Source organism: Manduca sexta, chromosome 14 (genome assembly GCF_014839805.1).
Source record: "Manduca sexta isolate Smith_Timp_Sample1 chromosome 14, JHU_Msex_v1.0, whole genome shotgun sequence".
Lineage (NCBI taxonomy): Eukaryota > Metazoa > Arthropoda > Insecta > Lepidoptera > Sphingidae > Manduca > Manduca sexta.
Genome location: NC_051128.1, coordinates 5,119,546 through 5,243,560, shown reverse-complemented (window position 1 = coordinate 5,243,560; position 124,015 = coordinate 5,119,546). Strand labels below are relative to the sequence as shown.

Genomic DNA, 124,015 nt, shown 5'->3' with positions numbered 1-124,015 from the left:
AAATGATTAGCAGTCTCATAAGATTGATTTCTTGTGACTACAGTGTTTTACGGTCCCTTACTAAAAATCCTTTAAAATTACCATAAGGGCAAACGACTTTGATTTGAGTTTAAAATAGATAAATTATCAAGTCCAAGTGTGATTCTTTTTACTGATGTATCCTTCATGGACAACAGCTTCAGCGTAAAATTAACATTTCAAAATGTTAAAAGTGCCTTAGGCGATACCTCAAAGGTCCATTTTCATACATTTTGTTTCACCTTTATCTGGGTAACTAAACAAGTATTGACAAGTAAAAGAATTTAAATTCACGTCTAGTTAGTGATTGTTCTCGCGGTTGAAAGAAAAACGTGCAAAAATAATTTAATCATGGATATTTCGGCCTTTGGAAATTTAATATGACGGCGAAAGGCAGAAATATCCATGATTAATAATATTTACGTTTTCTTCAACTAAATATCAACTAACTAGACGTGAATTAAATTCTTTACTATAATACTGTTTAGTGACCGGAAAAGGTGAAACAAAATGTATGAATGGAATATATGCCTTAAACAAAAATACCATTTCTTAATTTTTCTACTCTGAGTACGATTATGTATTTTTCATATTTTTGAATACTTAATTTCAAAGAAACAAAAAATAAAAAACCGAGAAATTCTTGATGACGTCACATACAGTTGAATAAAGTTGTTCCTTGGTCCACCTTTCTTTTATTAAAAACTAAGACATCGTCATTTATCAATGTCAAAAGATAATATTATGCCGGCGCCACAGATAACAAAAATATTTGAACTCATGTGTGGGGAATTTTCGTATTTGTGCCAAAGTTTGTTTAAATGTTTACGTATTATCTTGTCATTCGGTATTGGTTTTACGACCACACATCAAGCGTTCAAAGTTATAGAGTTGCTTGCTTGAACTGGTTATATATGGAAACCTAAAAGTAAAGCCATAAAAAATTAATTTGGTCAGTGTCTGTAATAGAATACAAATACGCAAATACCCGTGCCAAACATGAGTTCAAACAAGTGTTCTAATATTTGTGTGTGTTGGCAAAGGCAAATTTTTACAAACGCGTCATAGACTAACAAAATTGCACATAAAACGGCGCACTATTCACTATAGCATCATGACTGTACATATAATTACAATTGGCTCGATGAAGTCTTTTAGTTATACAGGTGTCAAATTAACGAAGGACCAGCTATACCAGGTTGATAGAGGATTAATTTATTATACAAAATATATACCTTCTGTGTCGCCTAATAATATTGCATCGTTCAGAAAATATTCAATCGTTCCTGCGTCGACCTGCTTGCTTTAGTTGATGTTTTGTTAATGTTACAACCGGTACCTACATTTCTGCTGCAATTCATATTACTTCCTTTATATTTTATGTAACAATTATCATTTTGTATACGACTTATTTATGATTTCGTTGTTTGATCATAATGCTCATTTTGTGTTTATTGTATGTTTGCAATTTAACCACCACGTAACCCATAATGTAATAATAGTTAAGTGATAGCAATTGGTAGATAATACATGTACACAAGTGAGAAATTATTTTGCTTTATATCGCGTTAATTGGAGAATCTTCCATTATTTAGTACATACTCTATTTAGATCATATAACCACTGTTATAGGTATATATTTAATATGTAATGCTACTTTTATAACTTCGCAATTTACCTGTTGACTTCACTAAACTGTTTCATAGCACCTGTTTTAAATCAGTTCTTATTATCAATTATTTAATTTTCTTTTTAACAAATTGTTAAAGCAATTCTATAATAATAAATATATAAAATATTTGTGGTTATTGTAAACATACTACACAATAAAACAACAGTTAACTGTTGCTTTTAGTAAAAGTATCAAAAACACAAATGGTTTGTTGTAACCTACAGTCATTGGAGAAATAATTTATGTTCAGTAATTTAAGAGTATTATATTAAAAGTGCTGTATGCAATACAAGATTAATTAAAAGATTACAAAGTAGCGTGTATTATTTGTAAATAATTTTTGATTGGCTCTAACCAACTTTTGTTCATTGTTAAGTATTATTTCACAGTTTGTGTCAAAGATTATGCTAGAATCTAATTTGCCTTTTTTCAGATGACAGATCAAAGATAAATCATATGGCTAGCTAGTATGTTTCAGAGTCTAATTGATGTTCTAGATTTGTAAATTTTATGTATTTCTATATTGAATCTATCATTATTAGGAAATTTTTATAAAAATTATAAATTCTCTTTATTTAACATTGATACTAATGATAATTATTTAATAATACATTAAATGATTATTAAATACAAAAGAATTCATATATTTTTATAAAGTTAAAGCAATTGTTATAAAAATATAGTTGACAATTGAGAATGTTTTAGCATATTATAAATTATCAATGTTAATTATTATTCGTCACAGTAGGTATTTTTAGACATAAAATAATTTTAAGTATATTTTATTATTTAGTATTTCGGAATTTACAGNCTTCTAAGTATTTTAATACTTGGATTGCCGTCTTCTGCACTTTTAAAACCGTTTGCAAAATAATAAAACACAATAAACCTGAATTGAAACGCAACGAAAATCGCGAACGCCCTCTACCTCACAAGTATGAAGCAGCCGTAATGTCGATTGGCACAAAAACCCAACGAGTAGGCTCTCTATTTCCATATATATTATAATTCTCTTTGTGATGGGCTGAGATCATTGACGTGCTGAGATCGTTTTCGTGAATGCGTTGTTTATATCATTAATAAAACAACGTTTTGCGAGTTAACAATACATTTCATAAAATGAAATGATTTCACAGTATTAATTTACAAGTGTAGTGTGTGAAAATACTGTCGAAAATGTAATCGTATATAGTGGACATAATTTTCGGTGTTAACGATTTTTCTTTGCAATTATTTGTATGTACTTGAGGGTTTATCTTATCGTATATAGAAAATTTTATCTACGGTGTATTAGTTTTTATCATCGTTTAGTGTAAGGGGGAATTTATTAGAAGAAATGGATAATTTAAAGTAAGTTTTATCAAACAAGTTTACCTGTTTAAGTGTTAGTACTTGGCATACATACGTCAATAGAAGTCAAGGTTGCTATTGAGTTTTCTCATGTACCCAGTTTGCAGATTGTGAAATTAGCCATCTGTATACAAACAATGTTCTTTCACTTTGTGTTCCAAGTAGAAACGCTAGGCTATCCCGAACCAATAGTATTCATGGATATTAAATTTCTAAAATTAAATAGATTTTCTACACATAATTGATCGTAGATACGCAAAAGGGATCCAGCCCACAAAATTACACTTTTGAAATAGTGAAGATTGAAGTTTAAATCATATTTTTGCTCATTGATATTATATTTTGTTAATAACAATTTAAAATCAACACATTTTGACTAAGATGTTTTACTAATGGAAAATATTGACCTTATAGACTAGAATCAATTTGGCATACTTGGCTCATTTTTGACCATACTGTGAGTTGGATCCTTTTGCGTATCTATGTCCAATTATATATGTAAATGTCATCATCAACTGTTGGATAATTAATGAAGCCATTTGTTATAGTTTTTTACTAGAATATAATAAAAAATATAAACCTAAAAGGTCTTGTAGAAGATGACATTTTATTTATTAGATTATTAGTCACCGCTTGATGTAAACAAGCATTTCCTACTACAATTTTCTTAATTTAAATAACTTTATAAGACTAAATGAAAAATCTGAAGTGATGTAATAAATCTGAAATAGCCTTTTTATCACAATATTTTTTTAATTAACACCACATAGTGTCAAAAATTGCATTAGGTACAACCTGGATAGTAAAGTTTTAAAATTATGTCTGAATGTTTAAAGAAAATCTCTATTCAAATGATTTCACTTTCATATTTTGTTTACATTTGATGTGTAGATAAGTTAATTTGTATTAGTTAACAAGCTTTTGCATACTCATTAAAATCACATTTTAAAATCCTCGCTAATAATAAGAAATTATATTTAAAATTGCATTCATAGAACATATTATGTTCTATAGGAAAATATTGTACCATTTAAGGAAAAACCATTGCAGTTAGATTTTGTTTTTTTCCACTCCAACCAGTTCACATGTAATCGTAAATATGCAGTAGTTATATTTTCATATATTTTAATGCAGTTTTTTTGAAGAATTTTTAATATGATTTCAATTAATATTATGGTGGCTATGGTGGCATTGTTGTATTGAGTATGCAATACAACTGTTATGGTGAGGTCTTGAATTTGATTTCCAGGTTGACATTTTGATATAGGGTTTCGCCCCTTAGTATAGCCTGGAGTGTGGAATATTGTGCTTAGTAAAAGACAATAGGCTGGCCCCTTTTAAATAGGACTTAACATAGTTGGTTAAATGTGGGTATGTTTAACTCTTGTCTGCCTATGAATAGGATAAAGTGTAATAATATGATAATAATTCAAAATGTTTAAACAGGTTTTACTTTGTCACCTGGAATGTGGCGACACGATCGCCAGGGCAGGACCTCAATGCCCTGCTTGACTTCCCTTCTCAGTTCAACAAGAACAAACCTCTGCCGGACTTCTATGCCATTGGGTGAGTGAGTGCAAATAGCATTATGATAAAAATTCAATATATTATGATAAAAAGATATATCATAAATACAATTATGATGTCTATAAAAATTAAGCCATTTCTAATAAGTTAATCATACTATTTTTGACACTATTTAACAATGATGATTTAGTATTGCTGATAAATAATTTAAAGCAATTTATTTGATACATTATGATTTAGATATGGACAACCTTTTGTGTGTCAAATTAAGAATATGGGCCACATAATAGTTGCCAGATTCTTTGGTAGCATCCAACACATATATTGGTTGCTGTCAAATAAGAATAAAACTGTATTGGATTAGTTAGTCATAGCATAGTTTGTTTATCATTAGCATATTATATGGTAAACTAATTAGTTCTTAGATTCGATTCATTTAAAACCATTTCTATGGATTCAGCTTCAAATATTGTTTAAATAAAGCACGCTGGGTATGAAACTATTAGGTTTTAAAGGAAAATATGCAATGTAAACAAAAAAAATACCTCTTCTTATTAATTTATTTAGATATCAATTATGTCCAATACAGTAGAAAAAGTAAGACGTTTTTCATAAACGATCCCAATCTTAATCTTCAAACCGATCCCGAAAATCAACCAATCAAAATAAGTCATTTGTTAGTATGTCAAAAAAAGTTTGTTCTAATTGGACAATTTTTGCGATGGATCAAAATAAGCGATTGGGATAGTTTATTCAAAATGGCGGTAACTACTACCCAAATAATGTTCCACGTACAAAAGGATAACTTCATTGGTTACGTTAGAGTTTGATGTCTAAACTCTATATTAGTCACATCATACCGCATCTCGCACAATAAAGTCACGTTTAAAAAGGCCTGTGCTGTGTGAACGCATAGGCGCTCTCGATTATTGATTTATGCGATACAGCCGATATGTTTATCGGATTACTCACTATCCACTATAACTAAGAGAGCGTTATATTGACTTTGCAACATGTTTACCTACTGCTGATAAAGGGTTTGGCGCACTTCAAAGTAAGCGTAAATGAAGTTTGAAATCGATAAATATCAAAACCGCACGCTCATTATAGACTGGAGTATTTAAAACATTGGTAAATGAGTGCATAAAACGGCAAAAAACATGAATTTTATATAGTAGAAAGAGCCAACAACCAAGTCACAATTATTGTCCAGGTGCTTTGCTTTGGATTCGTAAGTGCTTTTCTGATAAAAGAAATTCGGATCATTCTGATGCTTAGACAGACAGTAATGTTACCAGGAGTTCAATAGCGGGATCGTTTTCTGTTATCAATTTCTGTAAGCTAGAAGTTAGTCATTAGGATCGAGTGACAAACTTATTGATTCTAGAAATTGATGGGTCAGAGCTGTAGTAGGTAGGTGATATGTTTAGTATAATGTCTGCTTACCCCTTCACACTATATGCAACCCTAATTCGTGACAACTTTACAAACGTTAATGTTTTTGATTACACAAGTCGGTGTTACGATACACTTGTAATGTAATGAATCCATGGTGATTAAGGTCGATGTGATTACACGCATTGTAGACTTTCATTTTCATAATCGTTTTGTCGGATTCTTACGGTTGTTTCCTATGCCAGTAAGATATGTAGCATATAAAAATTGACTTGTATTATAGAGAAGTATGTACTAAGATAGACTATTTCTTATCGATTCATTTTAGCTGTTGTTGAAGCTTCGTCTGAGCGCATCTATCGTAGGCGCATCCTGCATTGTTTTTATATTATGAAACAAATTACTGGTGATTATTTTCTGATATCTAAATTGATTATTATCAATGCAAATTCTGGAGCTATTAAACAAATTCCAAAATTCCTTACTACTTTATAAACATACGTTTCCACATTTCTTGCAGACATTGAGTAAATGAGATCATGTTGGATTTTCCGTTGGGAAATTTTGTTCGATATAAATCGATATATTATGGTACGGGTATCGCGTGTCATCATAATATGTCCATACTAGTAATCATAACACATCAGGGGCCTTATTCTCTATCCCGCACGTTATTTTAACAGTGCGTAACAAGCACGTAACACAACGCATCATGTTTAGGACTATAGAAATTTGGCTTACAGAATACCATTCCACGCACATTTCTCGAAGATAACATGACACGGCCGCGTTACGCGTTTACACTATCATACAGAATAAGGGCCCAGTAACAGATATATTATATAGTAGGCATACATAGATATTGATAATTAAAAATAATCTCAGATTCTTGGCTAATTTTATATCTTTGCACGACGATCAGTGATGTAAAAATCTATATGTGTCAAAAATATATGTATACAGCTACATATAAGTTCTATAATTATTCACAATAAATTTTTGAATGGTTTTTGGAACATTGTAAACAGTTTGGTCATGATTTATTTATTTATTGTGATCGCCGTGATAAGACGCTAATTTATTGTACTGGCCTTGATGATTGTTAAATATTACATATTTACGTTACCTACATAGTTTAATAATAATTCTTATATTTTATAGCCTAATTCCAGAAATTGTGTCATGTCCCTAATCAGAAACGCTGCATTGGTTTAACCGCCATTTTCAACAACCGATCCCAATCCCTTTTTTTGATCTATTTCAAAAATTGACCAATCAGAACAAAGGTTTTTTGACATGCGTACATATGACTTATTTTGATTGATTCATTATCGGATTCGGATTGAAGAATCAGATCGTGACTCTTTATTGAAGACGGCTGTTAGTGAATAGTATAGACTTATTTTTACGTCCAAGTTTTTTTTTCTGTGACCCACTAAAGTACTCTTTCGGTGAGTTTAGTTATAAAAAAATTTTAGTTCTCCTTGCCTTGAGTAAATATTATATCAAATACACAAATTTTATGTTCTTATTCAGGAAAATAACGGCCTAGTTTTTTTTTTTATATTTACTATCAGATTAGTTGAAAATCCTTTGTATAACTATCTGTTCCAAACAAGCGATAAATGTACAATATTTTTTAATCAGATAATACACAGTTTTAATCCGATCATTTCCTTAAATACTCCTAAAGTAAATAATAAATTACGAATAGTTAATTTTAAAATTGTCGAGCATAATAAATTAATTAACAAAAAGCGTTGCAACTTGCAAAGTCTGGTAAGATAACATTGCATCAACACTTTTGAAACCTTAACCAACTAATGTAAAAAACGAACAAATAAATTAGGAAATGGAAATAAATTATGAATTTAGAGGTAATGAAAAATTTTGCACAATTTTATCACAATAATTATGATGTACACGGCTTGATATCATTGATATTATCACCTAAATTAACGAAATGGTATACTTTGTACCCGCAAAGTAAAGTAAAGGAAGGTTGATTTTAACAGTTTCTGGTATGCCTGTAAAGGTATAGAATATTATTGTCCTTACAGCTTCCGAACTACTAATGGTATTTTTCAAACTGGTGATTCGATGCGTTTTAACATTGTCTTGTACTGGCTTTTTGCTGGATAAATAAAATAAAATTTAAACGAGAAATCATTTCCCTCTGTAACAAAGTTTACATATTATATCGCCATTGTAATGTTCGTGGTAGGATATATTTTATAGCCGCCCGGATAGCGACTACCATACACAAGGTGTTAAAACTCGCCATAGTGGCCCACGTAAGTGTCGCGTTCCGGGATCAGCCTGGGTATGTACGCTTCCAATAGGCTGACATAATTGAGTCGACTAGAGTGTCGAGAGGTAATAATCTCTCATTAGTCGAAATTCTACCCCAGTATACTTAACATCGGGTGCAGAGGACACATTTTGCCGTGTAGAAATAAAAATAATAAAAGTCAGTCAACTCATACTTAAAGCGTCTCAATTGAACCGTCAATTTTTTAGGCTACAGGAAGTAAAGTCGCAGCCACAGAATATGTTAATGGATTCGCTTTTCACCGACGCGTGGACGTCAACCTTTAACAAGATACTCTGCAGACAAGGGTATATCATTGCGAAGAGCACCAGGCTCCAAGGAATCTTACTACTCATCTACACTCAGATGAAACATGTTACGCATCTGAGGGACATTGAGGCACAGTACACGAAAACTGGATTAGGTGGGATGTGGGTAAGTGCATGGAATTTTGATTAGTAGTATCTGGGATTTGAGTTGAAATTTCTAATTTCTGTTGGGATGGAAGACCATTTATTCACTACTGGCATAGAATTTGATAAGGATACAATTAATGAGAATACAGAGGAAAGTGTTTCAACATAATAATAAGGTACTTTGTGTTCAATAATTGTAACAGCAGTGATAACTACAGTTTATTCACTCAGTTTTATTGCTTCCTTGTGCTTCTAACTGATAAAATGTGTAAATTGATATGTGGATTTAAAGCCAATGGCCTAGACAAGTGGCAATTTCTACGAATCGATTTCGTCGAATTACATACTTTGATAACGCGCGACAGCACAGTTAAACATGATACTGATAGTAAAAATCTATGATTGTACAGAAAATTTGGCCTCATTTTGTGATTGTCCCCATTTCTAACTTTAAATTTTTGCGAATTGTAAAGTTATATCTAAATATTACACAATTTCTTGGAATAGCTACATTGCCATTTGTCTAGGCCTGCTAGATAAGACTTGTCTATTTTGTAGATATTTGATTCAGATGCGTTCACCGCTTTATATTTTCATTATTCTAAATGATAGACTGACGTAATTTTGGATTGTAGAGAAAGCAGTATCTCTTTAGATCAGGTCCAGTCCAGAATACACCACAAGATCTAAAATTATCAATCCTTATTTCCAGGGCAACAAGGGCGCTGTCAGCATACGGTTTAACATCTACGGATGTTCCGTATGTATAGTGAATTGCCATTTGACAGCGCACGAGCATCTCCTAGCTGACCGCGTGAACGACTACAACACGATCATAAAACAACACGTGTACCATGTCAACGAGACATCAAACATACTCTATCACGAGTGAGTATTTTGTTTGTTTTTATTGCGAAGTCCGAGAGATGACATTGGCTTATATAGCAATTGTTGCTTCATAGTTTTTTGTTATAATGATCAAACTTGATGAAGATAATTTAGAGATCGCAGTCGACTCGGATTTCGTTGCAATTTTTAAATGAGATGCAATTTTATTTAATAAGGTTTCTAAATAGTGCAAATGGAGATCCTGAATAAATCTCTAAAGCGCCTAAGATTTTGTACAAGATTTATACGGATATTTCAATATGATTATAATTGAAACTCAGATGTCATACTCTACTGGTTATGGAATATTTAACACGTATATAATAGAAGCAGATATAGATGTACATATAGATTAAGGTCAATGCTAAGGAATCATTATGCATAACGATTATAGTGCAGATGGTTGGTCATAATTGCGCGATTTACATAATCACGCTGTTAGATTTCGTCTTGTGTTTTTGTGATAGGAAAAAGGTTGTTAGCTGAATATTTTATGTTCTTTCCTTTTTGTTATAACGCCACGATTCAGTTAGTTATTAGCTTTTTCTTTATATTTTTGTTGTAGTTTTTACAGTGATCGATTTAGGTGAGTTATTGGTAGATTTTAAATTAAATTGAGGATAAAACCGAAAGTATGAGTGAATTGTTACTGAATTATGATCATGACATCAAAAGAGATGGTAATCTTAGATATTTATCACAAACGGAATTCAATGCTGTAACAGTAAAATACATCAACTTTATTTTTACACATCTTAAGTACACGATTATTCAGACACATGACACCAATTCTAAATATATCAATGAAGCATTATGAGACTAGTTAGGAATGGACCATGATTCTTCTGATATTCGATATCTTTAAGCAGAGTGTATTCATCGATATGTATGTACTACGTACTAAATTTGGCGTTGCGAACATTCACTGTGTTCAACTGAATTGAACTGCTATCCATTTAAACTGACTTTAGTATGGTCAATATTCACAGCTTGTGGTTGTGTACGGAACGGCGCTCATGATATAAGAACTCGAGTCTAAGTGTAAACCTGGAATTGAATGAAAAGTATTAGTCAAATAAGTAAAATTATTTGTTGTTCAAGTGAATAAATTGGTTATATATTTAATACAGTGATGTTTTGGTTGCCATTTTAGTTCAGATTTTGAACAAATAGTCTATATGGACGTTCATGTCTATAGAATATAGGTCAATGAGTATATTTAGATATACGTCATACACTTCAACCATAAGGTGTCTTTATATGGCGATACCAGTGGGTTAGTTCCGTTGACCGCTAACTTATGACTGAATAATTAATGCTGGTTTCGATCGATGGTTAATTTTAATCGCATCCAAAGCAGTGTAAATTAAAGGTTATATTGATACGGTCTTAGAAATTGTCATTCAGGTATTTAACATTAATTTAAGGACTGATTAGATATGTAGACTGCTACCTGTTTAATTAAGACATCGTGAGCTCATTCTGTGTAGATCGGAACGTCATTAGCATTTTTTTTTTAATTGTAAAATGTTGGTAGATATTGTAGCATTGACTTTTCGGATGACCTACACCTCTGTCCACCCGGTGACCGTGAAGACTGTAAATTCTTCGTAATGTCGGAAGAAAATTTAAATAGCCGCGATAAAATCTGAAAACTAGTTTTACTTTGATGTTTAACATTCGCGTAAGGATAAGAAATTATTCATCCTGTTTATTAACGTATATGTTAATTATTATAGCCGTTGATTTTTGTGACAATAATGTATGGATGTTTTGTCTCAAATGCATAACAAGCTCTGGCTACAATGACCTGCAAATCGGAACATAACAATGCTTCCATACTGTTGCTAGGCGGCTGAAATACACGGTGTGGTAGTACACATCCAGATTATATCATACACTAGCTTTTGCCCACGACTCCGCCCGTGTGAAAAAGTCTTCCCGGGATAAAGGAAGCATAGCACTCAAGATTTATGTAGCTTCTCTTTAATGAAAAATTAAGATCGGTTTAGTGGTGCCTGAGATTAGCGCGTTTAAACAAACTCTTTGGTTTTATTAGTATAGATAGGCAAGACATGGCAGTCCTCTAGTGCTTTCTTCAAAATTGTAAAGGACCTTTTTGTCCTCATAGGTTGCGGGTAATAAAGCGGTGGTGGTCATTTGTCTTCAGAGTTTTATTAATATAGTATTAGAAAGAAAAGCATTGTAGAAAATATTTCGCCTTGTAAAAGAGAAAGGATGCTGAATTGACTTAGGTTTTATAGGAAGAAAAACGAAGTACCTAAGGCTTATGTTAAAAACTACCTTGTACCTTGTATTCCTTATAAATATTATCCCTGACTTAGAATGTCCATAGTTGTATACGTTATTTTAATTGTTATTTAAAAATAATAATTATTATTCTTATACATTGTTTTGACGTATTATAAGTGCAACTATTTTATTAAACAATCCAAATCTCAATCCGATTTCGAGAATGAATCAATGAAACTAACTCATTTGTAAGCGTGTCAAATAAATATTTGTCCTGATTGGTCTATTTTTGAGAGAGATCGAAAAAGCGATAGGGATCATTTATTGAAATTGGCGGTTAATCATAATATTTTTTTATGTCAAAACAAAGTAAACCCTTTGTAGTTTATTTTAGCAAAAAAGGAATGTTGTTGATAAGGACACAATATAGATTTGAAGACCTACATTTGTACAGGTAGTTTTGTAACTGACAGCTGTTTATTCTTATCTGTTTTTCCATTTCGCTGGAGTAGTTGTTCAGTCTGTTTTATATAATAAAATTATAATAAATGTATCCTTTAGAAGTTTTTGTCAGTCTAGAGTCTTTACATACATTACATTACATTACATAAAGGTTAGTTCATAATTTTCTTAATTTATTATTACGTTGTTGGAATTCATGAGCAGTGTAATAATTGATTACTGATCTTGGTTCAAGGTTACTTAAAGCGATTATAGTGGCTATTCAGGCATTGCGTGTTTATGTTTGTTTAATTGTAGCTACTGTTTTTTCGTTTTTATCGAGTAGGTTTTGCGGTGATTTAGTCCGCGTAAAAGACTTTTCTGGAAATAAAAGTTCCACCGCTTTCTAAATTCTATCCAATACACTCAGCAGTTTTTGCGTTTACTTCTAAAACAAACAAACCTCCAACTATTTTCACAAGCTTTCACATATTAACTACTATTTATTAATATTAATAAGAAAGATTTTATCGTTGTTAAAGATTATATCGTTCATTCATTTTGTTGCCGAGTGATATAATATTGTATAAGAATTTTAAATCTATACTATTATTTAAAGCTGAATAATTTCTTTGTCTATTTAAACGCGTTAATCTCAGGAATTATAGGTTTGAATTGAAAAAAATATTTCAGTGTTGGAAAGCTCATTTATCGGGGAAGGCTAAATTGTGTATAATATCACGCTATGATCAATAGGAGCCGAACATCAATATTTCTTTTTCAAAAACGGGGAAAATTGATTTCGATAGCATCCGTTGCATGCGCTCAGTAAACAATTAAAGTTTCTATCCCTGGGACATATATAGCTTGTCTTTTATAACGGAAAACTTTGTCCCGAAAAAACTATATCACGCGGGCGGAGCCGCGGGCAAAAGCCAGTCAGTTAATAAACTTTGTCTTACTTGTATTTGAATTATAAAACACACGTGTTACAAATGAATCTGACGCGAGTGTAGATATTATGTAGAGCGGAACAAAATCAGATGGTGCTAATTCGATGACTATGTAATATTTTTGTACATTGTGCAAAGTGTAATGGTGGGAAGTTCTATACTAACTATACTAATAGAATAAAGAGGAACAGTTTGTAACTTTGTTTGTTTGTAGAGGTTAGTCTCTGGGACTACTGATTTAGAAAATTCTTTCACTGATAGGAAGCTATATTACTCCTGAGTGCTAGAGGATACTTTTTATCCAAGGTAAATATTTATCCTGGAAGACGTTATCACGCAAGCAGAGCCATAGATAATAGCGATTTTCTATATATACTTGAAAATTTAAACTCTTATAGAGGGTTTATGGAATTTGCATCAAAATATGACTGGTTTAAAAATTATAGTGCAGTGTTGTCTCACGAAGTTTCTTGACTCGAAATTCACACGAAACATACCTTCAGTATTTTAATAATTTTCTGTTTTACCTGCGATATTATTTCATTACACATTTCAATTGTAATTTTCATTAATATCTTTAATGATAAAATATATTCTGTGATATTCCACTTACAATCAAGCGCAGTGTCACTTTGCCACACAAAAAGTAGTGTTAGGTTAGAGAGCCGCTTGGGTGTGTCCCTGGCATGGCCGACGGTGACCACTTACCATCAGATGGCCATTAGTTTATTTGCCTTAGAAGGAACTAATAAAAAACTATTACGATACATGTGCGAACGGTTTTTTACGGTATTTGCACATCTATATATATAAAAATGAATCCCTATTTCCCTTGGTCACGCCATCACGCGTGAACGGCTGGACCGATTTCACTATTTTTTTTGTTGTGTTTGTTATTGTCAGGAGAAGGTTCTTATGAAAGAAAAAATTCAAAATATTGCGCGAAAAATTAGAAAATTTAAGAAAACTTAATGAAAATATTAATTTTATAATATAACTCAATTGTTTGAAATAACTGTCAGCGATTGACAGAATGCGCGCTGCAAATTCATAGTTAAGACGGGACAACGTCTGTCAGGTCGTAAATAATAAAAACAAATTTGTCATCTCTTTCTAGCTACGTATTTTGGATTGGGGATCTAAATTTCCGCACCGACCATCCAGCGGGCAGCAGTCCGTCGTCCGAAGAAATTGTGGCTACCTTGCAAACGGTAGAGAAGGACAAATATGCCAATTTGTTAAAGCATGATCAATTGCTAGCGGTAATGGAGACAGGGGAGGCGTTCTCGGAGTTCTCAGAGGCCGAGATACGATTCCCGCCTACGTACAAATTTTCTATTGGAGGAGACGAATATGATCTGAAGTGAGTACCAATTATTTTATTGTCTAAAGGTATTATTGTTGTTCTTGGTTGTTACGTCTTTGTAAGGAAAATGGTTATGTTTAAGAGTCATTGCGGTACAAACCCGCAATGGCTCTATTTCTACAAAGAAATCCACCATTCGTCATTTAGCACACACACACTTCACGCATTTATCCCCGAAGGGGTATGCAGAGGCGTAACCAGGACACAAACTTTTCGCCAAGTATGTTCCTTCCCATAATATGATAGGGGGCGAGCCTATTGCCATATCGGGCACGCATTCCAGACTCCAGGCTGATAATGAGCAGAAAAACTTAAATATCACTTTGCCCGACCCGGGACTCGAACCCAGGACCTCAGAGCACTGCCGTACCGCGCGTGCAGTAAAACTACGCCACCGAAGCAGTCGTTTCACTTTTGAGTAATACCTTCAGAATGTCCCTTACAACGTATACAGTAACCATTCAGTTATGAGCGAAACAAACTGATTTGTTATTAGTGTTTTCATATATTGTTTGACGACTAGCACTTTTCGGACGCGGCGAGACATGCGGTTAATGTTATTAGTCTAGTCAGGGATTTACGTCATAAGTGTTTGGTATGTTTCATTATAAAATTATATTACATGAGGAAGTAATACATAAAAAGATAATTAAAAGGTTGATAATTGTTCTGATGTCGTAATGTAAAAAACTTATTTAACATTTTGTTTACCTCCTTATTTTATTATTTAGCGTCCTTTTTCTTAATGGCGGCTGTCTGATGTTTATCGGTGAGGAAGTTACAATAATTTTTTTTTCAGTCAAACATTTTATAAATAAAACAGTTTTAATTATTTTTGCAGTAACTGTAGTTATGTGAATCTAATTTTAGTTTTTTTTACAAACTGCGATTTTATATTCTGGTACCTACCCCAGCTGCACTTTCACACACGAGAGAACTTCTATATTACATTCATTACTAAATAACACAACTATTATAGGAATATATAGGTATATAAAATTATATGTCGTATTCTTAAACCGACTCTAAAGAAAATTGCCAGCTATGCTAAGTATCAAACATAAAAAACGATGTTCAATTTAAATTAGATCCGACTCCAAAAAATATTTAATGAGTATATAAACATAAAAATACGAACGTAAAGATTAGTATGTTGCTGCTGTGTGTAAAGTGTAATTAATTTTGGATTGTTTTTGAGTCGGTTTTTCTCAAAATTAACAATTCGTGCCAAGTTTGTGGCCTTTAACCTTACAGTTCAAAGTTTCTAAACAAACTGTAATTACCTTTACAGTATTTAAGTAATTATATTATAAATTATAATAATATCAGCCCTATATTATATACTGTCCCACTGCTGGGCACGGGCCTCCTCTACTATTGAGAGGGATTAGGCTTTAGTCCACCGCGCTGGCCTAGTGCGGATTGGTAGACTTCACACACGTTCAAAATTCCTATAGAGAATTTCTCAGGTATACAGCTTTTCACTGTGTTTCTTTCACCGTTAAAGCGAGCGCTAATTCACAAAGAATACACACATAATTTTAAAGAAGTTAGAGTCGGTGCCCTTGGGATTTGAACCTGCGGCTATGCGTCTCGGCAGTCCGTTCCGCACCCAACTAAGCTCGCCGTAATTATATTGTGTAATTATTAGTAGACGTGTTTTTTCCTTATTTTAATTGTTATGTTTACATGACGTAGTGTTTATATTTATTAGTTGATGTAGGTAAAGCGAACAATTGTTTTCACACGAGTTGGTATACGGACATTTTGATATTGTATTTATAAATAAAACTCCATACTCGACATTACTTCTGCTAACACTGTGTAAAATATCATCAATGAATAATGAGTATTTTCACTAAAAATGCTGGTTTTACTTGCTGATTTATTGATCAATTTAGAGTGAGAATATGGCGTATTCGTGAGTGTATTTCTAACTAGAAATGTTGCCGTTAAGACGAATTCTCTTAGAGAAGTAATAGTGGCATTAGGGCGTGTAAAATTAAAATAACGTTTTTTGATATTTATTTTGTTATAAATTTAGATGTACTTAACACATGTTAAGTACATCTAAGTTTCCAAACAACGTATTTATTTATTTATTTAAACTCTTTATTGTACATCAAAACCGTTAAGAATAATAAATATAGAACAGAGATGGTGAAATAACAGGAAGTACAAATGACTTAGAGTAAAATATTATTTTCAAGTAATTAAGTATGTGGTATTTAGTATTGCAATTGCAATATGACCCTGTATATTGTATCATCGCCAATAATATGCTTGTTTGATCTATGAATAAATACTTAACAATACTTATATTCGTTGTAATTTAATAATAAATCCGACGTGTTTTTACGAGTCTTTGTATATATTTTTAGTCCATACGGGCATTTATATTCCACACGTACTTTGGTTTATTTATGTATGCAATTTGCTGCATTACATTGTATACAATTAAGGAGGAATATAAATGTGTTTATTAGTGAACTGTATTTTTTAAAAATATAATTATGTGCATATATAAAGCCGAAAAGTCCAGTCAAATGTGTAACATTATTTTGCTGGTGGTAGGATATATTTTATATCCGCCTGGATAGCGACCACAGTACGCAAGGTGTTAAAACCCGCCATAGTGGCCCACGTAAGTGTGTCCTGTTCCGGGATCAGCCTGTGTATATCCGGTTTCAACAGGCCGGCATAATTTTGTCGACTGCCGAGGGGTAATGATCTCTGTCAGTCGACATTCTACTGGAACTCATTCCACTTACCATCAGGCGCAGTAAGGTAAATTTGAGTGCTCAAAAAAAATATTGGCATGTATGGTTATTATGAATTACTACGATAGATTATTAAATTATATTTATTATACGATTATTTTATCTTACTTTAATTATTATTTCTTTGAACCGGTTGTTAATGAAAAGTAATAAGCCGTGTTAAGTGTCAACTACTTGCCTGTCATTGACCTCATCGTAGTGACCTCTGTAATAAATGGTACACATGTTTATGAAGACTTAATTACAATTATGCATTTTTTTATCTACGAAAGATATAGCAAGTAACAATTATTATTCTGTTGTGCCCAAGAAGGGATTACATATTAAAGGCTGGTGTTAAATTATATTTTGTTAAGATAGTAATTTTTAACCAATAGAATTACATGACGAGCAAACCGCTCGCTCGATGAAAAAAGATCGAGTAAATTTGTGTCTTAACTAAGCATATCTTTGCGATTTTTTTATAAGTAAGACTGTATATTTTCATTTTTTTTCAAGGAGAAAACCATCATGGACCGACCGTGTTCTGTACAAAGTGGTCGCAAACAATTACGAGAACGTAACCCTGCGCGCTGATCTCGTGTCGTACAACCACGTGCCGCACTACACCGTCAGCGACCACAAGCCTGTCATCGCGCAATTTAATATTAAGGTCAGTTACTCTTACCTAATGTCATGTAGTTATTGCTTTGGTTGTCGAAATCAGCGTTACTTACGTCGTCAACAGCTGTTTTCAATAAACCAACCCAATCTCTATCTCCAATCGGATTCCAAGAATCAGCCAATCGTAATGACTTATTTGTGAGCATGTCAAAAAATGCTTTGTTCTGATTGGTCCATTTTTGAGATAGATCAAAATAACGAATTCGGATTGTTTATTGAAAATGGCGGCAAGTCAAAAGCATAAGTTGTTGAACAAATCCAAAACTTTAAATTGTAAACATATTTTTGGAAATAATTATTTCCTATACATATATTTTTTAAGTCTAGCAATATTATTTCTTTTAGTACTAAGTTACTTTAAGTATAAATAATTTGTTAAACTTAACTTGCAAAGATATATAGTTTGAAGTTTTGAATTTAGTAGCAATTTCGATGCTGACCGTACTTACATTTGTTTCCGTGCTATCATCGTACGTAGTGTATAAATTTCATACATCAAGACAATTTTGTATGTTGCATTAGAGCTTTGGCCCGCATTGTAGTTTTATAAATAAAGTCTAGATTTCCCCAAATTCCTATGTGTATAAAAGTCCCATTTAAATCGGTTCAGCCATTTCGGACATTATAATGGTTGGATTAAATGCTCTAAGTAAGTTAATTATAAATTCATCTACTTCAACATTCAGGGTTAAATGTAAATCACTCCGAAACTGGTTCATCGACATTTGTCTACGCTCTAGTAGTCATAAAAAAGTATACATTTTGATGAAAGAAAAATGAGTTTTTATTTAGAGAAAATATATTAATTTATTCATTCATTCATTAATTTATTTATTATGTATTTTGGTGATGTTTTCTTTCTCTATAAGATTAGAGATTTAATGATCACATCACCTGTTAAAAAATGTGTCCGGCATTTCTTGTTTCTGTTCTCAAATTAATTCTTGTTGTGCTTTGGTGTTGGTCAAACATGTTTATATGTATTAATGTCAGTGGTGTTGGATTATTATTCAATTTAGTTAAATTTTAAAGTTATTTTTTCAATTAATCAATTTTGATATAAACTTAAAAACTTTTAAATTATTTTTCCTTAATGAATAATATTTTGGATCCACTTCCCTTTTGTACTGTTACACATTAAAATATTGAAATCATATTGTAAGCTAATACTCATCACTGACTGATGAAAAATCACAATAACATCCAAACTCATACAACAAACTAACATATTGATTTGCACCGTGCACATTAGACGCGCCATGGCTTCATTCTGTCAGTAATGGCGGAGTCGCCTAGAGCAGTTAAATCACCAATCAGGATGCGTTCAGCTATGATACCGCCTAGCGTTGTCGAGGACAGCATGCAAGAGACTGAGCATGCGCCGGTATCGGCTCCTTTCGCGTTCGCATCGGATGTTGTCTTCGATGAGATAGCTGAAGAAGCCAGTTTAGAGGTAATGTACGCATGTCGCACTTTGCTTGCATGTAACAGTTGAGTAATATATAGGTTTTGAGATATAAATGCTGTATACGTGTTTTGTCTAGTTTTTTCTAAAGTTAAGTTTAATTTAAGACGACGAGACAAAACACTGAATAGTTATTACAGATGTATAAAGCGTAAGGCGATAAGTGTATTCATCAGTCGTGTTACTATACGATTGATGAATATACACACATTTCTGCTGAAATGTAAACAAACAACGGAGGTACAGTCGACCACATATTTATCTGAACAAATTAAAAAAATCAAATTGGATATACACTAAAGTTTAGTTGTTTTGTTTTCTTTCTGTGCAGTAAAGTAAAACCCGTTCTGTTTTATTTTTATGAAGAAAAAAATTGGTAATAACACAAAAAAATAATTTGTTTAGATACTTATGTGGCTGACTGTACTTGTCAATTATATTTTACGTAATTTTGTAAATAATAACTTCATCTATCATGTCTACCATAGCTGTATAAAGACTAATTAGTATATGAAATTAATCAATGGGGTTATCATGGAATGTATATATTTTTCAATTAACAATATTAAACAAGTTAAAAGTAATAATACTTATCTTAAAAAGAATTTGCAATCTAATCGGAGAATTGAATATTTTGATCTGAGATTAAGTACTAATTTTTTTACTGACGTCAAACTACATATCTTAAGAAATTATTTGTATAGAAGAAGGAAAGTAAACGATCAGGGTCACATGATGAGCGGTAACGTGTTTTTTAAAACAAAAAAAAACAGGTCACCTGATGGTGAGTGATCATCATCGACCACGAACCTTTACAGAATCAGAGGAATTGTGCATTGCCAACGTTGCTGAAGTAGAAGGAATTGCGAATAGGGATAAGATTTATTAGCAAACCTTGGAAAACTCCTCAAAAGCAATTTTATCATTTCTCATCGGTTTTTAATTATTTAGAATCCAATCAAGACTGTCCATTCCTGCAAAACTGTTTAAAGTGGCATTAATTGATTTACACTGATTCCCTTATAAGATATTTGGTATCACTCCTAGCCGAATTTTGGCTACGGCGACCAATATCATCGAAGATCAGCCTAGTACGCAAGATATATTGCAAAAGTGTGTGCGCAATACCTATGTATAGTGCAGCTATCTGCACTCTCTGTTTCTTCACTCTCATAGTCTAGCGAGACGGCAACCCTACACGACCGGAGGGAGATCAAGCGCAGGATCAACGGCTTTATAACTTTTAGAGGCACGGGGGTATCACACCTCCAACTTCCTGATTCCGACCTGCGTCGAGTAATTTTAAGATCGAAAAACACAGTCAGATTAATTTTTGGTCCAACCCGTGGTTCGATCCCAAGCCTTAGGCGTGATAATCTCACCGCGTACGCATTACAATTACCCCACCGAAGTAGTCAATATGACGTAATAGCTTTATCAAGTCGGAACATTTTTGTACTAAGAAAGAACTATAACACTTGTGTTATTCACAGGCATTTTCCAACTACACGGAAAAGACAGTGGAATTCGCGCCGATCAGACGCATTTGGTACATCGGCGACGCGGACTTCAGGACGCAGTGCACGCTCTCGCACGACGTCGTGGTCAACTCTAACGATTGGATCGGTATTTATGATGTGAGTGTTAATTGCTCCTTTCCCCTCTGAGGGTCTTTTGGAACCGCTTTTGTCTCATTAAGAGTTCCTGGTAATGGGATATTGGTAATCTCGGATAATTATTAGCAGCAGCTTGGGAGAGGAATTGGGGATGAAAGAGAAAAGGCAGGAAGGTTCAAAAATAAGGAGATAAAAAAAGGAGAGAAGAAACGTCGCTTGTCTTTTTTTATACGTGCACTGCAAAGATACCCCGCTGCACCTGATGGTAAGTGGAGTGGGGTCCAATAGAATGTCGATTGATAAGAGATAATCACCCCTCGGCAGTCGAAACAATTGTACCGACCTGTTAGATCCGGATATACACAGGCTGATCCCGGGACGCGACACACTTACGTGGACTAGTGTGGGGTTTAACAACTTGTGTACGGTGGGCCCTCTCCGGGTGGATATAAAACATGCCCTACCACCAGCAAATGCCTGATGGTAAGCGATACGACGACCCATAAACAGAGGCAACACAATACAGAACTTTAGATTACAAAACACTGCCTTTCGACCACTTCACTCGTTACCCTGACATATTAAATGTTTAATCTTATACTGTCCCGTAATACCCTAACTACAAGGTCCTTAAAGAAATAGACATTGCAGTGAAACCTATCCAACCGGACTCTAGCTAAAGATAGAACTAGCTGATGTATCAGCTTCTAGCTGTGCTTATCCAGTTTTAGGTTGGCACATAAAACTTTATTAAACTTATTGCAGTTCAACGATTGGCCTAAGTTTTTATTACCGGTCACCTACTCGACATTATCATTGTCATCTATATATTTGGTGGATTCAGTTTCGGGCAAATTCTAGAACTAATCACATGTAATATTGCTCTACCGGAAAATCGGACTAGACACTCCGATTTAGAGCCCATATCGCTAGACCAAAAAAGTTTAGATAATATCGATAAATAAAACAGCTTTACGAATATTTATTTTCATTTTTTCCCGCAGGCTAACTTCCACAGCCTAGACGATTACATTGCCTACGAGTACTTAGCCAAAGTGGGTCTTCCGGAAAAGCCGGTGGCGACCGGTGAGCCGCGTACCATCACGCTGAGCTTCCCGGTCGGCAGCGGAGTGCGGACCCCCGGCTTCTACCGGTTCATATACTTCAGCCAGCCTAATAACGATGTTAGAAGTGTACTTGGTGAGTATTTGTACACGATAATGTTCTTTAAGCCTTATTTCATTGGAACTCACTTAGGTTTTTACTCAATATAAAAAGCAACCACGGTAATTTTTTTTAGGTTATTTGATGGATGTTGCTATAGCGATAAAATTGTTAATGGTACATGGAATTATTTTAAAAACTTTGTACATTTTTTTGTATAATGCACAGTAAATTTATAAATTAATAATCTTTTGGAAAAAATGGTAAAAAGCTCGATAAAGTAAATGCTCGTAGTATTCACTATTAAAACATAGATGGCGTTATTAACAATTTTGTCACAATTCCGTCAACAGGTATATCTGAGCCATTTGAAGTTAGCAGCAAGGAGGACAGACTGGTGGCCATTGATAATTGCGATCAGCCGTCTAGCAGCACTTCACCCGGCCGGTCCAAGCCGACCACAGCCACTACAGACATCTTCACAGACTTCACCGGACTTGACGTCACAAAACTGTCGCGACACTTCTCGAACGACTTGAGCATCGACTGACTAAGGACTTACCTGCCTGGCTCGCCCGCACATGCCCGGCGGAAGGAAAATGGCGGATAGACATTTCTCTTTAATAGTTCCAACCCTCTTAGAATGTGAAAACACGACGTGAGAGTTCGCGACGTTGTGATTGGTCGAGAGACTAACACGTGACTCCCGCGTTGGTATCTCGACCAATCACAGTCGCACGACATGAACTCACGTGTCGTGTTAGTTATACCACATTCTAGGGGGAATCACTTCACTGCACAAATATCACCTTTTTATTGGTCGCATCGAAGAATAAAATAGAATTTATTTTTGACTAAAATGTATTAATATTTGAACTCTGAAGTTATTAAAGCAAGAATTGAATATTTACGTCATTTTCCTTTCCACGGTCATTATTTTATGAGTTTTACGAGTATATTTTAATTATAAATTTAAAAAATACAAACTTAACGCTCTTTTAAGCTAAGACTATAATACTAGTTAAATAGTAGATAAATAAAAATATTTGATGGTACCTGTTAAGAAATAATTTTGTTTTATATTGGATATAATATGAATATGTTAATTTAATACAAGACTTGCATAAACAATATGCTTGGAGAAAAACAAGTATTTTCTTCATTCTTTGAACCCGGTTTTAAGTTACACAGTATTGATTTAATGTATTTTAGGGGTGTGAAATAATTTACTTTCCTTGGATATATATTTTTTAAAATTGATGCGTAAATTACGTATAAAAAAATTACATTCATGCTTTAACTTGAGGTTTTTATTGTGAATCTATTATTTGCGTTAAAAATGTATCAATGTTCTTAATAATCTGAATTCCCCTAAAATATTTTTTGTAAAAACATGTTGACAAAATGTTACAACCTTTTAGACAATTTTAAGTTAGTTTAAAGCTTTAATAATGAGTTGTTTTGCCATGTAAAATATAACTAGTCGCTTGCCTGAGAGATTGCTCCTTTACAATGCGTTAAAAATATACACGAACCTCCGTGACGTTACATTGTGATTGGTCGAGAGAGTAACATGTGAATCACTCGTCTGTTATCGACCAATAACAATCATCACAAGTAAACGACACGATCGTTCGTGTCGTTTTTATTATACCACATTATATGGGACGGGTCTCTGTTGTTTTGAAAGCACGTGGTAAGTATTGCCAGTGTAAAAATTTTGGTTGTGGGTATTTGAATTTTGTTTTGTCATTTGTTAACGTACAAAGTTTTGAATAAGGTATAATTTATTAATGCATTAAGTTCGTTACAAATTGTTTCAGAAATATGTTATTCCACTGTGTGGGATAATATGAATAGTTTTTTATTATGGTCACAATGGTTACTTAGCATTAAATCCATAATTTATATGAATAAAAACTACTAAAATAATGCTGTGGTATATAAAAGTATTGATTAGTGTAATCTTTATTTTTCATTCACATGATTATGGCAATGTTGCCAGTATTTTACACCATAATAAAAATTAAAACTGCTTTGTAATGATGCTTATGAATGGGACTCCGGAAACTTCGAATTTAATGTTTCAAATAAATGGAATCCGAATTGCTAACCAACTTAGGATGAATTATATATAAGATTTTTACTAGAACTGTGAAATATATTAGTGTTCAATTTCATCGATGTAGTGTATTTGGACTGTAAATTGAACTATAAGGTATGTAGTTTCATTCCCAGGTTGGACAATAAATTGTGATTTTTTTTATTCCAAAATATAGCGGTTGTCCGAGATTAGACCTAAGGCACTATATGGCGATAGTCTCGCTTCCTATTACGTTATTGTAAAGGATATAAGCTTGGCAAGGGCTTGGTGTCCTAGTTTCGACTCTACGCTTCAGAAGTGAGAGTCGGTTTTATATTTAATGTTAGAATTAAATATTCTAATGTTGATTCTGAAGTATTTGCAATTATTCTTCAAATATAATATTTATATTTTAGTAGCAACTTAAAGGATTTCCATTTATCGCACACTTGAGCAATACGAGGATATTTTGCCCCTCCACGAAATATTTACAGATCGCACTGAGATCTACGTACAGTCTCACAAATCTTTAGTTTGTATCATTCCGAAATTCCTAAAAGTATTTACACCTTTATATTTTTTTAGTAATTTCAATTAGTTTCTTTTGTTTTAATACTATAACGTGTGAGCATATATTGACCAATAATCGTGCATGGCCTAATATTGTTTAGACAGACCGTCAAATAGGTAGATGTCACATTCCATTGCCAATTTTTTTTTTCGCATCCAATATTTATAAGCCCCAATAGTATATATTATAATGTTCTGTTGGGAAATACGAGATTAATGCCATTTTAAATTTTACATAGCATTTAGATAAAATAAAAAAAAGAAACCATGATACGAACCCATCGATATGTTTTTTTTTATAAAAAAAAATATTTTTTATTTTTATTAGCACTTAATAAATTTCTGTTTTGCATGGAAATACGTGTACAATAAATTGAAAATAAGTATAAATATATTTTTTAAAGTATTCGTGTAATAAGTAATCCACGTGCATTGTTTATTTGCGTTCCTACGTTTTCCGTTTATTGCAGTATTTTTTCTGTATATAATTTTTTTTACATGTTTCTATAAAGATATCAATACAATATTTTTTTTTTAAATTTCAGCGCAAGAGCAAAGCCCTGAGTATATCATATAATAAGATAGGTAAATATAGGCTTTGCAAACCGTAGGTGCCCTTGTGCTCGTCTGTCTGTCCCTCTAGATCCTAGGGTACAGGTGTAGGATTATATGTTTATATGTAATGAGGGGACCGGGCAATAATATATCGCTACAATAAATATAAAACATGGTTTTAGTAGGACATATTAATGAATTAGGTAATATCGCCTTTATCAAACTAATTTAATGCGTAGATTTAAAAGTGATAGTCTTATGGTGATGCAACATTTGTATTTGTCAAAGATTTGCGCCTTGTGCGAAAAGAAATATCGATCTTGTGTTCTTTATGTGGAAAGTCGACGTTGGATTGATCAAATATAAATATACCAAGTGTGATGCCATTATAAAATTCAAACATGGCGAACGCGCCGCTCGCGAGCAGTTACTGCAACAGTTCGCACGCTTGTTTGCTTGATCGCTCGCATGGGGCTCGCAGGAAGCATGTCGTATGTATGCTAAGTTTAGATTAGCAAGTTCTTGCAGCAATATATTATACAAGATCTTCCGGATACGTTTACACCAGTGGGAATAATTAAATAAGTAATTCTATCCACGCGACTCGCTAGACCTGGTTCAAAATTTAAACTGGAAAAATTGAAATAAAAACTAAAAACTATTTAAACGGATTTTATCGCGGTTTTTTTTTTTATATTATTATTTTCTCCCGACGTTTCGAAGACTTTGCAGCCTTCATGGTCACGGGGGGGACTGAGGTGTTGTTCATCCGTAAAGTCAAAGTTACAATATCTACCTACATTTTTCAAATATACAACTTTTTAAAATTTTATCTGTTGACGGTCCGATCTACGCAGAATGAGCAAAAAATTGTTTCTGGAAAAATTGTTTCGCGCAAGATAACTGCTGCAAGCTTTGCTAATCTAAACCCTGTAAGTAACGTTAAATGATATGTATGGATAACAGAGATCTCCTTGCACTAAGATGGCGCGTGCGATTCGCAAATATTCGTCGAATTTGGACGCAATTTTACGCATACATTTCACTAATACGTTTAGTCTTTTTTTATGTGACACATGTGACGCGACATTTGGCGTGTTGCCCGGACACATTTGTTGCATTGAAGCTCAAAATTAGCTCATGTATGTAAACGACAATAATGGTAGATGTTGTAACTTTCGTAAGCCAAATATTGGCCGTCCTTTTAAAAACATTTTTTTTTTGTATGCGCAATAGATTTTTTTGTACTAATATTTTTGAACTCAAATGGGATCTGTAGTTACTGATGCAATATGCTGGTTTATCTTCTAATGGTTGACTGTAATTGGGAATAAAGTGTAAGGTACGGGTAACGCTGAATTAATACGGATCTTTCGGATGTGATATCACTATCAATAGCTCTAATGAGGATTTTTTCGCTCAATACTCTTAGAGACCATAATTTTTTTAGTAGATCAATTTTGAGTAATCAAATACAGTTGAATTGAGATCCTTCTCTTTTTTTTTGAAGTCGGTTAAAATGGATCGATTGATTATTACTATTATTTTCAATAAAATCTTGATAAATTTATTAATCAGGCTAAAAGCATTACTGTTAACGAAAACGAGAGACGGTTATCTGCCACAAGGACGTTAAGACTCTCCCTAGAGCAAATGACCTTGAGCTTTTCCATAGATTTAGGGTGCAAGAGTTTGGGCGGAAATATGCAAAAAATTACAATTCATTTCTTAAATAAACAATTTTAGTTCTTTTTAAAAATTTAAACACAAAATGCTCCTTAGCGACATAGTCGTGAAATAACGACTAAGCTCCTTAAATAAAGATTAAAACAAAATACTCCTTATTTTGAAAATCACATTTTTAGATACAATAGTTTACTTAGGAGCCATCGACTTGTATTTAGTTATGCCAAAATGTAGCTACAGTTTGTAGTTTAACTACTAGACATAATAAGATTTAACATCTCATGACTCAAGATGGCGAGCGCAGTGCAATACCAAACAACACTTTGTAATTCGAGGTGTTGGATGGTGTTTCTACTGCTTAGGGGCGGTCGTATCGCTTACCAATAGGCCAACGACAAGCTCGTCTCGTCATTCAAAGCAATAAAAAACTACTATTAAACAAAATTCGTGGATTGTCATTTGTTACAGTATGATTTTTCTATCTATGAAAAAAAATGTGCGGATTGGTTCAAATATACTTTTTTTGTGTCAGATATAAATAGATCTTGGCATGTATTGCTGAAGAGTATTAGGATTATTTGCGTTAATTATTAATAACTTCTTTTTGGATAAATTCTGGGTTAATACATTTGGCATAATTGGACCCACGCGAAGAATGCAAGCGTTCTAATTTTAAATTCTTGAAAAAGTGTTGTAATTCCAAATCACACATTAATGGAGAAAATCATTACCATTCCTAATTAATTTCCATTAATATTTAATTAAAACATCACTTTGTTAATATTAATAGAATCTATAGTTGTATTAATATTAGAAAAATATGCCGTTTTTCGAACGTAATTTTATCTTTATACTTCCCTACCTTTATGTATTTTGTAACTTTTTAAACTAGTGGAATTATATAAATTGATGTACTATTTTGTATTACTTATGACCAGATATTTTTATTATACGTGTAGGCATATATAACTCTTTGCATACTAATATAGAAGAGATAAATCTCAAACAGTGTAAAACATAATGTGATTATACTTTTAAAATATATCTTCTACTCCATTTGACTGCCTCTGTAGCGTAGTTGTATTACGGAATGACAGCAGTGATGAGGTCTCAGTTTGATTCCCGGGTCGGGCAGTGATGTTAGGATTTTTAATCTATATCAACCCGGATTCTCGGATTTGTACCCGATACGGGACAGGCACACATCCTATCATAGGACAGAATACACGCGACGGAAAGTGATTGCACCAGTTACGCCTCTGCCTAACCCTTCGGGGATAAAAGGCGTGAGTGTTTCTACTCCATTTTTCGAATTGATATCAATTGAGATTTTATGTTTGTTTTTTTTATACGATGTACAATTTGCATTCATTTTTAACAGTTAAACGGAGTTTTAAATATTAATAAATAGTATGCAAAAGTGTTCTATAATACCTAATCTGAGTATTGTTGTCTACCTATCTATTGTTAGACATTTATAATACATATATCGATTTATAAAACCCCATATTATATCATGTTTGTATAAAAATGTACTTAATCGCGCACCCATTACAATATATAATTGAATATGAAATCGTAGGTGACAAATCAAATAGTAAAGTAATAAGTTATGTATTTGTTCGTTTTCGAAGAGGTTACTATCGCCTAATTTTTTATTTTCACAGTTATTGTAAGCGAATTAAATAATTTTTTTCGTTGAAATATTTCATGTCCATAAAAATATTTAAACTTTCTTACCAGTTGATATTGCGATATTTGTTTTGTCACTTAGGGATTATTTTTATAGTCAATGTGAGTTTTGATAATTTACGGCAATGATATTTTAAGACGTTACCTCTTTAATGCTTGCCATTTATGTGTAATAAACGCGTTTACGTTAGTGAATACATGCATTTTCACATATCGTTTTCGCATGTAGTTATTAATGACGGCTTCAGATATATTATTGAGCAATATGAAAACATATAAATATAATTTTCATGTTTAAATATATAAATCTATATTTATATGAGTGTATCGATGTACAGAATACAATTGTGAAATGTAGAGAAAGGTAAAATGATATAGTCTGTAATCCGAATCAATTTACGCAAAACAAACATGTTTGATCAACACCTCTGTGTAAACGTGACGTGATTCGGCTGCATTTCGAAACCTATTTAATTTTGTAGTACAAATTAATTAATTTATAGTGGTCACAACGCTGTGTTATATTATGGGAATAGAATTTATTTAGTTGGATACATTTTGTTTTATTTCAATGCCATTTGCAAGTACTGATATCGTATCGCAAATCATTTGATGATAAACTACAAAGGCATAGTCGAGGATGCGAAGGCGCGGCGTTGAAGTCGAATGCCGGACTCGTAGTATCCGCTCCGTAGCGTTATCGGGAAAGCGCGGGAAAACCTCGCCGAGTCGCGCTTGCTTCAGTAGGCTCGCGCCCGCCGACAGACATGCACGGGTCCACGCGTGCGCTCCGTCTGCTACTCGCGATACTCGCGCTCGCGACCGCGCGCGCTCATCTGTCCTCGCACGACAATATCCTCAGGATACAGTTGTGGGACGCCGAGGGCCTCTCCCGGGAGCCCATCACCACAGTGGCACCTCCTGCCGTCAAGCGGCACAAGTTACAAGTTAACTTGGACTCGCTCTACAATGCTATGCTCGAGGAAAGTCACGGCGGCGGGTTCGGCCGCTTCACCAGGCACAAAGTGAGGCACAAGAGGCGGCGGCCTCGGCAGAGCGGCACCGACTTCCCGTGGAGATTCCACTCCGGCTCCAGTCTGATGAACGTCGAGGTGTACGACTATGACGTGCCGTGGAACGCCATCGAAGGGAGCGACGCTGGAAGAACTGTGTTAGCGAGTGCAGTGAGTGTGAGTGGCAGTTCGGGAGTGAATGAGCAGCGTGACGTGGGGCCGCCGATGACGCTGCGCCAGCCACCCGACGAGGTAATGAGCGAGGGCAAACATTGTGGGTGTAACGCCTTTCATCGTTATCGTCGCCCCGAGGTGGTTAATAGCCATTCACTCAACTGATAGCCTGCCGGCGTTGCCGTAGGGATTTCTATTCAGTGCTCCCTTTCAGAACTCCCCCCGGGCGACGATGCGTTGATAAAAGTGAATGCCCTTCATTGTTTTTTAAAATATTTTTTCAACGGGTGCATGTAGATTGTATCACCACGCTTGAACGCGGGGCAAATTCAAGGCGAGATTGGCTCTCGCGGCGCGTTATCAGCGGATATCTACATTCAATGTTTAGGTTTAGGTATGTTTATCTATCTACCTATTGATAATTTTTGATATATTACGTAGGAATATTTACCCTATCACGAAATTGCGTAAAGTTAAGTTTGGCCCAAATTTTTGCAAGTAATGATTCGTGGGTATGTCGTTAAGTAACATGAATTATTTTTCCTTGAATCGCTACTTATGAATGATGAAAATTCGTGATAACATGAAAGTATTTATGGAATTCCTATAAACTTTAAAAAGGTGAATGCGAGTCTCGGACGAAGATAAAATCGACTTTCAAATAGCTTGCCATAACGATATCTGGAATCCAGAGTAAGTGTTAAAGAAGTAACTTCAAACAGTTTGGACTAAGGAAGTTCCAGTTTTTACGGAGTGTCACTCCTTAAGCGTTTTGTTACAGCCAGCTGGTCTCTACACCTTCCACGATTTATTACAACTTTGTTCATTGCGGTTGGTGAGACGTCATTTTCTCTGCTCTCGAGATATTGCGAGTCAAGTATTTTAAGTTATCTGTATTGTGCATTATGGAGCATATTTACACTTAAAGTGCATTACATTTTATTTATTACTAGCTTTTGCCCGCGGCTCCACCCGCGTTATAAAGTTTTTCAGGCTAAAGTTTTCCATTATAAAAGTAGTAGTTTCCCGGGAGCCTATGTTCTATGTTATTTTCCCAGGGTCTCAAACTGTCTCCATACCAAATTTTATCCTAATACGTTGGGTAGTTTTTGAGTTTAACACGTTCGGGCAGACCGATGCAGCGGGGGACTTTGTTTTATGATATATTTTTGTAGAACTTTTTAAGAGGAACAATCCCGTCATACATTATTGTTGCATAACTTTAACCGTTTACGCAGCGCACGCAACAGAAGCTCTCAAAACTAATAAATTGTCCCCGTTTTTGCATCATGTTTCATTACTGCTCCGCTCCTATTGGTCATAGCGTGACGATATATAACCTATAGCACTCCAGGAACAAAGGGCTATCCAACACAAAAATATTTTTTCAGTTCGAACCGGTAGTTCCTGAGATTAGCGATTACTGCTCCGCTCCTATTGGGCATAGCGTGATGATATATATAGCCTATAGCATTCCAGGAACAAAGGGCTATCCAACACAAAAATAATTATTCAGTTCAAACTCCTAGTTTCTGAGATTAGCCATTACTGCTCTGCTCCTATTGGTCATAGCGTGATGATATATAGCCTATAGCACTTCACGAACAAAGGGCTATCCAATACAAAATGTTTTTTTAGTTCGAACCGGTAGTTCCTGAGATTAGCCATTACTGCTCTGCTCCTATTGGGTATAGAGTGATGATATATAGCCTATAGCACTCCACGAACAAAGGGCTATCCAACGCAAAAAGAATTGTTCAGTTCGGACCGGTAGTTCCTGAGATTAGGCATTACTGCTCCGCTCCTATTGGGTATAGCGTTTATGATATATAGCCTATAGCACTCCACGAACAAAGGGCTATCCAACGCAAAAAGAATTGTTCAGTTCGGACCGGTAGTTCCTGAGATTAGGCATTACTGCTCCGCTCCTATTGGGTATAGCGTGATGATATATAGCCTATAGCACTCCACGAACATAGGGCTATCCAACGCAAAAAGAATTTTTCAGTTTGGACCGGTAGTTCCTGAGATTAGCGCGTTCAAACAAACAAACAAACAAACAAACTCTTCAGCTTTATATAATAGTATAGATATACTTTTTTATGCGGGTATTGCAAAGTGACCACTGCACCTGATGGTAAGTGGAGTGGGGTCTAATAGAATGTCGACTGACGAAAGATGATTACCCCTTGGCAGTCGACACAATTATGTCGGCCTGTTATAACCAGATATTCATAACTTGTACAAGAAACTGATTTTGATCTACGGGGTTTCGATTATTATTTTTTAATAATTTTAATATTTGATTGCATTTTAGCAAATGTCGCTACCATCAAGCGTGCTAGTTTAGTTACTAATTTGTTCGTACTTTACGATTGATTTACAAACATTGTTTAAAAGCATCGTGGATATTTAAGTAATTATTTTTAGCTTGATACTTTTATTAGCCCAGGTTCATTACATACATATACGTACATCCCTGATGCAGTGGTAGAGGTGCTCTACCATACGCGCCTATGCACTCAAATTTTACGAATTTTATTTCCATCCCATTATATGAAATGAGTCACGCTATCCCCGAATCACGACAAATTTAAATTCTGACCAACTCACGGGTTTGCTGAGGCTATTACCCATATGAATTGTCCGAACAAAGGATCGAACCCAGGAACAAAATAATTTTACTAGTTTCACACCTAAGGTAACAAGATAATCCTCATTATAAATAAGTTGGTATCGTCTCGGATTTAATCCATGGACATGTGTAGAGATATAATAAAATTTTAACTATTATTATAGTTAAGCCCAAATTATTTCTATATTCTAACAAAACACGAAGACGTTTTATAAATTAATAATAGGTTTTTACGTTGGGTATTAGTATTCGTCAATATTACAATAAACAAAAGAAATCTTTATAAATAAAAATGAATCACCGAAATGTTTCTACGCGCATAACTTCCAAACGACTGCACCAAATTAGATAAATCTTTCTTTTATGTGTTCTTTATTGTTGGATGGTTTGTATGAAAGAAAAATTTAAGGAAGTTGAGCGAAAAATTTTGAAAAATTAGAAAACTGAACGATAATTTTACATAATTGTCAGTTGTTTGAAATAACTGTCAACGATTGACAGAAATTCATAGGTAAGACAGGACAACTTCTGTCGCATTAGCTAGTATTGTTATAAATTAAATTACCTACATGTAAAAACCTTAAAAACGCTGTAAATATATCCCTAAACAAGTATTCCTGAAAACAGGTTTTCAATTAGTTTGACAATGATATGAGCGATTCTTACCGCCTGACCTCTCGCCCGATAGTTAACGTTTTGCGAAACTAGCTGGGGTGCGCCATGCACACAAGGGCTGCCATATAAGGCATAGCTTCTACGTTGACGGTTAAATAATGCTACGTTCGATTTTTAACTTACTTTGTAGAGCAATTTAGTTTTTCAACAAAATATTGATTGAAAATAATTTTGCGTAAAACAAACGGCATTGTAGATGATATTAAAATATTTTTTAAATACTTATCCTGTTTGTATGTATCTACCAGTTAATGTTGGTAACGGGAAAACAGATTTAAAAACATTTTATGGAAATACCGACGACATACGTGTTTAGGTTTTATTTTATTTCATGTTTTTTTATACCTATATAACATTGCAAATAAAGTACTTAGGAAATTATCTAGTGAATATTGCAGAACGCACAATATTTGAATTAGTTCGATAGCTCATTATTATCGAACCTCTTTCAATATTTTATCCTCAAACCAATATTTATCACAACCTGAACGCACATCGTATAACAACAATTGTCTATTATTTAAAAACAATAAATCACCTGCTGCCTGCACTGCCTCGGTGGCGTAGTTGTATTGCATGTCCGGTACAATAGCGCTCTGAGGTCCTGGGTTCGAATCCCGGGTCGGGCAAAGTGATATTTGGGTTTTTCTGCTCAGTATCAGCCCGGAGTCTGGAATTTGTGCCCGATATGGCGATAGGATCGCCCCCTATCACATCATGGGGCGGAACATACTTGGCGAAAAGTGGGTGCCCTAGTTGCGCCTCTGCATACCCCTTCGGGGATAAAATGCGTGATGTTATGTATGTATAAATCACCATATCATAAGCCACATTATTTGATTACGATACAGGATCCGTGGTCAACGGCAATAGAAAACAAAAAAATGTATTCGAATGACATATCCTATAGATAAGTCTGTCCTAGGATGTGCCATTCCTATATTATTTTTGTTTTCTTTTAGCGTTAACGATTGTCATTTCACTAAAAGGGGACTTGGCTAAGGCTTCTTCATTCTGGTATTATTTTAAATAGTTCCATACATATATATCGATTCGAATTATTTGCAACATTATTTAATTACAGTCATACAGAGGTCTAATTCTCTGTGCCATACGTTTTTTGACAGTGCGTAACTTAACGCACCGCGTCGCTTTTAAGACAATAAAAAAAACCATCTTAAGTAAATTTTACGAAGATAACGGCCACGTTACGAGTGTACACTGTCGTATAGAATAAGGCCCCAGGTATTAATTAGTATAGTTCCGGAGGGCCACGTGACAATGAATCCCAATATCGATTCGGAAATCGAATCATTTACATTATTTAATTACAAAACCATACCAGTGGCGAACATATAGGTGCTAAAATGCATAAATGTCGTTTGAAAATCGTTCTAATGATAAATTAGACTTTACATAAACTACAAAAAGGGAAGCCGGTAGTAATCGGGTTGAATGGAACTTTAGCCACTGAACCATAAATGTATTATTTAGAATATTTCCATAGGGCGATGTGATTATCATATAGATTCGAATTATCCGCGACATTATTAAATTATAGCCATGATACAGATATTCAACGCTCCATATGGCGACAATATAAATCGCAATATCGATTCCAATTATCTACATTATTCAATTACAAAAATACAGGTATTATTTAGTATAGTTCCGTGTAGGGTGACCACCTCGCAGCCCTGACCGCGTCCACGCCCCCCGCCCGCAGCCGACCATCGGCGCCAATCAACCGGAAATTAGGCGCAAATCAATAATTTCCTTGCCAATACTGTCCTGTACGGCGCTAATAGAGTCTGATTGACTCGTTTCGTATCATACGCTCGTGATTGATGCTCGTATTTACTTTGATACTTTGGTTTTGATTTATGATGGGATATATTCGGTTGAGACGGCCTCGGTGGTGGAGTTGTATTGTGAGCGCAGTATGGTCATTGCTCTGAGGTACTGGGTTCGAATCCCTGGTCGGGCAAAATTGTATTTGGGTTTTTTTACCACTATCAGCCCGGAGTCGGCAATTTATGTCCAATTTGACTATAGACTCGTCCCCTGTCCTGTAATGCGACTAACATATATGACAAAAAGTGCGTGTCCTGGTTGCACCTTTGCCTGCCCCTTCAGGTATAAAAGCGTGATGTTAGTATATATTTGGAAACCAGTTTAGACTTGTATGCAGTTATAGGGTGATATGGGGACTCTCATGTAAGAAGTCATGCGATCTAACCACAAAAGCTATCTTTATAATGAGAAAATGATAAATATGCCACACATAGAAGTTAATATCGAGTCTAATCTTGTGTGACTTACGAGGATTCCGGTAGTAAGATGCCAAAGGATACAGGCCTGTAGAGGAACACTTGATACTAACACGAGTAAGGAAGTTAAATAATTTGGAATAACCGCATGACAGCACTATACGTCATGGTGTTTAGTCTGCATATTTTTTTAAATCTTTTAATTTTACCAGTTTTTTATTGAAATAAAACTATTTTACGGATTTTATCGTTGCTTTTATGTTATTATTTTTAGACATCCCCGTGACCACGATAACTGCAAATTCTTCGAAACATCGGGAGAAAATAATGATATAATAAAAGGCGATAAAATTCGTAAAATACTTTTATTTCAATATCCAACCTTCGCGTAAACATGATAATTATACTTATTTTATAAGTTAACTTGCACAGAAACATTTATAAATTGAATCGAAATTAATAACAAAATGTTTATAATTAATTTTCTGAAAAATACACCAACTAAACACAATTTATTCTACAAAACCGCACGGATAGCTTTAATTAATTAAGTAATAAAGGGATCAAGTGTGTAATTTAATGTTCCCCATAGCACACTTACGGATATATTTCAAAGGGCTGTAATGTGTGCGGTCCGTGTAGCTATCCAAGGGGCTGTAGTTCGGTCGCTGTTCAATTAAATTATAGGGACATAATTAAAAAAAAAATCTATGAATTTCATATTGCTATAACTATTTGTAATAAATTGCGATGTAATTTCATAACGATCTATGTAATATTAAAATTAATAGTCTAAAATTGTATAATAAATTGGAACATTTATTCTTTATAAAGAAACTTTACTCATTTTAGTTTATGGAGACGATAAACAATGACCATTTATTTTCAAAACTGTAATCATAAAACGAGGGAAGCCGATAACCTAAATGTGATTTTAATTATAATACTCTCACAATCTGGACGGAATTGTAATAATGAAATCGGCAAAATCCAACTTTACGACCATTTAAAGATATTTATAAGTTAATCATTTCAAGTTTATTGGTCCAATAAAAATCTTTTATGAAATGTAGGCGGCCGTAACAAAACCGTAAGCTGGAAGTAATAATAGCGTCCCATTTTACGAAGCCATTGTTATAAGGCGACGTAATTCCTTGGTGAATCAAACATCTGCCTTTGAAATATCGTCAGTCGTCAACAAAAATAATTATCTCTGTCTGTTCCCTAACGTTAAGTGCGATGAGGCGAATATTTTAAGGGGGATCGATGTAACCTTCGGTTTCTCTGCACCTGCGATGTTTTTGATCGGTTGAGTCATTGATTAATGACGGCGATCTGGTATTTTGTTTGGGCTTTACAATGTTATGTAAAGTGGAAGTGAGTCAGGTGAGGAAAATATTGCGTATGCTATGTAACCAAAATACAAACTATCATTGAATTTAAACTCGACTGCGTCGGTGGCGTAGTTGTATTGCATGTCCGGTACAATAGCGCTCTGAGGTCCTGGGCTCGAATCTCGGGTCGGGCAAAGTGATATTTGGGTTTTTCTGCTCAGTATTAGTCCGGAGTCTGGAATTTGTGCCCGATATAGCGATAGGCTCGCCCCCTATTACATCATGGGACGGAACATACTTGGCGAAAAGTGGGTGCCCTAGTTGCGCCTCTGCATACGCCTTCGGGGATAAATGCGTGATGTTATGTATGTATGTATTGAATTTAAATCCGTAACACGAAGAGCAAGGGCATAAAATTGGCTATTTTGTTAAAGCTATTTTATACACTGTTAGTTAAACATAGTTAATACAGTCTTCCCAAATGCCACAGAAAATCAATATATTCTAATAAGATTACATAGTTTCTAAACTTGATTAAAAAATGTTAAATGAAGGTCTTACGTTATTACTTACACTAATTAAATGACTAACTTAACAATTATCTTTATCGTTATCAATCTGTTCTGAAATTGATATTGTGATAATTAATCCGCGATTTAATCTATAAATATAAGTTTGCATATATTTTGTGTATTATTATTTCATATTAGATTTAAACTAAATTTCTCTAGATTTTGTAATTTATAACAAACTTAATAAAAATGTTTTTTAAATACTAAAACTATTTTAAATACATGAACATGAATACATAAAAACAAATTATACTTATGAAATAGATATCACTTGGGCATTTACCTAAAAACCGTGTCCTACCAAATCTGTTTTTTCATCAACTACCATAAATCATGACTATGGATAGCGATTATCGTCTAATTTATCTACTATACGTGATCAGTGATTCATAACTTACTAATGGAGAAAAGTTCATGTTTCATAGCTTTCTATCGACTACCGACAAATTTATAATTTCCACTCGCGTTTTAAACTTTGAACGCATTGTTAGATTTTCTACTTTATTTTTATTTAGAGTTGAAGGAACGATATATTTTTAAAATTCTAACCTCTTTGATGTTAAAATTGATCATTATTAATAAGGCAGAGTCTTTCAAATAATTTACTATCGCAAAAATACGTAAACATAAATCAAATATAACCTAAATTATTATAATTACACGTGGATAAAATATCGTCATGTTTCCACGCGATAGAAAATTAGGCATTACAGTAGTTCACCTTTGTGATAACGGTAAATTTATTAACTTTGATAGCGCCGTGCTTAAAAATATGTTAGCAATGTTTATAACATTAGTAATTCATTAACAGCGTGGGACGTAAAATATGGCTGGCACTAATCATTTAATCTTATATAACTACATTAATCTCTTAAATAACAAATCTATTTCATTAGTATTTTACGGCTACGAAGTCACGCTGGCTTTGGTATCATTCGTTTTGGTGTTCCATAGTGTTTATGGTTTTTATCCATTATATACTCAGAACATGCTTGTTATTGTTCTGAGATTATATAAAGCCTTGGAGTTCTACATTCCACAAACTAAATTAAATTATATTATAGCTAACATGTTCAGCGTATTGAAAGTAGTTATCACTTACTTTATTTAAAAAGTGTGTAAAAATTGTTGAGGGACCTGTTTTAGGAAGGTATTCCGTGTTCAATTGTGGTCCCAAATATATATAAATTTATGACCTTATTTTTTTTTACAGGAATTTTAACACCTAAGTATTTTTGCCTTCCTAAGCCCGGTTTGAAGTATTACGGAAAATTGATTATACTTAAAGGTCATACTCATACATAATGATTGATAAGGTTCGTCAAACAACTAATTAACATAAAAATACTTATTACCCACACAATGAGAGCCTACTAAAGATTTATTTGGGGTTTATATTCTATCATTTATAATTTTTTTTGCCCATTTCTAATAGTAGGTATTATAATTCATACATCCATGAACTGCCGAGTGTTTAAATAGATCCTTCGATTAAAAATACGCACTGTATAAAGAACCAACAATCAGTTACCCATTATGCATTACAAATCATATTTCTCACTACTATTGTAGCGGAGTTTATGGTTTTCACACATTTTTGTTTATCCTTTGATATCTATGCATGGAGCACTTAAAGAAATAAAGTCTACATTACATTAACGTTAAGCGCAATTAAAAATAATAACGATATATCATGCTAGTGATGGTTTATATGATTGCCCTTACTGGAAGGTCGCCTTTAATTTTAATAAGATACAATAATGGAGTTTTAATCGTCATGTCTGTATAGGTAAATGTATTATGGAGTAATTACATTGGTTATTTTTATTTACTAAGATTAACAACGTCAACAATTATTGAGTAAGAATATAATTTAGATGAAACCAATAGCCAAAACCAAGTCTTAGTTTTTGCTAATCAATCAATTATTTATAATTATATATTTCTTTATACGTGCAAGGCAAAGTGACCCTACTGCACTTCATGGTAGGTGGAATGTTTTGTTACAAAATACTAACTGCAATGTAAGTAGTTTCTATCCAATTAAACACTCTATGCTAAATTAAATAAAGGCTAAAGTTCCATTTGTGTGACTACGACGAATAGTTACGTTTAATAGTAGATATTTCACGTTGAAATCCGTACAAAGTTTGCGATGTTGAGATTAATTTATGGTCGACGTATTGATGTGATGCCCCCCATCGGGCTCACATGTATAGAACCCATTCTAATTGAAGTGAGTAATTTTAATGAACGCACTTTGTTTTTAGTGCAGTAAATTATTGTCCTCAGAAACTGAAAACACCTTCGAAATTCCTATAGAGAACTTCTCAGATGTGCAGGTTTCCTCACGATGTTTTCCTTTACCGTTAAAGCGAACGATAAATTCACAAAGAATACTCACATGTTTTTTTTTTTAGAAAAGTCAGAGGTGTGTGCCCTTGGGATTTGAACCTGTGGACATTCGTGTCGGCAGTCCGTTCCACACCCAACTAGGCTATCGCCGCTTATAAATAATATACTTGATATATATAATAAATAGTTAATGACCTCACACAGAATGTTAGAGTCTATGCTGCGATTTAAATACAACTAGATTGCGCAAATAACACGCGTATCAAAAACGCGCGTCGTCATCGCGTATAAAAAATAATTCTTTCACAGTTTCTTCGGAAATAAGAGTAGTTAATCAAGAGCTACATTTAGAGACGTTTTAAAGATGCATTAGCCTACCTACTAGCAACTACTAAGAGAATATTTTGAATATAAAGCCTCAACACAGTTTTATTAAAGGAAAAGCGTTAATGTACCATTAATTTCAAAGCGAGTGCTCAAAGAATACTCTATTTTAAACAGTCCAATAATCCGTCCAGTTTTGGACTTGGACACGGCGACTCCGACATAAATTTGAGAGTTAATGTCTTTATCAAACGAGCGTGGGAGTCCACCACGCATGTTAGAAACAATAGCTCCACTCATGTATTCAATGTTTATTTTTATTTCTGGGTCATTTTTTAACTTAGTTCGGTCTATCGTGTTGTATGATGCGTTTGGACGCTTACGGGCACGTTTTAGGTTTGTAGTATTAGTTTTAACACAAATAGATGCGTTTTAATTGAATAAGACTGAAAATAAAACGATAAAAGGCTTGGTGTAGTAGTAGAAAGTAATCAACAGAACTATTGATTTTAACCTGCAAAGTGAATATTAATCTAAAGTATTTTTGTGTGTAGATTTATTATATCCCGAACTGTTACTCAGACCACGAACAAAAGGTCCAAATGTAATTAATACGAATAAATGTCTTTCTTTGACACATCATACATATATACGTAACAATTCTAAATTAAATATCAAATATTAACCACCCTATAAGTGTTTTATGGCGGTTAACAATTTAATAGAATTTAACAGGTCGGAAATTAATGTGGGTGTGTAAATAACACTCATTAGTAATAAAGATAATGATCTGTAGGATGTTGAGGTGATCCCGGGAGCGAAGATTGTACAGATTGCATCCCTATTGCAGTATAAAGTTTATAAGTAATGAAATATGTTGTGAAAGTTTAGTGTTTATTTTGACGTCGGTAGTATAATTTCAGATTAGATCATGTTTTTATATGTAGTTTTTTAATATTTGCTTAATATTTTTATATTAGTTACTAATAGATGATAGGGAAGTACAGTCTGCCTTATAAGAGTGGAGAAAGGTGAAGTATGCATGAATACGATCTGCAAATCGTTCTAATGATAATTAGATTCTACATAAAATATACAGGGAAGGGAAGCCGACGGGAATCAGGTTATATTGAACCTTCGCGATTGCCACATAAGCAGTTGAACAAATTCAAAATTTCAAATCGTATTTAAACTTTGTTTCGTCTATTCATCACTAAAACAAACTTTACGGTGTTTACTTAATTTTATTTATTTATTTCATGGCTTTATTGTACACCATATACAAAACACTGTGATTAATATTAAAACAATGAAGGCTGAAAGAAGGTACAATTGGCGGTTTTATCGCTCGAGGTAATCTCTTACAGACAACCATTGGATGGAATAACAGATAATAATGAAAAGAGTAGTCTAGGGCGTACATATATAGTACTACAAATATATATATAAAGAATGTAGCACAATATTTATAGACCAAACACATAATTTTAGATAGAGAAAAAAATATATTTCTATTGAAGTAAACGTGTACAAGCGTTTTTAAATTTTCTAATTAGTTCAACTACTTTTGTAGCTGACTGTTTTCTAAAGCTTAACATTTTCTATCATATTTATTAGTTCTTGATCTCTACTTAACTATAAAGCAATCAGCAAATTGAAGTGTGTAGATCAACGGCCATGTTATATGATATAAAATAATTTCAAATAGGCAGATTAGAATAATATTGTTTTTAATTATTTTTAAATTTAACGGGTAACTTCCAGTAAATAAATCAATAATTATCGTATAGTCCAAAGGTTCCCAATCTTTTTTTTCTCATAGACCCCTTATAAAATTTTGCCGGCTCCGGTGGATCTTTCTTTTTTGTTTCGTAGAGAAAGTCTATTACGATTAGCACTAAGCCATCGCGGGAGTTATGTTTAGGTCACTGTGCCTCGTACGACCCCTATCAGTATAACTGCCTATCTTGATAGTTGAAGTCAAGCCAACATTTTAGTACTTTACTATATCAAACCAAGTAAATTTCCGTGGACCCTTGCTTACAAAATCTGAACAACCATTTTCGGTCACGCCAACGTAGACCCCTGTTAAGTCTCCCGTGGACCCCTGGGGGTCCTTCTGGACCACTTTTGGAATCAATGGTATAGACTGTAATTCATAAATATATATTTCTGCCAGTATTACTAGCGTTAAATAAGTGCTCGAATAGTAACAGTTTTATCATAGAAAGGCTGTGATTAAAATGTCTACGACTCGACGTGGCATTTCGTGATGGCTATTACAGGGGTTTCTGTATGATTATTACATTTCAAATGTAACAATTCTATTGAAATATGGCTTATAGCGTGCTCCGTAATTGTGGTCATTAAATATTTAGTGTGAAGACGGTAACGTTTGGCAAGACGAATAGTGTATACTATATTTTAAGTGTTGAATATATTTTTGTCCATTAAGATTTGAGAAAGAATGACTAAAATATTAAAACTTGACTTAAAATTAGTTCTACACAGGCGTGCGGGCTATAAACTAGTTTGAACATTCGTTATTGTTTCACGAAATTGGATTTTTTTTTATATTCAAGTACGCATTACAAGAGAAATAAACTACGAACATTTGTGAAATACTCGAACTCTGCTGCTTATGAAACTTTTAATGATTACAAATGCTTTAATACCAAGCACTCAAGTACAAGTATGTAGTTAACAGTGAGTTATAGAATTTAATTTGAGATGCTTATTAAAACCATGTTCGTAAATACCAAGTGATTACATGGTACAACTAAACAGGAATACGAATTAATGTGATTCTGACACTTCCTTGCATCACATATATTAATATTTAATAGGTTACAAGGGTTCCGATTACACCCAACACCAAACAAGTATTAAATATTAATATATTCACCGCCTAACACGCACATATTTTAAATATAAAACAGTAATAATTTTCTCAATTTCAGCGCTTGACATCGAAATATAATACTTCCTATAAAATAAGCCCTCAACGCGTTACGTAAGGGCTATATATCTTGTGACATTTTGTATACAAATAAATAAATTCTCAGCATAATTCAAAAAGCAATCTCTCGCTGGTGATATATTGGACGGTCCTAATAATTTCTTTTCATTTGGTTGTCGCGCGCATACATCTCATAGCGGTCTTCTTAGGAGGTACGCGTTTAACAATCAGTTGAATTGTCTGACAGACAATAAATAACTTTCTGTGAGTTGTTGAGAGCGACTAATTAAGTTCTTGTGCGTCCGGACACCGCGTGGGCGTTTGATATCCCATCTCAACTATGCAATTGGCGCCGTCTCAAGCGAAACACAACCTTATCGTCTGTTTATAAGAGTGGAATAGCTTTAAATCCGTTAAACCTATAAATTTCATTATGCAAATTCACAATATTTAGTTGGTTTGATACTGACTCCATTTCGATAATTGATAATGCTAATGAAAAGTCGAGCATGAAATATGTTTAACTTTGTATATTAATTAGTGTTATATATTTTTTTAAATTGCATTATAATATCCGTGAATATTTATGGCGCCGCTATTCATATCTATTTAAACGCTTCTCGACCGTGAATAAGCAAGGATCAGAATCAAAATCAGGTTACTAGTTAAAGTAAAAAAATAATAAATTTGGTTTAAAGAGGGTGACAATATCAACTCTGATTGATGTGGCATATTGATAGTTATTTCATACCGCATGGAAAATTTCAACTTCCTTTAGAGTTATTTTCTTAGCTAGGCTGGCTGAAGCAGTAACTTCACATAAGCTTCTAACAAGAATTTCGTTTTCAAGTGTTCTCATCCAACTGCTACTAATCACTTTATATTGTTTCTACTGGTTAGAAGTATTGTTCTCATATAAATAACTCGTGAGTATTTCCTAAAATATATAAGCATATAATTAGAATTTTTTTAGATCGCCTTAGTCAGTAGACTCTGTACAATCTTTTTAAGTGATGCCATTCTGTAAGTCTTGTCTTCATTTGACGGAAATTCGTCTTGAATTCTTAAGTTTCGACAATATTTCGATTCCTAAGTAAACTATCGTATCTGAAAAAATAGGGGAAAAAAATTATTAATGAAGATTTTTTTTAATGAGTTTGGAGTAGTGGTTAATTAACAAAAAGCAAGATAAGTGAAAGTATTTTTTTTTTCAGATACAATAGTTTACTTAGGAGCCATCGATTTATAGCAATATTTATCAAGCAAAATATAAGGTACCGTCTTGAAACTAATTCTGTAGATCTACCTAAAGTAATTCAATTCATATGACAAGTGGTTTATTTATAATAACATTTTGGTACGCCCTACGTTGACTCTACATAGAAGGAAATATGTACCAAATGAAATTAACAAATAATTTTTGTTTAGGATATTTATTACTAATGCCAGTACTTATGAACTCTAAGAAATCTAGGTTAAGTTGTTAGGGATTAAAACTAGCAAGCATAATGTTTGCTTATAAAAAATGAATGCAGAATTAATTAAGTGGACTGCTTTAAATGGCGTGAATCTAAATAAATGTTATGGTATGAAGTAGGGTAAATTATCTTTTTCATGACGAATTAAATATTTCATAATATTTTAAAACGCTCATTTCGTTATTCATAATATTTACAGTGATTTTAGTATCAAAATTGTGCATATTGTATACAATGCGGGTAGACCTACATCACACTTTATTTCATAAATAAATTATAAAACGTATATATTAAGTTTTGTTGACACGTTTTGAAAGATAAGTCTAGAAATTACTAGTTAAATCATACATAACATCACGCATTTATCCCCGAAGGGGTATGCAGAGGCGCAACTAGGGCACCCACTTTTCGCCAAGTATATTCCGTCCCATGATGTGATAGGGGGCGAGCCTATCGCCATATCGGGCACTAATTACTGATACTGAGCAGAAAAACCCAAATATCACTTTGCCCGACCCGGGATTCGAACCCAGGACCTCAGAGCGCTATTGTACCGGACATGCAATACAACTACGCCACCGAGGCAATCACTCGTTAAATCAATCTATCGAAAATATTTAAGTCAAATTTATATGATGTGTAATTATTAATATTATTATTTTTCACGTACTAACCAAAAAATAATTTAATACTTATTAAAATACTTTAACATCTAAGGCGCTCTGGTACGGATACCAAATGTTCGGAATGGTTCTAAAGTTATTGAGTTGGTCTACATTTCCGTAATATGTCGACAGTGGACCCCCGGCGTGCGCTCAAACGGCCCTAAATCACAGCGATCGTGTTATCGGCCGTGCACTCAATTGCGGTTTGTGGTCATAAAATAGAAAATCTTCAGAAGGTCTATATTGCAGATGTTTGACCGTATAAGATTATAAATATTTTATTGCATTTTTTGTATGGGTTGATCATATATTTAAGTATATATTTTTATTAAATGTGTATTATTGTGAAATTCAAACAAACCATATTATTTATATTATAATAAAAAATACTTTTCAGCCGGACTACGCCGTTCATCGTATGTTATAACTATTAGGAAGCAATCAAGACTTGGTATCATGCATGTGCTAACAAAAATCACCTTGAAATCTATTATTTTCAATGTTATTTAGATCTCTCACTTCACTTTATTTGGATAGGTGCCATTGTCTATTTCTACCGTCAATCAGCAGTGTGCAAGCATTGAGGTCGTAGTCAAGACGCCTTTCTTCAATCATAATATTTTACGCTAATAGAAAACAAAAATATGTATGGGAATACTCATTGCGAATGGTACATCCTAGCGAAAGACTTATCGCTAGGATATGTCATTCCTATACATTTTGTCTTTTCTATCAGCTTTAACGTTTGTAAATAGGCGTCTTGGCAAAACAATGCATTTTATTTTGCTTTGAATGACGAGACGAGCTTACCGTTCGCCTGATGTTAAGCGATGCAATCGAAACGTCGGGAGAAAATAAAATACTAACACCGCGATGGAATCCGAAAATTAGTTTAATTTCAATGTCTAACATTCGCGTAAACATAAGAAATCACGATGCAATCGCCCATAAGCGTAACACCCCCCTAAATCTCAAGCGCTCGCCATCCTGAGACATGAGATGTTAAATCTTATTATGTCCAGTAGTTACACTGGCTACAATGTTCTTAAACCGGAAAACAAAAGTGACTATACACTGCGGCTTGGCGGCAGAAATAGATATTGCAGTGGTACATATCCAGAGGGATTCTTACATGTTATGAGAGACCTAAGACCAGTTAACATTTTCAATTACAACGTATCTCTTCGTTCTGATTACCATTCGGCGACCGATACCTATGCTCGTTCTAACATTAAATAAAAAATCTCACAGACACATTACTACATGAATGTACCTTCTAATCTACCTTATTTTTGTGGTGACCTTTATTATTTCATTACCAAATAACACGCGATGGATTAGTTTCTACTCGGCCTGTCATTAGATTAGTACGAAACAATACAGACTAATTATTTTGTTCACAATATTATGTTCAGCTGTAAATAGAATTATGAAGGTGTTCAGACAAAGTTGTGTTATTACAATGTTATTATTTTACAATTTGTTGTGGTTTTCGCCATTATATTTGCATTGTTGAGTGAGAAACATTATAGTTAAAACTTTTAAATGGAGCATTGAGTCACGTATTACATTTACCACTGCATATTATATTCTATTACCCCAACTAACATTTGGATAAATTGTAGGATATTATAATTCCAACTATTGATACTACACGCCAAATATTTTCAAAGAAATAAGGAGATGTGCCACCTGCAATTTCTCTGAGTGTACGAACCGCAACTGCAAAGTTGACACTTCGTGCCGACTCTTTGAGATAGTCGCATCATTCCGGTTGAGCAGGCTTATACGTGTTGCAGACAAAACGGTCTAGCGTCTTCTATTTTTGTTTTTACTACATTTATACCAATATAGAGAAGTAAATGTATGTATAGCAGGTAACCATTGATCTGATTGTGAAAATTCGTTCCCTATCCTATAGGCTACTCTTACCCAAGATTAGAGGTAAATATGGACGCAGCCGCGGGTAAAAGCTACTTTGCTACAAAACATAACGCATTCTTTATCTCATACATTAATCCTCACGATTGCAATAGCCAATAACGGCTTTATTTTTATAGTTTTATTTCACACGAAAAACAATGATAATTCTCGATGATTTATTATAGGTACTCTATGGATGGACTTAACAGATGGGCTGTGCGTAGATTAAAAATGTCGTTTGTATTCACTATTGTTTCGTGTAAGCAACATTGTAACAACTCTCGCCCGTTTTATTATAATAATGATTTATTGTTTATAGTTCGGACCGCCTGGTTGCAGTGCGCATAATAAATTATCTTTAGCTACTGAAATGAATACCGATTGAATGTTAAAACTATCTTAAGTATAGACCAGTTTAATAAATGAATCTTATGTTTGTTTTGTGTTTCGAGAGCTTTCTGTTGCGACATTGTCTTTGTAGTGTACTTTTAAAAATGATTTTAAACAAGAAGACAATGCTAACCACTTGGAACAGCAACGTACAATGTTCCAACTTATATTCTTGTTTAGGATCTTAAATAATAGAAAGAAAGAAGAAAAGAAAGAAAAATATTCTATTAATACAGTTTTCTTATAACACGCGAACCCAAAACAAATATGTACCTTGTTAACGTCTTACACAAACATTTGTATCGATGTTGCACGTTTTAATCCATGATATCTCATTGCAATAAAATAATCACCACCATGTATAATTTATAACATATTATATTTCTACACCTCATAATAAGATAGTATTTGTTTTTTTATTAAAACCAGCCGAATTGCCTGTACATAGAATCCACATTAGCATAAATTTAAAAGCAGATTTCAACAGACATTTGGCTGGCGATATACCAGCACCATAAAGAAGTCATAATCAAAAACAGCAAACAAAACAGCACCGGAGGCGGTTTGTCCTCACTAAACTAACAATTTATGCATGGCCCCCTAATGGGCCGCTCCATCAGACTGTTTGCGATGCTTTCTATGAAATTTTATTCGGTAATAGACCGTGTTGGCCTACATCTTGCCTCAATTTCGTACTGTCAATATAACTTAAGTGATTTGGAAGTCTCATGTTACCCTTTTAAAAGGTTTTTGCAAGTTTAACCTTATATCGTGTGGAGGTGGTTTAAATTAAATGATGTTATGGTGATAAAAGTTTATGCGTTTTAAATGTGAAGCTATAAAGGATGGAGTTACTTAATATTCAAGCGTTTGATGCACCTTTTGAATGATGTAGGCGTTGATGACAATTTGGCTGTCAACGATGAATCTATACTATTATATAAAGCTGAAGAGTTTGTTTGTTTGTTTGTTTGTTTGTTTGTTTGTTTGTTTGAACGCGCTAATCTCAGGAACTACTGGTCCAAACTGAAAAATTCTTTTTGCGTTGGATAGCCCTATGTTCGTGGAGTGCTATAGGCTATATATCATCACGCTATACCCAATAGGAGCGGAGCAGTAATGGCTAATCTCAGGAACTACCGGTCCAAACTGAAAAATCTTTTTGCGTTGGATAGCCCTATGTTCGTGGAGTACTATAGGCTATATATCATTACGCTATACCCAATAGGAGCGGAGCAGTAATGCCTAATCTCAGGAACTATCGGTCCGAACTGAAAAATTCCTTTTGCGATGGATAGCCCTTTGATTGTGGAGTGCTATAGGCTATATATCATCACGCTATACCCAATAGGAGCGGAGCAGTAATGCCTAATCTCAGGAACTATCGGTCCGAACTGAAAAAGTCTTTTGCGTTGGATAGCCCTTTGTTTGTGGAGTGCTATAGGCTATATATCATCACGCTATACCCAATAGGAGTGGAGCAGTAATGGCTAATCTCAGGAACTGCCGGTCCAAACTGAAAAAATAGTTTTGTGTTAGATAGCCCTTTGTTCCTGGAGTGCTATAGGTTATATATCGTCACGCTATGACCAATAGGAGCGGAGCAGTAATGAAACATGATGCAAAAACGGGGACAATTTATTAGTTTTGAGAGCTTCTGTTGCGTGCGCTGCGTAAACGGTTAAAGTTATGCAACAATAATGTATGACGGGATTGTTCCTCTTGTTCTACAAAAATATATCATAAAACAAAGTCCCCCGCTGCATCGGTCTACCCGAACGTGTTAAACTCAAAAACTACCCAACGTATTAGGATAAAATTTGGTATGGAGACAGTTTGAGACCCTGGGAAGAACATAGGCTCCCGGGAAAATATATAGCGTGACTTTTATAACGGAAAACTTTAGCCCGAAAAACTTTATAACGCGGGCGGAGCCGCGGGCAAAAGCTAGTATATTATAATGCGTATGATTATATATTTCTTCGCGAGATTAAGAGTTTGCTAGTAGTACTTGCTTGAAATAAACTCAATGCGATATATCAGGAACACGGTGTAGTTAGAATGATTTGTATTTATGGGATTTGTTTATGGTCTGTCCAAAATGGTTCTTTATACATTTTATAAAACGACGTAATGGAAATGAAGGATGTATAAAATTATATGTTGTTATAAATAATTGGGTAATTGTACGTCTCTTAAACCAGTTTGTCGTTAAACACCTATTTCTTGCATATATGCAGGATATTATGATAATAATTATATTTAACAGAATGTAAATAAGAATTTGTTTATTTTGCATTTCCTCGCAAATGATAAAACCTTAAAGTTGCTCATAAATTTTAGACATAAAATTAATTCACTATTTTATTGTTTTTATGCATAAGATATCTAAAGCAGGAAAATAGTTATCACCACTTATTTTGTTTGCATAAAATTTATGCACACATACACTCACGCCTTTTATCCCAGAAGGGGTAGACAGAGGCGCAACCGCTACACTCATACGTGGTACGTCGTGTGTATTTCGTCCCTTGAAGTGTTAGAAAGCGAGCCTACCGCCATTTCACTAATGAAAAACCCAATATCACTTTGCCCGTTCCGGGGATCGAACCAAAGACCTCAGCATTGCAGTTGTGGAATCCAACTGCGACACCTCGGCAGTCCAAGTCTCAGTTTTATATAATGCAATAAAAATACCTACGTCTGTAACATCAATTTAATACTTTACTATTTTAGATGAATATGATCAGCCTTCATGTTCAATTAACACCCTTAAGAATTTGACAAACATGCATTTCTTCAACATTAAGATTCCAGGTGGGTGTCCAGTTGTCTTAAACAAACATTTTAAGCTATTCATTGGTTCATTACTCGCAATTAACAGTACAAGACAGGTACACGAACAAAATTAGATAATTCTTTGGAATCCGAGCCGGGTGGAATTCGACTCGGTACTTTTATTGCTTTATTCTGCTTTTACTGCCTTTATTATTGACAGAGCAAACAAGATGGGTCATTGGGGGCCGGTAATTGTATCTTTTGAGATCTAAATTGGGACTAATTGTTATTTTATAGGTGTGGGTTTCTTAGATTTGGTACCGAATGGAAATGTATCTCTCAATGGTAATTTCGTTACGATTTTTTATACTTATTTGTTTTTATACAGATCAGGAGAAATATAATTTCTGATGATTAGTTTTAATATTATAATTGCAATAATTATAATCAGAATATCTCTCACTTTCCAAAATACTTAAGTAGAGCAGTAGTTGAAATCACAGATAGTAAAGTATCCAATCCAACCGTTGATGTACCTTGTCTTAAAACTAAAAAACACACGACCTTCCATAAACCCCTGATCCCAATAAAGCCCAAGTTATCGTGTTCTTTGTCGATCACTTCAAACTGAATGTCAGAGGAATCCAGTAAAGCCGTATTGTTTTAGCAAACGCAGTCTCGTGGGACGAGGCTCATTGTATTGGACATGCTTGATCATTGGCCGGCCGGAGCTATTAGTTCGTGAGCTCTCAACATGACGCACGCAGCAAATGCGGTATCAATGCATTAAATGATTTACAAGTCACGTTTTGGGGAATATACTTGTGTGTTTCGTCGTGGACAATGGGTCAGTTGTGGTAAAACAAATCGATTCCGGCATGGAGACAAAGATGCTTTTACAATGCCAACATTTTTAAGTTAGACTTAGTGGAACCGAATTTTAGCAATAATTTTCTTGATTCTTTATCCTTAAACAGGACGAGGGTAATTTTAGAACTAGTTTTTTAGATAGTCCGTTAAATTTAGTAAACCTATTCAAAGTTTATATGTTTCTTACGTGGTGTAAGCGTCACCATTGACCTTATATTAAGGAAAAATGTCAGTAGCGCAGTAAACAATGTGTCCGGCAAAACCTACTTAGACATTTTATACAACTTTTCTGATGGCGGCATTTCCAATGACTCACTGTTTTTACTTTTAGCTCTGTTTATGCAAATTAGTAGATTCTTAAACTGTTACGTATATGTTTCCCGTTTCGATGGAACGGAAGTGATGTAATAAAAATCATTAGTTGAGTTCATTAAGGATTACTTATTTTTTTTTACTAATCATAACGGCATCAATGGTATGTTTTTATTACTCATATTGTTGACACAACAAATCTGAAATTGATGACAGTCTACAACCAATAATGGACACAGTATTCTTGAAAATGTGACATTGAAATTGCGACCCGGCCTTCGTCTCACAATAAGTGGCTAATGGTATTTTGGCATGCACAAAAATGTTCGGATTTCAATGGTTATAAAAGTAGTACCAAACTTGGTAAGATTAGTGGCTATTAGTTTATTTCGGCACTGATTTAGACACGTAAAGTTTGCTTGTAATCATTTGCCTATGAATTTGAACGAAGACAGAGTAAAGTTGATAATTTCTTCACAAAACGTCTGTGAAATTTTATTAAATTATGAAAGTAATGTAAAATGCTGTTGTATTGAAACTTATTGCGTACATTTAAAAATCCCGTCGCGACAACTGTAATAAAGCGGGTAATTTTGTTATTCGTGCAAATGGTGGAGGCATTATGAATAAAGATATTGTGTCAAACGTTATGACGTTTTTACAAGTTATTTTTAGCCATAAATTGAGAATAAGATTTTGTTTTTTATTTTAATTTTTTCGTCGAAATAGCTAACTACAATTAATGAAGAAATGCTCCATAAACTTGAACGCAATTTTGTGTTTGAATTATATGGTGTATAAAAATGACGAAGGTAACGGAACCACCGACGGCCCAGATAATTTTAAAATATTCATGAAATCGTTTCATAAAAAAAAGAAGAAATACCTTTCATAAATTTTAACGCTACATATAACAAAAAATCATAATAAAGTAACTTAAAAATCGTAGTATACATGCAATACAAACAAAGACATGGATGGTGAGCCATGTTAGGAACTGGACTATCATCGGTCACACAACCTTTCTTGAAACCGATTGCAATCTAATTCGTGGTCGTCTAACTATAGCTTGAAGCAACAGCAGTGAGCGAATCGATGGCTTACAAAGTAGCTGGGTAGACACCGGATGCATCCCAAATGTGCTTCACTCGTATAGCTTTAATTCCTTGCTAGCTGAGACTATTTATCCGAAATATTAAAAAAATAGAAGTCCTTTTTCTCATGAAGGTTGAAAAAATTAAAACATAATCAATTCCTAAGAGCATAGAAAACTTCTGAAGCCCTTTCTGTACGACCCGAATCAAGTTATTGAAATCACATGCCTTTAGCATTAGCGTGAAAAATGTGACGCCAAAATTTCGTTCGTATAAAAGAAATGGTTAAGGAATAATCTTGACATTAGGCTGCCGCGGCGTAATTTGGCTCGCAAATGTTAGATGTATGCGCGAGACGTACATTATGGTAGTAAGGGTGATGTGATATTTATTGCGTAACACTTGGTACAATTTAGATGGCTTGTTTTATTCGTCGTAATAGGAACTATTACAATAAACAATCAAGATAATAAAAATAGAAGGTATCTTATTTCAAATGTTTGATTTGTTGTTTATGAAAATATTGACATTGAAATAAAACTGTGTAAGTACTTAACGAATGCTTCACAATTTATTTAAAAAAAAACCGCGAAAGAAACATTAAATAGTTTTATTTGTATAATATAAATTTTTGAGCGCAAAACCTTTGAATTTAATTTTTAATTAAATAGAAAAACGAAGAGATGGGTCACTTTTTGACAGCCTGGTGCGATCTGACCCGCATTACTCACGGACACTGCTTTACTATCAGAACGTTCTTGGCCTTTAGGAATAAAGGAAGGAAAAACTTTTCGGTAATCTCATATACTAAACGTAACGAAATAGCAAAGCTATTTTAAGACAATGGTAGCCCCTAGTCGTGTAAACCCATATATCGCACCCGTAGAACTAAGGTGATCAATCTCAAAAAAGACGATTTGTGGGAAACAAATAAAAACGTTAAGAAAAAAATATAGAAGGCAATGAATTGTCTCTGGCAATGAAGAATCTCTGTTTCTATTCTATAGTTTTGTCTCTTTGTCGCCAAAGGGTTATAAAGAATGCTTTGGAAGATCGTCTTTTAATAAAATTAGAAACTATATAAATTTTGAGTTAGGTCACTTCGTTCTAAGGGTGCGATATGTAGATAGAGCTGTCTATAGCATAACGGTTCACAAATTTAATAAACCTGTGGTGCAGAGTTTATTTCCGATCAAACTTTTGGCTAGAAGCGTCAGTTTAAATTGCTTTTATATGAAATAAATTTTTAACTATTTTCATCAGAATGTGTTTCCAATCAGAACAAATATTTCATAGATAATATGATATAACACAATTAAAATTAGTGAATTTAAAGCTATTTCCTTAGTTTTTATAGGATATTGATTGAACGAAACAGACCTCCATGTTAATATAAAGAAAGAAATAAGGGTAAGATCGCCTGCTCAAATTTGTTAGGAGTATATTTAAAAAGTATTTCCGGGAAGAAGTCTACGATATTTCCATTAATTCCTTTTTCGGGGAAATCAGAGTAATAATAAAAGTATTTTCCCAATTTCTTATCAGAACAAATGAAATAAATAGCCAAATATTTATCTATAAACAGACTGATGCCCGGCGTTTCATTAAGCTTATTAAAATATTTTCGAAAATATTTATATTTCATGAAAAAAATATGTTATAAACTTTTACCGTTAGTATAGATTTTAATTTATTTATAAAGATACACTAAACAGATTACTGACAATAATAATCTAGATTACATTACAGTGGATCTAATGGCTAGACAGAATCCAAATAGAAAATTAAAATCAATTTCAATTAAATAGTGAAACATAGCAAAATATTGACCAAAATAGTGCACTGATATTTTTTCTTACTATTTTCCGTTAGTAACTACATTCATGATAAAATAAAACCGTATAAACCAAGATTCACAAACATCACGAAAACTAAGACAAAATTCCAGGTGGACTAATAACAAACAGGAATGTTGATTTATCCCACTCTTATATTTGCCACATATTAGCAGACAAACGAGGGAATGAAGCAATAATGTTCCATTATTTATATCTCTGCTCCGGTGGGTGGTAAGCGAACGTAAGTCGCGCGCCGTGACTTTGTAGAAAACTGTTTTCGTTCAATTCGCAAGATGTTCCCAATTTGTCGTGTATTGTGAATATTTATTATGGGTTATTATCCGCCATTTCGTGAAAATTTTCCTGCAGGAGGTTTAAAATTTTCTTCCATAACACCTAAATGTAAGATTAGCTTTGGAACTAATTGAATTTTGATGGTGTTTGAGATGATGTGTATTTTATTTCATTTTAAATATCCATAACAATTCATCAAGAAATGTTCAGGTTAACGATTTTATTAAAAAATGAACAAGATTCTACTACTATGCATTACTTTATTATCTATGCGGAGCTTGGCGGCTTCCTTAAAGGTTTCTCACACTCATTCGTTACGTATAAATAGCCAAATATCGTCACGTAATAAATCAAAAGAAAATACTTATTTTATATAATATCTGCTTTTGCTCACGATTTGAAAAAGGTCCCGCCATATATTTTCCCAGGATAAAAAGTAGTCTATGTCCCTCCCCGGGTCTTAAACTATTTCCATCCATATTTCATTGAAACACGTTTGATAGTTTTTGAGTTTATCGCGTTTAGACAGACAAAAGCGGTTTGGGACTTGGTTTTTGACTAACTGGACTAGCTTTTGCCCGCGGCTCCGCCCGCGTTATAAAGTTTTTCAGGCTAAAGTTTTCCGTTATAAAAGTAGTAGTTTCCCGGAAGCCTCTCAAACTGTCTCCATACCAAATTTCATCTTAATACGTTGGGTAGTTTTTGAGTTTAACACGTTCAGGCAGACAGATGCAGCGGGGGACTTTGTTTTATAATATATTTTTTAGAACTTTTTAAGATTAATAATCCCGTCATACATCATTGTTGCATAACTTTAATCGTTTACGCAGCGCACGCAACGGAAGCTCTCAAAACTAATAATTTTTCCCCGTTTTTGCAACATGTTTCATTACTGCTCCGCTCCGATTGGTCATAGCGTGATGATATATAGCCTATAGCACTCCAGGAACAAAGGGCTATCCAACACAAAAAGATTTTTTCAGTTCAAACACGGTAGTTCCTGAGATTAGCCATTACTGCTCCGCTCCTATTAGTCATAGCGTGATGATATATAGCCTATAGCACTCCAGGAACAAAGTGCTATCCAACACAAAAATATTTTTTCAGTTCGATCTGATAGTTCCTGAGATTAGCCATTACTGCTCCGCTCCTATTGGTCATAGCGTGATGATATATACCCCATAGTACTCCACGAACAAAGAACTATCCAACACAAAAAAAAATTTTCAGTTTGAACCGGTAGTTCCTGAGATTAGCCATTACTGCTCCGCTCCTTTTGGTCATAGCGTGATGATATATAGCCTATAGCACTACACTAATAAAGAGCTATCTAACACAAAAAGAATTTTTCAGTTCGAACCGGTAGTTCCTGAGATTAGTCATTACTGCTCCGCTCCTATTGGTCATAGCGTGATGATATATAGCCTATAGCACTACACTAATAAAGAGCTATCCAACACAAAAGAATTTTTCAGTTCGAACCGGTAGTTCCTGAGATTAGTCATTACTGCTCCGCTCCTATTGGTCATAGCGTGATGATATATAGCCTATAGCACTCCACGAACAAAGGGCTATCTAACACAAAAAGAATTTTTCAGTTTGGACCGGTAGTTCCTGAGATTAGCCATTACTGCCCCGCTCCTATTGGGTATAGCGTGATGATATATAGCCTATAGCACTACACTAATAAAGAGCTATCCAACACAAAAAGAATTTTTCAGTTCGAACCGGTAGTTCCTGAGATTAGTCATTACTGCTCCGCTCCTATTGGTCATAGCGTGATGATATATAGCCTATAGCACTCCACGAACAAAGGGCTATCTAACACAAAAAGAATTTTTCAATTTGGACTGGTAGTTCCTGAGATTAGCGCGTTCAAACAAACAAACAAACAAACAAACTCTTCAGCTTTATATAATAGTATAGAAGTATAGATAAGGATAATGTTATAAATGCGAAAGTTTGTGAGGATGGATGTATGGTTTGTTCCTCTTTCACGAAAAAACTACTGAACGGACTTGGATGACACTCTACAATAATATTGTTTATACATCAGAATAACACGTAGGCTATAAGTTATAATGATTTAGTGTTATTTGGTCATAGAATAACAGGTCGGAAAAAAAATGATCCCGCGGGCGAAGCCGCGAGTATAAGCTCGTAATATAGTGGTAGTAGTCTTCAACATTATATTATTCAGACAGTTCTAAAGATATCCTTCATTTGATTGAACGCCTACATAGTATACATAAACAACTTGCAAATCAATAATATTAATTTAAATTGAATTTTAATTACGTCAAGCACAAAGTTGACGTGAAGATAGCAGAACGCCATTGGTCATTAAGATCTATGGATACTTAAGGATTCTAGACGTTTCTTATCGTGTGAGTGACGTTCAACTTCTGTTGGAGCCAATGAATTAAATACTATCATAACCTGTCGTACTGAGACGAAGGAACTTGTGTTATTGCAATTATTGCCTCTTAAATTACCATTTACTTTTAAGGGTTGGCATGATATTCCAAATTGCATAATTACTTTGCAAATCAGTACAATATTGAGAGCTAAATTAAATTTCACGTTCAAAAAGAAAATAAATGCGGATACCTAAACGTGAACGAGCACGGCTTTTCTCATTATAGTAGGCCGAGAATAGGAACGTCGAAAGGGAAGAGGCGAAATTAAGGAAATTAACTTTTTGTAATAAAAACTCGTATTCCGCTCTAGCATTGCAAATGACGTAGCCATTAATTGTTTGATGTAATTAAGAATGAAAACAAATAACGTCTGGATAATAGTAGTCTGGTCCGAATAATTTAACGGTTTTGTACAGGAGAGATAGAATGAAGCGATTAAGTAACGTTGAAGGCCGAGTAGCCGCATCAGTAACAACATTTTTAGCAAAACAAATATTTATAACTAGCTGACTCGACAGACGTTATCCCGTCTTAACTATGAATTTGCAGCGCGCATTCTGTCAATCGCTGACAGTTATTTCAAATAATTGACAGTTATATTAAATTGATATTTTCGTTAAGTTTTCTTAAATTTTCTAATTTTCTGCGAAATTTTTTGATATTTTTCTTTCATAAGAAACTTCTCCTGACAATAACAAACACAAAAAAAAAAAATGTGAAATCGGTCAAGCCGTTCACGCGTGATGGCGTGACCAAGAGAAATAGGGATTCATTTTAATATATATAGATTTCTTATTCAAAACTTATTTCATTTGTAAGGATTATAACAGACGAATCAAAATTGTAATGCAAATACAGAAAGCATAATTTTGCCCCTAGCTATTCTCTAACGAAGGAGGTCAACGAGGAGGCTAGTAGCGTACAAATCAAAGGTCATACATTTAATTTAACAAGGCGAATGGTATAGGATGCGCAAATAACTTTGCAGTTGCAACTGACGAGAGAAAGGCGGAAATTTAAACGAATAAATTGCAGGATTTTAATATACTGATCACGCATACATCAATTATAACTATAGTATTTGTAGTCAGATGCGATATGATTCAAGTTCGTACAAGCGGAAGCCAAAATGGCGTCTCATTTTTTACGTTTCGTAGATCTTAAGTCGACCAATTTTTTTTAAATAAAACTGGGACAAGGTAAGAAGTCGTAAAAGTGCATCCTAAGGAAAAGTATTTAATATATTTGTCCGCAACATATAATTTTAGAATTTTTATTTTAATACTGATACGGTTATTACCACGCGACTTAGAACCAAGTAATTATTTTGTTGTTGCATATTATCACTAATAATTTAGTTCAGAATCCATAGTAATATAACTTTCTGGTGACTATTGATGTCTTGTAACCTTAAAGATATAAATTTTGGCGTACTCTTCCGAGATCGATTGAAGATTAAAAGAAATGAATGAGCTTTTTTTAAAAAGGCCATTCATATTCTGTGAACATTAATAACCACAAAAGTCATTCTAGATTTTTTATATTTCTTGAATTTAAAGTAAAAAACTTTGTTAGCAATTTTATTGTTCGAAAAACCGAATTCCTGGTGTTATGTTGAAAAGAAAACCTTAATAGGGCCATCAGAATATAATATTTTTGACAATAGTCAAATATTGCAGGAATACGTCCAATACTTTTACAAATAATAAGTATTGCCAAGAAGTAAATATCGCAAAAAACTCTGCTGCATTATGACCAGTAGCAACGCCTATACCGTATATAGCCTATCCTTGCTCAAGCAAAAAAAATAATACATGATTGCGATTTACGGAATATGCAATTTATAATCATCGATGAACTCAAGTTATATTTAGACGTATTTATGCACTTGTTTTATTAGCATATCGAATTGCATACCAGTCATTAATTTGAATTTATCTGCTATAACTTTTATAAGAACTAGATCTTCCCACGAGTTAGACTATGAAATATGATGTTTTTTATCTAGAGTTTATGGAGTTGGTTGACTTTATTCGAGATTGTTCGAAATCGATGTTTACGTTCAGTCTTCTTTTTTAAAACTACAACTATCTGAAGGCTAAATAATGGCTCATGAAGATTCTTGTACACCCTAAAATACAAGTTAAGCCTTTATCTAAAGAGTTAGGACTTCTTGGCTGTGAAGTAACTAATGTATCCATTGCTCCTTTTCTCTATCTTGTGTCTTATTTGTTGGCCGAGCGTTGTACAAATAATTTCGGCAACAATTCAGGTTTAAAAATTCACGCGTGTTTGTTCAAGATTGTTTGATGGTTGAAGTCAGGACAACGGTTTAATAGCCACGCCATTATTGCAACAGTGACGCTCAAGTCTTATCGTTTCTATTATATTCATATTCAACATTCATGTTAATATTAAGCGAGCCTGCCACAAATACAGGCACCACTTTGGTAGTAGGATATATTTTATATCCGCCCGGATAGCGACCACCGTATACAAGGTATTAAAACCCGCCATCATGGACCACGTAAGTGTGTCGCGTTCTAGGACCGAAGGGTAACCAGAGTTATCGGTATAGAGAATAAAACTTCAGTGCACGGATTTTATCCTACAACTTGCAAAATAATATAGCTTACTGTCGGCAACCATAAGAATTGGAATATCAGAATTTTGCAATCATCGGGATTCATCGATTATAGTATATCTTAACAAAATATAAAATTATTGTGATTTTGTGCCGGCATAATTGTGTCGACTGTCGAGGGATACTTATCTCTCGTCAGTCAACATTTTATTGGATCCCATTCCACTTACTATCAGGTGCAGTTGAACCAATTAGCCTTGACTGTATAAAAAAAAAAAAAAACAAAAAACATAAACAAACATTACTAAGCAAATAAAGAACTCCACTAACTTGATCAACTCGTTTATAATAGAAAGCATGAAATGATCATTTGATGTGCCGGTCATTAAGACGTAAACTTGACGATAAACGCTCAGAGTAAAGAACATATTTTATAGCACGCCAGGCTAGTTTACACTCAAGATTATCGGTTGACATTCTTCGTTGCTGCCGACAAGGCAATTGACTGGCTCTCCTGGGCTATGGATTAGTCCTCCACGTTTCACTTTTAATAAAATTATGTTTATCTATAATTAATTCTATATTAATAACGTCCCTGGCTGTTTCTTAGTATTGACATGTTGATGATAAAATTATGATATAAGTAATGAAATAAGTTATTTTATTAAAACTTTCTTTGAAGTTTATTTCAAGTTTTCATCTGTGATTTTTGCAGTATAAAGGCTCGGTGATAATTCACCATTTTATGTTGACCCCTGTAAGGTAAAACACAATTCATGATTATAAAATATTACTACTGTAAAAAATAAAGACATCAGTGAGTTTATGTTTGCTACATTCATTTTCAAGTAGTACAAAAAAATAAAAGTCCTTTGGTATCAAAAGTTTTGATGAAGATCAGCCGTAATCATTATTATATCTTCTTGAAGTAGATGATACTTGAAAACTATGAGCCATATTAACTAGTCAATTTGATCTTTGCGAAAGATCTCAAGTAGACATTTAATGTATTGAACTATGTAATAAACAAATCTTAAGTTGTCATTTAACAGCTCGTTCTTAACCCAGGCGTTGGTAAATTACAAAAAGTCAGCTGCCAAAATCCGTCATATGGTGCCTTACTGGTTACTGGTGTTGGGTCTCTCATGTGTGAGAGTCCGTCTAGGTCGGTTCTACAGCAATATCTCTTTCTGTCGCCAAGCAGCAGTGTGTAGTCACTGTTGTGTCCCGGTTTGAAGGACATTGTAGCTACTGTAACTACTGGACATAATAAGACTTAAAACCTCAAGTTTCACGATGGCGACGCAATGCAATCCTAAACAATACTTTGTAATTCAAGATGTCAGATGGTGTTTCTACTGTTTATGGGCGGTCGTATATCTTACCATCAGGCGAACGGCAAGCTCGTCTCGTCATTCAAAGCAATAAAAAAAACTAAAGATATGATATGAGATGTTGATATATGTTACTAAATAGCGACGATCTTAAGATGCTGACTTTATTTGACAGCGTCTCATCTGATACCGCACTTAAGAGCGCAAATGAGTTGTATCTGTATTGCCTTGCCTTGTACTTGTACTGCCCTATGTTTTAAGTTGCGGATGGGCTATCAGAAATAGATTAGTCGAAGTCGTAAAGAACCCTTAACTTAGTTTCGAGGAGAGCTCGCTTGTTAAGGGCTGTTGGAAGTTGCTATCTATTTACGTATTTTGAGATATTATTGCAGCAAATTAGGTGGTATAAAAATATAAATGTTATATTGCTTTGTACATACATACATAACATCACGCATTTTATACCCGAAGGGGTATGCAGAGGCGCAACTAGGGCACCCACTTTTCGCCAAGTATGTTCCGTACCATGATGTGATAGGGGGCGAGCCTATCGCCATATCGGGCACAAATTCCAGACCCCGGGCTGATACCGAGCAGAAAAACCCAAATATCACTTTGCCCGACCCGGGATTCGAACCCAGGACCTCAGAGCTCTATTGTACCGGACATGCAATACAACTACGCCACCGAGGCAGTATATTGCTTTGTGCCCTAATGTAAACAATCTTAGGAGTGACGATAGCCTAGTTGGGTGTGGAACGGACTGCCGAGACGAATGTCCGCACAAATCCCACACACCTCCGACTTTTCTAAAATTATGTGTATATTCTTTGTGAATTATCGCTCGCTTTAACAATGAAGGAAAACATTGTGAGGAAACCTGCTTACCTGTGAAGTTTCCTCTAGAAATATTGAAGGTGTGTGAAGTCTACCAATCCGCACTAGGTCAGCGTGATGGACTAAGGCCTAATCCCTCTCAGTAGTAGAAGACGCCCGAGCCCAGCAATGGGACAGTATATATTATAAATAAACTTTGTGGGTTTGCTTGTACAAAGTAATCTTCCTTGATAGTTTTACTCATAATTGTGGATAAAGTTTAAAGAGCATGAATTTATGCAATACAATTACACCCTAAAAATGCATTCCGTCTTCCATGTAAAATATGACTAACTTTGGATTTGTTCTGTTTCATCTAAATATTTCCATCAAAATATATTTCGTAATCTCAAAGCAATTAAGATATAGACAATTAAGTCAAATTAATCTGGAGATCTGAGAAAATAATTATTTCCTTCGTTTATATTGCAAATTACGGTATTACCGACAACGACCTGTAAGGAAAGTATGTAAATTTGTCTGTCGCATATTAACATAGTAATAACCCGGCATGTATCAAGTATCAAGACACATCTCGGAACAGATATGCTAACATCTTTATTACCATAAGACTGAAGTAGCGAGTTTTTACGCAATTTGTATTCCAGAGAACGTTGGCAAGGTATTTTCCATAATATTTCACGATCTATTCCGGGTATATTTTTATGATTTTATAAGATGCGGGCGTGCGGTAAACACCCTTTGTAACGCATGGCCCGCGACACGGCTTTAAGGATCAAAACGTCTTGTGCGGTGAATGTTCCGGTTTGTTCTTTAAGTAACGTCATGTTTACTTTTATATTCGAGATGTTTTTATTAATATTTTTGCATGTGATGAGTAGATTTTTTTTTTGTAAATATTACCTACTTTCATAATCGGTTATACGGTACTAGTTTAAACTCATAGTAAGTAGATATACAATGTGAAAACCAGTAAAAGTATATTTTACTGGTTTTCACATTGTTTTCACGTTTATACGTTTCATAAAAATGTAGCACATTGTAAATATTTAAACAACGATACAACACCTAAAAATTACACAAAACTCAATTTAATTTTCTGTCCATGTTTGTCAAATTCATTCGTACATAAAGCTCACAATAACACAATGAACAGGCTCTAAGCCTCAGACCTCATAAATTATAAACCGGTGACGCTCGAATTGGAAAAGGCATTTAGGGCTCACGGGACGGGCCCTAGCGGCGTAGATTTAAAACAAATTATGAAGGAATTAACTTACCCCGTTGTTTTCCGATATCTCATTAGAATTGTGTTTGTTTTATTAAACTGAGAACAAGGTTTTAACAAACAAACTTGATCCTTAACTAGGGGAGTTTTATAGGATGGGTTTGTATTCTTTTTTGTTTTATTTTTGTGTATTAACTGCAAAGTTCTATAAATCCTTTTGCAATTTATGGCTGGGTGATCCATAAATTACGGAGTAAAGAAAATCAGTAACAAATATTTCCATATCTTAATAATTTATCTGTGCTGGAATCTAGCTCGCGACTTTTTATAGCGTAACCGGCTCTTCGCCAGATTCACCGCGGAGGCTACTTAATATTATCTATATTGGTATTATTATTTTATTTTTATTTGTAGGGACAACAAACAGTTACATGTTAGGGAATCTTAAAAAGTAATCTTAATCTAAATGTATATGCAAACATATAACCTATACCATTATGCACATATTGACACAATATAGAATTAAGTAGAATACATTTATACAATTATGAACAGACTACGAACCATTACGAAATCATCTCCGACAAATAGAGAATTACATTTTTTTTATTGTTACACTTTTAATCCAATATATTCAAACAACGTCGATCTCTCTAATAAAATTGCTGGTGGTAGGATTTTATATCCGTCCACATAGTTACCACTGTACACAAGGTATTAAACCCCGACATAGTGGCCCACGTAAGTGCGTCGCGTTCCGGGGTCAGGCTGTGTATATCCGGTTCCAATAGGTATAATTGTGTCGACTGCCGAGGGGCAATCTTTCGTCATTCGACTTTTTATTGGCTCCCTCCACTTACCATCAGTGAGGTCACTTTGGCGTGTCAATATAAAAAAAAATGTATTTAACCAAGCTTACAATATCAAGATGACCTTAAGACGGCAGTTCGCGGTCATTAGCGCTATGTCCATTGTTCCTTTTGTTTCGGTGCGAGGAAAAAAAAACTCGTTCGTTGAACACTTCAAAGCGGCAAAGATGTCAAATTCCACAGAAATAGGCCATGTCAAGTCGGAGTTAAGAGTCCCAATGCCCCGCAGCGGTGACGATTACGTAACCAAAGCCAGCCCTACGGTAGGGCTGCCGCTCGGTTTGCATTCACAAATTACCAATGGTTCGCGTTCAATTAATTAGCAGTTTACATTATTTATTCATCGGAGGGAGCGTTCTAATGGTGTAATTATATCAGGAAGTATCTCAGATATTTCGGAATAATCATTTCTTGTAGATTTTATAACAATGAGGGTATAGAATCGGAATTTGTTTTGAAATTACGCTGCCTAAATACCAAAATACCATCATGCTTTTATTAATATATTAACATCCTAAGGGTTTATATAAAATGTTTTTAAAAGCGATATATTAATTTAATTAATATTAAATAACACGTAGAACAAAATTTTTTAGGTAAAATATTTCCCAATTTCCTGTCCCTACCTCAAACCCGACTTTTCTTTTTTTTAATAAATCTATAATATTCTATAACGCGTATAACTTGAGTGTGACAACATTTTTTACGTAAAATAGTCCCCAATTCCTTCAACCTCAAAACCGATTTAAAAAAAATATTAAAAATCTATAATATGCTATACCGCCTATAACTTGAGTGTGGCAGCCCTACGCCAGACGCAGTAGGATGAAAGCGCTGCGACGACCCTCGTCATCTGAAGGAGTGCGACGCAACTGTTCTACATTTGCGAGAGTCGACAAAGCCTCCGCATTACTACCATACATTTTTACGCGAAAATGAACAAATTTGAATATTGTTTAACGGGATTTTTACAGCATCTATGATAAATTGGGCTTATAATAACATTTAAATATAGCTAAGTCTTATAGACAGTGAAATAAAACTGTTTACTGATTGTATCGCGGTTATGAATATTATTATTAAACAACGCGTAAACATAACAAATTATTAGACTTATAGAAAGTTTGAAAACTATATTATCATGATATTGTTTTCGTATAGTGTTACTGTAATGAGGTTAATTTTGTAATGAAATTTGGAAGGTAGTTAATCATTAAAACTACAGAACTGATTTTAAATATTATATTAATCAGAAACTGTTTTATCTTTGATTATAGTCAGTTTTTAATGTTGACTGCTTTATGAAGGAAAAATAATTTCGTGGGGATGAAACTGCGTTCTTACTTCGTTTCTTTTGAAATAAAACTATTTGTCGTACTTTATCGCTGTTTTTTATATATTATCATTTTCTCGCAACGTTTCGAAGAGTTTGCAGCCTTCAATGTCACGGAGAGGAGAGACTGAGGTGTTAGTCTTCCGAAAAGTGAAAGTTACAATATCTTAGTTGCTTTTATTTCACGACAGTACATTGAAGTATCGGTCCATAGATATATCAACATATCGCGTCAGAAAGGGTAGTAAAGTATAGTTATGTGAACTAGAACGGAATATCGTTATTTATTCAATACGATTGAGATACGCCAGCGATGAGCTGAGGTAACATTTCGCGGTGGACTCTCTAGAGCCCCTGTGTCATATTTTACGTTATCTGTTACTGCACTATGCATCGTTACCAATTTTATGAGACCATCACATACAATACATACTATCATAGTAGCTGTTGTACGAATGATAAACAAAACTGAACTTTAAAACTGGTAAAGTTACAGAATTAATTTAATGAAAGTAAAGAAATTAACGAAGGACTTTTGTTCAGACAAAAATAAAGGAATACAGGTAAATGAAAAAAAGCAAGGAACGAGATTGATTAACGGATATAAAGTACTATTACAGAGAGTGAGTCAATGGGAGTGTACGAATTGATTGATGAGGTGGAAAATAAAACGAAAACAGAATAGATCGGGGAAAAGAAATAAATAATGTAGACGGTCTATTTCTCTCTTTCCTTGCTAAGTATTTCGCAATAAAACAAACTAAAAATCATTATATGAGTGTTTTTATACTTTTATTCCCTGTAGAGTTTAGTTTATTCAAAACCAAACGACAATGAAAACAATAAGTTATGTGGAACAACTTTATGTTCTTGCGTTCATTATCAATTTAATCATGCACTGATTTACATTGTTCATTGGTTAAGCCAAAGTTGATAAAGAACCGTTGTTTCCTCAACTTATCCTTGATCTTCCATTGTTCTTTGGCTATTCATTAAAAACATTCATATCAGCTTCCAAGAAAGGTATTCCGGAATTGAAAGTTATCAGAAACAGGCTTTCTCAAAGTTGTTACTTAAAGAATTACTACGATTTGACTAATTTGGAGACGCCCGAATCGATTTTGACCATTCCTTCATCAGCAGTTTGAGAATTTTACACAAAGCATTCCATTCAGTTGTGTTAATTGGAGATCACAGACCCATCTACTTATCAATAGTTTCGGCCTCCGTGGCAACAAATTCGGCAATCGATAGATTGTTTACGTTCATCCCTAATTATTGATGTCTCATCCTTTCCCTGTGGCCGTCTTGAGCCGAGGTTCGTAACCCGTTAGTGAATTGCTCTCAGCATGGTCACTTAATATTTTCAAAGGTTGTGACTATGTAAAGCGCTCTTCCAAAAGTCCGGTGTATTTGTATATGCCGACCCCGGCCAGGCAAAAAATGTAAAAACTAAAAAAAAACAGAGTACATGATTTATCTAGAATTATTGCGTTAGATTCCTGTTGCGGAGCCACAACAAGCTATTTTAAGATATAATTAATGACCGCTTTTCTAAGATTTATTGCTTCGTGGTTTTCTGTTATATCATTTATTACGTAATAGAAAGTAAACGAAAGTGCTCTTGGTGTCCCTTATATCAACAGGGTGATGATTTTGAATTAACACCTCTCACTTCCTGGAAACAATCGTTCTTATCACGCGAAAGTTTCTACTTTGTCGTATGTTTACTTAGGTTAGAAAGTGATTACAATTTGCCTGCCTGCAGTCCCTTTTTTCTATGTGATTAAACTTGTTATTTTAGTTAGAATTAATTTTGCATACTTCAAAGTATATTGGGTTTTTTATTTTTGAGGAGATGGTCAAGAAAAAGAAAGGCATGTTTATAGTAAGGTTTAAGTGAGCTTGCTGGTGGTAGGATATATTTTATATCCGCCCGGATAGCAATCACCATATACGAGTTGTTAAAACCTAACATAGGGGCCCACGTAAGTGTGTCGTGTTGCGGGACCAGCCTATGTATATCTGGTTTCAACAGGCCGGCGTAATTGTGTCGACTATCGACGGGTAATCATCTCTCGTTGATATTCTGCTGGATTCCACTCCACTTACCAACAAGTACAGTGGGCATACTGCCGTGTCCCGTATACAAAAAAAGCGTCGAAATTTCTAGAACCAACCCAACTTCATGCTAAGCTGCGGAACCACTGCAATAATAAGATAAAACTTGCGGTCGCGGACGGCACTGAATTAACGTTTGTCTGTTGAATGTCTAATTACGACTGGAATCTATTCCTTTAAAAGTAAGTGGAACTCGAATTGCGAATTTGGTACATAGATATTTGTTTTACTGTTAACGCTTCGGTGCAAGCATAAATGCCTTGAGTGCAATAAGCCGTCCGTGCGAGAATGACTTTATATTATTATTACTATTTCTTTATAGGAAAGAGTGACCTACTAGACCTGGGTAATCGGAATGGGGTCTACTTAGAGTAACGAATGACGAGAAGGATTATTCCTTGCCAGTTACACTCTTATGCCGACCTGTTTCAAGCACCAACGAAACTGAGAACCAAAGCACTATACTGACATAGACTTATCCCGTAACGGGACACACTAACGTGAGCTACTATAGCAGGTTTAACAACTTGTGTACGATTATCATTAACCGGGTGGATCCAAAAAATATTCTATCATCAGCAGTATCCAAAACAAAGACCGAGGCTGTTTATGTCAACTGTATCCGAAACAGTTAAAGAGCGGTAAGCGCTTCTAACAAACCTTGAACATCCGAGCACTTCTACCGTCAGCAAGACCCAAAACCACGATCGAGGCTGTTTATATCAACTGTATCCGAAACAGTTAAAGAGCGGTAAGCGCTTCTAACAAACCTTGAACATCCGAGCACTTCTACCGTCAGCAAGACCCAAAACCACGATCGAGGCTGTTTATATCAACTGTATCCGAAACAGTTAAAGAGCGGTAAGCGCTTCTAACAAACCTTGAACATCCGAGCACTTCTACCGTCAGCAAGACCCAAAACCACGATCGAGGCTGTTTATATCAACTGTATCCGAAACAGTTAAAGAGCGGTAAGCGCTTCTAACAAACCTTGAACATCCGAGCACTTCTACCGTCAGCAAGACCCAAAACCACGATCGAGGCTGTTTATATCAACTGTATCCGAAACAGTTAAAGAGCGGTAAGCGCTTCTAACAAACCTTGAACATCCGAGCACTTCTACCGTCAGCAAGACCCAAAACCACGATCGAGGCTGTTTATAATCAACTGTATCCGAAACAGTTAAAGAGCGGTAAGCGCTTCTAACAAACCTTGAACATCCGAGCACTTCTACCGTCAGCAAGACCCAAAACCACGATCGAGGCTGTTTATATCAACTGTATCCGAAACAGTTAAAGAGCGGTAAGCGCTTCTAACAAACCTTGAACATCCGAGCACTTCTACCGTCAGCAAGACCCAAAACCACGATCGAGGCTGTTTATGCCAACTGTATCCGAAAGAGTTAAAGAGCGGTAAGCGTTTACTTCTAACAAACTTCGAATCAACCGAGCACCTTTACTTATATCATCACAAATTTTCGCATTTGGGATATTACTTGGAAATTATATATATCATTGTGTCTGCTAGTCTCTATGTACAAATGAAATAAAATTATATACAAAATAATTCAAGCAGTTATTTTCAGGTTTTTTTTGTAAAGAAATGGTCTCATCGTGTCCTTGGCGGCTTCGCGGCGCGTCTCTTGGGCACCATTTGTTACATTCCTACTTTCTCCATCCGACTGATGGTTATAAGGACCATGATATAAAAACATTGTATATTTTTAATAGCCAAATATGTATATCGTCGGGGATAGTATGATATCGCGTAAGTCATAAACAAAGCTATTTAAATTTTATATCTATATATAAAATGCAAAGTAATCAAAAAAAACAATATTTTTACTTTTCCATGAAAATATTTTTTGTCACTTATGCGGTATTGTACTATGTTCAAGGATATAAGTTTGTATCTATAGGTGTCTGTTAATTAGGTTAATAATAGTAAAAAGGCAGATAAATTATAATATAAAAAAAATTAAGGGTAGATTTTCCAAGCGTCAGATAAATCTTATCCGTTGAATAAATTATAACCTAACAAAATATGCAAGCTGGACAAATTAACAACTTTATAGATGGAACTGTCATTTTAAATTTATTTATGATGTATTTTATTCTACGAATTATTTTATCTGTATATACTGTTACAGATTATTTAATATGTAAAAAAATATTTTATCATACAACTCAACCCTAGATCATACAGGTCATTGACTTGAACTTAAACACCACATCGGCTTATAAAAATATCCACACATTTTTGGATAAAAAAAAATACCGCATAGCGCTAATCACCCAGAGAAATCAAATACGAAATCCTTCAGTGCTTTGAATTATTATTATGTATCAATTACTTCCTTTTAAGGGTAGCTCTAAATAACGCCCATTTTTAGCTGTTTTATGGTTCGGTTTTAAGGTATCCATACTATTACCGTACACTTTAGGGGTTCCGGGAGTGTTGTTTTTCGTACACAAGGCAATAGCTTTAACGATACTGCTTATGGAAATTCGTAAAGGTCCGAAATAAGGCCTGCAAATGTTGCTGAAGAGGCTATAGAATTGTATTAACATATCTTTTAAATAATAATTCTTATGATACCGTCTTGTTTTTAATTAAATTAATTTCTATGATTTTTTTTTTAATTTCTCGTGACACTTGACAATGTCTTCAATAAAGTACTACGGAATCATAGTAATAGAGTGTTTCTATTTTGTGATGTATACTACTTTTAAATATTTGTTTTGCAACTTCTGCGTTTTCTCAGTAGCATATGAAAATTATGTACTTACCTATCATACTGTCAATAAGTCCATTGACTACGTAAACGGGTGTCGAACACCCTCCATGAATGCTTTATTATACCATTCCGTTTCATTTTCCACAAATTACATTTCATTCCCAGTTCACATGAAGAGGATGACGCATTAAATAATTTATGCTCCGTTTACATTTTAATTTTAATGTGTAAATAAATTATTAAATTGAAAACCGGTTACAACGATATTTATGGTATTACCCAATCTGAACGCTATATCCGATAATCGTTATAAACGATACTGTTTTATACGTATTTGCCTGGATCATGCCATGTAGTTATAACCGATGCGTAATTGTCTTTTTTCCATTATACATATATACTTTGGTACTTATACCATCGACACTTATTTTAGTAGTATTTACACAGAGTACTGCGCCAAAACACTAAAACTTGTGCGGGATTAGGCGCTTTAGGTATTAATGCAGTACGCGTCTCCAATCTGTGGTCAGGATAATTTATGGAACGCATTCTTACTGCAAAGGTCTGATTTTTGTATGAGACGCTATCGTGGGGAATTTTTCAATCATGCGGCGGTTTTAGCGACTAATGAGGAGTGGAACGGAATGCCAAAGCGATGTTCCAGGTTCAATAACTTTAACTTTAATATTTGTTTTGTTGCAATTTCACTGAAAAATATTGTCTTCGTGTGTAATACGTTGTAAAAGTGGTTCCCAAAGTTGTATCGCGATCCACCTAACAAAAACTTCCAAATCCGGGACATAATTCTTAACTGTCATGAAGAATGAAGGGGTATTAACTTCATGAATGACAATCTGTTTACATTAGAAAAGAAGCGCTGTTGCAATGAAGGATGTATTTGCTTCCTATTTCTATCACTACAACTAGCTAAAGTTACTTTTTACGTTCATCATTGCTCGTCCGGCTGTTGATTCGGATGATTTTTTTTTTATTGCTGTGAATGACGAATTGCCGTTCGCCTGATGGTAAGCGATACGACCGCCCATAAACAGTAGAAACACCATCCAACACCTTGAAATACAAAATATTGTTTGGTATTCCACTGCGCTCGCCATCCTGACACATGAGCTGTTACGTCTCATTATGCCCAGTAGTTTCACTGGCTACAATGTCCTTCCAACCAGAACACAACAATTACTACACACTGTTGCTTGTCGGCAAAAATAGATATAGGTAGTCCCTATTTATCAGGGACAAACGAGCATTTGCTCGCACACCCATGACCTACAAATGGGTTGTGACCAAAAGTTTGGGCAACATTGTGTTAAAATATAGTTCCATATTCTTTATTTTGCCCATGCAGTAAAGTTCCCTGGTCACAACTCGAGAGCATAGTTTCAAACTTTAACGTCATCCTATTTAGTGTAGTTGGCGCATGGCAGAAAATAACCGTGTGGCATTTGTTAGCAAAATATCTAGTTTAAAACCTTAATGGATTTTTTTAGTAACTTATTCTCTATCAAGTTATCTTTATTAAATTATCATGGTATGATATTCTGTACGCCAATTTCTATTGACTTAAACTTGACGTGGTGCGTTACGCGCTTTTATTTTATCGTATGAATAATATTTATTGACGATAGATGAATCAATTCTATACGATACTATTAAGAGTAATAGGAGTCTCCTTAATATTTGATAGTAATACGCTTTGTAATACAATTAGTAAACGTTATACAATGACATAAAACTAAATTAGGAAATTTTAAGTATTTTATTGACACCAATTTGTTACGTTAATGAATGGGGCTTATTCATACATTTATGGCGGTGCTAATGTAGCAAGCTTTAGCTAATTGGACTCACTAAACAGTTTATATGGTTTGCCTAATCTTCTTTGCAGATGAATCATAATCATCATTTGGAAATATTTTGTCTTCCGCTGTAAAGAAATCTCGTTTGTTTTTTTGTCGATTTTTATAGAGATACTACGGAAGAAAGTTAATTCATCTTAATGTCATATATATTAAGGACTACTTTTTCCTGTCTATTATTTCATACATTGAAATTAAATGCGTCGAGACGATTATTTTTTCAATTGTCGTTTTCAAAACACAACAGTATCTACATTAAATATATTTAGGCAATCTCAAATAGAACTACATTTATAATCCTCTCAGCACGTATCATTTACGAAATCAGTTATGTGAGCCTTTTGTTCCGATTTTCATATCGTGTGGTTTGCGCCGCGTGCGTCCAACGGGTTTATTAGATAATCTGTCACGTCGCGTCTTCAATTTAAAGCTTATTACATTGTATTACGGTTATTAATTTTCATCGCATGCCCCTTACTATGATTCTTCCGACACGTTGATATATCCTTAATCACTTTACGTGATTGACGTCAGTTAATATTGACAGCAATATTGACTGTTTTGTTAATTATAAGATTTGAATTTTGCATTGTTGTGTTCAGATCGATTTCATCATGATCACCTTTATAACATAAGCAATATAATTTCATGCCTTTTATTCTCGTGGGTAAATAGAAACATACCTATTGCATACTTTGTATAGATTAAATGTATCGTCCTGAGGGATATGATAGTACGAGATAATAATACCATGAGAGGCACAATTTATTGGTGGTAGATTTCTCATATGTGAGAGTCCGCCTGAGTAGGTATCACCGCAATGTCTATTTTTGCCGCGAAGCACCAGTTTGTAGTCACTGTTTTGTTCCGGTTTAAAGGACCAATGTCCTTGCTAATATTGCTTGCTTGCTGGCTACAATTAGCCAGTGTAACTACTGGACACAACATCTCATGTCCCGGGATGACGAGCGCAATGGAATACCAAACAATACTTTGTAATTCAAGGTGTTGGATGGTGTTTCTCTGTTTATAGGCGGTCGTGTCGCTTACCATCAGGCGAACGGCAAGTTCATCTCGTCATTCAAAGCAATAAAAAAAAATCTTATATGAATAATAGAAAGTGTATTTTTGAGAATTTTCAAACTCATACAAATCTGCAAAGAAATCAAATCTAAAATCTCATGCTTAACCCCAAATCCGCTGCTAGAAAATAGGAGGATATTGTTACTATCGGATAAAATTGTACGTCATTGAGTTATTTCAGAATATCCTTCGATATCATTTGACTCATTCTTTAGTCACCATAGTATTTGTCACTGCGTCGGAGAATTTCCTGCACTTGAAAGGTACTTGCAGAGAATTCACATCACGATATTTTAAAATGCTATAAGGTAGTATGACCGAAGATAGCTCGGTATCTAACATGGTCCTGCAAATATGATTTTCTTTCATTGTGTTATAATGCAAAAAAGATTTTCTTAATTCTTTTATTATTCAATTTTATATATATTTTGCAATTTCATAAATTGGTTTTTCTTTATATTTTTTCAGGAAACGATTTTTTGGATTTAAAAATTAAGGGGGCCATTAATGGTTCCATTACCTTATTAGCTATACTCTCGGAATAAATGTTTGAGTGTTTTGGTTTTCGAATAGGTGGCATTGGCGATGTATAGCTATTGGTTTAGATTTTTGTAGCAGGAAAGGCTTCCCAAGCTACTTTGTCAATATATTTTATTGTTATACAGTACGCTTACTATATCTTGAACATTAAACAACTAATAAAACGTTGAATCCGGGTTGCTATTCTCCGAAAACATCATGATTAGGAATCATATGCAAATAAAAAAATGCAAATACTAATTTATCATGACATCAACTATATAAATATAAAAGCATGTAAGTATAGAGGGAATACTATAAGTATATTAAGTATATATATTCATTTACAGACATATTTTTTATTCTGCAATACACGAGCGTAGAGTGGTAAAGAATGTTTGGAATAAGTCCACGTTTATTTAGTAAGTAGATAATTAAAAAACACATATAAATAAACATTAATTATATCAAATATAAACATTAGTATGGTTTCAGTAGCCGAAAGGGTTTGATACAGGCTTTAAGTAGAAACTAGTATACATAGTAATAAAAAGATAAAAGTAGTTTGTTACTTCACATGATTTAATATTCAGATTCGCAGGGAGCTTTATCTAATCGTTGTGTAGGTTCAAAATATAGCGATATGAAAGGGCAATGTTCGATCAATCCAAATAACGTATGTCCATGAAAATGATTTTATTATTAATACTCATAGACGAAACATATAAGGTTGCTGTTCTCGCGGCTTAGCCCGCGTGGAAATGTTTTTTGAGAATATAAGTCCAAGTAAATATATATTTTTGCGGGTTAAAAGTAGCCTAGTCCTACATGGGGACTCAAATTATCTTCATACTAAATTTCATCGTAACGCATTGGATAGTTTTTTTTTATTGGGTTCAGACAGACAGACGCGGCGGATGACTTTGTTTTATAATATGTGAAGCTTTGTGACTATTCTATTGTAGTCATGGACATGATATAAATAGTATTGGACAAAATACAAAAATGATGAGAGTATTGAAAGAATATAAGTACAGTCTCGATTATTTTTATTTTGGCACCAACACAAATACGTTGTTTACGTATACTTGGATATTTTGCTTTACTGATGTTGCAAATAGTACTAGTATTTAGAGCTAATGTGACTAGTATCTATATAAAAATATCTAATGCATTAAATACTATAAAGCAACATTTAAAATCAAAATAATTTGATATTTTGATCAAAGATAATCGTCGTAAAATATAATAATCAACGGCCGGCAGTCAATTGCAAATGGCGTCTGGCGTAGGTCTATTAAACATTTGAATCAACAGCAAAGAGATCATCTAAAGCTGGTCATGGTAAATAGAATGAAGTGCGAGTCAAATAGTTCTCAGAACTGTGTAAGCGCTGATAAATTGTTCCGTGCGTCACTTTGGTGCGCACCTTGGGTACTAAAATACAAGAACGACGATGCGTCTTAAGGAATTGATAACGTTTATTGCTTTTAAAGTAAATTGCAATTACGATAGCTTTTTCCTGATATTTTAGATGAAACATTTTCGTCTCCATTTATAGTTTGTCCACATATGAAAACTACATGAAATTCCGTTCAGTAGTTTCAAAGAAACAGAAGAACAAAGAAAATAATTCGAAAGTATTTTTTTTATGTCAAGTACAATCGATATTTATTATTTTTGGAGCGGTAGTACCGACATATTTTTAGTTACCGATCATCAAGTCTACTGATACGATCATACTGAAGGGATACGATAATTTCAAAATTTAGATTCATTAACAGTTATATCCCATCGGTATAATTTTTCGATCGTTTACTTATGTCAAAACTACCGCCCAATAAGTTATATTTTTATAAAATTGGTACTGTCAACAAAATTTCATAAATTAAATGAAACATAAACAATGCAAAATGTCCGAGTTGACGTGAATTTATGCCTTTGCGGTTTCGTGTACGACCCTTTTGTAGTTAAATGTTATTGTTTCGTATAATTATTTAATAGCTTTTTTTAGGGTAATTTTTTATATAATAACATGGTCTGGTTGGACTAATTTCAAGGTGAATTAAATTTCTTAGAAGAGTGTATATTTTTAATACGGGGAAGGGCAATGTGACCCCATTGCACCTAATGGTTAATAGAGCGAGGTCCAGTACAATGTCGACTGATGAGAGATGATTAGCCCTCGAGAGTAGACACAATTATGCCGGCCTGCTGGAACGGGATATACACAGGCTGATCCTGGACACACACGCGACAAACTTACGTGAGCCACTACAAGATGGCTATATAAAATCGTTAACGCTAACGTTATGTATGGGAATGACATATACTAGCAATAGAGTTGTTATTTACTCCCATTATGCTTTGCTTTTTTAAGCGATAAAGAAAATGATTTATAATTTCTATGAAATAAAATTATTTTTTGGATCTTGTCGTGGTTTTTTATATGATAATTTTCTCCAGACGTTTCGAAGACTGCAGTCTCCATGGTCACGGGAGGACTGCGGTGTAGGTCGTCCGAAAAGTCAACATTACAATATTTACCTACATTTTTACGATTGTAGAAAGACATTTTGGCTACGGTCCCCGAACTGGTATTATTGAATGAATCCCTCCTAGCCGAATTTCGGCGACGGCAGCCAATTTAAATGGAGATCAACCAGGTACGCAGGAGATATTATAGTGAACAAGTGTGCGCGCAATACACAGGTGCACTCTCTATTCGTTCACTCTCATAGTTCGGTGAGACGGCAATCCAACATGACCGGAGAGAGATCAGGCGCAGGACCAACGGCTTTACGTGCTTTAGCTGTGGTATTATTATTACTACACGGTGTTCGTTATGTTTATAAGCATTCAGTGCCTACTGAGATAATTGATCGAAGTCGAGCATTGACCTAGCCAGTATTTAAAAGTGATGTCATTCATGCGTCGCGACGATATAATTTTGAGCTCTAAATTAATTTGTGTTATCTTGGTTTGTATATTCGAGTATTTGGCATAAGGATTTTAATATATCTTCATAAATTACTACTGTTGTAATGCAATTTCAAAATTAATTTATTATTAAACCATTTAAATTGAAGTTTATTACATTTCTACAAGTATCTACCTATTAAAATTTATATTGCTTTAAGAATGATGTAAAAATATTTGTAAAAAGAAGCCCTAGTTCGATACTAATGAAATTTTTACCACAGGTTTATGGATTTTTTAAAATATTTTTTTTATGTATTTTATAACATATTAGATAATATTATCGGATTGACCACCAATATATGAAAAATAAATGAAAGTAGGTGGCATATTACAAGTCTATTAATATCTCAGGAGGTAAAAGGATAATCAAAATATTTATATTTAATTGTGATATTTGTCATAGTCATTTCCCTTTCGTCGAAACGGATACATTGTACAGTCAACACCAATTTTACTGCACTGATTCTGAGAGCGAAATTACGCATGTAATTTGATCCTTGTTTCTAATGGTACTGTGAGTCATAAACCATTCTGGTACTGCCATATAGTTCTCTATTTGTATTTCTTGATACAAAGGTTTTTTTTTTTTTAACAAGGCAAAGTAACCCCACTGAAGAGAATAGAATGTGGATGGAGGAGACCAATAGAATGTGGATTGATAAGAGATGAATATTAAATACCCTTTGACAGTCGACACAATTATGCTGGCCTGTTGGAATCGGATATACATAGGCTGATCCCGGAAAGTGACACACTTACATGGGCCACTATGGCGGGTTATGGGGGATATAAATTATATCCTACCAATAGCAAACAAATTTTGTGGTTATAGCTATATTAATTTTCAAATTATAATTAAATTAATTTTCTAATTAAGTAATTATATAAAAAGATACGATATTCGACTCATAATCTATAAAACTGACCGATGCAATAAGCACTCCTAATAATCGAAATAGATTCCCGATATTAGAAGGAAGTCTATAAAGTATTAAAACGGCTAATCATCTTTTATTGGAATATCGCCTTTAAAGTGTATAATTTGTGTCCAATAAGGCCCGTTACACGCATTAAGTCAACAGCCGTAGTCACTGGTTATACCGCGGTATTATTTGATCCTATCGAAGTAATAATTCAGTAGATTAAGATAATGCAAATAAGTGTAGCGAAATCGTGTAAGCGATTCAAGTATTGCGAACACAAATCAATGGATTGATATACAGGATGTTGCGATAAAAGTGGATCAATAACTTTACATAGAAGTAGGATAGCTTGTTGATGTTATAAAAGATAATTCGGTTTGTATTATTAGTAATTTGGAAGAGCGATCGCAATGATAATTATAAAAAAAGGAGTAGATATTATTCTATTGTTGTATGTGTGTATTATATATAATATAATACACACATACCATACAGTGTAAATAGCGGTTTTAAAAAGCTTCCAAATATGAACAATTATACTAATTAAAAAAAATAATTCCGACAATGATGATGGGATGGAATTAACACGGCAAAACGTGAGTGCACTAGTTTCGCTTCTATCTACCCCTTCAGAGATATAACAGCGTGAGTGTGTACTAACAAAAAAGAGAATTCAAATAAGTAAAAACTTTAGGTTTACTTTTTCACTTTAATTGATAAGCGTCAAGTAGCACGCTTTCTAATAAGGGTTATTGTGGGTACCATCATTTTGCAATACCTATAGAATGTAAGGCCAACAGATTTAAGGATAAGTTAATTAATAATTATAATTATTGATTGGACAATACAGGATTAATTTTGTACCATACTGTATGTAACAGCTCCCGTTCACATCATGAATTAAATGCAAATAGGAAATCTTCTTTAGATTTTGCTTTATGGGGAATAACTCTTTGGAATTGTGAATGTTGCCAGGATCAAACGTCGTAAAAAAGAATTTGGTTTAGAAAGTAGCATTTGAAATTATTCATTAATATTTATTGCAAGCGTGAATAAATTTATAAAACTTTAATGGAGACATCATGATTTCTTATGTTTTCGCGAATGTTAGACATTGAAATTAAAATAATTTTCAGAAAAAAATACAAAAAAAGAAAAATTAAATACAAAAAAACCGCGATAGAATCCGAAAATTAGTTTGATTTCAATGTTATGGAGACTTCGTTTTAATACGTAAAAAATAGACCGAGCAATATTCTTTCAAAATTGATTACTCATTTATTACATAGAAAGCACACTATTCTCCTCAATTATTAAAATGTGTTTCAGAGCCGCATATGTACATCCATACATTAAAACATAACTCTATATTGGGCAGTCGGGTATACAGTAAAATTAAGAATGCTTAAGATATAAAACAGACATTGCCATTGCAACACCAAGCGCAAGATTCTCGCCTACGAGATGATTCACTAAGTGCCGTAATCTTTTTCGATCAAGAGTGTTTATCAATTGCGAATTTCACGGACCTTACGTGCGTGATTTATCGTAAATAGGCCATTGCGTAACTATTTAGCGTTAAATAAACAGTTTTATTACTAGAATTTACTCACGGAATGCGGAATTGAGAGTAACGTAGTTTAGTGTAACGTTTTTTTAATGGTTAAACAATGAGTACTGTCGTTTTGGCTCAAGGCTTACGTAACAAATTGGCTTGCGTTAATTTCTTACTTCGGCAACTAGAAATATTTAAATAATGATCTCTTATGTTTACGCGAATGTTAGATATTGAAATGAAACTATATTTACCAATTTTATCGCAGTTTAATATATTATGATTTTCTCTCGACGTTTCGAACACTTTGCAGCATTCATGATCACTGGGCGGACGACGAAGTCATTAAGTCATAAGTAGCTGTTAAAAGAAAATACATATGTAAATAATATTAATAGATATACAATTTATATATGAAGGTATATATAATAGGCTATAAATAGTTTTATTTCAGAGACGTTTAAAACTTGAATTGTAGGTTTCGATAAAATCCCATCAATGCGTTTTAACTATCGATTTGGTATACATTTTTCCGATTTTGGGTTAATGTCTTGCTAGCAGTTTACGTAAGCTATGTACAAATTACAGCTCCTGCATGTAATGCTGTGTAGCGTTAATTGAGCAATACCGGGTGATATATTCGAACCTGTTGTTTAAATATTTGGGACAAAACCTGATCTCATTATTTAAACCTTGAGAAACTGAAATTTTAATAAATTGAGACGTTTCATACTCAATGGAATTAATGACTTGAATTTATGTAACGAACTGTCATTGGACATAATTGTAATTGTCTTGATTGTACCATTTGTCGCAGTTTAGATTTTAGATCTGATAAATTGACACTACCAATCAATTTGTCTGTTATAATTATCAATGTCGTTATCAAGGTATTGTACTGATTGGTGTATTAGTTCGTTTCTTTTATGATACACACACTAACATTCGCCGAAGAGGTAGGCAGAGGCGCAACTGGTGTACCCACTTTCCGCCGTGTTTATTTCGTCCCATGATATGATAGGGGGTGAGCCTATCGCCATATCGGGCATAAATTCAAGACTCTAAATCGAGTGTGATGTTGCGTAGAAAAACCAAATATTATACGAGTTATCGCTCAAAATAGTGTATAACCTAATCTAGATGTTAAATTTGACAAATGATCCCACCATCTTGTTGTTAATACTATTTACTAGAATACTTACAAACCGTTTTATCTAGTTACGTCTTAAAATATATGGAAAAGATAACCGATATAATTCGGATAACTGAATTGGATTTATTGGAATTGAAAAAAAAAATTAGTGCAGAATGATATTACATATTGCCATTATTTGTGTCCCATGATATGATAAGGGGAAAGATATCCTATCATAGGTATAAGGCGCCGCTCTGATGCCGTCAGCTTTATGTAGGGAAACACTAGACTATTTTATAACTGACAGTCGTTTCAATAATTTATTTAATTTTTTATTGTAAACATGTACACGAGGAGAAAAAGGCAATGCATATCCACTTATAATTAATAGAGTACAATTGGCGGTCTTATCACTCGAGGCAATATAATTAATAATACTAAAAATAATTGTCAGTTTTCTAATAGTATTTACAGTGTTTTTTACATATCTATTTTAAAAAAAACCTGAGGCACGCCTTTCAGTACGATCGCAAAGATCTTTAAGCCAATTATTTATGGATTTTAGAATTAAATCCAATTATAAAATAGTCTCAATAACGAGAGCAATTAAACGAGGATTCGGCGCTGCGCATACGCTGTTGTTAATTTGTCGCGCGAGAATCAAAACCAAGAGCTGTCAATATTTTTGTTTTGTACAAATATTATGAAGCGTTGTTTTAACTAGCTATACATGCATCTCAATAGCGCTTTATATATTTTAGGTAGTTATAATATTTAGTAATAAGTAGGTAGAACAAACTCAAACTATTTGCTTTAGCTACAAAAACTTCCTCAACATGTTATTGGAATAAGATACATAATCATGTGTAATTAAAATTGCAAATCTCTTTTCCACAGGTACTAAATCTGACTCCGTTTTACGACAATACGTGATCGCCACGAAGTATGTCTTATTTGCCAATAAAATACTGCAGGTAAAATTAGTATAGGACATTACGTCAACACTTAGGCATTACGTAGTGAGTTCGGTTTATGATCATGTTTGTTTCTAATGTTTTGGAATTATCCTGTTATATCTACTGATGTAAAGACATTTGATGCTAGAACATTCGAGACATCATTTCAATGAAGTGTTATTGCTTTGTACAGTTATATGTATACTAGCTGACCCGACAGACGTTGTCCTATTTTAACTATTATTTCAAACCACTGACAGTAATGTAAAATTAATATTGTCGTTAAGTTTTCTTAAATTTCCTAATTTTCCGCGCAGTTTTTTGAATTTTTTTTTCATAAGAACCTTCTCCTGACAATAAAAAACACAACAAAAAAAAATATTAGTGAAATCGGTCCAGCCGTTCACGCGTGATGGCGTGACCAAGGGAAATAGGGATTCCTTTTTATATATGTATATAGATAATATAATATCAGCCCTGTATTATACATTGTCCCATTGCTGGACACGGGCCTCCCCTACTTTTTTTTTTTTGAGAAGGATTAGGCCTAATCCATCACGCTGGCCTAGTGCGAATTGATAGACTTTACACAAACCTTCAAAATCCCTACGGAGAACTTCTCAGGTATGCAGGTTTTCTTACGATGTTTTCCTTTACTGTTAAAGCAAGCGATAATTCAATAAAATATACATATAATTCTAGAAATGTTAGAGATGTGTGTTGGGTTTGAACCTGCGGACATTCGTCACAGTAGTCTGTTCCACCACCAACTAGACTATCATAGTTTCTTCTTGGTATCGTAGTGCTGTGTAATATAATGGATTTGTTTGGTACTTACCTCTTCTTCAAAGGCAGTGCAGCCAGGACACAGAGTTTTCTGTTTTTATATAGCTTTAACATATGATACAGATTTGAAATGGATGCAGATATGTATATAGATTTTTGTGAATTCAGATGTATTTTTAGTTTTCGAACTGGAAAGTAACTTGCAAACTAAAATAGTATTTGGACCGAAAAAAGGCTGCGAAAAAATATGTTACCGATTTTTCATGTTGGAAAGTAATACGTACTAGTAAAAAAAAACAATACTTTTGAGGTCTAAAAAAAATGTATCTCTACGAATTTTTCATGTTACAACCTGGCAACCTGGCAGCATTGGTTAAAGGTCTTTAAAATATGCATTATTTTGCTGAGTTTTGGTAATAAATGAAGATACGATTAAGCCTTTCGTGTATGGTAAGCGACATAACTACTCTTAAATAATAGTAACACCACACCAACGTCTTCCGGAATTCATAAAATCGTAGCCGGCAAAGTTTCAAAAAGTGTAATACTGTTGTGATAATTTCACAACAGTATTACACTTTTTACAAAATTCATTTTAACTCTAAGTAAATGATATATTAAATCACAAAATCTATGAACTAATTTACATAAAAAAAACACATGCTTAGTTTTTAGAATTACAAAATGGGCAAAGGAAACAAAGAACATACAGCCAAATTATTCTTCGATGTAAGTATTCTAGCAACAAATTCTTAAGTTTATTTTTAATATTTGACAGCGGTAACTGTAGTCCGTGCTAACAATACTATAGTAGTCTTTGTTTCGCTTGAATGAGAAGGAAGTATTTCATTGTCTCCACACCCTTGGTTTATAGTGGCACGTGGGCTAACGGCACAAGATGGCTAACACAATTAGCGCTAATGGACCGACTTGTTTGATCTTGTAAGGGGACAGGTCCGCTCTAAACTTTAAGTTTTTCTTACGTGTTTTTAGAACTTCGTACGTGAGGTTTTTCATTGAATTATAAACTTGCTTGGATGTCGAATTGAGGTGGACAGCTATACCAAGTTTACTATTTATTTGATTGGTTTATTATTCAATTATATTTTTATATAAAGGGGAGAATACTTTACTTTTATTTTAACATTATGGAGAGGGGAGAATGGGCATGTCTGTCAGTTGGTGGTAAGAGACAACTGCCCGAAAACATCCAAAATGTTAGGCTATCAAAGCGTTACAAGATTTTTAAGTAAGAAATGGCGATTCTTTGTAATATTTCTGGAACCCCTAGCCGACAACAATGCAATAGAATTATGTCTCTATAAGTGATTCTCGACAGAATATAATGTAGGTTTATTTCTAGCCTAGAAACGGCACATTAATGTAGGTAATTATGACAAAGTTGTTATTAAACAAAAGGCGACCTTATTAACTTATTTGATTTAATAAATAGGACAAAATATCTAACGATTGTACACTTGACCTACATCTCTCTACGTAATAGCATCGAGTACCTATGCATCAATTAGCATAAATTTAGGTCTATTGCATCTATTGGTCTATTCTGTGGCATTACTATCATTATCATGTAATATATTATGTACTACCCTTATTACCTAAGAAGCAATAGTTTTGAGGGTTTTTTGGAAAAATAACATATTCTTTATTAATGAGTAACGTACATATACAACATCACGCATATATCCCCGAAGGGGTATGGAGAGGCGCAACCAGGGTACCCACTTTTCCTAAGTGTGTTCTATCAAATGATGTGATAGGGGGCGAGCCTAACGCAATATTGGCCACAAATTCGACACTCTGGGCAATATCAACTGAGTAGAAAATCCTAAATATCACTTTGCCCGACCCGGGATTCAAGCCCATGACCTCAGAGCGCTGCCGTACCGTGCATGCAGTACAACTACGCCACCGAGGCAGTCCTATGAGTAATGTGCTCTTCACTCTGACGAACACTGAGCTAGTGATAATTCCAATGCTATTTGTCGAATGCATAAGGCTGCGACAGATTGCTTAAGAACTTTTTTACAATTACCTACATTACTCTCATAAATAATATTTTTATTTATATGTTTAATTCTTTCTCGTACACTATATTAAAGGATGAATATAATATTCAAACGTTACCAAGATAATTCATTTAAGTAGTACTAGAGATTTAATAGAGTGAAGGTAACAAAACAATGACGGGTGGGAAGTTACTTTAGCTCAGTCTTAACTAGTGTCCGAACGAAGGACAATTTCTGGCCGAAACCGATTAATCGACTATCACTACAGCTGACGCCGAAGCCGAGGGAAGCCTGCCGATAATTCAAAGAATCTCAATTTAAGATTGGCTACAACCTACAATTAATATAATACATGATTTAGAGATTTTAAAATTGACGGCTTATACATTAATTGTAGTATATTGAATGTGATCCAGAAATGGTAAAAAGTACCATACAATTTTTCAAAGGATGAATATTTCGAAATAATTTGTTAACAAAATATATATCGTTTGATTTTGGCACTCGTTAAGATCCTTCAGCAGTTCGGCCAATATTGGCCAAAGGACCACAGTTGCGCCGAAAGTGTTTATTTTCGCTGAAGGTGGCCGAAGTCGAAGTTTTGGTCGGACACTAGTCTTAACCTAAAGTTCAATACTGTTGACCTTGGATCTACCCACGTTTGGTTCGTGTACCGTCTATTTCCAGGTGCCCGCCGAATCCACGAGGGAAATACCTCACCCGGATTTCGCTCAAGCTTTGTAACATTTTTGTATTCTATCTTAACACAGGTTTTCGTTTTGAGTTTTATTTATGTTAACAAAATAAATAGGTAAGAACAAAAACTTTAAATAAGAACGGTTATTTAAACATTAAAATGGTATTGGTGATATACGAATAATAAAATCATAGATTTTCCGTGTTTGTAGGTATATTCAATATTTTTAGAAAAATATCTGGAAGACGTGGGTAAGGCGGTAGGCATATTTTTTCTTTTTTGGGTCGGTCTTCCGCAATACAACTACTTATTATATGGTCCGCGAACCAATAATTATAAATAGGATGACCTTGCAAAGATTTTGCCGTGTCGCCGTTTGTTTCTTCGACTTTAAGGAACTCTTTTGAATAAGAGAAAACGGATAGAGATATTCATATAATATTATATTTTATTATGACGGACAAAGGCTTTATATAATAACGACAAATAATATTTTAGGACAAATACATGTGGGTTGATGTCATTATCATATTGTTCTTTAAAGTATATTCCTTATCGCTCCCCTCCTCTTCTTATGTAAAACACGATTGCAAGGAACGATTACAGCATAATTAAATAAATATGAGCTGAGTCATTGGGACACATAAAAGTAGACTCCTTGATATGTAACCTTCGTAGTATAATTATCGTATAAAAAATAAAAGGCACTCAAGTTATTTATAAAAGAAATTGATTTCTCGATTTAGTCTACATTAAAATAGATTATTGAAATTCACTTTATCAAATCGTTCTCTATTTGAATAACAAACATTTTAAATTTAGATTCCAAATACTCTGTTGAAAAATCTAATTACTATAACGAAAACATATTAAGAAAATACAGTATACTTAAAGCTTTCTTCGATATATTTTTCTAACGTACACACGTCAAGTTGTTTATACAAATTGCTTAATGTTTGAACTCTTTGGCTCGGCACACGATTTGCCTGAACAAACACCCAATATCTGTTTGTATTCGACGGCTACTGAGCTTTAACGAGTAAAAAAATAAAGAGCGACTTAGTATTCTTGAAATTTATGTTATAGTACTTTGGCTTGCTGTTTCGTTCGCGTGTAATAATTTCTTACGGGACAAAAATCCCGTTATATATTTTCTCGGGATAAAAAGTAGTCTATGTACTGTTCTAGACTATAATATATCTCTGGGCTAAATTCCATTCGTATACGTTTAGACGTTCTGGCGTGATTGAGGAACAAACATCAAAACTTTTACATTTATATTAAGTAAACATTAAACACGTTTGTAATAAATAAATTAGTATCTAATCAATTTTCTGTCTCATTGGTTTTCAAATATGAAGTGAAAAAGGTAGTTAAAGTTATAATTAATATTGTGATTAGTAAACGGACAATGATTACCTCACGTCTCACGTTGGCCCGCTCCTTGACATCATATAAACATGTTGAGCATTTTTTGTGATGGTCATTACGTAATTATTTATTTAAAAATAATCAAGTAATACCGACTTAAAAACGATATGTTTGGTGAAAAATTAGGACAGTCGAATAAATGAGATAAGGTTATTTATTCACTAAGAACTACTATTATCCTATTATTTTTGTATTCTATTATTCTATTTCACATTAAATCTAATAAAGTATGCGAGTGTAACACTTATTTGGGGCAATCCAACAGGTCAGCATAATTGTGTCTACTGTCTAAATCTAATAAAGTATGCGAGTGTAACACTTATTTGGGGCAATCCAACAGGCCGGCATAATTGTGTCGACTGTCGAGGGGTAATCATTTCTCGACAGTTGACATTCTATTGCACCCCACTCCACTTACCATCAGGTGCAGTGGGGTCAAATGGCCGTGTACGTGTAATGAAAAATCACACTGTTCATTTGTACTGATAATAATTAGACCAATATATATAATCGTAAAATTAAAGTAATAAAAATAAAATATGACTGCCTCGGTGGCGTAGTTGTATTGCACGTCCGGTACAATAGCGCTCTGAGGTCCTGGGTTCGAATCCCGGGTCGGGCAAAGTGATATTTGGGTTTTTCTGCTCAGTATCAGCCCGGAGTCTGGAATTTGTGCCCGATATGGCGATAGGCTCGCCCCCTACCACATCATGGGACGGAACATACTTGGCGAAAAGTGGGTGCCCTAGTTGCGCCTCTGCATACCCCTTCGGGGATAAAATGCGTGATGTTATGTATGTTATGTGTTATGTAAAAATAAAATAGCTATTACGAGCCATGAGATTTGTTGACACGAATATTCAAACAATGTGTCCCCAACAAATTATTAGATTATGAAATTTTGAATTCCCCCATTCCTTTTGTCGGATGGAATTTCAATTAAATAGCGGCCGCAATCTTGGTAATGGGTCTCGATTTCTTCTCCTTACAATATTTATTATTTTCTTTTTGAATTCCAATTTATGGTAATAATGTAGTGGTATAATTAAATAACATTAAAACCGTTTATCGTTTGACTTTAGATCGATTTTTATTGTCTTTACTTATAAATAAAAAGGTATTTTTGCATTACACTTCGCAATTTTGTTTACAATTGAATCAGATACGAGCAAGGCGCTGACCTGATGCTATAAATAGAAGCTATTTTAATTTTAAAAAGTTTGTATGACATTGAACTGCGTCCGTCATTCTGAGATACTGTAAGATATAAATAAAAGGCAGGCAGGTGTATACATGCCTTTTATCTCTGAAGGGGTAGTCAGAGGCGCAAATGGTGCGCCTAGTTTCCGCCAAGTGTATTCCGTCCCATGATGTGACAGGGGAGCGAGCTTATCGCCATACCGAGCAAAAATTTTCAGACTACGGGCTGATACTGAGTCGAAAAACCCAATATTACTACCGAGGAGCGATCTCGACACGTCACCCCAGAGTCGTATCGTAATATAACTATTCGTCCGAAAAGTCAAAGTTAAAATATCAATAATTATACATTTTTTTATTTCAACGATGATACCTATTAACACAAACATGCGCAGAGATCACATCGGACAAAACATATTAAGTAGTATAATTCTGGGAATTATAATACCTGTCGATTTAATATTTACTTACCGTGATGGTTATCACCGGCTTTTAAATATTTTGACCATAAATATTTACGGAAAAGGACAAGATTTATAATATTCGTAATTTACGTATGCATGCGCTTGCGTCAACTTTCTCGTCGCCATTTCCTTATATGCTAGTTAAATGTTTATGTGTTTGAGTAAGCGTACACAAGGTCGAGAGTGCGGAAGGACGTATGCTGTTGCTATCTGAATTGTGCTTAATTATAGAGCTCAAAATGGCTTAGTATCCTCGGTCTAGCGGCAGTGTGCTTAGTCTGTGAATCTCGTCGGCTTAGTACAGGGTGGTACTACCACTCTCGGGTGTAATAGCCGAAAAACATATACCGGCACTAATTGATTAGGAGGTTAAGTGAAATACAAAATATGCAAAGAAGTAAGTTGTTCAAGTGAATGTAAAGAAATAGCCAAGTTGCGAAGAAGCACATTCGTGGTACTTAAAAATGCTTGGTTATATAATCAAAATAATTTCTATTAACATAATTTTGAGAAGGTAGGAATTTGAATTTATACATAACTAATCTTGTGCTTAATAATGTTGTACTTTTTTAATAGAGAGTTGAAGAATTAAGAAACCTTTCTTAGTTATTAAATAAAGAGACGTAAACAGGCGCTCTAATCGTTGTTCTAGTTGGATCTCTTCTTACTCTTAATATTGGATTAAAATACTATTAAGGGATAAACAGTCAATTTACCACTGATAGAATAACTTTACTATGTATTGAAAATCTAACACACTTATCAGCTATAGATTAGTAAAAGAAATAAAGTAACACTTACACGAAAATGTTATCTCGATATGATCCAACTGTTTTGGCCATATCTTAAGCAAACAGAAATAATCTGAAAGATAAAACGGGCGGCTCTATGCCGTTTACTACAACGGCAATAGAAACTAAATTTATTAATCACAACACAAGATAAAGAAAGCAATATTCTTGTTCGCTATCAATTTATCTATATTACTCGTAGCGTATCATCCGGTACAAATGCTAGCACTTCATACTATCCAAAGATTATTTAAGTGGAATATTGGTGTGGTTTCCGTTAGTTTGTTTTTAGTTCAATAATGTTATTTGATATGTTTTTTAATAGCTAATGATTAGTATAGTTGGCATTTGATATAAAGAGTAAACATCTTGAACTCATACAGCTAGGCATTGAGGGTTTCAATTTAAGGGAAGAATAGATATTGAAGTAGGAAATCTATGGTATATGAAAAATATACTATAATGAAAAAAAAAATGTTTCTATCGATTCATAAGTCGAATGACGAACTTCATTTTACGATAATATCATTTGACACATCTTCAAGGCTGGAAGGCCGCGAGAAGATGTCTAAGTAGTTAATTAATTGAAAGAGTACTCAATAATTCCTATCAGTAACCTAGAGCTACAAGACTTTATATCCCTAACGGGAGCGTGAGCTAACAATGTTTGTTTTGACCGGATTCCGGCAGAGGAATTGAGCGGTGGCGTGAGACCGCTGGGAACATAACCTTATTTCAACCCAACGACGGAAAATTCGATACGTGGCCGTGTAGTTAAGTCTAACTAAAATTGGAAATCGAATGTGAAAGAAAATTGTGGTCCCCTTTTGGGTGGATAATATTTCTATTTATAAAATAGGTAATGTAAGATTGTGAAAAGAAGGTAATCTTCGAAACACACATATCACGCTTTTATTTTCGAAAGGATGGGCAGATGTGCAACCAGGGCCTTCACGCTTTGAAACAACAGATGCTAATTTCCGGACGGACATTATATAAATAGATTTATTCGATTCCGATTTGATGCAAGTCAGATAACGATCGTGAGTTGGGACAATAGATAATCTCTTGATTTTTTTTATTGTCTTAGTAGGTTTGTTTACTAGCAAGCGGTCAGCCTATTGGTAAGCAGCATCCGCCGCCAATGGCCTAAAGTAATGCCAGAAGAACAGCCAAGCCGTTGCCTACCTGGGGGTGAACACTTTTTTTAAGCTACGTTTAAAGAAGCACATATCATAGCACTCCGGGAACACCGATGAAGAGTTCATTCCAAAGTATAAACTAATTCAGATTTATTTTTGTTAGTTGAAAGCTATGTTGTCTCCGAGTGCTAAAAATTACTTCTTTTTTTTATCTCGGGAACCAACTTTTGGGTGGATCAGGATGCGAGCATATTATGCATATTTAATCACATAATATAACACAGATCGCTAGTTTTAGATGCTATGCGAACTTAGACTTTTTCTAACTAAAAATATGATTGAAATTGCTTCAATATGTAAAGTAAGCAGCAAAATCTGGGACATGAATTACCTGAGTCTTGATTTAAACCTTTAAATATATATCAACATAAACTATTCAGCGGTGTTATGAAGGTATTAATGTCATATCTCGGGAGATTACCATTAATGCTACCAGAGTTCGTGCTAATAGATTCCTATTAGCATAATAATCAAATACATAGTATTACGGAATCATTAGTAGTTTAATATTGATCTACAATATCTTTTTTAGTTATGCGTTAGCTTTTGCTCGCGGCGTCGCTCGCGGGAAGCAGTTTTCCGAGATAAAATCACGTTATATATTGTCTTGGCAAAGATATAAAATATCGCTATATATTTTCTCGAAAAAAGTAGCCAATACCTTTCCAGAAACTTAAACTATCTCCATGCCAAATTTCATAAAAATCCGTTCTATAGATTTTGAGAAAATCGATCACATACAGACCGACAGCGTTTGGGAACTTTGTTTTATAATATGTATAGATTAAAGAGTTGTATTATTATTATATATACCGTCTCATATGCCATAAACGGTTGGCAATGGCACTTAGTCCATACATTTTTTGTTAAGCATTTATTCTGTCCCATGATGTGATAATACTTGATAATAGGCGAGCATAATAGGGCAGTAAAGTAGAGTCTAAAATTCTAACCCACGTTTAAATATGCTCCTTTATTTTTTTCAAAAATCACATAAATTTTTCTTCCTCTAAAATTATATCTCGAGATAAATTTAAATGCCCTAAAGATCTTGGTGTCTTAAACCAATAGAGATCAGCGCATTTTAGAAACTTTATTTATGCAGGGAGACAGTTGTAAAATGCAAATAGAGTTCAAGGCAATAAATTATAATTATTTCTTAAGTGAAAAATACCGGCGTTGTTTTTTCCTTATGTGTATACGACTTTAATCGTTTATGATTCCTATTACTGTTTACACTTAATTTGTTCTTAATGTAATCGCCACCTATCAGTCATATTTTTTAGAGTATAATTATTTTAATATACAGGGTGGTATTTTAGAACCGCTCCTGGAATAAAAGTAATCTAATTTTTAGAGTATAATATTTATTTTAATACATATTATAAATGCGAAAGTTTGTGGTGAAAAGTTTTTGTATTATTGAGATGAAATTTGGCACAAAGATAGTTTATATTTTGGATTTATATATAGGTAGATATTTATTTTCTTCTTTTTTTCTTTTCTTTCTTTCTAAAAAAGTACACAGCAAGACTTAAATATCAGAAATGTTTAGTGTGAATCTTTCACAGTTATTTTAAGATTTATGTTACATATTCTTACATTAGCAAGAAAAAAGGAAAAGACAATGAAACCACTATAGATATTTGCATACTGTTTATGTATTGCTGAGCAATGCTGTACTCTTAAGAAAGCAATGCAAGAAAAATCCAATATAGTTCGATAAAACCCAATTTAATATTGTAAGGTCTAATCAATTCCATTCATAGGCAGATGTTAGGCAATAATTCAATTCGTGGCAGATAATTGCCAGAAGATTAGTGATTGACTCACGGAACTGGTAAAAAATGCCATTAAATCCTTCGGGAGTCATGCCTTTACCATGGTTTATGATGGCCTTTAATCGAAATATACTAATCCAACTACTTATCTATATATATTTAGGTACAAAGATGCTAAGTAGGGTGCCAGAATGTCTGGCAAAGTTAACTATCGAATTTGTTTGTTATATATAAAAAAGTCTAATAAGGTGGAAATATTAATCTAAAGTAATGCAATCTAACGAACTTTGTATTGATATTTATTTATATTCTTTCACTAGATAAAATGACACTGGTTTGATATAGATAAGTTTTATTATGTTATTCTTTGATTAAAATTTATATCGAAATCCTGCACAATTTAATAAACTTACTTTTTAAAGCAACTTAAATGTAGAATTTAAAATAAAATGAATTCTTTTATTGAATACCGTAAATACCAAACTTGCATAATTGCTAGTCTAATTATAATGTAGATATTGTAAACAGAGCCTCTGTAAATACTTACATGTATATACATACATAGGTATCGGTTTTTATGGCCTAAGGACAAATTCGATAAAAAACCCACTCCGCATTATTTTAACATGGCATAACTTACACTCTGTATTTGTAGATAATTTCATTTATTTCGATGGTATGTTTGTTCCATATAGGTTAGAATTTTAAGTTATGTTTAGGTTTAAAATGTTTTCATTATTATTATAAAGCTAGGTTAGTTATGTAGCCTTTTTGATGAAATTTTTTATATGACGAGAAAAACATTTTATATTAATATCTGGTTAAAGCCGCGAAAAAAATGTAAAAACATATAACATATCTAAAGTATTATGTACACATAGTTCTAAAGATTTCACATAAAATATGAAACTGAAGCAATTACTTCCAGACTTCGTGGTAAGGGAAATGAAAGATTATATTTTGCCGATATTTTCGGATTAAACGTTCAATCTTCAATCTTTTAAGTCTCTTAAGCTTTCTCGCTCAGTTCACGATAATTATTTTTTGTTCTTTCTTTTTATTTAGAAATAAGTTAGCATTTACTGTCATTTATTTGTTAAGGTTATTGTTTTTTGTTCTTATTTGAACCGTTCTATAAAAAAGTTGATTGTGTATTACTGCATTCATTTGGTTTTAATAAAAGTATTGGTGAAACGATTGCATTTACATTACGTTTAACGGTTATTACTTTGAATATTAATTCTATAGTTTTAATACCACAAATACATGGAATAAATATTACAGAAAAGTATTCCGAATCAGTCGATTCACAAAATCATTTTTTTTTACCAACCAAACGCAAATCTCTTTACAAGCATTTTAGTGTTCACTATGTTACTAATCAACTCCCCAACACCATAAACTTACAGAATTAATTTCAAAACATCAAACCCGCAATCAGTTCACTTAAATGAAACACGTAATGAGCACATTTTTTCCTATTCCTCCGAGTGTCATACTCTTTCTGGCTTCATTAATTTTTGAAGTGCCACGCCATAACGAGGGCCATTAGAAGACCGCTATATAAGCGCAATGAAACGGCAAAGCAATTTATTCCCCGTAAGGGTTAAAATGAAAAGAAACGTTATAACGCAAGTGTGGACCATGTAAACATCAGTTGGGGAATGATACGGAGCGCCGTCTGTCACCCCTAGTCTATTGTTAGCTCTGTAAATGTTTACCTTCTATTATCATTCACGCGATCTGCAACTTGGCTCGGATACCTTGTGGGTCCATGTATGGTTAGCGATATAGATCATTAAATATTTTAATTCATTATATCTATTCTCAGCTTATTTAGATGGCGATTGATAATATAGAAATAAAGGAACATTCAATTTCGAAAAAGGCACATTTCATAAATGTAATATCTAGATCTATATCGAGAAAGTATATATAATAAAAAATAACGACAAAACTTCTGTTATTTTTTACTGCTAATTAAACCCAAATTTTAACCCAAAAATATGTTTTTTGCACTACTTTAAAAAACTTTTTATATTTTCGGATAAGTGCCTTTTTCGACGGTGCATATTCAAATATTTCAGATTTTCGATTTGATGCGTGGATGTTTTAAGGAACATGGTAGTGTGTTTGGCGAGTCTTAAGTCTTTGTCTACCAGTTTATGGGTTAAGGCGTAAGGTGTATACGATTATTCATGTAAATAGTGTGGCTTAATCTAAATAGTCTTAGTTCAATATGAGAAATTGTTAGAAATATTTTGATTAACAACTGTTGATCAAGAATGATGTGGCGACCAGGAATTACAAATCATATGAGTAGAGCCTTTGATAAAAAGGTATAAAGTGGTGCATGATAGTATGATTGTTTTTTACTCTGGCTATAGACAAGATTTTTTTTCCGAACCGTCGACCATTGACGGGAATATTTTAATGATGTAATTGGTCAATTTGGCTGTCATCTCGTCGAGTTTAGTAACGTTGTAATACTATTAATAATGCGACGTTATAAATTCTGATAATAAGCAATTTCATTAATATAAACATGGCGCACGGATAATGTGAAATAATTATTCACAAAAAAAGCAATGATTCTTCATATTTTTACGGTGGGGTAATTTGTTATTCTGTGATTTAGTTTATCAAGCGAAGGTTGTTTTTTCATTAACATGGTAAATATCTGGCAAATTTCTACTTCGGCTTAAACGAATTACGTTTTTAGTTATTGGAGTAAGGCTTGAATCTATTTTAATGTAATTTAGTTATTATTTAATTGGCTTCAAGGCGTTTTCTAGTTCGATTCGGTAGATAAGGCAATTGTTCTATTTTATATAGGCTTCTTTATTTTACGTCAAGACGTGGAGGTAGACGTAGCATCAAGATGCTATAGTTTTTATGAGAGTATTTCTCTAATAAATGTACGTAACGAAATAGTTTTGAAATATTGTAGATGCCAGATTCAAAGACAAATGATGTCTTTTTTATTTGTTTATTTAAATACAATATTTCTATCAAATAATGTATAGAATTAATGTACTAAGACAGAACAGATGACACTGAAAAATCGTAATAATATTTCTTGAAAACTATTTCGTTACACACATTTATTTTGAGAAATAACTACTCATGAAATATGTTTAATTTGTGTAGTAAGAGTTCTTTAGATATTTTAGTTTAGTTTTTGATATACGAGCGTTGGCTAATAACATGTAGTTATCGTATACTTTATTAATAAAAACATACATATTTATGTAGTGAAATGTAACATGCATTTTATTGTAATAAATTGTTAGTATCTTAACAGTCGCTAGATAAAGTACTCGTGTCACACGAGTTTATTTCGGAAAATATATAAAATCCTACAGAATCGAACCCATATGTAATCGAATCAAACGATCGCCTACTACAACCGAGAAAACTTTCTCACACGGTAAAAAAATTAACATGAAAAAAAATATTTCAACTAAACTAGATAGTGAAAAAGACACACCGTGACATGTAAATTTCAATATGGAAAAATCCTTTGAAATTGTAGACAAAAACTGCACTAGCAAACGCACGTTTAATATTGTGAGTGAATGCGACCGTTTGTCGGTCATGTGTTCGGGAACGGGTTTCATTCATACAGGGCCGGTATTCAATTTTCAACCAGATGGTTCGTTACTATCCGCAAAGGTAAATTGAAAAGAGTGCGCAATTTCTGGACTTTGCCAAACGTTTTATATATAGAGCTATTTTGTTTCGATGTATTGAAGCGTGAAGCGATAGGCTAGTTGGGAATGGAAAGGATTGCCGCAGCACGCAGGTATATATCTCAAAATAATCTGTCTTTTTAACCGACTTCAAAAAAGGAGGAGGTTATCATTTCGACGTGAATGTTTTTTTTTTGAAACTACGTTATGTTTTTTGTTAGTGATAAAAACATTTTGTGGAAATCCACAATTCTAAGAATCTGTATAAGAAATTTAAAGGTGGGTGTGTATGCCCACCCACACTAGCCCACCGCCGTGGACTATGGTAGTAAAGGAGGCCCTTAAGAGGGTCGGTATAAACAAGGCATAATCTTACTTCTTACTTATATTATAAATGCGAAAGAAGGTGAAACTGTTTGAATGTTTGTAATAAACGCAGAAATAACTAAACGGATTTCTATGAAATTTTGCAAAATGCAAGACTATGTCGCGGAAGAACACATAGGCCATTTTTCATCCCGGGAACTAAATCACATGGGTAATTATTTATACCTGGTATTACCACATACGCTATTAAATTTTATTACAACAAATCAGAGGAATAAACGAACCCATCTTTACAAACTTTGTAATGGTGTGCAATATTTATATTAATAACACAGCCCTGTTTGTAAGCTGCTACAATCGCAACGTTATTGAATTCATGTCTATTTTCACAACACGCCTTCGGCCGGGTTAAAGTTTACATAGAAAATTACGATGCAGAAATGAGGAATGGATGTATGAATAAATTTATAAATTCTTATAGAAATTTTATTTATTTATTATCAGGTAATGTGTATTTTGTGTTTGTTTGGCATTTTATAGAAAGATATTTTGGCATAGAAAATAATATAGATTTTTTGAGTTTTGCTTTGGATGTTTTTGTCGTACAAAGTAACTTTACAGCAGGCGTATTTCATGGTTATTATTATATAAAAAAATATATACATCATAATCATCAATAATTAATATATTTTCAATGAGATATATTCATTCATATAACGAATGTATTAAAACATACAAAAAAAAAAACAGAAAAGGCAGAAAAAATATTTAACAATATTTCTTAAAAACTATTTCGTTACGTACATTTATTTTGAAAAATACTCAGTTAATAATGATGAATGTCAAACAAATAGGCAATTTAAAAAATTGCCTCACAAACAATACATTATATTTGATCAAGACAAAAATAAATAACAACCTCAAATAATCCGACTCATTTCTTTTAAATCGTCTATGGTTGTCACATTGTCCCGACTTTATCGGAGCGCTTGTCAAACTTCAAAGTTATTTTGTCGAGACAAAGCTATCAAACAGGAGTCAGGCCCGGAAGCCTGCGGTTCCGTGTTATTACATTGTGTGATATTTACGAGGAGAAAATATTTTAAACCAGACATCGTTGAGATGTACAAGATACGTGAGAGGAATGAAGTAGTGAAGGTTATGGGTTTCGGATATTTTTTTCGGTGTTGCGTATACTTTTTTGTTATTTGGTGTTATAATTAATTAGATGGTGGTATTGGGTAGTCATATTAAGTACAGAAATTTACGAAATGAATGTGCCATAAATTAATATCCGATAATTAACCAATGATGCGTCTTATTTTAAATACAATTATCAGATTTGAATAAATGCATTGGATTGGAAAAGAATATCATTTATGTAAATTCAAAAAACATTGTATTGGTTCTTGAAAATATCCGACACAGCCAATTGTGCCTTACCTTTTCATACCTATTTATTAATGTTCACTTTTCTACTTTAATTGTGATAAAAACTTCGAATAATTAAAAAAACACAACTGTCAACCAAACACCGTTAGAAATTTGCACTTCATCTTACATCTTGATATTCTCTTACATATTAATTTAATAAGTTAATTTTCAATTTAAATTTAGAATAAATTATTTATGATTACATTTAAATTTCGACTCATTTTTTTGCTTTATCGCATACGGATCCCCAAAAACTAAGTGACACATGTTATGCCTCTCCTTTTATTTATTTACTGGACCGCGGCCTACGTGAAGTGCTTTTAAATAAGACTCGTTAGAGCTGCCCTCTTTCTTCCAACACACGTTATAGGGATTAATAAAATGTAAAAACATACGGTTTGTTTTAGGCATTTATAGATTCATCTTGTTCTTTTTTTAAAATTCGATTTTTAATTACATTTTGTGGCGTTCTTTTTTTAATTCAACGTTCGATTTTTAAAACGGTAATCCTAATTAAGACTTTGAGGTTTATGGTGATTGTTAGATAAATCTGGCTACAGTTCAATTAGTGATGTAGGATAATGGTTTTACTAATGTTAGGTACTAATTAGAAAGATCTAGAAGTAAAGTATGAGAATAAAGACAATTTTAATTTTAGAAAGAATTTATTATTTGAAAACAAAAAGTTTAATATCAGAATAAAGACAATTCTCATGTTAGAAAGAATTTATTATTTTTCATAAAATAAATAAAATGTTTAATGTGACACAAATTCTGGTAATACGCAGTTTAAGAACATTTAAGTTGCTAGGTTATCATAACTCGTTAATTAAACATATTAATAATTATCAATTGTTAATTTAATATAATATATTCTCCGATCATGCGAGCTATCATATGCAAAGAATTCAAATTTGGAATGATTTTAACAACGTCGATTGAGACACACGCGATTCTTTAGTTCCGTCAATAGTTTTGCTCTATTTGTATATTTACTAGAAACTTAAATCATTGTAAACTGTCACAATATTCGACTCAAGACTGGAAAGTCTCTTTGCTGGAAAGTAAAAGTGCGTCCCACACTCTGTTACACAGGCCTGTTACTGTTCTGGCTATTAGCTTCCTCCATGAATAAATCTCAACACGGACAACTAATTGACATAATTAAATTTCTCGTAAATTCAAACTACGAATCAAATTAATCCGAGAATAACATTTGATACACATTAAATAAAGGTATTATCAATTTAACTTATCTTTAAGATAAGATAAAGTAATTTAATGTAATCGCGTTAAAACTTAGAAATATCCATTGAGTGTTGAAATTTTCATAGTAATTTTAATTAATATGGAAGAAATTCTATAACACGCCGAGTTCTCCGATTTACAAAGTGACTGTTAAAGAGCAAATTATACGGAGTGTACAGTATGGCGACTTTGTTAGAATGAAATGTTCTTAACGTTTATAAATAATGCATTTACGGTCAACATCGTTCCCGTCCTCACCTTAACAAGCACCTATCTACTTTTTCTTATCTTTACTTTTATTCACATGAAATGCAGATAGAATATATTTACAGTGATATTTTTAGCTACTACCTAATATTAGGTAATAACTTCTTTTTATATGAAAACTTTTCTATTTATTTATATTATTCTTATTTGTTGGTGCAATCGTAATTGTTATATGTAACATCCTATTGTTCTTTTTTAATTTTCTTCACATATGGTTGATTATACATAAAGAAGTATTCCTAATAATTGTTAAATTATATACACCGATTACTATTTAAAAATATAGTATGTGACGTTTATGTAACAAAGCATTCACACACACATACTCTCTCTCTCACACAGACACATACACACACACACACACACACACCTTTTAACCCCGGAAGATAGCAGAGGCGCAGCCGGTGCATCCACGTTCCACCGTGTGTATTTCGTCCCATGACGGGTTAGGGGTGGCTTAATACCACATTAGGCACAAATTCCCGTGGAAAAACCCAGTATTACTTTGTTCGATCCGGAGATAAAACCCGAGACCTCAGCACTGCAGCCGTACCGCAATACTTACCAACAAAGGAATCTTAGCATTTATCATTGAAAATGTAGAATATTACCCGAACATATCAGCATAAGACTTTTGTCACGTCACCTTACATTACTGTTCACTCACTTACCGTGGCACAGCGCGGCGTGTGTGGGAGTATCTTATCTACGGCTGTCACAAACGAGCTACCGTTGTCGTCGTACAGTCGCGACTCGCGAGCGGTTCAGTATCTCGCTCGTCATGTCGCGCGATAAGCCCTACACACTATTAAATACAGGCTTTATGGAAACGTTCCCGGGGTTTGTTAGCACCCGACGGATACGATACGATTTTTGTCGGTCCTGTATGAAGCGTATGCGTCAGTAAAAATATATGCCAATAAGTAACAGCTAATTAGTAAATAAAATTTAATTATTTCTATAATTTTCTTATAAGGGTTAAAGATGATGGATTTAATTTATAACTTTATTAAATAAACTACTAAAATTGCTTACCTTACTACCCATTTGTTCAATCTTAAATCATTATTCAATAACAAAACCGTGTAACAATCCTCAATATAGTCCATATTTCCTAACAATACAAAAATAACATCATTTCTTAACAGCACTATCTTAATGAAGGCGTAACCGCGATAGTAAAACCAATTTCTTTATCTTCTACCATGTATTTGTCACGGGGAATTTTTGCTCATCTGGAAAAAATGTCCGACTTCATTACGCCACTAGTCCATTTACGTCTTTCCAGTTGTACGTCTCGTTTTAACAGTCCACAGATACGGAATTCATTAACCCAGAATCTTGCGTTAGAAAGGGAACTACGTTTGTGTTTTGTAAATTATTCAACGTTTTTATGGTTTTAGGCGATGTTTGGGACGGAAAGAGATTTTAGGTATAGCATTTGTTTGGTCATAACTACGATGTTATGTTTATATCTACAACGAAGACATTGTCATAGTATTTCGTTTTAGTTTTGTGACATTTAATAATCGCAATCGATTATAGAATAAAATTTTATTGAATCATGTGGAGTAATTTTAATGTGTATGTAAATGTATTATTGATATTAGCACACAACTCTTTAGTTTTTTTCATCTAAAGATTTTGCAATCAGCAATAGAAAACGCTATTGCAATAGTCAAAAGCAATAAAAATAAGTGACCTTACCTTTACGCTAAATCCACCGCTTTATCGTTCGCGTATTGATATAATGTATATTATTATGGCTATTTATCAGTCTTCACAATGTAAAGAATTTACAAAATTAATTACCAACATTAAAACATAATATTGAAGCACAAATTCCAAAACAAAATCTTGACGTCATCGTCTCGTGGAGTCTGTCGAGCCTTAATTCATTTCTGCCCGTTGTTCCTTCAGATAAAGTGAGTAGGATGGAATTGTTAATAGTTTCCTAGTGTGTGTTAAATTTCCTAGTGAACTAGTCTGACGGTAATGACAGCATGATTTAAAATATTTTAGAGGTATTACGGCACGGCTGTCTGTCTTCTAGAATGAAATGGCTTGGAGAATGCGCTAGAACGGTTTACTTAAGATAGAGATCTAGACACATAACAGCATTAATAAATGCTAAGTGAAATAGATCTGTATTTTGGATAAGATGTCGGAAATTTATATAAGTTTACGTGATTGAAGAATGGAATTTAAGTACAAAGTATTTAATATTTTTAAGTAAATAATGATTTCGTTTTCAATCCAAGGTTGTACCCAAATCACACATGTTATGTTTACAAATATTTAGATAGTTTATAAATAGGCATAAACCAAAATGCTAGTTATAAATATTACACAATAAATAGAGAATGTAAAGAGTTTTCGTTAACTTTATTGGTGTCACTTATATTATACAATATTATTTTTAAAAATATGAAAGCACATAAACGAGTAGCAAAATGAAACATATACAGAAAATGAAATGTACTCCAGGGCTTTCTTAAAAAATTGTGTTACATCGGAAACAATGCAATATCCACGAAGGACACTCCCAGGGACCTTGGGCAAGATATGTGAAAATAAATAACTAATAAACCCCGATAAGACACCAGTTCTGTGGAGGCCACTTAAAGAGATTGCCCTGAGGCAAACCGCCAAAGTAAAGTGGAACTACAGAAGTCTCAAGTGCGATCTGGACACTGACATTTATGACAACAGTCGGTGGAAATAAAGTTGAATTTGTTGAATAAACATACCTGTCTTGATATTTCAAAGATATAACTTTCTGTCTGAAAGTATAGAGTGTGGACTTAGTTCGGGAACTTTTATTTAATGTACTATTCTAGTGTTTTCTTAACAAGGTTTGATAATGTCAGGCTGTAACTATTCGAACGAACTTGGTTCAATAATATAGTTAAAATATCAATCGCAATTTTATACATACATGCATAGTATCACGCCCCTGTGCTATACGGGTAGGGAGAGACTATGGATTGCTATTTTTCACGATTCTGGCATACTTCTTTGTTCTTTTCTCCACCTTCATCGATCTTGTCTGTATTCTTTCATTGACCTGGCCGTTACTAAGAATAACAGATATCTGACATCCGAAGGTTCGGTGTGGTCGATCCCTACCGGCTCCTTCATCTAAATTAGCTTTATAAATCCTCTTTGTCAGTCTTTGATTTGAGTATTTACTCAAACCACCTAAGCATACCCTTCTCAATTTTGGTAACTACACCCTCTGTCATTCCATCACCCACGTATTCTAAAATAAATCGAGTAAATCTCAATTTTAACATCTAAATATTTGAGTACGAGATGTAGAGTTCATTGAAAGGTTACACCTTGATGAGACCATTAGGAGAGTCAAAAAGGCGAGTATTTTGGCACTTAAAGTGTACTTAAGTCGATGCTTTCTATTTTAAAATTTTATATATTTTCATTTTACTGTTTAAATAAAATTAGACCTAAAAATATGTTGCGTATAATTAATACGCAATGTATATAAATGTGATACTTTACTGTTTAGCAAAACACGCCAAGACCTATTTATATCCGACACAAAAAAGTATGTGTTAATACTTCATATATCAATCAATCTAAATATTTTTATATATGGAATAATCCAGCTGTAACAAATAACAATCCACTAATGTCGTTTAAAATAGTTGGTATATTATTCCACAACTCTATCCAATTGAGCCTTCTCCTATGTGACTTTATTTTGTACCAGAAACCTCTGCGTAGAGCATTCATTCTCAAGATAGGATTCAGTTAATATGAGCGTTGTGTGCAAAAAAAATACTGCCCTTTAGTGCCGAAATAAATATTGTTAAGTACGAAAGCTGTCTGGTGCAAAGCGAAGATATATTTGAGTGGAGATAATGTACACAACAGATGGTCCGAAGTGAGGAGTGCACATAAATATTTATTAACCTTTTTGTCTGGAATTTATGTTCGGTTCCAAAAAATCCTTCATTCCTATTAGGAGGAGGAATTACAGTTAAGTTTATGATGTTTCGTGTAAATTTAATGTTACTTCACAGGTTTCAGAAAGAAAATAATTTTACTTACAAAATATTATTATATTTACAGTTTTCAGAATAAAAATATGTTTACTTATAAATTTTATTTTGACAACTACGTTGCTCGTTATAAAAACAAATGTAAAATGCTGAGTGAAATAATTTAATCAAGGATAGCAGATTTAAAATAAGTAAGGACTATACAATGTCTCTACAGAATGTAAATGCAAAATGACTAAGCAAAATATATTATGCATTTCAATAATAAGGTTCGTGACACTTAAGGTTTCGTGTATTGGGAAATCACATGACGAATTGGTATTAATTTATTCTATGATTACGAAGAATTGCATCAAAGTGGTATTTTTTAACCTTACGTATTTTACATATTACTCACAAAAGATTCCCTGAATACTAACTCTTGCGAAATCTTGACTTGCGTTTCTGCAAAGTTATATTTCTCAAGTATCAAGAAATGTATCGCCATTTACTTGGTAAGTTGGTTTAAGGATAATTATATTATTCTTTTCTAATCCTTCTGCTATATATATAATCTAAACCTATATTAGAATGAAACTGTTTTTCTTTATTTCACTCTATGTTTTACATTTTCCTTAAGGCCTAACATTCCTCTTCGCTCCCTAATCCCCATTTCTTTCTTTCAAGGCGGCAGCGTATTCTCCACTCTGAGACCTATTATTAGTGTTTTTGTTTGAGAACACATATGCCAGGTGATTGGCCCTCCTATGCTGGCATATAAAAATATTGCCAATATTTTCCCTAAATACGTACATTGACGTATAGTAAGTAAGTAATAAGTATCTTACGGATGCAGTGTAATAAAAAAAAACTATACATGACAAAAGTTATTTCGAAATTGGATTCGAAACATAAAGTATTCTATAGCATTCAACAAAACATTCTTTTTTTGAATTCGAATTGTATTTAGAATCAAAGAGAAACTGTTTTTTATACTGACCAGTGTTTGTTTTTAAATAAACATGGGTAAAATACACCTTATGTATTCAGCGATAACAAAGATTATTCAATTGATATTGTATTGCCTCAGTGAACATTCAATGCTCCCTAATATAAATTTGATCCACGACTTTAATTGATCTAAATTATTTCGTCGTTTCGTTTTCTCAAATTATGGGTAAGCATACTCGTTTTTTGAAGTTAGTAGGTAGTTCAGAATCATAAGATTTAACATCTACTAATCCAGCAAGGTTTCTGACAATATTCTATCCCTTTCTACATACGGCATTATTAAATGATGCACTACAATGTCATTTCAAAATATTTAGTAATTATTTGCCCCGAAGTATGCCGTATACATAAAATCTATTGCACTAACAAGTTTCAGTTTTATAGCATGTGGCTTCTGGGAAAGAGAATAATATTTTTATTCAAGGATAGCCGACGTAAAATTAGTAAAGATATTGCAATTTGCAATGTTTACGCAAAATGACTAAACAAAAATATTATGCATTTGAATAATAAGGTTTGTGACCATGAAGGACGTGTATTGGGAAATCGCCTGACGAATTGTTACGAATTGCTATTATTACGGAGAATGACATCAAAGTGGTATTTTTTGACCTTACGTATTTCATATAGTACTCACAAAACATTCCCTGAATACTAACTGATTCGTAATCTTGACTTGCGTTTTGAAGGTTAAATTTCTCTTTACCTGGTAAGTTGGTTTAAGGATGATTATATTACCACTGTAATATAAATTTAAACCTTAAAGAACAAATGTGCTCTTTTCTAATTCTTCTGCTATATGTGTTACTCAAATCTTTATAATAATATAATATAATATCAACCCAGTATTATATACTGTCCCACTGTTGGGCACGGGCTTCCTTTACTACTGAGAGGGATTAGGGCTTGTTTGACCACGCTGACCTAATGCGGATTAGTAGACTTCACACATCCTCGAAATTCCTATAGAGAAATTCTTAGGTATGCAAGTTTCCTCACGATGATTTCCTTCACCGTTAAAGCAAGCCATAATTCACAAAGAATACACACATATTTTTTTTTAAAAAGTCGGAGAGTGCGTGCCTTTGTGATTTCAACCAGCGGACATTCGTCTCGGCAGTCCGTTCCACAACCAACTAGGCTATCGCCGCTTTTTGTCTTTATTAATATCATCAATTTAGTATAATATAATCGTTATGATACTGAATTTCTTATTTTAGATACTCAATTTTTAACATTACCTCCAACCGTAAGATTTCTCTCCGCTGCCTAAAACCTCTTTCTTTATTTTGAGGCGGCAGCTTATTCTGGACTCTGATACCTACTATTGATAATCATGTTTAAGGTCGCATGGCAGGTGATGGCCCTCGTTGCTGGCATATAAAAATATTGACTATATTTTTATATGCCAAATCCTATCAAAAAAGGGTCTGTTCATAATTTCCTGTATTCAAACCCATGCGTTTACATCAATTGTTAGCATTCGCCATCGAACTGTTTGCTTTATAACTAAACTGCCACACCGATGTTACATTTTTGAGAGGCATTCATGTCTTTATTGAGAACAGTTGCCCGCTGCGAAGTCTTCCAAACGTTGGGAGAAAATAATAATATAAATAACCACGATAAAATCTGTAAATAGTTTTATTTCCATCTCCATCATTCACTTAAACATAAGATTCTAAATTATCCAATTATTCATAAGAGAATCCAAACAGTTCCACCAGAGTAAACTACAAAAGCAAATTTAGATCCTGTGTCATATTTGTTGATCCACTGAATAATATTTGACATGTTCAATATTCAATGCTTCAATAGACTATTAGATATCAAATGAAACGGAACCGTTGGTATATTTATCGATGGCGCCAACGGTTTTGATAAACTGTTTTACGTGTATATTTGATCCATTTGTTGCTTTAAATTAAAAACTATATATATATATCTACTGTCTACCATACCATAGATATATACCATACCATACCGTAGATATATATATATCTACTGTCTATTATACTTATATATATATATATATATATATATATATATATATATATATATATATATATATATCTTTCATAAGAACCTTCTATATATATATATATATATATATATATATAGAATCTATATATATATATATATATATATATATATATATAGAAGGTTCTTATGAAAGAAAAAATCAAAAAATAGCGCGAAAAATTAGAAAATTTAAGAAAACTTAACGATAATATTAATTTTATATAACGGTCAATTGTTTGAAATAACTGTCAGCGATTGACAGAATGCGAGCTGCAAATTCATAGTTTAGACTGGTTAACGTCTGTCGGGTCAGCTAGTATTATTTTAAAATTATAAGTATGCAACTAATATGCCTTTTTTGAAGCGTTTTTTATTAAAGTTATTTTCTTAAAATATTTTTTAAAACTATTTTATAATAGTGGCGTAAATGGATTAAAATATGAGTTGCGCCAAAATACTTTTTAATAAGTTATTTAATGATGAAATTCAAAAGCTTAAAGTAGGTCGAATTTAAATACCATTGAAATAAATTAATATAGGAATGACTCCGGTATTTTTAAAAAATCAGGCAAATATGAGTCAAGTCGCACTTACGCATCAAGGGTTGTGAAGCAGTTTTTATTCTGTCCGTATTCATTTTTAATTTACGTCATAATAAATATGTTACAGCACAAAAAAAAGGTTTGTTTGCTGGTGGTACGATATATTATATATCCGTCCGGATAGCGAGCACCGTACACAAGATGTTAAAACCTACCATAGTGGCCCACGTAAATGAGTCGCGTTCCGAGATCAGCCTGTGTATATCCGGCTCCAACAGGCCGGCATAATTGTGTTGACTGCCGAGGGGTAATCATCTCTCGTCAGTGGACATTCTATTGAATCCCACTCCACTTATCATCAGGTGCAGAGGGGTCACTTTGGCTAGTCGATACAGAAAAAACCTTCATAGGAACGACAGATATGTCATAAGTGAAATCCAATAAAAGAGTTGTCAGTAAGCCTTAAGTATGGAGAAATGAAACAGAATATTGATAAAACAATTCATAATAATATGATGTTTGTTTCATATCTAATTTTAATTGTAAAGTCACTAAAGGAACTTGCAAGCGTCTGGGTACTTTTAATCATCTTATCACTGACACTGAAGACACAATGACAGCTTTGAATGACATTGTCATTGACACTGGACTGTCTGGACATATGACGCGCGAGAAACAACTAATTAAATATAACGAGATAATTTAAGCCTTCTGTTTATGAATGTCTTGTGATGAATGGAAATTTTACGTATTTCAACTATACTGATAAATTATAATTTATTAGCATAAAATATGTACTAATAATATTTATTTACTAAGAGGATACGTAAGTATCCTCTTAGTTACATTACGTAGGCAAGAAAGAATCTAGCAAAATATGTTTTACTCGACTGGATATTATCTGATTACTAGAACATAAATTATTAAAAAAAAAATTAAGGAAAATCGATGATATTCTACAGAAATTATCCAACCACGAAATTTGACTTAAACACGTTCAACAAAATCTTCTCAATGATGTTTACCCTTAGCTGTCCTACTTGTTTCTAAGTATTTGAAACGTGACTAGCGTGTTAAAGCTGCCCTGTCGTGTTACCTGCCCACGTGCCACGTTCAGAATGAAACGTTTTGTTATAATTTTGATTATAACCACGCGAGGTGAAATGTTCTACAAGATAAGAATGAGGAAATGTGGCAAAAGTCGTCACATGGGTTATTTATCGTTGTTAATTTATGAATAAGGCTGCTTAGATATTATGATGTTCTGTTGCTAATGTTATAGGGCTTCCTTAGAATATTATGAGGATAAACGAGTTCTTGAGTAGAGGCCATAACTCGGCAAACGCAGTGTAGGACGCCCTCCAGATAGGTGGAGTGACGATCTGCGAAATGTCGCTGGCAAGATCTGGATGCGACAGGGTGAAGGTAGGATAAAATTACTCATATTGGAGGAGTCCTATGTCCAGCAATGGACGAAGATATAGGCTGATAATGATGATGAGGCTTCTTGCTTGTTATATTAAAAATTGTTCGCGACTCCGTCCGTTTGTTAAGTTCGTTCCGGTTAAAAATGTCTTTTATCATACAGGATTATGTAGCTTCCCATTAGAAAATTAAAAAATCTTGCATTTAAAACAGAAAAACGTAGTCTCTCTATTTTTATAATAAATATGATTTTTGAACCAATTCTGCTTAGCATTAGAACTAATAAAAAGTATATGGAAGCTGCATCTCTTGTGTTCGCCATAAATGTAATGCTCTTCTTTGTTTGTTTGAGGTCTTTTAATAACTTTATCATTGATTTTTTTTTCAATATCCTCAGTCTATCTCTTATAGCTTCTGTCTCAGTTTTGCAATTCATCATTCTATTTAGCTGGGAATATCCCATATCCCGTTCGATCGGAATTCATTCAATTATCGGCACTTTAGCAAATAAAGGCGATTGTATTGGAATGCCGATAATGCTCGACATTTTATCGCTTCAGGAAGCAATTAAGATATGAAAGTGTTTTTATATATCGTCGAGGAAGTTATTGTCGCCTTCTTAGTCTAGCGGCAGTCTGTATTACTTCAAGAAGTTATAGTTATTGTCTCTTTTATACTGGTATATATGTGGACGGGAGGGTTCTGGATGCGTATCCCATGTCGAGTAAATTTTGTGTGGGTTTTCGTAAATCCGATTTAACTGAGACTGAATCATCCAGAAGAGGATGAGGTCAGCGAAGTGGCTTGTCACAGAATCAAGCAAAATCATTATGAAACATTATGTATTATATAAAACATGATGTCAGTATTGTTTGATTTATTCAATCATCAAAAAACTCATTCCCGGTTATCAAAATGATATTCTGTCATATACAGGTCCGGAGTAATTGTAAGTTCTCTCATTCAAGTAAGAAAACATTGATCGTCTGCTATAACATTTGATTGAAAAATTTATATAAAGATTTTTATAACGATTTTAATGCTATATAATAAAAGATACCTAATGGATATTTGCTCAAAGATGAATATTATTCACTATAGAATCACTTCAGAGTAGCATCTAGGGAGATATTTTGTTTCTTAGAAATACATTGACAAAAGCCCACTCAATGTATTCCGTGAGGAGTAATATGAAAATTCTACAAACATTTAATGGATGGCAAACGTTGGAGAGTTCGATAGAAAAAGTAAATATTTGTAAGACTTCCTGTCGTGAGTTTGGGGAACAACTTCGTTCCACCTGGAAGAACTGTTATTACTAACAAATGATACTTTATTTTTTCAATTTCATCAATTTTCATGTTTGTCACGTGTTTTTATTGCACATAAAATCTTATGATTCACAGTCCTATTACTTTTGTTTAATTTGTTCGTTCAATAGTTATGTATATTTATAATCTTAATTTGATACAGTTATATTGCATAGCCCGAGACAATAATTCAGTCATGTAGTAATACAATCAAAAATATCAAAACGCGTTTATTCCGCTTCTATATTAAAAATATAACAACACCGAATATTTCTTTAAAACATTTATAAACGCGGAGTTGTCCATTCTAGTCGCGCCTACCTTACTTTTTGTTCAAAGTTCTTCAGCCTTAAAGAAAAGTTTGCACTTCATACGGTTAGGGTTAAAAATAAATTTACAGAGAATGAACTACCGCGAACTACTACGGAATATATGATACAAGTGGAATATTTATGTAAAATGAGTTTTATTTTTATTTTATATACTATTTTGTGCTTATGATTAATTAATTATTTTATTAATTTTCAGATTGCATTGCTTGTAGATATTTGACAATTTATTACTTTTTTACAATGATTATTTTTAAGATATTCCACATTACGTCCTCAAATAACCCTATGAACTTGTAACATCTGTAGCTTTGTGATGTAACAAAACCAAAACACCCAGTTCATTTAAAACAGCATTCTGTATTTGGATTTTCATTATTCCCCACAGATTATCTGGTAGAAGCAGGTCCGATGTATCAATAGTCTTGTATAGGTATTTCGGTTCGTTTCGTGCGCTAATTGGCTGTCAATTTTTGGAGTTCATCGGCGCAATTTACGTTCGAAATTGAAGAGGAGCGAGCCGGTATTTATACTATAATTAGTTGGAATTATCGAGAAATTTTAGTATTTTCAGTCTAAGTTTGTATTTATTTTACGGTTTATAATTATCGCCTTTAATATTATTTTTGTAGTTGAGACGTACTCGTGATTTAGCAAGCGTTGGTGCTGTTGTTTTGGGTGATGAATTTGATAATTAAATTCGAACCATATAAATCATAATAGTTTCAAGTAAATACTAATTTAAAACATAACCAATTAATATATGTGACCAAGAAAAATTATGAGATACCAACTAAAAAACACAGAAGACACTAAATTAACTAAGTAATGTATTAGCAAACAATACATAAAATATTCTTACAGCAATCTATACACAGTTAAATACTGTTATCATCCAAAAGTATACCATGACATGTTCATCAAGGATCTAATATCACCCCAAAAAGCAATAACGAAAACAATTTGTTCGGGGGCGTTGAACTATTAAACCCAATAATGGGCAGAATAATTGGGCCACACCCCCCTACGGTAACTGATCTGAGGCTCCCTTACATCCACTCTCATTATGTGTCTCGTCACGTGCATACACGCCGCGGAACAGACGGTAACCTTAATATTACTTACTCTGGCCTTTTTGGCGCCTATTTGGAACGATGTGTTGGGTCGCTTCAATAAAGTCCAAGGCTGGTTGTAACATTTTTAGGTTATATTAGTCTATAATAATATCAGACGTGTATTACGTATTGTCCCAGTGTTGGACATTGGCTTCCTATAATACTGAGAGGAATTAGGCATCTGTCCGCTACACTGGTCTAGTGTTGATTGGCAGAGTACACATAGCTTCAGAGAGATAGATTATAGAGATTATAGAGAATTCCTCAGGTATGTAGATTTCTTCACGATGTTTTCCTTCACCTTTCCTTCATATAAATATAGATCTAGAAAAGTCATAGCGTGCTCTTGGGTTTTGAACCTGCGGACATTCGTCTCCGCAGTCCGCTTCCACTTAGCCTATCAACGCTTTAAATTTAAATTCTATATTAAGTTCCAATTGTAAAATTAATTCTGCGATAGTAAATTTTTTTTTATTAATGTTATTCTTTTAAGTGATATGTATTTAATTGACTGTAGGTATTAATGTTTCGTTGCGATATTTTTCATTACGTATATTGTCAAGCATTTGCTTTATCGCTGTCGACTCAAGGGTAAAAGCATTCATGTTTTCATTTCGTATGTCAACAATTCTTTCATTAATGATATTACGTGATCAATTTGATACGAAGACATTGCATCAACAACCTCTGTCTTCAGTGGTTTATGAATACGCCAAAGTTCAAATACCGTCGTTGAATTCTGATTAGGTTTACAGACGATCCGACCAATTTATCATTGTTTGAATGACAACCATAATTAACTTGTCCTTACATTGGCTTTTATGTGGCGTGACGCAATTTGAGATGACGTCATGAAAAATCTTATTATACTCAATAATTTAGTCACTTTGTACGCTTTGAGATTACTCGCTTGATATTTAAGTCAAGGGAATTTTCAGTACGTAATTTAATTGTAAAATAAATATAATGTTTTACGATTACTTTTGATTTAGTTTCACCCATTCGATTTTGTTTTCAATCAAATATGACTGTATCGGTGGGGTAAACGTATTATGGTGTGACTGCAGTGCTCAGGTCTAGGGTTCGATCCCCTGGTCGTGCAAAGTGATATTGGGTTTTTCTACATAATATCAGCCCGGAGTCTGGAATTTGGAATGACGATAGGCTTGCCCCCTATAAGATAATGGGACGGAATACACATGGCGGGAAAGATGGTGGCCTAGTTACGCCTATGCCTACCCTTTCGAGTATAAAAGGTGTGTGTGTGGGTCTCTCACATAAAAATTTGTTGTTAAATACTTATCTATACATAAAATAAAACAATGTCCCCAAAAGCTGTCTGCATGTTCAATTTTCTCAAAATCTACTGAACGTATTTAAATGAAATTTCGTATGGAGATGATTCAAGAACTTTGGAAGGTTATTGCTTTTTAGCTTGGGAAATTATACAACGGCACTTTTATCCTTGAAAACTCTTCCACGCGGGCGAAGCCGCGAGCAAAAGCTAGAAAAATAATAAAATATAGTATTTAGTGATGAGGTTATAATTTTAACTTTATTCAAAATATGTTGCCAATATAAAAAGCAAAAGGTCCTTCCAAGAATATAGGCACTCCGATTTAGATGGTGACATCATCAATAATCCTCAAGTCGAAGTATTCGACACCTAATAAAACTTTTTTATTATCTTGAAATTATTAAAGTTAAAAAAAGTAATTTAACATTATAGGCAGGTTATGCATTTTGACGTCAGTACCTAATTAAAATTTAATATTTGTTCGTATCCGAACCTAGCAATTATAATTGGGCATCGACTCCAAAATTTGTAACCCATTTTACATTATTTGAAATAGGCCCAACTGACCCCAGGAGGAAAACACTATTTAAAAGTTACAGGAAAGAAAATACGCTATTTTGTGTAACTACTTGGGTGATATATTTATTCCAGTTGTTTTGATTTAAAAACCAAACTACGAAATCGATTTTGATAAAAAATCTATGAGACCATTCTAATAATGTAGGTACGTCTGTTCAAATAAAAAAAAAATACAAATCGAATACTAAATAACGAAGTACAGGTAACAAAAAATACACTTCGAATTGAGAACGTCTTTCGAAATAAATATAAGAAACCATTATACAACCCTCCCTCATATTATTGATATAGGCGAAAAGGCGAATAAAAACGATTGTGGTTTACTATATTTGAATTTTCTTATTTAATGCTTAAGGATGAAAATTATGTAATGAAAATGGTTATAAAACTGTATTTATATATTTTCAAGTTAAAGAAGACAAAAAACCAATCAAGATGGAGCATAATATACATTTCCAAAGTCTTAAATTCTTTTTTCTTCCACAGGAAGAAGCCAAGGAGCTGCCGGTGGTTCGAAAATGCTGTCCAAGCGGTCAGAACATGACCTTCGTGATGAAAGACGGGAACAACAAGACGGCATGCGCGAGATCCTCCCTGACATTCCAGCCAGACTTCCACAAAGCGAACGAGACACACATATTTAGCTACGACAGCAATGTTTATGAAACAATCGTTGGCAACCCTTGTCTTTACGAGAGGTAATTTGAGTGTTTTGTACAAATATAAATCGTTAATATCAGTAGATTTGTAAATAAGGAGCGTTCATTATAAATATTGCAATAAATGCAATTAATAGCGCCAATTCCAAATTACTATATTCTTTATTTTATATTCAGCAGCTAGATTTTATTTATTCTCCCATGAAGTTCTCACGTTATCAGTCAATAGTTTTGTATGATTTGATAATTGTATAAACACCTCTAAAATATGGCTAGATATATAATTAGGAATTGCTTTACCTAGCATATCAATTATCAAATACTGGTTACACATTTCATAAACAGGAGTTCGTAGTATTTTATTGATTTTGGTTCATTTTATAAATTAATGAAAATCCGACTCTATTATGACAATTTCGTCCATATTATGTACTACATTTTAAACCATAACCCATTTTTCCATTTTAACGAGGTGATTTAAATTTTAAGCTCATTAATTGACCCGTAATGTATACTATATTTTATAACACTATTGTTTCATCAATCCGAACGTAAACAAAGGGCAGGACATGAAGAAATGGCAAGACCAGATAATATTTACAATTCTGCATATCCGGCAAGCGCTGATAACGCAATCATTGTAATTAATAATGAAATAACATTAACGATGTATTGTTTTGTTTACAGCTATAAATTAGAACCTGATGTTTACAGTAAAGACGAGTTCTATCTTTTGGTGAATGGTTCACTATTTGTGCCGTATAGTACGCAATATTTGCTTGGGACGAGGGATTTTTGTATGGAAACGTTTTGGAGTCCAGCAAACCCAGCGGGGGTGACCTTGCCTCTTGTTTGTTTCACGACTCCATTGGAGGAAGCCAAGACTTCTGCTTCTCTTATAGTTTATGCTACAGGTAAGAGCTATAGTAGAAATTTATAAGGAATATTTTTGGAAATAGCTTGTAATGTGTGTTCCAATAAATGTTATTGATGTTAATTATTTGTTAAATTCAAAATGCTTTTTTTTTATTTATGGACGTTCTTATTGGAATATTCGTAACAACATTTAATTTATTTCATATATTATTACTTAATAATCTATCGCTAAAACATTACATATTATCTACTATTACACTCACAGATAATTCTAATAAGACGATTTCTATTGCAGGGCTCCTAATATCAGTCCCCTTTCTCCTGATCACGGCGTGTGTATATTTACTCATAACAGAACTGAGGGACACACACGGTAAAGCGTTGGCGTGCCACACAATTTGTTTGGCACTCGCGTTCACTTGTTTGGCTGCCACTCAGTTGGCGGGCCATGCATTTCCCGTCGTCGCGTGCACTATTATGGGTAAGATTTGAGTGAATACTAGCGATTAGGCACGATCAGCCCACATCTCATAGTTAATATTTGATTTTGCCTATCAGTGAATGTGTGAAATTTTCCGAAAGGTAATCCGACATAAATAGGTACTTATATGCATAAATGCCGTCTGCAAATCATTCTAATGATAATTAGATTTTACATAAATTACGCAAGGGAAGCCGGTGTGAACCGAGTTATATGGTCCCTTCGCCACTGTTGCTTATAGGGAATTATTGCTCAATATCTTCGTTATATCGAGTAATAATAAGACCTGTACTTTATACTGTCCTCCTGCTACAGAGGTGTTAGGGGCTAACAGGTTTATTAGATGTCGCTGACGCGTTTCGCAATCAAATGTTTAGTTTCCACAATTCTGTTCTGGTTTATTAGCTGCCCTATATAGGAATAAATATTTCATGATCACTAGTATACATCAATGAACATCATAAATATTGATGCCTCATCCTTTCTCAATGATCGTCCTGAGCCGAGGTTTGTAACCCGTTAGTGAGTTGCCTTTAGCATGGTCGCTTAATTTTCAAGGGTTGCGAGCATTTAAAGCAGTCACCCAAAAGTCTGGTGTGTTTGTAATTTGTATAAGCAAGCCCTTGCCAGACTAACAAACGTAGTGTCATGTTAAAAAAATAAAAATAAATACTTTATTGATTTGTATAGATATATGAATTTAAAATATTATAAACAATTACTAGAAGATATATAATTCAACAAATATGTACAAAACTAAAAAAAAAAAAAAAACTAAAAAACTGGTAAACTGCAGTATTGTATGAAATAGACTTTTCCATTGCATAGTGAGTCAACATTGTTATTCCATTCGATGTGTTAATTTACTATTTTCATTTCAGCGTACCTCATCCAGTTCTCATTTGTTTCGTGCTTCTTCTGGCTGAACGTGATGTGTTTTGATATATTCTTGAATGCTCGGTAAGACTTTTTCATGTTTATTAACTGACTTTTTAAGAAGATTGGTTGGGTTATAACTTTTTTTAACATTAGAGACTATTAGAAGTGTTATTATAATACATTAAGAAGAATATAATAATATATAAATAACATATATAGTATAGCAATTATATGGGTAAGTGGTCAAAATATAATAAGAAGAAATTAAAAATGTAGACGAGTGTTTCATCGAGAATTTTCTTTGTAGGAGACACTTAACAACCCCATCGCCAGTAACCCGGCGGAGTATGAGGCGACGATTCGCATGGTACTGCGCATATGCGATACTACTGCCTGTGTTATTGTTAGTCATTACTATCACCATGGACCTCTCCCCCGCGGTACCCAGTACCTACCTCAAACCAAACTTCGGAGTCAAAGGCTGCTGGTTTAAAAGTAAGTTAAAAACAATATTCTAAAACGAATTTTTGAACAACATTTATTTTTGTAATGAACTTTGTAGAAAAATCTAAAATGTGTCTTCAATAGGGCGATGACCTATGAGTAATGAATATCCTTTATTCGTAATGGATGCTAGGGGAATACCAAGGAATTACCACCTCCCGCTAGTTCGTTTTGTTTTAATACTTGAATATTAATCATTTTTTGCGTGCCAGATGACTAAACAAAAGAACATGAAATACACCATAATAATACTTGCAACTCATTAAGTCGATTATATTTTTCAATATTTAACATATAGATAATTTCTCATCGTCCTTAACGACGCAACAATGTATGTGTATAACACGTTTATTATTCTTTGCAGCGGACGAGGCAGCGTTGCCATATTTTTACGGTCCGGTAGCTGTGATCCTGTTGAGCAACTTAATAATATTTTTTCTCACATCGCGTCTCTTCGCTATGCACGATGAGCTTAAAGATCGTGAGTGCCATTTTAATATCCATGCAGTTTATGATTCATAGTTTTATTGGTTTCTGCCTTGATTGACAATCAGTGACGTCATTTGTTTGTTGAAAATTCCCCGGCCAATATTTACCGCGTACGCTCTGCAGTCTAAAATGGTTCGTCGATGTTACTATTTTGGGGACAGTTTTTTTTTGTAAATTTATGTAATTTTTGTAATATGTACCTGACACAATTTTTTATAAAATATAAAATGTATGTACGTCATAACAAGTGGCGCTGGACGATATGCTTGTTCAGAATGAAGAAACCAGAAGTCGATTGGGAGCGTTTGTTTTATATGCAAATATTTGTGCCGGGTTTGGGCGTTGTGACTACAATTGTCTCAGGTTCCCACGTTTCTGAGAATCTTTTGAATTTTGGATTTGTGTATACTTAATATTTTGTAAGTATGGATGTAGTGTAATCTCTGAAACTGATTCGATTCTACAAATACTTTCTCTACTAGGCAGATAGGCTTCTATTGGCCACCTTTTTCTTGGAAAAGAACTAAAACCGAATAGTTGTTGCCAGCAATGGTTAGTCTAACATAAAACCTCACCAGTATTGATGGATTACTTATCAGGGCTTTAGTACAATAATATTAATAGCATTGTCCATTTTAGCGCTGGATCCGACCCATTCAGACTTCAGTACGTCAGATGACTGGGTTCGGCTGCAAGCTGTACTGGGTCAGCCTTTATCATCGCAGGAGCGGACCTCGTCACCGCCGCGAGAAGCGCCAAGCAACATCAGTCAGAGGTTGAAGAAGTATAAAAAAATGTAAGGGATAATTTCATATATAAAAATATGAATTGTTATATATATTTTTTAAATTATATATATTTTTGTTTTCTTTTAGATCTTTGAGGACATTTTTAAATTATAAATGGTAGAATATGTTTAAAAGAGTAGTGTTCTTGATCCTAGGTTATCTTAAAGTCTGATCAAGTTTTACCAAATGTAAAGGAACTCACGGTATTCTGTGCATACCAATTAGCAACTAGCATTTCTGTTTTACTTAATAGCGACCAAATCATTAGAGCTTTGCTTGTTGATTACATCGAAATATCGTGTAACATCAAACCAATTGAAAACAGCATTGAATATTAAGTAAGAAACAATACAAAAAATGGGTATTGAATTACATTTAATAATTGCTTTTATTTTCTTCGTTTGTCAAAAGTTTCCGAACCTGTTGCATGCTGTCATTTATCATGGGGCTGTCGTGGGTGCTGGAGGTGGTCTCCTGGGCCGCCGGTTCTAGTTCCTCTACCGTCTCGGTGTGGTCTATATTTGACCTCATCAATGCACTGCAAGGAGTGGTCATCTTTGCCATATTCGTGTTGCAGCAACCCGTCCGGTCGTATGTTAAGGTAAATATAAACAGATAGCTGACATTAAAAATTATTTTTTCTATTGAGTTTTCCATTGAAATTTAAGTTACTATGTTTCTTATGTTAAAGAAGATATCAACCTAATTTTTTTTAGTATTAAATCATTCAGTCATAAGTTACTTTTATAATGATTTAATTCTTAAATCTCGATATTGACGAATGAATTTATCAACAGTCGTCCAAACTCTTCAAATCCTGCGGGAGAAAGGTGAATGGTTCGGAAGTGTCAGTGAGTGAAAGAAACAGTATCATCAGAGAGGGAAGGAGGGACTATGTTTAGTGCGCTGTAGGAATGAAACTATCGATAAAATCGAACTATCGATAACAATAGGGAAGTGACACTCGAGACTGATAGCGGTAACAGTATTATTTGTTTTGAAGGTCAATAATATACATCAGTAATTGTATTTTACTTGGACAATGTAATAGATGCCTGAAGTGTTATTTACAATGGCACTGATAATTAGATTTGCTAGGGACCGGATATTGGGTAATTTAATTGGTAAGTTAAATTAAAAAAAAAAACAATTTGTGATTTGAATCAGAATAGGAAATGAATTGTAACATAATAAAACATAATGGGTTATTTAAAGAAAACTTTAACGGATAAAATGCTTTGTGAATTCATTTACACGCGACTATTCTGGTAATTTTGTCTCACATAATATTTCGTGTAGCTAATTTTTAATAATACCACGATTATTTGGCGCAATCGACAAATCAGTTAATAAAGCGATTATATTGATGATTTGACGATGCATATTATTGACCTTAAAAACTTTATCAATGCAAATCAACTGCGACTTCTTTCATGTTTTTTACTCCTGTGATAGCATATTCTTTACCGTTGTTATTTTGCTAAAGTTTTCCAATAATTGTTTTATAAATTCTATAGAACTGTTCATAACAAGCTTAGTATCCTTGTTCTATGCGATTAACGTTTAGTTACCGTCTGTATTAGTTGGGATTACATTTGAGCTGCCAAAGAACATTATTGCGGTTGATTGAACTTGTCCACATAAACTGTTTAACTTTATATGAAATTCCTTAGTAAGTACTTACGCGTTTATTTGTAAAATTTTGTAGGTTTGCTAGTATTAATACTGCAGATAATTTAGGAATCTCGTCTATGTACGATCTCGTCTATTTACGATACTACAATTTTGAGGCTATTTTATTTGAATCTGTTGAATTGGATACACTTATAGCTATCGTATATTTAGCTAAGAAAAGTATTTACGTCAATGTAGAATTTCCTAAGTGCTTATTTTGTAGAAAAACTATTTAATAACCAGTATTTATTCAAATACTTTGACCAATTTGAAATGTTTCTCAGCTCAAGTGTAAGCTCAACTCAGCTTGTTATATTATGGTTGTTAATAATTAGCATAAGAGATTTTAATATTTTTATAACGTAACGATACAAGTGACCAAGATAAATAACGTAATGTATAGACAGCTTTTAAAAAACTAGTACTTGCCAGCTAATATTTTGTTGTAGTCAGTTTTTTTTTAATATATATTTGAATATAGAACCTCTTCCTTTTTTGAGCTCATTTAAAAAGTTCGCTGACGTTTAATTATTATTTATAATTAGGTATTCTTTTTTTTAAATGCATTGGATGAGACCTGGGATTTGATGATTCAAAAACATATATTTTTATTATTTAACTCAACTGTGGTCCAGGATTGCATTTTATTACTATTAATGATTGTAATTGTGTATACTTGAATTAATTCCTTTTTTGTTGTTATAAATTTTGCTTAATGTTGCTGGCTAGTACTCCAAAAATATTTATGAGACAAAAATATGTAGTGCCATACTTTAATAATAGTAAAAAACTATAAAATTTCTGGTGCATTTTGTTTCCTTCTTAGGAACCTAGTCATAAATTGTGTATTTTAACTTGTAAATACTTTGGTAATTTATTCGCTATTTTTTTTCCGATGGATACAATTTACACAAAAAGTTTATGGTGAAGTCTTATTTATACTTTAGATCTAAGTATTGCTTTATGTAATAGCTGTCAGATTTGTTACAACTATGTTATAGTTATGTTCATAAAATCTTCTATGTTTAGTTTTATGTTATTTTTTTTTTTGTTAATCTTGCAATGTCACGTAATTTGGGTTTAAGAAACTATTTTAGTAATTTGTGCATTCATAAATAGCGTACAAAATATATTGCAAATGTCTATTGAAATAAAATAATTGTATAAAGAAGTTACATTTATAATTTAAATGGATTACAAATCAGGTAGATATAATTTTTTCAGATACCTGATTATAATGTATTAAGTTAATGTTAAGCCTATTCCACACTGAATGACAAAGCTTCCAAAGTCAATAAATTTGTAAATTATAGAGCTCATCGCATATAGATATTGGTGGTTAATAGAGAATTTGAAATTGATGAAGATGTATAGAACATCGATTTACACATAAAATCAGCAAATTAATATTTGACCTGGTAACTGGAAAACGATGCTTAACATCCATAATTCTATGAGAATTGTGCATACGCTATCATTCTGTAAAGATAAATTGGTTAGAAAAAAACACGATCCTTTTGCTTTTAAAATCTACCAACCAATGTTTGATCAATACATCGCCAATATTTGCCAAGTCTTGCTGACCTCTGAATTTTGACCTCTGAGTTCACACTAAGCTTTTTAAATACCGCTTGTAATCAAAATTTAAAAAATTCACGACAATAATTAGATGTGTAAAGTTAATGTATCTTGATATTTATTTCTTATCGAAGAGTATATGTTATAAATTATGTTCACACGCCTACCTGATATATTACTGAATCTTTTTTATATAGGACTAGATATAATAATTTAAATGTATAGCTATATATAGTTTATGTTACGAATCTTCATGGAATTTGAAATGCCTAAATAATTTTTTCATTGCGAATTTTAAAATCAAGACAGCTCCGATTTTAGAATCAAATTAAATTCCGATAAATTCGTAGCAATTGAGGTTATCTCGTCAACATTAGCGTAAACCAGAGTTTGTAATTCAAGACAGAACTTATGTCATTGTCATTTCTAATCTTAATGAAAGTGACAGCGTGATTTCTATTATCTCGGATTACGATTTCACATGGTTTGCCGCGCAAACCGAGGTTGACGCAAGTAAGCCTTGTATATACTGTAATCTTATAGTTACGTAGGTAAGTAAACGTATATTGTCGCGTTAATCGCTGTGTATAAATGAGTCCTAACATTTTGTGTAAGTTAGTGTATGCGTGTGTAACTATGTAATATAATTATTGTTAAATGTTGATGCGGAATTTTTAAGTGAAAAAAGTGACAATTTAAAATGTATATTTGTCTATTTTGCAAAACATGACGTTAAATAAACAAGCTTTATATATAACTGTGATTTTATTTTTCATGTTACATTATTTTGGATTTATTATAATTATTGCTTTAAAATTCTCTACTACACTACATCAGTGACGAAGAGTGACTTTTTTCAAAAGGTAACCCAAGGCAAAAAAATTGTCCCAGTTTACATATCGCGGCCAATTTAACAGAAAACAAAACTTCGATAAACGTAAATAAAAAGGAAGCGGGTAGGAATCGGGTTGTATGGACGCTTCACCACTACATTACAAGAAGGTAAATGAATAATAATATCAGCCCTGTATTATATACTGTCCCACTGTTGGGCACGGACCTCCTGTACTACTGAGAGGCATTAGGCCGTAGTCCACCACGCTGGCCTAGTGCGGGTTGGTACATTTCACACACCCTCAAAATTCCTATAGATAACTTGTGTATGCAGGTTTCCTCACGATGTTTTCCTTCACCGTTAAAGCAAGCGATAAATCACAAAGAATACACTCATAATTTTTTGAAAAGTCAGAGGTGTGTGCCCTTGGGATTTAAACCTGCGGACATTGTCTTGTCAGCCCGTACCACACCCAACTAGGCTATCGCAGCTTCTATATACGTATAATGTACCCCTATATTTGGAGACTCATAAACCCATCGAAACAATTTAACATAGTTGGAGTAAATAGCCCGTGATGACAAATAACAACCCCATGTCCAAAGGGCCATTGGAAAAATAATGACCGTAGCGAATTTAACCGTGCGTAACGGTTATACAACTGTTTAATCCGCCATTCGTATTGACATTTGTTACAAGGAATCATTCCCCTTCTGGAACGAGGACGTGATTTTCACGGGTTATTCTCATATTGTGAAGAAAATGAACTCAATGACTATACACATAGGAAAATGTTTTTTACGATTTTTTCACTTTGAATGACGAGACGAGCTTGCCTTTCGCTTGATGGTCAGCGATTCGTCCGCCCATAAACAGTAGAAACACCATCCAACACCTTGAATTACAAAGTAATGTTTGGTATTCCACTGCGCTCGCCATCCTGAGACGTGAGATGTTAAATCTCACTATGTCCAGTAGTTGCATTGGCTATAATGTCCTTCAAACCGGAACTCAACAGTGACTACACACTGCTGCTTGTGGCTGTGGTGGTACCTACCCAGGCAGACTATCTCATATGAGAGAGCTGCCACCAGTATGGATTGGTTGCAGGGTCTTTTTAGTACAGTTATATTATACTACAGAGTAAAGACTTGTATATCGCTCGCCTGATAGTATCATGCTTGCCATCAAATGGAGTGCAGTCAGGTTGATGTGCCAGGAATGAAAAAAAGTTATGACACCTATTAATTATAAAAACTTCACTCACAACTGTATATTACAAGCTCTACATAATATTACAGTTGTATATAATAACTTTACATGGAAAATCTTATAAAACAGTACATATTGGTACACTGGCTATATCTTCAATCTAGAATATAATACTTGTATACTGCTTGACGGAAAAAATATATACTTAGCTTGACAGTACAGTACTCATGAAGTGTCATTTTAATATACGATGGCAATTTTATTATATTTAGCTTTGTGGAGTGTAATAACCTTTCCTTTGTCTACGTGTGTAACATTGTTGTGAACATATAAGACAAGGAATATCAAACCTTATGACATCTTAGATCAATTACTATGACGTGGTGACGTAATAACTACTTCATCAAGAGTGTCTACATATTTCTATGAATTTTGTGATAGTTATGCACATTTATTGCAAAAATATTTGAATTTAAAAAGACATATTATATACCAAACTAATAAATAGACGTCGATTATATGGACTGTCAAAATGACAATATACATGCAAATAAGGCAGAATGTGCACTGAATATGCGCAATCAAAATACTATTTCTTATTGGAATTTATATTATATTTGCAATACTTAAGACAATATTCAAGTAAACAATTGTAATTCTTATGACAATATAGAATTAAACATGTGTAATTCTTATGACAATATAGAATTAAACATGTGTAATTCTTATGACAATATGGAATTAATTTTTTTTCTAAAACATTATGAAGTTTGTTTTAGAAAAATGTTTGTTATGTCCTATTATGTCCAGTGTAATTACTGGACATAATAGGACTTAACATCTCATGTCTCAGGATGGCCAGCGCAGTGGAATACCAAACAATTGTTACGCGCCGCTATCCTAGCCGATGGCATCGGGCATTTCCGGAAGTATTCGGCAGCGCGGGCATTATTCTCTCTGGTTGGACGTCGTCAAAAAAAGTCTAAAATTGTATTCTATAATTATTTTGATAATGTTCACAGTAAAAAGAGCGTTTAACACAATACTTTGTAATTCAAGATGTTGGATGGAGTTTTTTATGGGCGGTTGAATCGCTTACCATCAGGCGAAAGGCAAGCTTGTCATTCAAAGCAATAAGAAAAAAATCTAGCCGAAGGAACTCAAAAATCCATTCTCTTTATATCGAGAATAGCCCACCGCTAGACGTTAATCTTCCGGAATTCCGGCCAAATGCGGGTAGATCCATCCTCACCACCGCTCTCGATTTCAAGACGGGGATTAAAGCGCAATGAGAATATAGACTTACAAGCATTTTAAAATGTTCACTCAGAAGTGTAGCTTCTGAGTCTAGATTTTGGTATTAAAGATTTCATCTTTAGCAAGAAGGTTGACTGAGTAAATTGTTAGATTCGTTTTAGATAAGAATAATCTTATAACGAGTTTTGGAAACTATATTAACCTTTAAATATACTACGAAAATCATACTATAAATCATTTGATTCAACTTAAAGCTTTCTTAGGGTTTTAATGTCAGAATTAAAACACTAAATTTGTTGATTTCAGTGTATAAGTATATTTAATAAAATGAAATAATCTAAAAATTTGGCTACATTTACCAGAAGAAATTGACATGATTTTTGTATATTTTCAATATCTGCGTTTAGCTGTATAGGTAAAAAGTAAAAAAATCTTCTACCTACTATCTTCAAGTAAAATAATTATAAAATGTTACAATGAAAACAAAGTATAAAAATA

The 124,015-nt window shown here is 33.6% G+C and overlaps 2 protein-coding genes across 3 annotated transcripts; both read left to right on the top strand.

The window, feature by feature from the left end:
* The first annotated feature begins 2,713 nt into the window (after positions 1-2,713).
* LOC115456033 (inositol polyphosphate 5-phosphatase K) lies at positions 2,714-29,416 on the top strand. 2 transcript variants are annotated; one of them, XM_030184885.2, is made up of 10 exons: positions 2,714-3,040; positions 4,487-4,606; positions 8,483-8,708; positions 9,402-9,577; positions 14,342-14,587; positions 17,869-18,022; positions 19,286-19,486; positions 20,992-21,135; positions 22,119-22,314; positions 22,632-29,416. In XM_030184885.2, exons 1-10 carry the CDS (start codon positions 3,027-3,029, stop codon positions 22,826-22,828), a joined length of 1,674 nt encoding a protein of 557 aa, XP_030040745.1. In that variant the 5' UTR covers positions 2,714-3,026; the 3' UTR covers positions 22,829-29,416. The 2 variants fall into 2 exon arrangements, with proteins under 2 accessions (XP_030040745.1, XP_030040753.1); XM_030184893.2 differs by lacking the exon at positions 19,286-19,486 and having other exon boundaries at positions 3,027-3,040.
* Positions 29,417-29,530: 114 nt separating this feature from the next.
* On the top strand, positions 29,531-120,970 carry LOC115439910 (G-protein coupled receptor Mth2). The gene is made up of 10 exons (XM_030163979.2): positions 29,531-30,129; positions 112,772-112,983; positions 113,632-113,858; positions 114,116-114,301; positions 115,183-115,261; positions 115,488-115,675; positions 116,049-116,165; positions 116,813-116,969; positions 117,373-117,562; positions 117,759-120,970. Exons 1-10 carry the CDS (start codon positions 29,632-29,634, stop codon positions 117,861-117,863), a joined length of 1,959 nt encoding a protein of 652 aa, XP_030019839.1. The 5' UTR covers positions 29,531-29,631; the 3' UTR covers positions 117,864-120,970.
* The last annotated feature ends 3,045 nt before the right edge of the window (positions 120,971-124,015 follow it).

Bases quoted from the DNA above. Each gene is read 5' to 3' on its own strand.
- LOC115456033 (XM_030184885.2), top strand. The intron at 19,487-20,991 runs GTAATGTACGCA...TGTTATTCACAG, and splicing joins CTGAAGAAGCCAGTTTAGAG to GCATTTTCCAACTACACGGA. The intron at 21,136-22,118 runs GTGAGTGTTAAT...TTTTTCCCGCAG, and splicing joins ATTGGATCGGTATTTATGAT to GCTAACTTCCACAGCCTAGA.
- LOC115439910 (XM_030163979.2), top strand. From the start codon at position 29,632: ATGCACGGGTCCACGCGTGCGCTCCGTCTGCTACTCGCGATACTCGCG. The intron at 116,166-116,812 runs GTGAGTGCCATT...TGTCCATTTTAG, and splicing joins GCACGATGAGCTTAAAGATC to CGCTGGATCCGACCCATTCA. The intron at 116,970-117,372 runs GTAAGGGATAAT...GTTTGTCAAAAG, and splicing joins TTGAAGAAGTATAAAAAAAT to TTTCCGAACCTGTTGCATGC.